We start from the raw sequence: 144,179 nt of genomic DNA, 5'->3' as shown, positions 1-144,179 counted from the left end.
TGCAGAGAGACATAGGAATATTCGTGCAAGACTCCCAGAAGATTAATTCACAGGTTGAGTCTGTGGTAAAGAAGGCAAATGTAATGTTAACATTTAATTTATGGAAAATAGAATATAAAAGCAAGGAGATAATGCTGACCCTTTATAAGACACTAGTCAGGCTCCACTTGGAATATTGTCAACAAGGTGGGGCTCCATATCTCAGAAAAGATGTGTTATCATTGGAGAGAGTCCAAAGGAGGTTCACGAGGATGATTCCAGGAATGAAGGGGTTAATATACAAGGAGCTTTTGGCAGCTTTGGGCCTGTACTCATTGGAATTTAGAAGAATGACGTGGGATCTCATTGAAATCTACCAAATGTTGAAAGGACCAGACAGGGTGGATGTGGAGAGGATGTTTCTTATGATGGGGGTATCCAGAGCTAGAGGGCGCAGCCTCAAACTAAGGGGCAACCTTTTAAAACAGAGCTGAGGACTTTTTTTAGCCTGTGGAACACTGCCACAGACTGGCCAAGTCCGTGGGTATGTTTAAAGCCGAAGTTGATAGTTTCCTGATTGGTCAGGGCATCATAGGATATGGCAAGAAGACAAGCGTATAGGGTGTGTAGGAGCCGGGATCAGCCATGATGGAATGGGGGTGCATAATCGATGGGCTGAATAGCCTAACTGGGCTCCAATATCTTATAGTCTTTCAAGCTTCTGTTGGTGTTTGTGTAGCTCTGGATTTTTACATGATGGTGTTGCTAGTGCCACATCCAGTTTTCTTCCTTTCACAGCCAGGCTCGGGTGTATCCACGGGGAAGTTAACTGAAAAGTAGCAAGATCCGTAATTCCAGAAGTTGCAAGGATTTGTATGTGTTGCTGACAAAGTCAGAAGACTGGATGTTCTGTCTGGTGTGTGTATAACAGATATGTAAACACTGCAAATTCTCCTCCTCAGGGACAAGTTCAAAGCGGCCTGCGGTCTGGAATCCGGATTGCTCAGGGCACCTATTTCCGTGTGACCCTGCTCAAATCTATTCCTGTGCAAGTGGACGGAGAGCCCTGGATTCAGTCCCCAGGGCATATCATCATCTCTGCTGTGGGGCCTAAGGTAGGCGTGGGCAAGGCATTGGTCTCAAATGTCGACTCTCTGTCTTTACGCAGATACCTCGGGACACATATATGGGTCACAGTCAGGAGAGGGAAGGGTAAGAGTTAGGTACTGGAGAGTACCCTTGTGGCTGTCCCCTTAACAATAAGTACTCCTGTTTGATACTGTTGGGGGGAGGGAGCGGCCTACCCGGGGGAAGCAACAGTGGCTGTGCCTCTGGCACAGAGTCTGGCCCTGTGGCTCAGAAGGATAGGGAAAGGAAAAGGAAAGCAGTAATGATAGGGGACTCTATAGTTAGGGGGTCAGACAGGCAATTCTATGGACACAGGAAAGAAGCACGGATGGAAGTTTGCCTCCCAGGTGCCAGGGTCCAGAAAGTTTCAGATCACATCCAAGATATCCTGCAGTGGGAGGGAGAACAGCCAGAGGTCGTGGTACATATTGGTACCAACGACATAGGTAGGAAAAGGGAGGAGGTCCTGAAAACAGACTACAGGGAGTTGGGAAGGAAGTTGAGAAGCAAGACCTCAAAGGTAGTAATCTCGGGGTTACTGCCTGTGCCACATGACAGTGAGAATAGGAATAGAATGAAGTGGAGAATAAATGTGTGGCTGAGGGATTGGAGCAGGGGACATGGATTCAGATTTCTGGATCATGGGAAACTCTTTTGGGGCAGGTTGACCTATACCACTTGAATCCCAGGGAAACCAAAATCCTGGCAGAGAGGTTTGCTAAGGCTACTGGGGAGAGTTTAAACTAGAATTGTTGGGAGGTGGGAACCGAACTGAAGAGAAGGACAAAGGGGCAGTTGGCTCACAAATAGAGAAAGCTTGGAGACAATGTGAGAGGGATAGACAGGTGATAGAGAAGGGATGTGCTCAGACTGATAGTTGCCAAGAACCATCATGAACAAAGTGGACAAGCTTAGAGTGTGGATCAGTACTTGGAGCTGTGACGTTGTGGCCATTACAGAGACTTGGATGGCTCAGGAGCAGGAATGATTACTTAGAGTGCCAGGCTTTAGATGTTTCAGAAAGGACAGGGAGGGAGGCAAAAGAAGTCGGGGCATGGCACTGCTGATCAGAGAGAGTGTCATGGCTGCAGAAAAGGAGGAAGTCATGGAGGGATTGTCTACTAAGTCTCTGGGTGGAGGTTATAGATAGGAAGGGGTCAATAACTCTACTAGGTTTTTTTTATAGACCACCCAATAGTAACAGGGACATCGAGGAGCAGATAGGGAGACAGATTCTGGAATGGTGTAATAATAACAGGGTTGTCATGGTGAGAGATTTTAATTTCCCAAATATTGATTGGTATCTCCCTAGAGCAAGGGGTTTAGATGTGGTGGAGTTTGTTAGGAAGGATCCTTGATACAGTATGTAGATAAGCCTACAAGAGGAGAAGCTGTACTTGATCTGGTATTGGGAAATGAACCTGGTCAGGTGTCAGATCTCTCAGTGAGAGAACATTTTAATGATAGTGATCACAATTCTATCTGATTTACCATAACATTGGAGAGGGATGGGAACAGAGAAGTTAGGAAAGTGTTTAATAAGAGTAAGGGGAAATATGAAACTATAAGGCAAGAACTATAAGCATAAATTGGGAACAGATGTTTTTTAGGGAAATGTACGGCAGAAATGTGGCAGATATTCAGGGGATACTTGCATGGAGTTCTGCACAGGTACATTCTAGTGAGACAGGGGAAGGATGGTAGGGTACAGGAACCATGAGCAGGATTAAGAAAAACCCCAGGGCATTCTATAAATATGTGAAGAGCAAGAGGTTAAGATGTGAGAGAATAGGACCGAACAAGTGTGACGGTAGATAAGTGTGTATGTAACTGGAGGAGATAGCACAGGTACTTAATGAATACTTTGCTTCAGTATTCACTACGGAAAAAGATCTTGGTGATTATCCGGATGACTTACAGCTGATTGAAAAGCTTGAGCATATTGACATTAAGAAAGATGATGTGCTGGAGCTTTTGGAAAGCATCAAGTTGGGTAAGTCTCCGGACTGGATGAGATGTACCTCAGGCTACTGTGGGAAGCGAGGGAGGAGATTGCTGAGCCTCTGGTGATGATCTTTGCATCATCAATGGGGATGGGAGAGGTTCCGGAGGATTGTAGGGTTGCGGATGTTGTTCCCTTATTCAAGAAAGGGAGTAGAGATTGCCCAGAAAATTATAGACTAATGAATCTTACTTCAGTGGTTGGTAGGTTGATGGAGAAGATCCTGAGAGGCAGGATTTATGAACATTTGGAGAGGCACAATATGATCAGGAATAGTCAACATGGCTTTGTGAAAGGCAGGTCGTGCCTTTCGAGCCTGATTGAATTTTTTGAGGATGTGAGTAAACAGATTGCTGAAGGTAGAACTGTAGATGTAGTGTATATGGATTTCAGCAAGGCATTTGATAAGGAACCCCATGCAAAGCTTACTGAGAAAGTAAGGAGGCATGGGATCCAAGAGGACCTTGCTTTGTGGATCCAGAATTGGCTTGCCCACAGAAGGCAAAGAGTGGTTGTAGATGGGTCATATTCTGCATGGAGTTCAATGACCAAAGGTGTGCCTCAGGGGTCTGTTCTGGGACCCTTGTCTTCGTGATTTTTATAAATGATCTGGATGAGGAAGTGAGGGGTGGGTTATCAAATTTGCTGATAACGCAAAGTTTTGGGATGTTGTGGATAATGTGGACATCTATAGGATGAAAAACTGGGCTGAGAAGAGACAGATGGAGTTCAACCCAGATAAGTGTGAGGTTGTTCATTTTGGTAGGTCAAATATGATGGCAGGATATAGTATTAATGGTAAGACTCTTGGCAGTGTGGAGGATCAGAGGGATCTTGGGGTCCGAGTCCATAGGATATTCGAAACTGCTGTGCAGGTTGACTCTGGTTAAGAAGACATATGGTGCATTGGCCTTCATCAACCGAGGTGAACCGAGTTCAAGAGCCAAGAGGTAATGTTACAACTATATAGGACCCTGGTCAGACCTCACTTGGAGTACTGTGCTCAGTTCTGGTCACCTCACCACAGGAAGGATGTGGAACCTATAGAAAGGGTGCAGAGGAGATTTTCAAGGATGATGCCTGGATTGGAGAGCATGCCTTATGAGAATAGATCGGAATGAATGCGACCTTTTCTCCTTGGAGCGACAGAGGATGAGAGGTGACCTGATAGAGGTGTATAAGATGATGAGAGGCATTGATCATGTGGATAGTCAGAGGCTTTTTCCCAGGGCTGAAATGGCTGGCACGAGAGGGCACAGTTTTAAGGTGTTTTGAAGTAGGTGCAGAGGAGATGTCAGGGATAAGTTTTGAGAGTGTTGAGTGCGTGGAATCGGCTGCCAGTGACAGTGGTGGAGGTGGATACGATAGGGTCTTTTAAGAGACTCCTGGATAGGTACATGGAGGTTAGAAAAATAGAGGGCTATGGGTAACTCTAGGTAATTTCTAAAGTAAGTACATGTTTGGCACAACATTGTGAGCCAAAAGGCCTATTTTGTGCTGTAGGTTTTCTGTTTCTATCCACAGCCTGACCTTCCGAGCTCTCCAGTCATTTTTTGTTAAGGAGTCAGAGAGAAGCAGTCCCTTCATCCTTGCTGGAAACTGTTTGAACTGCCTACTCCCATTGACCTGCACAGGGACCATAGCCTTCCAAATACCTACTATCCATGTACCTATCCAAACTTATTTTAAACGTTAAAATCGATCTTTCTTGCACCATTTTTGCTGGCAGCTCATTCCACACTCCAACGACCCTCTGAGTGAAAAGTTTCCCTTCATGTTCCCTTTAAATTTCTCACCTTTCACCATTTACCTATGACCTCTGATTGTCATCCCACTCAACCTCAGTGGAAAATGCCTGTTTATATTTTCCTTATCTATACCCCTCATAATTTTGTATACCTCTATCAAATCTCCTCAGTTTTCTATATTCTAAAGAATATAGTCCTAACCTATTCAGTCCTTCCTCATAACTCAGGTCCTCTAGACCTGGCTACATTCTTGTAAATTTTCTCCGCACTCTTTCAGTTATATAACTATTATACAACTTCAACATAACATCCCATTTTCTGTACTCAATATATTGATTTATGAAGGCCAGTATTCCACAAGCTTTATTTATGAACCTATCTACATGTGATGCCAGTTTCAACAAATTATGGACCTGTATTCCCAGGTCCATTTGTTCTACCACACTCCTCAGTGCCTGACCGTTCAGTGTGTAAGACCTACCCTGGTTGGTCCTACCAAAGTGCAAAATCTCACACTTGTCTGCATTAAATTCCATCTGCCATTTTTTAACCCATTTTTCCAGTTGATGCAGATCCTTCTGCAAGCCATGATAGTCTCCTCGCTGTCCACTACACCCCAATCTTGATGTCATTTGCAAATTTGCTGATGCATTTAACCACATTATCATCCTGACAATGATATAGATTCCAAACAAAGGACCCTGTACTGATTCCTGTGGCACACCACTAGTCACAGGTTGCCAATTCAGAGAGGCAACCCTCTACTACCACTCTGTGGCTTCTCCCAGAAAGCCAATGTCTAATCCAATTTACTATCTCATTCTAATTGCTGAGTATTGAACCTTCTTGACCAGCCTCCCATGTGGAACCTTGTCAAATGCCTTACTAAAATCCACATAGACATAATTGCCTTGCCTTCATCCGCTTTCCTGGTAACTTCCTCGAAAAACTCAAAAGTTTGGGTAGACATGATCTGCCACACACAAAGTTATGCAAATTATCCTCAGTAAGTCCATGTCTAACCAAATACGTATATATTCGATCCCTTAGAGTACCTTCCAATAAATTTCCCAGTACACAAGATTGGCTTGTCCTCCAATCCTCTGGTACAGTCTCTTGTCACTAAGAGACATGATAATTTATGCACTTGTCTCCCATAAAGGGAATTCCTTGTCAAGCCCTGGGGATTTATCCATCCTGATTCGTCTCAGGATAATAACCCTCCTCGTCTGTAATCTGTACAGAGTCCATGAAGTTGATGCTGCAATGCCTCACTTCTATAGACTCCATCCCTGAGTAAATACAGGTGTAAAGAATGCATTTAAGATCTTCCTCATCTGTTTTGACTCCGCACATGGATTATCATTCTAGCTTCCAGAGGACCAATTTGTCCCTTGCAGTCCTTTTACTCTTACATTGTTCCTCAAATGTCAACTCTCTCTCTTTGCACAAATGCAGCCTGACTTATTGAGTGGTCCCTCCATTTTCTGTCACTGATGTAGATTTCTTGATTTCGAGATGCAGCACGGAACAGCCCTTCCAGCTGAATGAGCCGCACCACCAGCAACTCTGCATTTAGCCCCAGCCAAACCACTGGACAATTTACAATAACCTATTCACCTACTAACCAATACAGCTTTGGAATGTGGGAGAAAACAGGAACACCCAGAGAAAACACACACACAGACATGCACATTCATTCATTCTCATTCTCTCTCTCTCTCTCTCTCTCTCACTCTCTCACTCTCTCACTCTCTCACTCTCTCACTCTCTCTCCCCTCCCCCTATCCCTCCCTCTCTCCCTCGAGCTGCAGGAGCATTAGGCTACCCTACAGTTTGATCCTGAGTATAAGCCAACATTGAGTAATCTGTTACAATGCAGGCCAGCTGCTTGCAACATCTTACAAGGTTGTTGGTCTTTACCAAGGGTGGTAGTGAGAGGTAGGAAGCTTGTGATCCTATGATGGTGCATGTAAGGTAGGCAAGGTTAGGGAGCCAAAAGACCCAAGAGTAGAATTAGGCTAGTTGGCCCATCAAGTCTGCTCCACCATTCAATCATGGCTAATCTTTTTTTCTATCTCCTCCTCAACCCCAGTTCCCGGCCTTCTCCACGTAACCTTTAGTGCCATGTCCGTTCAAGAACCTATCAATCCCTGCCTTAAGTACACCCAATGATCTGGCCTCCACAGCGCATGTGGCAACAAATTCCACAAATTCACCACCTTCTGGCTAAAGAAATTTCTCCGTATCTCTGATTTAAATGGACGCCCCTGTACCCTGAAGCAGTGCCTTCTTGTCCTAGATTCCCCCACCATGGAAAACATCCTGTCCACATCTACTCTGTCTCGGCATTTCAGCGTTCAAAAGGTTTTGATGAGATCCCCCCCCCCCCCAACCTTCCAAATTCTAGCAAGTACAGACCCAGAGCCATCAAACATTCCTCCAATGATAACCCTTTCATTCCTGGAATCATCCTTGTGAGCCTCCTCTGAACCCTCTCTAATGTCAGCACATCTTTTCTAAGATGAGGGGCCCGGAACTGCTCACAAATACTCAAGGTGAGGCCTCACCAGTGCCTCATAAAGCCTCAGCATTATATCCCTGCTCTTGTAATTCTAGACCTGTTGAATCTGTGGAATGCTCTGCCACAGACTGCAGTTGAAGCCAATTCCATGGGTATATTTAAAGCAGAAGTCGATAAATTCCCGATTGGTCAGGGCATTAAGGGATAGGGTTAGAGGGCAGGTGTAAAGGGTTGAATGGGATCCGGGATCAGCCATGATCAAATGGTGGAGCAGACTCGATGGACTGAATGGCCTAATTCTACTCCTATGTCTTATGGATCCATTTAGATTGACCCTCACTCTCCAATTGTAGTTGTTGCTGATCAAATTTGATTATGGTGAAGTGTCAGTTTTGTTGTCATGTGAAGAATGTGTATCAATACCTCTTGAAATGAATGCTAACATGACATTTGTCTTCCTCACCACCAACTCAACCTGCAAGTTAACCTTCAGGGTGTTCTGAACAAGGACTCCCAAGCCCCTTTGTATCTCAGATTTTTGGATTTTCTCCCTATTTAGAAAATAGTCTGCAAATTTATTTCTACCACCAAAGTACATGACCATGCATTTTCCAACATTATATTTGATTTGCCACTTTCTTGCCCATTCTCCTAATCTAAGTCCTCCTGCAGCCTGTTTCCTCAACACTAGCAATCTTCATATCATCTGCAAACAACAACAAAGCCATCTATTCTGTCAACTACAAACAAGAGATTATCTGCAGATGCTGGGAATCCGAGCAACACACACAAAATGCTGGAGGAACTTAGCAGGCCAGGCAGCATCCTTGGAAAAAAAAGTACTGTCGATGCTTTGGGCTGAAACCCTTTGGCAGGTCCTGCAGATAATTCCGTGTCCCTCCATTCCCAACATATTCATATCCATACATAAAGTCTCTTAAAAGTTGCTAACATACCTGGCGGTCTGTTTGCTCTGAAGGAAATTCTGTTTTACACAAATTGTGATTCTTTTTTTCCCAGGTTCATATGTTGAAACGATGTAAACAAAAACAGAGGAAGCAAGCTGGGGGTTTCAAAGATTCAAGAGCAGAGAGTTTTCCTCCCACTGAGGTGGGCAACTGAAAAATAAAAACACTTACCAGCTCATTTCAACATTTGGAGATAGAAATCAGGATTTAATTGCTGAGTGATGTAAAGTTTGGAGCAGTTTGCATTGTAATAATCTTGAGATTTATTTGCTAATTTCTATTGGAAATTTGCTGTGATTGTCTGATGTCTCCAGCCAGTAGCCCAGAAACACTGAATTATCAAGTAAATGATTGATGTTCCTTGTTCACTAAGCTGAAGGGTAGAGTAATTATTGCAGTAATCACTTCTATGTATGGAAAGGAAATGCTTCAATTGTTGCCCCTTCAGGAACATGCTCTGCACTGTTAGAACTTAACATGAGCAGCTCTTCACAATGATTTTTCTGTAATGTCTTCTGACCTCCCCAGCATAATGGCCAGGAAAACAATGTCAAACAATTAGCAGAATATACATTTTCAAAATTCTTCCTACTTGTCTCTTATTTTGGAAAAATACTCACATTTCTAAAATTTTCATTCCAGACCTTCGCAAAATTCATTTAAGAGATCACAAGATTCTTGTACATGTTCATATTCTTTTGGTAGAACATTTAAAATATTTGTTTACCTCAGATTATTTTGTTATTTGAACTGATAATATTAATTAATGGTGTAGACTTATTCATGCTTTAGTGAACTTTGAAAAAGAAATGTTTGCAGAGAGAAAATAGTTTTATACAGAAATAATATTTATGTTTGAGGGTGATAGATATTCAGGGATGCATTGTTAATATGTAGCCAGAGTAACACACTCATTGATTAGCACCACATTATTGTAATGCAGTTATTGTTCAAAAAATGGATTGAACACAGAACTAGTCATAACCATTCAATGCAGCAATGAGTAAAGGAGTGAATAATGGTTCAGAACAACATTGCTTTAGATTTAGTGAAACTGAATATTCTCTCTTGAGAGGGCACCAGAACAGCTCAAACATCATTCCAAACACCTATTTATTTTTCCAAAAGCTTAGTTTTAAAATGTTGTAAATTGTAATGTTACAAATTTTCCTACTGGTTTGTCTCAGGACACCGGTTATAAGTAATCTTTGCCAAACTTTTTGAAACAGTATGATTTAAGGGCATATCAATTTGATTGTTTCACTTGGTGATTATAGCCAGTATGGGTGACCACATCATATGATCACACATCATGTGACAAATGATATTCTGTCCTACGCTAGCTCAGGGGTTTACTCTCCCTCATGGGGATATAAATGGAATGATGCAGTTCCCTACTTTTTGAATACTATTTGATACTTGTATAAAATACTAGAATAACCTGTTCAAAATGTCCCATTTCTGTTACTGACAGATTGAAACCTTACTTTTTCCAAAATTCACGTCACCCCCTGTACTAGAGGAGTACCTGACTTTACTGAGCAAGGGATTTTGGTGGTGAAACCTCCAGCTGTTATTAGCAATAAAAGACAACTTTTTCTGCTGGTAACAGTGTCTAAAGAGTATGTGTAAAGGGAACACTCATGAGTCACAATTATGAACTAACAGCAGCCAAAGTGTCCTACCTAGCTTTTAGTAGAAAGGCAACCCAGTGAATGAAGAACACAGTTGTTTTCACAATGATCCACAGTATGGTTCCCCTGGTATGCATCGAGAAAAGGGAAAAGTTTTGACCATGAATTCATCTTGTGCTTACAATGCGTGGTAATGGTATCATGCATCTCTGCTATAATGAACACTCATTACATTAGTTTTATTCAGGGAGTGATAGCCAAACATCATTGTTGTTCCAGTGAATATTAATGCAGTGAAGTACCAAACACAATTCCATCTACAATAATACATTGTCACATTCCACTCTCACAGGAATTTGTTTGTTTGCCAACCAGTGGGGAAAAGTAATGAAGTAAGGATTTTGTCTAATTCTCATGAACTGAATTGGATATACATGAATCTTGTTATCTAATACCATTGGAATTGGTTTATTTTTTATTGCATGTTTTAATCTCTTCATTTTCTTCCCTCTTGCCATGACACTGCTAAAATATTCAACAAAAGGTTAATTAAAACAAACTCCTGTGCTGAAATAGAACAGAAAGTGATCTAAATTGTTCATTCTCCTTCTGCTCTGCAATATTTTTGAACATTTTTTGGTTTTTAATCCTCAGACTTTCATCATCAGCCATATTTTGTGTTTGAGTTCCTTTGGTGGGTGGTACTGGCATGGTGATACAGTTGGCAAATGCATACATTATTAAGTGCTTTACAAATCTTTCATAATGACAATGGGGAAGATGGTTTTCCTTTAGAAATGCAACTCTGTTTTAGTTGTGTGCTGGTGCTTTTACTGAAAGGAAATTGCAGCCATTAGAAGATGGGGAACTTTCTAGGTCCCAAATTGTTTACGTGGTGAAATTTTAGAGTTCTATTTTGATAATGCTAAGAGTTTTTAAACAAAATTAAATGCATATTTGTACCTTTTTGATTTGATAGAACCAATTCTATTTTGTTATGATGCTTAAAGTTTTGTGGATTGTTATATGTTAATGTTTTGGGTTTCTTGGGAATTATATTTATGTTGCATTTATATATTAGTAACCATAGAGGCAAGTACAAGGATATTGAATGGGTTGTGTTTTTAGCAGCATATCATACATTTCTGCACACTGATTTGTGACCGCAGTACGTCACAGATTGTCTGTTTATGAGTTTCAGGATTTACACTTCCTTTCCTGGAGAGGAAAAAAATGTTTGCCTCTTTTACTGGCCAAAGCTGCAAGGTGTCTGAATGTATTAAAGCAGTGTTTTAATCTAGGGCAATATATAATAATCTCACAAAAATTATTTTGATTTATCCTTCTGTGCCAGTGTCACTTATTAATTAGTTAAATTAATTGTGTGGGGCTGCATAACCTAGAATGGGTGAGTTTAAATATAAACTTTACAAAAATCCTATTGGCCAATGGTGTAGTTACTAAAGCTGACTCTAGCAGGCAATGGTGTTTTGTTAGTGCCTTGTTTGTGCTGCTTGTTTTCTGGATGAGGCCAATAAATAACATGCAAAGTCAGTAAGAAAATGACAAACTTAAAACATTGGCTGAGCCTAAAACATTGAGCTTCTTTTATAGTTTTTTTTTACTAACTTCCAGCATTAAACAGTGAATACTGACAGTAAAATCTGTTTCTCCACTGAAATAGGTGATTGTTACCATTGTCCTCCAAAGGTCACTTTAGAATATCAGTAACTGGTAGGTAATTGTGAGAAATTATTTTTATTGTGTTTTGCGAAGATGTAGTGATCTGCTCATGTGCCTGTTTTTGCCACATTAATGTGATGGGAAACAAATTATACTCGACAGTCCAAACACCAAATAATAAAATGTTAAAACTCAACAATTCTTTAATCAAAATGCCGGTGTTTATGCAAATGTTTAGTTTGGATACACTGTTACTGGAATCTATTTCAGCTATCATTTTGTTAAAATCAAACAGGTGATGCTCAACCGTACTGAGCAGTTGAATGGCAAATACTGATTACCTCTAATGTCCTTTTCCAATGTGCTTTGTGTGGTGTTAGTCTTCAGATTTGTTTTATGTGGGAGTGCTTCCTGTAGGTGATGTGTTCTGCAGAACCTAGATCTTACACTGTAAATATTGATCAAACTCTCAGATTCTCATCATTCCACTATCTACTGCTCAGTTAGAATTCCCATCATTTGATGTGAATTGCATCGACTGTGTATATTTTGAAATGAGTTGATGTTGTAAAGGAATTGCACTGTTATATACTGTATAATCCCTTCTGAATGTAATTCTGTGTTCAGTAAGAAATCTATCGAAAGAATAAAATCAGACATTCCTATGAAATAGTTTATAATTTTACAAATAGTTCATGAATGTACATGTTGAATTGTCAAAGTGTACTTTTGACTTGTACATTATTGTCTACTTCTCAAATTATACCCAATCGCCACATGTAGCCAAAGCCTTTGCCTTCCCATGTTAGGAACAACAAAGGGGGCAGAAGGACATGTTGGAGGTGAATGAAGGAGTAGAAGAACACCTTGAGGTGAGTGAGGGCGAAGGACACCTCAGAGTGAGTGAAGAGTTCAGGATACCTCGAGGGTGAGTGAGGGGGTAGAACGACACCTCAGAGTGAGGGAGGAAATCTGAACACCCCAGGGGTGAGTGAGGAGATCAGGACAATGCAGCTGGAAAAAGTGTGAGCCCATAGACATTTGTTGCATGTACACATAGCAGCATATTTTTAACTGAATAGTGCCCTTGTGTTCAGGTTGTTCAAAGCTAATGCACCATATTGACCTGGTTAAAGATAAAGATTAAACACAAAAGATCCTGCAGAGCAACATGCACAGAATGTTGGCAGCAGGAATGGAAATGAATTAACAGTTGACATTTTGGGCCAAACCCTTCATCATAACTGGAAAGGAAGGGGGAAGATGCCAGAATAAGAAGGTAGGGATGTGGGAGGAGAAGGACAAGCTAGATTGGGGTTCCCAACCTGGGGTCCATTGACCCCTTGGTTAATGGTAGGAGGCCATGACATTAAAAATAAGCTTGGGAATCTCTGACAGAAGGTGGGTGTGGGAGGAGGAAATTAAGTTTGAAGCTGGTAGGTGGTAAGTGGAAAACGGAAGCGGCTGGAGATTGGAGAGTGGACCACAGGATAAAGGAGAGGGGGGTGGACCACGGGATAAAGGAGAGGAGAGTGGACCACGGGATAAAGGAGAGGGGAGTGGACCACGGGATAAAGGAGAGGAGAGTGGACCACGGGATAAAGTAGAGGGGAGTGGACCATGCAGAGGGGAGATTCGCCTTTTTGTATTTGCATATTGGTTATTTTCCATCCTGTTCGGTGTGGTCTTTCATTGATTTTATTGTGTTTCCTGTGTTTCTGCAAGAAACAAACCTCAGGGTCGAAAATGGTGACATATATGTTCAATGATAATATATTTACTTTGAACTTTGAAAATACACTTCCATCTGCCACTTCTTTACCCATTCACCTCATCTATTTATTCATTGAGATAAGTGCAGGATAGGCCCTTCTAGCTCTTATAGCCATGCTGCTAGGCAACACCCTCCTGCCATCCCGATTTAACCCTAGCTTTACCATGGGACAATTTGCAATGTCTGTGGGAGGAAACCAGAGCGCCCAAAGGAAATCCACATGGAGAACGTTTGAACTCCTCTTACTGCGGTGGGTATCTCTGTAAGTACTTCTGCAAACTCCATTTCCTCAACACTACCTTGCTTATCTTTCACCTGTCTACAGATCAAAATGGGAATGGGACGTGGAATTAAAGTGGGAAATCCACTGGGAAATCCTGCTTTCTCTGGCAGACAGAGCATAGGTGTTCAGCGAAGCGGTCTCCCAATCTGCGTCAGGTCTCACCAATATATAAAAGGCCACTCCAGGAGCACTGGACACTCTGTCCACCAGAGAAAGCAGGTAGAGAGGGTCATAAAGAAAGATCTTGGCTCATTGGTCTTTATAAATCAATGTATTGAGTACATGAGATGGAATAGAAGCCTAGGAAACCTACAGCACAGTACAAGCCCTTCGGCCCACAAAGTTGTGTTGAACATGTCCCTACCTTAGAAATTACTAGGATTACCCATAGCCCTCTTTTTCTAGGCTCCATGTACCTATCCAAAAGTCTCTTTAAAGACCCGATTGTATCCACCTCCACCACCGTTGCCAGCAGCCCGTTCCACACACTCATCACTCTGAGTTAAAAAAAAACTTACCTCTGACATCTCCTCTGTACCTGCTTCCAAGCACCTTAAAACTGTGTGTGTCGTGTTAGCCATTTTAGCCCTGGGAAAAAGCTTTGACTATCCACCCAATCAATGCCTCTCATCATCTTATACACCTCTATCAGGTCACTTCTCATCCCCCGTTGCTCCAAGGAGAAAAGGCCGAGTTCACTCAACCTATTTTCAAATAAGGCATGCTCCCCAATCCAGGCAACGTAAATCTTCTCTGCACCCTTTCTATAGTTTCCACATCCTTCCTGTAGTGTGGCGACCAGAAATGAGCACAGTACTCCAAGTGGGGTCTGACCGGGGTACTATTTAGCTGCAACATTACCTCTCGGCTCCTAAATTCAATTCCACGATTGATGAAGGCCAATGCACCATATTCCTTCTTAACCACAGAGTCAACCTGCACAGCTGCTTAGAGCATCCTATGGACTCAGACCCCAAGATCACTCTGATTCTCCACACTGCCAAGAGTCTTACTATTAATACTATATTCTGCCATCATATTTGACCTACCAAAATGAACAACCTCACACTTATCTGGGTTAAACTCCATCTGTCACTTCTCAGCCCAGTTTTGCATATTATCAATGTCTCTCTGTAACCTCTGACAGCCCTCCACACTATCTACAGCACCTCCAACTTTTGTGTCATCAGCAAAATTACAAACCCAGCATCTGCAGATTCCCTCGTGTTTACAAACCCATCCCTCCACTTCCTCATCCAGGTCATTTATAAAAATCACGAAGAGAGCAAAGGTCCCAGAACAGATCCCTGAGGCACTCCACTGGTGACTGACCTCCATGCAGAATATGACCTGTCTACAATCACATTTTGCCTTCTGTGGGCAAGCCAGTTCTGGATCCACAAAAGAATGTCTCTTTGAATCCTACGCCTTGTTACTTTCTCAATAAGCCTTGCATGGGGTACCTTATCAAATGCCTTGCTGAAATCCATATACACTACATCTACTGCTCTTTCTTCATCAATGTGTTTAGTCACATCCTCAAAAAATTCAATCAAGTTCGTAAGGCACAACCTACCCTTGACCATGCCATGCTGACTACTAATATTATACCTCTCCAAATGTTCATAAATCCTGCCTCTCAGGATCTTCTCCATCAACTTAACAACCACTGAGGTAACACACACTGGTCTATATATAATTTCCTGGGCTATCTCTACTCCCTTTCTTGAATAAAGGAACAACATCCATAATCCTCCAAAACCTCTCCCATCTCCTTCGATGATGCAAAGATCATCACCAGTGGCTCAGCAATCTCTTCCCACAGTAGCCTGGGGTATGTATCGTCTGGTTCTGGCGACTTATGCAACTTGATGCTTTCCAAAAGCTCTAGCACATCCTCTTTCTTAATATCTACATGCTCAAGCATTTCAGTCTGCTGCAAGTCATCACTACAACCACTAAGATCCTTTTCCATAGTGAATACTGAAGTAAAGTATTCATTAAGTACCTCTGCTATTTCCTCTGGTTCCATACACACTTTCCCACTGTCACACTTGGTAAATCCTATTCTTTCACATCTTCTCCTCTTGCTCTTCACATACTTGTACAATGCCTTGGGGTTTTCCTTAATTCTGCACGCCGAGGCCTTCTCATGGCCCCTTCTGGCTCTCCTAATTTCCTTCCGAAGCTCTTTATAATGTTCTAGATCTCTAACATTACCTAGCTCTCTGAACCTTTCTTAAGCTTTTCTTGACTAGTTTTATTACAGCCTTTGTACACCACGGTTCAGGGACCCTGCCATAACTTCCCTATTTCATTGGAACGTACCCATTCAGAACACTACACAAATATCCCCTGAACATTTGTCACATTTCTTCCGTACTTTTCCCTGTGAACATGTTTCTAATTTAAGCCTCCAATTTCCTGCGTGATAGCCTCATAATTCCCCTGACTCCAATTAAATGCTTTTCTAACTAGTCTGTTCCTATCTCTCCAATGCTATTGAAAAGGAGACAGAATTATGATCACTATCTCCAAATGGTTCTCCCACTGAGAGATCCGAAACCTGACCAGGTTCATTTCCCAATACAAGATCAAGTATAGCCTCTCCTCTTGTAGGCTTATCTACATACTGTGTCAAGAAAACTTCCTGAACACACCTAACAAACTCCACCCCATCTAAACCTTGCTCTAGGGAGATGCCAATCAATATTTGGGAAATTAAAATCTCCCATCACAACTACTGTTATTATTTCACCTTTCCAAGATCTGTTTCCCTATCTGCTCCTCGATATCCCTGTTACTATTGGGCAGCCTATAAAAAACACCGAGTAAAGTTATTGACCCCTTCCTGTTCCTAACCTCCACCCACAGACACTCTATAGACAATCCCTCTATGGCATTCACCTTTTCAGCAGTCATGACACTATCTCTGATCAACAGTACCACGCCCCCATCTTTTTTGCCTCCCTCCCTGTCCTTTCTGAAACATCTAAAACCTGGCACTTGAAGTAACCATTCCTGTCCCTGAGCCATCCAAGTCTCTGTAATGGCCACCGCAACAAGTACTGATCCATGCTCTAAGCTCATCTGCTTTGTTCACAACTCTCCTTGCATTAAAATAGACACATCTCAAACCTTTGGTCTGAACGCGTCCCTTCTCTATCACCTGCCTATCCTCCCTCTCGCAGTCTCTACAAGCTTTCTCCATTTGTGAGCCAACCTCCTCATCTCCAGTCTCTGCAGTTCAGTTCCCACCCACCAACAATTCTGGTTTAAACACCCCCAGTAGCCTTAGCAAACCTCCCCGCCAGGATATTGGTCCCCCTGAGATTTAGGTACAGCCCATCCTTTTTGTACAGGTCACACCTGCCCCAAAAGAGTTCCCAATGATCCAGATATCTGAATCCCTGTCCTCTGTTCCAATCCCTCAGCCATGCATTTATCCTCCACCTTATTCTATTCTCATTGTCGCATGGCACAGGCCGTAATCCTGAGATTACTACCTTTGTGGTCCTGCTTCTCAACTTCCTTCCTAATTCCCTGTAGTCTTTTTTCAGGACCTCTTCCCTTTTCCTACCTATGTCATTGGTACCAATACGTGCCACAATCTCTGGCTGTTCTCCCTCCCACTGCAGGATATAGAACCACAGAACAGTACAGGCCCTTCAGTCCTTCATGTTGTGCCGACCCATATAATCCTTGAAAAAAGGTACTAAACCCACACTACCCCATAACCCGACATTTTTCTTTCTCCAATGTGCCTATCCAAGAGGCTCTTAAATACCCCTAATGATTTAGCCTCCACCACCATCACAGGCAAGTCATTCCAGGCACTCACAACCCTCTGTGTAAAAAAAACTTACCCATGATGTTTCCTCTAAACTTCCCTCCCTTAATTTTGTACATATGCCCTCTGGTGTTTGCTATTGGTGTGCTGGGAAACAGGTCAGACAGACACACCAACCAAGGATAGTGTAGAAATATAGCAATATAAAACCATACTGACTATTCACCCTACCTGTGCCTCTCATAATCTTGTAGACCTCTATCAAGTCACCTCTCATTCTTCTACACTCCAAAGAGAAAAGTCCCAGCTCTGCTAACCTTGCTTCATATGACTTTGTTCTCCAATCCAGGCAACATCCTGGTAAATCTCTGCACCCTCTCCATAGCTTCCACATCCTTCCTATAATGAGGTGACCAGAATTGAACACAAATACTCTAAATGCGGTCTCACCAGAGATTTGTAGAGTTGCAACATGACCCCTCTACTCTTGAACTCAATCAACCTGTGCAGCGACCTTGAGGGTTGTATGGATTTGAACCCCAAGGTCCCTTTGTTAGAACATAGAATAGTACAGCATATTACAGGCCCTTCGGCCCACAATGTTGTGCCAACCGTCAAACCCTGCATCCCATATAACCCCCCCACCTTAAATTCTTCCATATACTTGTCTAGTAGTCTCTTAAACTTCACTAGTGTATCTGCCTCCACCACTGACTCAGACAGTGCATTCCACGCACCAAACACTCTCTGAGTGAAAAACCTTCATCTAATATCCGCCTTGAACTTCCCTCCCCTTACCTTAAAGCCATGTCCTCTTGTACTGAGCAGTGGTGCCCTGGGGAAGAGGTGCTGACTGTCCACTCTGTCTATTACTCTTCATATCTTGTACACATCTATCATGTCTCCTCTCATCCTTCTTCTCTCCAAAGAGTAAAGCCCTAGCTCCCTTAATCTCTGATCATAATCTATACTCTCTAAACCAGTCAGCATCCTGGTAAATCTCCTCTGTACCCTTTCCAATGTTTCCACATCCTTCCTATAGTGAGGCATCCAGAACTGGACACAGTACTCCAAGTGTGGCCTAACTAGAGTTTTATAGAGCTGCATTATTACATCGCGTCTCTTAAACTCTATCCCTCGACTTATGAAAGCTAACACCCCTTAAACTTTCTTAACTACCCTATCTACCTGTGAGGCAACGTTCAGGGATCTGTGGACATGTACCCTCAGATCCCTCTGCTCCTCCACACTACCAAGTATCCTGCCATTTACTTTGTACTCTGCCTTGGAGTTTGTCCTTCCAAAGTGTACCACCTCATACTTCTCCGGGTTGAACTCCATCTGCCACTTCTCAGCCCACTTCTGCATCCTATTAATGTCTCTCTGCAATCTTCGTCAATCCTCTACACTATCTACAACACACCAAGCTTTGTGTCGTCTGCAAACTTGCCAACCCACCCTTCTACCCCCTCATCCAGGTCATTAATAAAAATCACAAAAAGTAGAGGTCCCAGAATGAGATCCTTGTGGGACACCACTAGTCACAACCCTCCAATCTGAATGTACTCCCTCCACCACGATCCTCTGCCTTCTGCAGGCAAGCCAATTCTGAATCCACCTGGCCAAACTTCCCTGGATCCCATGCCTTCTGACTTTCTGAATAAGCCTATTGTATGGAACCTTGTCATATGTCTTACTAAAATCCAAGTAGATCACATCCACTGCACTACCCTCATCTATATGCCTGGTCACCTCCTCAAAGAACTCTGTCAGGCTTGTTAGGCATGATCTGCCCTTCACAAAGCCATGCTGACTGTCCCTGATCAGACCATGATTCTCTAAATGCCCATAGATCCTATCTCTAAGAATCTTTTCCAACAGCTTTCCCACCACAGACGTAAGGCTTACTGATCTATAATTACCTGGATTATCCCTACTACCTTTTTTGAACAAGGGGACAACATTTGCCTCCCTCCAGTCCTCTGGTACCATTCCTGTGGACAACAAGGACATAAAGATCCTAGCCAGAGGTTCGGCAATCTCTTCCCTTGCCTCCTGGAGCAGCCTGGGGAATATTCCGTCAAGCACTGGGGACTTATCCGTCCTAATGTATTTAACAACTCCAACACCTCCTCTCCCTTAATATCAACATGCTCCAGAACATCAACCTCACTCATATTGTCCTCACCGTCATCAAGTTCCTTCTCAGCGGTGAATACCGAAGAGAAGTATTCATTGAGGACCTCACTCACTTCCACTGCCTCCAGGCACATCTTCCCACTTTTATCTCTAATCGGTCCTACCTTCACTCCTGTCATCCTTTTGTTCTTCACATAATTGAAGAATGCCTTGGGGTTTTCTTTTACCCTACTTGCCAGGGCCTTCTCATGCCCCCTTCTTGCTCTTCTCAGCCCCTTCTTAAGCTCCTTTCTTGCTACCCAATATTCCTCAATAGACCCATCTGATCCTTGCTTCCTAAACCTCATGTATGCTGCCTTCTTCCACCTGACTAGATTTTCCACTTCACTTGTCACCCATGGTTCCTTCACTCTACCATTCTTTATCTTCCTCACCGGGACAAATTTATCCCTAACATCCTTCAACATCGACCACATGTCCATAGTATATTTCCCTGCAAAAACATCATCCCAGTTCACACCTGCAAGTTCTAGCCTTATAGCTTCATAATTTGCCCTTCCCCAATTAAAAATTTTCCTATCCTCTCTGATTCTATCCTTTTCCATGATAATGCTAAAGGTCAGGGAGCAATGATCACTGTCCCCCAGATGCTCACCCACTGACAGATCTGTGACCTGACCTGGTTCGTTACCTAATACTAGATCTAGTATGGCATTCCCCCACACTCTTAAGTAACTGAGCATTAATCCTGTACTCAGTCTTCTGGTTTGTCCTTCTAAAATGCATCACCTCACACTTGTCCGGATTGAACTCCATCTGCCATTTTTCTGCCCAACCCTGCAGCCTGTCTATATCCTCTTGTAACCTTCAACAACCTACAGCTCCATCCACAACTCCTCCAACCTTCGTGTCATCCGCAAACTTACTCACCCATGCTTCCACCTCTACATCCAGGTCATTTATAAAAATCACAAATAGCAGGGGTCCTAGGACAAATCCCTGCGGCATTCCACTAGTCACCGACCTCCAGGCAGAATCCTTCCGCAACTACCCTCTGCTTTCTTCCTTTAAGCCAATTTTTTAATCCAAACAGCCAAGGTTCCACTTATCCCATGCCTCATGACTTCATGGATATGATCTGTAATATCCCTGACCCTGGCACCTGGGAGGCAAACTACCATACGAGTTTCTTTCCTGCGTCCACAGAATCGCCTGTCTGACCCCCTAACTATAGAGTCCCCTATCATTACTGCCTTCCTCTAATCTTCCCTACCCTTCTGAGCCACAGGGCCAGACCCTATGCCAGAGGCATGGCCACTGTTGCCTCCCCAGGGTAGGCTGTCCCCCCCTGTGATTTTTGTCTTTTCTCTCCTTATGGCTTTTTTGTTGCCTTCTTTTGGTTTTGTAAAGTTTCCCAATCCTCTAAGTTCACACTAATTTTTTCTTTTATATTATGCTGTGATTTCCCTTGACAACCACAGTTGCCTCTTCCTCCCTTTAGAATCGATCTTCAATGGGATGTATCAATCCTGCCCCTTCCTAATTGCTCCCAGAAACAACAATAATTGCCCTGCCATCATTCTTGCTCGGGTCCCTTTCCAATTAACTTTTGCCAGCTCCTCTCTCATGCCTCTAATTCCCTTTATCACCATTTTAATACTGATACATCTGACATTATATCCTCAAACTTCAGGGTGAATTCTATTATATTATGATTGCTGCATCCTAATTATAGCTGGGAGCTTAACGATATTGAAAGGATAGGTAGGAAAGCAGAAAGGGTGGCATATCTTTGGTAAAAAAAATGAAATCAGATAGTTAAAAGAGGTGACACAGGATTGGAAGCTGTTGAATCATTGTGGATAGAGCTCAGAAACTGTAAGGGTAAAAAGACTCTGAAGGGAGATGCATACAGACCCCCAAACAGTAGTAATGATGTTACAATGGGAGATAGAAATTGCATGCCAAAAGGGCACTGTTACAATATTCAAGGGGGACTTCAATATGCCTGAAGATTGGGGAAAATCAGGTTGGTGTGGATTCTGGGGGGGCGGTGGAGGGGTGGAATTCATAGTCTGCCTAAGTGATGGCTTTTTAGAGCAGCTGGTGGTTAAGCCCATGGGAGGATCAGCTATTCTGGATTGGGCATTATGCAATGAACTGAGACTGATTAGAGAGCTTAAGGTAAAAGAACGCTTATTATAATATGATCAAATTCCTCCGAAATTTGAGAAGGAGAAGCTAAAGTCAGATGTATCAGTGTTACAGTGGAGTAAAGAGAATTACTGAGGTATGAGAGAGGAGACGGCCAGAATTGATTGGAAGAGAACACTGACAGGGATGATGACAGAGCAGCAATGGCTGGAATTTCTGGAAGCAATTCGGAAGGCACAGGATATAGATGTCTTAAAGAGGAATAGGCATTCTAAAGGTAACATTACACAACCATGGCTAACAAGAGAAGTCGAAGCCAACATAAAAGCCAAAGAGAGGGCATATAATAAAGCAAAAAATAATGGGAAGTTAGAGATGTATGAAGCTCTTAAAAACTAACAGAAGACAACTAAAAAGTCATTAAGAAGGTAAAGATGGAATATGAAAGTAAGCCAGCCAGTAAATTCAAAAAGATACCAAAAGTTTCTTCAGAAACATTAAGTGTAAAAGAGAGGCAAGAGTGGATATTGGACTGCTGAAAAATGAAGCTGGAGAGGTAGCAATGGAGGACAACGACATAGTGGACGAACTGAATTTTCAATCGAAACAAGAGGCTGAGAGTGGAAGACTGAAGGCATCACGGAGGGAAGGTCATTTTTCTTTAACAGCTCGGGGAAAAGAGGCTAGACTGTGCAGGTGTGTGACATAGTGCGCCAAGGTTTAAAAGAAAGACCGTCATGTACAGTGGCCATCGTTGGAGTGGACTGAGTCGGAGTGGGACGGCTTTGGCTCAGTCAGGCTTCGGCAAGAAACAGGCAGAGGTGAGGGTAGGTTCCAGTAAGTTTCTGTTTTTCTTTTTTTTTGTTCAGACTATAGAATATGCCAGGCAGGATGTTGGAGTGCTCCTCTTGCAGGACGTGGGAAGTCAGGGAGACCTCTGGTGTCCCTGACAACGATACCTGCAAGAAGTGCAGCTGGCTGCAGCTCCTAACAGACCATGTTAGGGAACTGGAGCAGGAGCTGGATGACCTTTGGATCATTCGGGAGACTGAGCAGATTATAGATAGTAGCTTCTGGGAGGTAGTTACACCTAAGAAACAGGGCACAGTAATTGGGTTACCGTCAGGCGAGGGAAGGGGAAAGGGCAGGTAGTGCAGGGTTTCCCTGTGGCCATTTCCCTCCAGACCAGGTATACTGATTTGGATACTGTTGGGGGGGGATGGCTTACCTGGGACAAACTGCGGCAGCCTGATCTCTGGCACTGAGTCTGGTTCTGCAGTGCAGAAGTGGAGGAGGAAGAAGAGGAGAGCAGCAGTGATAGGGGACTCCAGAGTCAGGGGTACAGACAGGAGATTCTGTGGTCGTGACGGAGACTCCCAGATGGTTTGTTGCCTCACAGGTGCCAGGGTCAGGGATGTCTCTGATCGAGTGCACAACATTCTGAAGTGGGAGCGTGATCAGCCAGATGTCGTGGTACACATCGGTACCAATGACTTGTTGTTATTGTTCATCCTTCGGAGTCGAAGACGACCACAACTTCTGTCAGATGGAGGGTTTGTGACTGTGGGTCCGGAGGTGACTGGTGAGGCCAATCCGGGCCCTGAAAGCTCGTCCACATGTGGGACACATGAGGGTAGGTGCTGCAGTGGAAGTGGAGGTAGCTCGAGCCTTGCGCACGGCACGTTTCCTCTGAGCCGCTGCGGTGCATCTGATTTCTGCTGCATACGCTCCTTTAGTGGTCCTGCTCCACCAGGTTGGGTGGTCCAGAGCAAGCGATTCCCAGCTACTGGGAGTGGTGTTGAGGTCTATGAGGGACTCTTTGTGGTAGTCTTTGAAACAGCTGCTGTACCAATGACATAAGTAGAAAGAGTCAGGAGGTTCTGAAGAGTGAGTACAGAGAACTTGGTGGGAAGTTGAAAAACAGCTCCTCGAGGGTAGTAATCTCCGGATTGCTGCCTGTGCCACATGCCAGTGAGGGTAAGAGGAGGATGCTCTGGCAGATGAACACATGGCTAAAAAACTGGTGTAGGGGGCAGGGTTTCAGATTTCTAGATCATTGGGACCTCTTCTGGGTCAGGTGGGACCTGTACAAGAGAGACTTGAACTGCAAGGGAACCAATATACTTGCACGGAGGTTTGCTAGTGTTATTGGGGAGGGTTTAAACTAAATTTGCAGGGGGATGGGAACCAGAGTGCTAGAGTAGATAGTGGAACGGGGGTAAAAATAAATGATGTTAGTAATTCATGCAAGGTCACAAATAGTAAGGTTGTGTGTGGTGGTAACAATCTTCTGAGGTGTGCATATTTCAATGCAAGGAATATTGTGGGAAAGGCATACAAGCTGAAGGCCTGGATTGACACATGGAATGATGACAACAAAGCCATTACTGAAACTTGGCTACAGGAGGGGCAGGACTGGCAGCTCAATGTTCCAGGGTTCCGATGTTTCAGACGTGATAGAGACAGAGGGATGAAGGGTGGGGGAATGGCTTTGCTAGTCAGGGAAGATATTACAGTAGTGCTTCAGCAGGACAGATTAGAGGCTTGTCTACTGAGGCCATATGGGTGGAGCTGAGAAACAAGAAAAGTATGACCACATTAATAGAATTGTATTATAGACCACCAAATAGTCAGCAAGAATTGGAGGAGCAAATCTGCAGAGAGATAACAGACAACTGCAGGAGACAGAAAGTTGTGATTGTAGGGGATTTTAATTTTCCACACATTGATTGGGACTCCCACACTGTTAAAGGTCTAGATGAGACTTCCGGTAAGATGGCAATTGTTCAGTCGCTCCGAATTTTTGCTCCGTTATTCTTCCTATCTTTGCACTATATGTCTCCCTTCTTAAACCTTAGTTAGGTATCTTATTAGTTCTCTTTTACCTGCCTGCAACACATCTATCTTATAATGGCTACCAAAAGTACTAAAACTGGGAAAAAGGAAACTTCTATGGCTTTGCCGGCTGACATTCTCGCTGTTTTGGAGCAACATCGACAAGATACTTTAAAGGATTTTAGAACTGAATTTAGAACTTCTTTCAACCAGCTGGATTTCAAATTGGATCAGATCAATGCTAGAGTGGATGAACATGCTGAACATTTATCTCGCATTGACTTAACTTCTGAAGATTTACAACGCCGTGTTCAATATCTTGAAACTCTCTGCTCCAACCTAGAGGAGAAGAACAGTAAACTTTTTTCCAAAATGGTGGATCTTGAAAATCAGAGCAGACGTTGCAATCTACAAATTCTTGGTTTGCCAGAGGCCACCGAAAAGGGCTCTCCCATTGAATTTTTTTCTGATTTTCTCTGGGAGATTTTTGGGAAAGAATTTCTTACGACTCCACCTGAGCTTGAAAGGGCTCACAAGATGTATGTTCCTCGTGCAACTCTCATTCTATGCTTTCATCAATACCAGGTGAAAAACCGTTTGATTATGGAGGCACGCCGCAGAGGTACTTTTGCTTTTCAAAATACGGTCATTCGTTTTGTGGAGGATTATGCCCCCCAGGTTCTGAAGATGCGTGCTGAGTTTAAAGGTGTAATGAAAGTGCTTTTTGATCGCAGATTCAGACCCTCTCTTCGAAATCCAGCCGATCTTCGAATTACGCTTACTACTGGAGATTATAAGTGGTTTAAATCAGTGAAGGAGGCTGAGGTGTTTGTTGGAAGTCTTCCGGCCACCCCATCTTCTTCGGAACCGGCCTGACCTTCTAAAATGGTTGATAAGTACTTCTCGAAGTAAAACTATTTTTTTCCGAACTCAGACTTTACTTGAATAATTCAGACATTATCTATTGAAACTCTAAGGGCTGTAGTCAATCTCTACCTGGACTTGGAGCATTTTTTCTAAATAAATAATCTAAGTTTAATGTTTCCCTGCAGACTTTTAGATTTTACTTGTGTAATCTATTTTATTTTTGTATGACTTTATCTATAGAGATCTACAATTGTCTTTAACTTGTTTTGGAGGTTTGGAGTTTTTATTGAAGGCCTCCCTGTTGGTTGATTCATAGTTTCATTTTTGCCTTTTTCTCTGTAAATAGTTGATAAGTACTCTCTTTGAATTTATAATTTCCCCCTTTTCTCCCTCCCTTTTTTTTTCTTTCAATCTTTTATAACTTTTCGCGGGTAGGTTAGTTTTAGTTTTCTTCTGATTTTCTTTGTATTAAGTTTTATACTTCTGTTGAAGTTGTTCCTATTTGTAATTCTGTTTTCTAGTGCATAGTTATTATTTGCTGTATTATTTATACGGAACTTTTGTTAACGACACAGAATTGGAAGTCATATTTGGGTTAATTTTTTTGGTAGAGCTAGCTGCTTTTTTAGATAGCCGTCTAGTTTTGGGTTGCGAGGGTGGGGTGGATTCTCCAGTTCCAACACTACTCACTGTTTCTTTTGTTTTCCTTTGTTACTCGGGACATGTCTCTGTTTTGATTCTATGGATCTATGTTTACATTTTTGCTCCCAGACTGTTGTTGTACTGCTTGATTTTTTATATGCCTGCTACCTTCTATGCACTAACAATTGAAAATGGTTAATACACTTAAATGTGTGAGCTGGAATGTAAAGGGATTGAATCATCCTGTTAAAAGAAGGAAGGTCTTCTCGCATATTAAACAACTCAAAGCTTTCCTTCAAGAAACTCATATTCGTTGTTCTGATAACTCCCGGCTTTTGTCAAAGTGGGCGGGTCAGCATTTTCATTCATCCTTTGCCGCCAAAGCTAGGGAGGTCTCCATCCTTATTAACTCAAATATTCCTTTTGAACTCCATAATAAGAAATCTGATACATTGATAAATGGCCATTTTATTATTGTTTCTGGTAAATTATATAATACTAAAGTTGTACTAGCAAACCTGTATGCTCCCAATTTTGATGATGTTAATTTTTTTGAACGTTTTTTCTCCTCACTACCAGATTTAAACTCATACTCTTATACTGGGTGGCGATTTCAATTGTTGGTTAGATCCTAATTTGGATCGATCGTCCTCTGTTACTAGACTACCTACTAAATCTGCCTTAGCTATTCGCTCTTTTCTCTCTAATTTTGGTATCTCTGATATATGGCGTTTCCCTCATCCTACTGAGAGAGATTATTCTTTTTTTTCACATGTTCACCATACCTTTACTAGAACTGACTACTTTTTACTCGATAATCAACTTATTCCATTTGTCTATTCTTGTGATTATCAGAGTATACTGATTTCTGACCATGCCCCAATTACTTTGTCTTTAAATTTTCCTGGTCTCCCTCAGAGGAATAAACACTGGCGTTTTGACTCAACTTTATTATCGGATGATGACTTTCTAAAATTTATTAAGGATCAGATAACCTTTTATTTTAACACCAATACATCATCTGAAATGTCATCCCAGATTGTCTGGGATGCCATGAAAGCATATTTGAGGGGTCAAATAATCTCCTATACAGCAAATCTTAATAGAAAGTCCTGTGCAGATCGATTAGACCTCATTAATCAGATTAAAGAATTGGATCAATTGTATGCTCAAACTAAGAATCCTGAGTTATACAAGAAGCCTGTAGAATTTCAAACTAAATTTGATCTTCTGTCTACTCAACCTGTCGAACGCCAACTTCTTGAAAGTAAGAGTCGTTTCTATATTCATGGTGACAAATCTGGTAAATTTCTAGCCAATCAGCTGAGGTGTTCCAAAGCCAAACAACATATTACAAAGATCCGGAAAGAGAATGGAGACTTTACGTCGGATTACTTAGAAATCAATGATGCATTTAAAAATTTTTATTCTCGACTTTATTCCTCTGAATCTCTGAATGAGAATATCTCCGTTGATCATTTTTTAAATAATCTGAATATTCCTTTGCTTTCATCTGATTTTAAAGCTAAACTTAATGCACCTATATCATTAGAAGAAATATCTTTTGCAATTTCTGCATTGTCTTCAGGGAAATCTCTTGGACCTGATGGGTTCCCTGTAGAATTTTATAAATCATTCTCTTCACTTCTTTCTCCTCAGTTATTCTCAGTATTATCTGACTCGTTTAATTACGGTAAATTGCCACCCTCTTTTAATGAGGCATCTATTATTCTTTTATTAAAAAAGGGTAAAGACCCAACAGAGTGTTCCTCGTATAGGCCGATTTTTTGCTTAATGTTGATGTTAAAATCTTGGCCAAAGTTTTGGCTTATAGATTAGAAACTGTTATTCCCTCTATTATTTCTGATGATCAAACTGGTTTTATTAAAAACCGTCTTCCTTTTTTTAACATTCGGCGTTTATTTAACATTTTATATTAACCTCCAACAGGGATTCCTGAATGTGTTATTTCCCTCGATGTGGAGAAAGCATTTGATCGTATAGAGTGGAACTACCTTTTTGCAGTTTTAGAAAAATTTGACTTCGGTCAAAATTTTATCTCTTGGATCAAATTTGCGATATCTGTGTCCTACTGCCTCTGTTTTGACTAATTTTCAGAAATCCCAGTTATTTAACCTCAAACATGGCAACCATCAGGGATGCCCTTTAAGTCCCTTTCTCTTTGATTTGGCTATAGAACCTTTGGCGATAGCATTTCAAAACCGTCCTGAAATGACCGGGATTTGGAGAAGGGGTGTTGAGCATAAAGTTCCTCTTTATGCTGATGACTTATTACTTTTTCTTTCAAATCCATCTACATCCTTACCTCCAATGTTTTCACTTCTTGATCAGTTTAGCCAGTTCTCTGGCTATAAACTTAATTTACATAAGAGTGAACTTTTCCCAATTCATAAAGAAGCTCAAGAATTAACATTCCGTGATCTCCCTTTTAAAGTAGTTCATAATCAATTTACTTATCTTGGGATGACAGTCACAAGGAAGTTTAAAGATCTTTTTCGTGAAAATTTTGCCAATCTTTCATATACTATAAAACAGAGTCTGTTACAATGGTCACCTCTATCTATGTCTTTGGTAGGTCGTATCAATGTTGTTAAAATGTATGTTTTCCCTAAATGTTTATATTTATTTCAATCAATCCCAATTTTTATTCCTAAATCTTTTTTTGATTCCTTAGACTCTATTATTTTGTCATATCTGTGGAAGAATAAGCGCTCTAGAATTAATAAAGTTTATCTCCAAAAAGCTAAGAAAGGGGGTGGGATGGCTTTACCTAACTTTCGTTTATATTATTGGGCAGCCAATATACGTTGTGCTGCCTTTTGGTCTTTTTTCCATGGCCAACCCGAGTGCCCTAATTGGGTGGCGATGGAGTTGAGCTCCACTAAAGATTTATCTATTTCTGCACTTCTTGGCTCTGTACTCCCTAGTAGTTTGTCCAGATTAATTGTTAATCCTCTTGTTAGACACACTTTGCGTATATGGGCTCAGTTTAGGAAATATTATGGTTTCCATGGTTTTTCCTTTTCTAGCCCTATCTTACATAATCACCTTTTTTTTACCTACTACGTATGATTCAGCATTCCATGATTGGTATAGGAAGGGCATTAGACATTTTGAAGATCTTTTTATTGATAATCGCTTCACATCTTTTCAACAGCTCTCTGCTAAGTTCAATCTGCCCAATGCTCATTTTTTTAGATTTCTCCAAATTAGACACTTTATTAATCCTTTAATTCCTAACTTCCCTGAAATGCCTGAGAAAAATGTTATGGATTTCTTTCTTTCTATTAATCCACTAGGTAAAGGTTTAATATCATTTATTCATGATAAATTAGCATCCTTACGACGTGCCCCTGCGGATAAAATTAGAATGGCTTGGGAGCATGATTTAAATATCTCCCTATCTGATGAGACTTGGGACTCGATTCTCAAATCGGTTAATTCAACCTCTCTTTGTGCTCGCCATTGCCTTTTACAGTTTAAGATTGTTCATAGAGCCCATATGTCTAAATCTAAACTATCTCGATTTTACCCTAATATTAGTCCTCTTTGTGATAAATGCAAAAGGGGTGAGGCCTCTCTCATTCATATGTACTGGTTTTGTCCTAGCTTGGAGAAATTTTGGAAAGATGTCTTCATAACATTATCATATATTCTGAATCACCACCTAGAACCTAACCCTTTAATTGCTTTGTTCGGTTTTTTGGGTGAGACAGATTTACGTCTGAGTTTGACTAAGTGTCGAATATTATCATTTGCTTCTCTCCTGGCTAGACGTTTAATTCTCCTTAGATGAAGAGATGTTGCCCCGCCCACGCATGCTCAATGGCTTAATGATATTATGTCCTGCTTAGACCTTGAAAAAATTCATTACTCAGTTCTTAATTCGTATATAAAGTCCCATAAGTTCTGGGGACCTTTTATTGAGTACTTTCATAACCTTCCTCTTAACTAAGGTTTTTTTAACGGTCCCTTGCTTTCAGCTCCTTTTTTTTTTGGTAGTAGGCATTAATATCTTCTGTTGTTAAGTGTATTTACAGTTTTGAGTTTTGGGGGTTTGAATGTCCTGATTTATATTCTCTATATTGTATTGTGGTTGGTCTGGAGTATTTTTTTTGTTGCGGGGCTTGGGGAGGATACTAATTTTACATGTCTTCAATTTGGGTGATTTCTCAATTATCTTTTTTATGTATTATATTATTATTGTATGTTTATTTTTGCACTGTACTAATGTTCTTCGTTTTGATTTGGTTTTTTTTTATCTGTAGCGATGTAGAAAATGTATAAAAAACTAATTAAAAAAATAAAAAATAAAGGTCTAGATGGGTTAGAGTTTGTAAAATGTGTTCAGGAAAGTTTTCTAAATCAATATATAGATGTTCCAGCTACAGAGGATGCAATATTAGATCTCTTATTAGGAAATAGAAACATAGCAAATAGGTGCAGGAGTAGGCCATTCGGCCCTTCGAGCCTGCACCACCATTCAGTATGATCATGGTTGATCATCCAACTCAGAACCCTGTACCTGCTTTCTCTCCATACCCCCCGATCCCTTTAGCCACAAGGGCCATATCCAACTTATGAGTTAGAAATGAGTTAGGGCAGGTGACAGAAGTGTGTGTAGGGGAACACTTTAGTTCCAGTGATCATAATGCCATTAGTTTCAACTTGATCATAGATAAAGATAGATCTGGTCCTCGGGTTGAAGTTCTAAACTGGAAAAAGGCCAAATTTGAAGAAATGAGAAAGGATCTAAAAAGTATAGATTGGGACAGATTGTTCTCTGACAAGGATGTGATTGGTAAGTGGGAGGCCTTCAAAGGAGAAATTTTGTGAGTGCAGTTTGTATGTTCCTGTCAGGGTTAAAGGCAAAATGAATAAGAATAAGGAACCTTGGTTCTCTAGGGATATTGGAACTAAGGTAAAGAAGAAGAGAGAGATGTATAACAAGTATAGGCAACAGGAAGCAAATAAGATGCTTGAGGAGTATAAAAAGAGTAAGAAAATACTTAAGGAAAAAGAAGACATGAGTTTGCTTTGGCAGTCAGGGTGAAGAGCTTCTACAGGTATGTTAAGGGCAAAAGGGAAGGATAAAATTGGCCCTCTTGAAGATCAGAGTGGTCAGCTATGTATGGAACCAAAAGAAATGGGAGAGATATTAAATGCGTTTTTTGCACCTGTATTTACTAAGGTAACTGGAATGGAGTCTATGGAAACAAGGCAAACAAGTAGGAAGGTCATTGGAACTTATACAGATTAAAGAGGAGGAGGTGCTTGCTGTCTTGAGGCAAATCGGAGTAGATAAAGCCCCAGGACCCGACAGGGTATTCCCTTGGACCTTGAAGGAGACTAGTGTTGAAATTGCAGGGGCCCTGGCAGAAATATTTAAAATGTCGATATCCACGGGTCGGGTGCCTGATGATTGGAAGACAGCTCATGTAGTTCTGTTGTTTAAAAAAGGCTCAAAAAATAAGCTGGGAAATTATAGGCCGGTAAGTTTGACATAGGTAGTAGGTAAATTATTGGAAGGAATACGAAGAGATAGGATCTGCAAGTATTTGGATAAACAGGGACTTATTAGAAAAAGTCACCATGGCTTTGTGTGTGGTAGATCATGTTTAACCAATCTATTAGAGTTTTTTGAGGAAGTTACCAGGAAAGTGGATGAAGGGAAGGTAGTGAATGTTGTCTACATGGACTTCAGTAAAGCCTTTGACAAGGTCCCGCACGGGAGGTTAGTTAGGAAGATTCAGTCACTAGGTATACATGGAGAGGTAGTAAATTGGATTAGACATTGGCTCAATGGAAGAAGCCAGAGAGTGGTAGTGGAGGATTGCTACTCTGAGTGGAGGCCTGTGACTAGTGGTGTGCCACAGGGATCAGTGCTGGGTCCATTGTTATTTGTCATCTATATCAATGATCTGGATGATAATGTGGCAAATTGGATCTGCAAATTTGCTGATGATGCAAAGATTGGAGGTGTAGTGGACAGTGAGGAAGGCTTTCAAAGCTTGCAGGGGGATTTGGACCAGTTGGAGGAATGGGCTGAAAAATGGCAGATGCAGACAAGTGTGAGGTATTGCACTTCGGAAGGTCACACCAAGGTAGAACATACAAGGTAAATGGTAGGACACTGAGGAGTGCAGTAGAACCGAGGGATCTGGGAGTATAGATACATAATTCACTATAAGTGGCGTCACAAGTAGATAGGATGGTAAAGAGAGCTTTTGGTACATTGGTTTTTATAAATCAAAGTATTGAGTATAAGAGTTGGAATGTAATGGGGAGGTTGTATAAGACATTGGTGAGACCGAATTTGGAGTATTGTGTGCAGTTTTGGTCACCAAATTACAGGAAGGATATTAATAAGGTTGAAAGAGTGCAGAGAAAATTTACAAGGATGTTGCCAGGACTTGAGAAACTGAGTTACAGAGAAAGGTTGAGTAGGTTAGGACTTTATTCCCTGGAGAGTAGGAGAATGAGGGGTGATTTGATAAAGGTGTATAAAATTATGAAGGGTATAGACAGAGTGAATGCAAGCAGGCTTTTTCCACTGAGGCCAAGGGTTAAGGGTGAAAGGGGAAATGTTTAAAGGGAACATTAGGGGGGCTTCTTCACGCAGAGAGTGGTGGGAGTGTGGAACGAGCTGCCAGATGAAGTGGTGAATGCGGGCTCACTTTTGACATTTAACTAAAACTTGGACAGATATATGAATGAGAGGGGTTTGGAGGGATATGGCCCAGGTGCAGGTCAGTGGGACTAGGCAGAAAAATGGTTCGGCACAGCCATGAAGGGCCAAAAGGCCTGTTTCTGTGCTGTAATGTTCTATGGTTCTATTTGGCATCAGTCTTCACCAAAGAAGACACTAACAGTATTGTGGAAGTACCAGTTGTCATGGTACATGAAGTATGTGAAGCAACCATAATTAGAGCGAAGGTTGGAAAACTGAATGGTTTGAAGATGGATAATTCACCTGCACTGGATGGTGTACACACCAGAGTTCTAAAAGAGGTGGCTGAAGAGATTGTGGAGGCATTAGTAATGATCTTTCAAGAATCACTAGATTCTGGAATCGTTCTGTAAGACTAGAAAATTGCAAATGTCAGTCCACTCTTCAAGAAGGGAAAACTATAGGCTAGTTTGTCTGACCTCAGTGGTTGCGAAGGTGTTGGAGTAGATTATTAAGGAATGAGGCTTCAGGATATTTGGAGGAAGATGATAAAATAGACCATAGTCAGCATAGTTTCCTCAAGGGAATATCTGTTGGAATTTTTTGAAGAAATTAGGATAGACAAAGGAGAATCAGTTGATGTTGTGTACTTGGATTTTCTGAAGGCTTTTGACTAGGTACTAAACATGAGGCTGCTTAACAAGCTATAGGCCCATGGTATTGCAGGAAAAATTCTAGCATGAATAAAGCAGTGGCTGATTGGTAGGAGGTAAAGACTTTGATTAAAGGAAGCCTTTTCTAGCTGGCTGCCAGTGACTAGTGGTGTTCCACAGGGGTCTGTGATGGGAGTGATTCTTTTTTACATTATATGTCAATGATTTGGATAATGGAATTGATGGGTTTGTTGTAAAATTTGCAGATGACATGAAGATAAGTTCAGGCCATGTAGTTTTGAAGAAGCAAAACTACAGAAGGACTTTGACAGATTAGGAGAAGCACAAAGAAATGTCAGATGGAATACAGTGTTGGGAGGTATGTGGTCATGCACTTTGGAGGAAGGACTGAAAGGGTTGACTATTTTCTAAATGGAAAGAAAAAACAAAACACTGAAGCACAAAGGGACTTGGGAGTCCATGTGCAGGATTCCCTAAAGATTAATAAGAACAGAAGATATAGGAGCAGAAGTAGGCCATTCAGCCCATCGAGTCTGCTCTGCTATTCAATCATGGTTGATCCAATTCTTCCAGTCATCCCCACTCCCCTGCCTTCTCCCCATACCCTTTAATGCACTGGCTAATCAAGAATCTATCTATCTCTGCCTTAAATGCATGCAATGACTTGGCCTTCACAGCCACTCATGGCAACAAATTCCACAGATTTGCCACACTCTGACTGAAGTAATTTCTCCGCATCTGTGTTCTAAATGGATGTCCTTAAATCCTGAAGTCATGCCCTCTTCTCCTAGACCCCGACTATGGGAATTAACTTTACCATGTCTAATCTGTTCAGGCCATTTAACATTTGGAATGTTTCTATGAGATCTCACCTCAATCTCCTGAACTCCAGGGAATACAGCCCAAGAGCTGCCAGAATTTCTTCATACAGTAACTCTTTCATTCCTGGAATCATTCTTGTGAATCTTCTGTAAACCTTCTCCAGTGTCAGTATATCCTTTTTAAAATGAGCAGCCCAAAACTGCACACAACACTCCCAAGTGTGGTCTCACGAGTGCCTTATAGAGCCTTAACATCACATCCCTGCTCTTATATTCTATACCTCTAGAAATGAAGGCCAACATTACATTCAACTTCTGCACCACCGACTCAGCCTGGAGGTTAACCTTCAGGGTATCCTGCACAAGGACTCCCAAGTGCCTTTGCATCTCTGCATTTTGAATGATCTCTCCATCTAAATAATAGTCTGCCCGTTTATTTCTTCCACCAAAGTGCATGACCATACACTTCCCAATATTGTATTTCATTTGCCACCTCTTTGCCCATTCCCTAAACTATCTAAGTCTCTCAGTTTTCTCAACACTACCTGCTCCTCCACCGATCTTTGTATCATCAGCATATTTAGCCACAAATCCATTAATCCCATAGACCAAATCACTGACATACATCGTAAAAAGCAGTGGTCCCAACACCAACCCCTGTGGAACTCCACTGCCAACCAGCAGCCAGCCAAAAGAGGATCCCTTTATTCCCACTCTTTGCTTTCTGCCGATCAACCAATGCTCCACTTGTGCTAGTAACTTCCCTGTAATTCCATGGGCTCCAATCTTGCTAAGCAGCCTCATGTGTGGCACCTTGTGAAAGACCTTCTGAAAATCCAAGTACACCACATCCATTACATTTCCTTTGTCTACCCTGCTTGTAATTTCCTCAAAAAATTGCAGTACGTTAGTCAGGCAGGATTTTCCGTTCAGGAAATCATGCTGGTTTTGGCCTATCTTGTCATGTGCCTCTAGGTACTCATCTGTAACAATTGATTCCAACAACTTCACAACCACTGATGTCAGGCTAACAGGTCTATAGTTTCCTTTCTGCTGCCTCCCACCCTTCTTAAATAGCAGAATAACATTTGCAATTTTCCAGCCATCCGGTATAATGCCAGAATCTATCGATTCTTGAAAGATCATTGTTAGTGCCTTTGCAATCTCTTCAGCTACTTCCTTCAGAACCCGAGGCTGCATTCCACCAGGTCCAGGAGATTTATCCACTTTCAGACTATGAAGCTTCCTGAGCACCTTCTCAGTCGTAATTTAACTTTCCTGACACTCTTGAATGTCCAGTATACTGCAGACGTCTTCCACTGTGAATACTGATGCAAAATACACACTCAGTTCTTCTGCCATCTCTGCGTCTCTCATTACAATATCTCCAACATCATTTTCTATTGGTCCTATATCTATCCTCAGCTCTCTTTTACCCTTTATATACTGTAACTCTCGCTTCAGCTGGCCGCTTAATAAAGAGGGTGATAGCCCCCTGCCCAGCCAAATTTAAGAAATCTTGTTTGGGTGGATGCTGAGCAATGGGTCCTGTTACAAATCAGTACCCCGAAATAACAAACAGTACACAATATATGATTAAATGATTGAGCTTTATAATTCTTACTTTGACTGTATGATTCGTAGAGAAACGAAGTAAAAGAAAAAAAAGGGCCCAATCTTATTAAACAGGACTCCGCCTCCAGCTTTCGGACATGTAAGACTCAGTTGCTTACTGTCCGCCTTTAATCTCTCCCTTTTCCGATTTAAACTTTGAAATTTCAACTTTATCCAGTCAAATTTGTACAGCAATGGTTATGGCTACTTCGAAGAGCACCAGGCGAAATCCAGACCTGTCTAATGGGAAATCTAAGAAGACTGACGAATACGCGGAAGAACCCCCTTGGGTTAAGAGATTCGAATCTCGAATCAGCAGTAGCTGCAGTGAAATAGCTCAACTAAAAGGGAAATTTGAATCTTTGAGCGTCGATCTTAAAGAAGTCAATCGAAATGCGGCTGATCTCTCTCCTCGTTTGGAAAAGACTCAAAAAAGAATCGTGGATCTGGAAGCTCGATCACGTTGGAATAATATTCGAATTGTTGGATTAAAAGAAAAATCAGAATCTGCCGACACACTGGATTGCTAAAATCTTTCAGTCTTTATTTCCAGAGGTTTATTCGCAACTCCCGGAGATCGAATCGGCTCACAGAACTGGAGCTTTAAAATCCTTGGATGAAGGTAAAAACAGGCATATTGTGGTGCGATTTCTCCGTTTTAGAGATAAGGAATGCATTATTAAGCTTGCAAGGAAGCAAAGAATATTTTCATTTCAAGGCTCAGAAATCCGTTTTTTTGATGATTTTCCACGTGAAATTGTGAAACAACGCGCTGCTTTTGGTCCTTCCATGAAACTAGCTTTTCGGAAGAAGCTTTTTCCGTTACTACAGTATCCAGCAAAATTAAGGATCATTATTAAAAATTCTGGAATTCATATTTTCCATGATCCAGCTGAAGCATTGCATTTTATTAACTCTTTGTCTGACGAGTCTGATGGCGAATTTGAAGTTCGAATATTGAATGATTTATAATAGTTTGATGGTCTCGTGGTGTAAAGTGAAGAAATTGGAAGATTTGATGATTATAAAAGTTTTTACCTTAAAATGTAACTTTATCTCCAAAAAAGTCTGGTTTGGAGGGTTTTAACCTCAGAAGATATAGCGGGAAAACTGTTGAAAGATCATAGATAATTCTGAACCATTTAGACTTTTTTTTCTGTAGCATCTAAATGTACCAACTTTTTTTTGTTTAGTATGCTTTTGCAAAGTTTCTTTTAAGTAATTATCTGGATTTTCTTGCGTTTTAAAGAAAGACTGGTCAATTTAAAGATAGCGATTTTTTTCTTCTGTGCAAATATTTCAATAATGACGAATTTGAAGCCTGAAGTTGAATGACTTATAATGGTTTGAGTGTCTTGCGGTGTAAAGACAGATGAAATTGGAAGATTTGATGGCCACAGAAGGTCTTTATTTTAAAATGTATTTTTATTTTTGAAAAAGACTGGTTTGGAGGGTTTCAACCTTAGAAGATATAGTGCGAGAACTGTTGATAGGCTGTAGTTAAGTTTGAACCATCTAGAACTTTTTTCTGCAGTATTTAAATGAATCAATTGTTTTTTTTTTATTTCGTGTGCTTTATTGAAGATATTTTTAAAGCAATTATTTGGATTTCCATGTGTTTTAAAGACAGATTCGACAATTTAAAGATGGTGATTGTTTTTCTTTTGTGAAAATATTCCAAGAATTGTTTTGGATGTGTTTTTCTTCCCTTATCTGATCTCATGAAGGTTACTTTCAAATTGAAGGTTATTTGCTTTCACAAGAAAAACACTATCTTTCCAAGTTAATTATACTGAGATATATGTTGACTGAAATGAGATTTATATTCAGTAGAGGGAGATAGAGATTACTTTTCTATTATTTTTTTACTCAGCTTGGCGGAGCTGTATTCGCGTCTATGCTTTTCTTGGTGCTTGCATCGACTGACATCAACTTGTTTCTGGGCTTTGTAGGTTGGATGTTTTTTTTTCTTTTTTTATCCCCATTATGGAATCCCGGAGCATACGCTAATTAGTTTTTTGTTGTTCATCTCCTCCATTTTCGATCACTTTATCCTGACATGCGTCTAACTACTTTTTTTAGATACGAAGTTTCATGATGACATCTAAATAGTTAAATGTTTTAACTTGGAATGTTCGCAGTTGGAATCATCCTATTAAGTGCAAGAAAACATTTAAGGTTATAAATCGATTCCAGCCTGATATAATTTTTGCTCAAGGGACGCATATCAGGTTATGTGAAAAAAATCGATTTTTTTAAATTTTGGAAGGGTCCTCTATTTCATGCAAATTCCCAGAGTAAAACTAGAAGTGTCTCCATTTTTATCGATTTTACTATTCCTTTTAGTCAGGAGGATATTATAGCTGATATTAATGATAGATTTTTAATTGATAAAGGAATTATTTGTAATAAGAAAATGGTTTTGGTTAATACTTATGGACTAAATGTAGATGATCCCTCATTTTATAAAGCCAGTTTTGCTCTATTACCTGATTTAAATGAATATATGTTATTAAAGGGTGGTGATTTTAATACTTGCTTAAATCCTTTAATGGATAAGTCATCATCCAAACATCAACTTCCTAACCATTCTGCATCACTTATTAATCCCTTTTTAATTGATTATGGTTTAATTGCGGTCTGGAGGCATATGCATCCTAATGATAGAGAATATTCCTTTTTCTCACATGTTCATAATAAATGTTCAAGAATTGACCATTTTATAGTTGACCCTTGACTTTTATGTAATGTTCAGAAATGTGAGTATGATGCAATTGCTATTTCTGATCATGCTCCTTTAAATTTAATATTTGAATTGAAAGATGTTGTTTCTAATAGACCATTTCGGCGTTTTCCAGAACATTTATTACAAAGTGCAGAATTTGTTGAGTTTATTGAAACTCAGATAAAAGAATTTAAAAAAAAATAATATAGGAAATGTCTCCAAGTTATTAATTTGGGATACATTGAAAGCTTATTTACGTGGTCAAATTATATCGTATATAGCTAAATTGAAGAAACAAACAAGAATGGAATTAGATAAAATTTCTAAACAAATTAAAGAATTGGATAACATTAATGCAATCTTTCCAAATGTTGTTTCATTTAAAAGAAGATTAGAACTACAATCACAGTAGAAATTATTACTAACATATCCTATTGAAGGGTATTTGCTTAAATTGAAAAGTCAATTTTATATCTCTGGGGATAAAAATAATAAGCTCTTAGCTTCCCAACTAAGAACAGTTAGAGCTAAAAGATAAATTTTAAAGATTTGTAAAAACAATGAAGATATAGTAAGTAACTATGAGGATATTAATAATACTTTTCAAGATTTTTATTCTGATCTTTATAGATCTCAATTTCCTGCAGATTCCTCCAAAATGGAAGCTTTTTTACATAAGATTAAATTTCCATAAATTTCTGATGAAGATCAACAGATGATTGATGCTCCAATTACCGAGCATGAAATTCAGAAAGCTATTTTATCAATGCAATCCGGTAAAGCTCCCAGACTTGATGGTTATTCAGTGGGATTTTTCAAAAAATTTGAAAGATTACTTTCTCTGTATCTTTTGGAAATGTTTCATGAATCCTTTGAGAAGGGTAATTTACCTTCTTTTTATGAAGCATCTATTCCTTTAATTCTTAAAAAAGATAAAGACCCTTTTGAATGTTCATCATATAGACCTATTTCGCTATTAAATGTGGATGCAAAAATTCTTTTTAAAATAATGGCTAACCACTTGGAAAATATTTTAATTAAAATTATCTCTATGGACCAGATGGGCTTTATTAAAGACCATTACTCTTTTTCTAATGTTCGGAGATTGATGAACATTATTTATTCACCATTATCTAAGCAACCTCAATGTGTTATCTCTCGATGCAAAAAAGGCATTTGATAGAGTTGAGTGGCCATACTTGTTCAAAGTATTAGAAAAATTTGGTTTTGGTAATAATGTTAATAGATGGATTCAAATGATCTATAAGAACCCTATTTGCCACGGTCATTACTAACAATTATAGGTCTTCTTTCTTTTCACTGGCTCATGGTACTAGACAGGGATGTCCATTAAGCCCTTTATTGTTTAATCTTGTATTGGAGCCTTTAGTTATAACATTACGGGAGGCCAAAAACATTCATGGTATTTCTATAAATGGAACCATATGTAAGATTTCTCTTTATGCAGGTGATCCTTTGATTTTTATTTTGAATCTTGAGGAATCAATTCCTAATCTTTTGGAAACACTTAAAGATTTTGGAAAATTTTCAGGATATAAACTTAATTTGAATAAAAGTGAATTGTTTCCATTAAATGCTCCTGTTAGTACTGTTACGGATTCAGGCAACAATAAATATATGAGTTAGGCAAGGGTTTTTATAACAAATAACATGTTTATTAAACACTGAAAACAAACCCCCCAAAAGTAAAGAAATCACTAACGTAACCGGAAATCAGCTGCTGTGCGGCAGCTTAAACAGTTCTTAAAGCGATGTTGCAAAAACAGTTCTTTAAAGTAGTATTGCCAAAAGTTCAAAATGCTCACAGTCCATTTAAGGGAGAGACTTTTTAAGGCGTTTTAAATTCTCTTTCAAGACATGTTGCTTCGGTTCCCAAAATCGAACTTTTCCCACGAAGAATTTACGAAACGGCTGAAAGGTACTGACCTTTCCTTGACCACACTGTCCTCAATCTTTTCTGCTATCCCGCAGAGATTAACATGAGAACATTCAACGAATTCCTTCTGAATAAGGATCAAACAAGGTTAACCCGTTTCACCGTCGAAGTCGATTCTCTGATTTTCACTCTCCACTGATTCTCAACTAGCAGTATTGTAAAGAAACTGCTGGCAATGACCTTTTAAACTTTAGGCATTAGATAAAACTTCATCTTTCAACTAAACTGTGTCATAACATTAAATCACGCAGTGGCATGAAGTCAACATGGCAAGTCCAGCCATGAACTGCCCCTCCTCACAGGGACGGGTCCTCCTTTTATACCCTGTAAAAAAAACCTGTCACATGACCTCTACTGGCGGGAAAATGACGTCACTCCACCATCACAAGACCATTACCTCGAGTCCAGTATAGCTTCAACCCCAGGCACGTAACAAGGGTACCACTGTCACGTGTACGTAACAGTACATATAATGATATCCCTTTTAGAATTGTTAATACATTTAGATAGTTAAGTATTATAATTACTAAAAAATATAAAGATCTTTATAAAGTCAATATAGTTCCTCTAGTAGACTCCATGAAATTACTATTTTCTAGTTGGAATCCACTTACTCGTTCTTTAATAGGTCGCATCCATGTAGTGAAAATGATGATTTTACCTAGATTTTTATATATTTTCCAAAATATACCTACCTTTTTAACTAAAAAATTTTTTGATCAAATTGACTCTCTTATTTCTTCCTTTATTTGGAACAATAAGAGACCGAGAATTAACAAATACCATTTACAAAAACCCAAAAAAGATGGTGGATTTACACTTCCTAATTTAAGACTATTATTGGGCTGTAAATATTAGACAATTATGTTTTTGGTTATACTGGCTCGATAAGAGCTAAAAACCACTTTGGGTTGATTTGGAATTTAAAGTTGTTAAACAATTTGATTTAACTTCAATATTAGGAGCTCCATTACCTTTAAAGCTCTCTAAAATTCCAAATTTAAATTTTTACCCAGTTATTAAACAATCTTTACGGATTTGGATTCAGTTTCATAATTTTTAAAATTTTAAACAATTTAAGTTGTCTAGTTTTTTATATTGAAACTTTTCATTTAAACCTTCAATAACTGACCCCATTTTTCTCCTATGGAAAAATAAAGGGATCCATTTTTTTACAGATTTATTTTATAATGGTCGACTGATGACTTTTGAAGAGTTAATTAATAAATACTCTCTTGCTCATACACATTTTTTGCAATATTTTCAGGTTAGACATTTTTTACAACAATATTTACCTAAATTTCCATACTTACAAGAATCTGATTTGTTGGATAACATTTTGAAATTGAATCCCTTAGTGAAAGGTTCCATTAGCAGAATTTATAATTTACTCTTGTTACAAAAGAGAACCTATCACTAAAGATTAAACAAGATTGGGAGAGAGAACTTAATATGACCTTTGCGAATGAAGATTGGGTTCGAATTTTGAAAAATGTATATTCTTCTTCTATATGTGCCAATCACTGTCTAATTCAATTTAAAATTGTCCATCGTTATTATTTAACAAAGGAGAGACTATCTAAAATATTTACTAGTGTAGATAATTATTGTGATAGATGTAAAACTGAAGTAGCTACTTTGTCATATATGTTCTGGTCATGTTCTTCATTAAAACTGTTTTGGAAATCTTTATTTTCTACAATCTCTAAAGCTTTGAAAATTAATTTACAACTTAATAGGTTAACTGTTCTATTTGGAATAGTTCCACATCATATTCAGGGTATTTCATCTTCAGATCAACATGTAATTGCATTTGTTACATTGTTGGCAAGAAGGGCTATTTTATTAAAATGGAAAGATATCTCTTCCCCTACATTAATTGAATGGTTTTCTCAAGTAATGTTATGTCTCAGCTTGGAAAAAATTAGTAGTGTAGTGGTGCGCTACTCACAGTGCTGGAATAACGACACGCAGACAGTGAGTTGCAGTTGCGTTAAAAGCTTTATTCAAACTTCGTGGCCTTGCTTTTAAGCCTTCCCATTTCTGCCCACCCCTGGCGGGAATGCTGTAGTGGGCGCATATTCACAGTCCCTTCCCACGCGCGAGCTTTTCCCCTTGCTGGTGAAGAAGGCCTGGTGCCGGCCTCCCTGTGAGCCGGTTCGAGTGCGCTGTAAAGTGGGTCACCACAGTCGAACTTTTGAACCTCGATTTGATTTTGAGAGAAGATGGGGTTCTTTTGCCAAATATTACCATTTAATTTGAATTATTTTATATGGTTTCCTTCAAATTTTATTATCTTTTTTAAAAAAAATGTGAACTGTTGGTTGATGGATTTTTTTCTATATATCTAGATGTTGGTTAAACGTATTGCTTCTAGGGGTTGATTCCTAATGGGCTTTTTTGTAGTTAATGAGTTTTTTCTCTCAGTTCGATGGGGTTTTTTTTCCCTTTTTTCTATATAAATTTTTTTTCATTTTTATATATTATTAGTTTTTTTTCTTCAGCTCTATTAATTGTATACATATTAATTTGTTGAAATTTTGTATTATTCTATAGTTGTAGAAGATTATGTATTAAAAAGATTTTAAAAATGAAAAATGAAAATTAAAGTCTGTTGCACAAAGTTGGAGCTCACTGATAAATCGATCGTTCACCATCGACCTCCTGCGATCGTCACTGCCCTTCGGACCCTCGCTCCGAGTCCACCCCATCTCTGTCCATTTGCATCTTCTCTTTTCATCTCTCCCCGGCAAAAGCCTGCGAAAAATCTACTTCCAGAATCACAAGTAAGAGCAACAAAATCCTGATTGGCTAACATGCATACCACAGTCCTGTTATCTCCAGTCATAACCCAAACATTGCTGCTACAGCGAAATCGTTACCTCAGCAGTGAACATTACAGAGAAGCCATTACAGTGCGTTCCAATACTTAAAAAAAACTTTTAGTACCTTCTTTGATATTAGTTGCCAGCTTCCTTTTATAATTCACTTTTTCCTTTCTGACTTTCTTAGTTTCCTCCTGCAAGTTTTTAAAAGCTTCCCAGTCCTCTATCTTCCCACTAGCTTTGACTTCCTTGTATGCCCTCTCTTTTGCTTTTACTTTGACTCTGACTTCACTCATCAGCCACTGCAGTGTCCTTCATCCATTTGAACATTTCTTCTTGTTTGGAATATATTTGTCTTGCACTTCCCTTATTTTTCACAGAAACCCCAGCCATTGCTGCTCTGCTGTCCTTCCTGTTTGTGTCCCTTTCCAGTCTGCCTTGGCCAGTTCCCCTCTCTTGCCATTGTAATTTCCTTTATTCCACTGAATACTGACACTTTGGAATTTAGTTACTCCTTCTCAAATTTCAAAGTGAACTCGATAATATTGTGATCACTGTTCCCTCAGGGTTCCTTAACCTTAAGCTCTCTTATCACCTCTGGATCATTGCACAATACCCAATTCAGTACAGCTGATCCCCTAGTGGGCTCAACAACAAGCTGTTCTAAAAAGCCATCCCTTAGACATTCTACAAATTCTCTCTCTTGAGGTTCAGTACTGACCTGGTTTTCCCAAAACACTTTCATGTTAAAATCCCCAACAATTATCATGACATTGCCCTTCTGACGCGCCTTTTCTGTCTCCTGCTGTAATTTGTAATCCACATCCCTTCTGCTGTTTGGAGGTCTGTATACAACTGCAATTAGGGTCCTTTTACCCTTGCTATTTCTTAACTCAACCCACAGAGACTCTGCACCTTCTGTTGTATATCATCTGTTTCTAATAATTTAACATTATTTCTTACACAGAGAGCCACACCACCCCCTCTGCCTATTAACCTATCTTTCAGATACATCATATATCCTTGGACATTCAGCTCCCAATGGCAGCCAGCCAAGTTTTAGAGATGGCCACAATGTCATACTTGCCAATCTGAAGCTTAATTTCAAGATCATCCATTTTGTTTCTTCTGCTGTGTGCATTCAAATATAATACTTTCAGTCCAGTACTTGTTGCTTTCTGTTTTAACTACACCATGCCTCTATTGCCCTGTAACTCATCCCACTGGATGTGATTATACCTCATATCCTACCTCTCCTTTCTATCATCTCTGTTGCATGCTATCTTTGATTTATTTCTGTTTTCTTCTTCCTCAGCCCTATCACTCTGGTTCCCATTTGCCTGCCAAATTAGTTTAATCCCGAACAGCTCTATTAAACCTGCCTGCTAGTATATTGGACCCCTTTGGGTTCAGGTGTAACCTGTCCTTTTTATATAGGTTGTACCTCCCCCAGAAGAGGCCCCAATGATCCAGGAACCCCAAGCCCTGCCCGCTTCATCAGTCTCTCAGCCACACATTAACAAGCCTGATCATGCTATTCCTGTGCTTGTTAGCACGCGGCACAGGCATCAATCCTGACATTACTACCCTGGATGTCCTGCCTTTCATCTTCTTACCCAACACCCTGAATTCTCTCTTCAGGCCCTCCTCCCTTTTTCTACCTATGTCATTGGTACCAACGTGTACCGAGACTTCTGGCTGTTCACCTTCTCCCTTCAGAATTCTCTGCACCCAATCCGAGATCCCGTACCCTGGCACCTGGAGGCAACACACCATGTGGGCCTCTCTAACAGGCTGACAGAACCTCCTGCCTCTTCCCCTCACTATAAGATCCCTGTAACTACCACATTCTTCTCCCTTCAGAATTCTCTGTACCAGATTCGAGACATCCCGTACCCTGGCACCATGTGGGCCTCTCTAACAGGCTGACAGAACCTCCTGTCTGTTCCCCTCACTATGGAATCCCCTATGACTACCAAGTTCCTCATCTTCCTCTTTCCCTTCTGCTCAGTTCCAGAGACCCGCTCACCATAGTCGTCCTCTGTCAGGTCACCCCCCTCAACCGCATCCGAAACGATTACTGAGGGGGATGGGATGGCCACAGGGGTGCTCTCTACTATCTGAGCTCTTCCTTTCCCTTTCCTGACAGTCACTCAGTTATCTAACTCCTGCATCGTCGGGGTGACTAACTCCCTGTAGCTCCTCTCTATCTCCTGCTCACTGTCCCGAATAAGCTGTAGGTCATCAAGCCTCAGCTCCAGATCCCTAACACGGCCTCTCAGAAGCTGCATCTTGGTGCACCTTGTGCAGATGTGGCCATCTGGGAGACCTAAAAAATCCCAGGATTTCCACATGACACCCAGAGCAAAGTACTAACCGTACAGATATGCTCTCCATTCCTCCAAAAAAAATGCAAGGGAAAAAAAAGTCCACCTACCCACTTAGCTCGCTGAAGCCCGAATGAGCCAAAGCCCTACCACTCTGCCTCAGACCATTCTGTCAATGATCGCTCTGCTGTGCAGTGTCTCCCTTTTGTGCCTGAACCTTCCCTGCTCTGCAACTCACGATTGGTGTGCCGTTATAGGCAAGTTCCCGCGAAGCTTTCCCCTTGTAAACTTCACTCCCAGACCTGTGCTCCGCCACGTCTCTCGGAGTTCTCCAACTCACAATTGGTGCACCAGTTAATTTGCAGGTTAAATCAGTGGTGAGGAAGGCAAATGCAATGTTAGCATTCATTTCAAGAGGACTAGAATATAAAAGCAAGGATGTAATGTTGAGGCTCTATAAAGCATTGGTGAGGCTGCATTTGGTGTATCATGAGCAGTTTTGGACTCCTTATCTTAGAAAAGATGTGCTGAAACTGGACAGGGTTCGAAGAAAGTTCACAACACTGATACCAGCTTGTCATATGAAGGGTGTTCGATGACTCTGGGTCTGTGTTCAATGGAGTTCAGAAGAATGAGGGCAGCCTCATTGCAACCTATGAAATGTTCGAAGACCTTGATAGAGTGGATGTGGAGAGGATGTTTTCTATACTGGAGGAGTCTAAAGGCAGAGGACACCACCTCAGAATTGATGGGCTTCCTTTCAAAATGGAGATGAGGATGATTTTCTTCAGCCAGAGTATGGTTAGTTGGTGGGATTCTTTGCTATAGGCAACTGTGGAGGCCAAGACTTTATGTATATTTAAGTCAGAGGTTGTATAAGGCAGATGTCAGAGGCACATCTACTCCGTTGAGGCCTTTCAACATTCTAAAGGTTTCAAAGAGATTCCCCCCCCCCCACCACCACCCCACCCATTCTTCTACAATACAGGCCCAAAGCCATCAAACATTCCTCATATTATAATGCTTTCCTTCCTGGAATCATCCTTGTGAACCTCCCCTGAACCCTCTCCAATGCCAGCATATCTTTTAGATAAGGAGCCCAAACCCGTTCTCAATACTCAAGATGAGGCCTCACCAGTTCTTTAAAAAGCCTGGGCATCACATGTCTGCTCCAGTATTCTAGACCTGTTGAAATGAATGATAACGTGGCATTTGCCTTTCTCATCACCGACTCAACCTGCAAGTTATCCTTTACTGGGTTCTGCACAAGGACTCCCAAATCCCTCTGCATCTCAGATTTTTGGATCAACCTCCCCCACCCCACTTAGAAAATAATCTGCACATTTATTTCTACTACCAAAGTGTATGACCATGTTCCAACATTGTATTTCATTTTCCAGTTTCTCGTCCAATCTCCTAATCTGTCTAAGCCCTTCTGCATCCTACCTGTTTTCTCAACACTACCTACCCCTCCAACAATCTTTGTATCATCTGCAAACTTGGCAATAATTCCACCTATTCCATCATCTAAATAAATTATATACAGCACAAAAAGAAGTGGTCCCAACACCAACCGCTGCGGAACACCATTAGTCACTGGCAGCCAACCAGAAAAGGATCCTTTTATTCCCACTCACTGCCTCCCACCAATCAGCCAAAGCTCTAACCATATTAGTAATTTTCCTGTGGCAACTAGTCAAAGGCCTTCTGAAAATCTAAAATATACAACATTCACTATATTCCCTTTATCTATCTTACTTGTAATCTCCTCAAAGCATTCCAACAGGTTTGTCAGATGTTTCAACATCTGGAACACTGCTAGTGTCTTCCACAGTGAAGACTGATGCAAAATGCTCATTTAGTTCATCTTCCTTGTCCCGTTATTATTTCTCTTGCCTCATCTTCTCGTGGTCCTATATCCACTCACGTTTCTCTTTTACTTTTAACATACTTGAACAAACTTTTACTATCCACTTTGATAGTTTGCTAACTTGCTCTCATATTTCATCTTTTCCCTCCTAATGATTCTTTTAGATGCTTTCTGTATGCTTTTAAAAGCTTCCCAATCCTCTATCTTCCTGTTTATTTTCTGCTTTGTTGTATGCCCTTGCTTCGATTTCCTTTGTCCACGGTTGTACTGTTTTGCCATTTGATTATTTCTTTGCTTTTGGAATACATCTATCCTGCACCTCCCTCATTTTTCCTAGAAACTCATGCAATTGCTGCTCTGCTGTCATTTCTGCCAGCATTTCCTTCCAGTTTACTGTAGCCAACAACTTCGCCAAATTAGTTTAAACCCTCCCCAACAGCTCTAATAAACCTGCCCATGAGAATATTTAACACCCTTAGGTACAGGTCATATCTCCCCCTACAAGAGATCCCAGTGATCTAAGAACCTGAAGCCCGGCCTCAGCTTCTCAGCCACTCATTAATCTGCCAAATCATCCTGTTTTGACCTTCACTGGCATGTAGCACAGGTAGCAATCCGGAAATTACTGCACTGGAGGTCCTGCTTCTCAGCTTCAAGGAGGGAGAGAGGCAGAAGGAAAATATAGGCCAGTTAATCTGTCTTAGTGGTTGGGAAGATGTTGGAGTTGATTATTAACCATAGAACACTACAGCACAGTACAGGCCCTTCAGCCCTCCATGTTGTGCCGACCCATATAATCCTTAGAAAAAAGTACTAAACCCACACTACCCCAAATCTTCCATTTTTCTTTCATCCATGTGCCTGTCCAAGAGGCTCTTAAATACCCCTAATGTTTTAGTCTTCACCACCATCCCTGGCAAGTCACTCCAGGCACTCACAACTCTCTGTGTAAAAAAACTTACCCCTGTTGTCTCCCTTAAACTTACCTCCCTTAATTTTGTACATATGCCCTCTGGTGTTTGATATTGGTGCCCTGGGAAACAGGTACTGACTATCTACCCTATATATGCCTCTCATAATCTTGTAGACCTCTATCAAGTCCCCTCTCATTCTTCTACGCTCCAAAGAGAAAAGTCCCAGCTCTGCTAACCTTGCTTCATATAACTTATTCTCCAATCCAGGCAACATACTGGTAAATCTCCTCTGCACCTTCTCCATAGCTTCCACATCCTTCCTTTAATGAGGTGACCAGTACTGAACACAATACTTTAACTGCGGTTTCAGACAGACAGACAGACATACTTTATTGATCCCGAGGGAAATTGGGTTTCGCTACAGCTGCACCAACCAAGAATAGTGAAGAAATATAGCAATACAGAACCCTAAATAATTAAATAATAATAAGTTAATCATGCCAATTGGAAATAAGTCCAGGACCAGCCTATTGGCTCAGGGTGTCTGACACTCCTAGGAAGGAGTTGTAAAGTTTGATGGCCACAGGTAGGAATGACTTCCTATGATGCTCTGTGTTACATCTTGGTGGAATGAGTCTCTGGCTGAATGTACTCCTGTGCCTAACCAGTACATTATGGAGTGGATGGGAGTCATTGTCCAAGATGGCATGCAACTTGGACAGTATCCTCTTGTCAGACACACACCATCTTTTTCACCAGAGATTTGTAGAGTTGCACCATGACCTCTCTACTCTTGAACTCAATCCCCCAGTTAATGAAGCCTAGCACCCAATAGGGCTTCTTAACTACCCTACCAACCTGTGCAGCGACCTTGAGGGATGCATGGGTTTGAACCCCAAGGTCCCTTTGTTCATCCACACTCTTAAGTAACTGAGCATTAATCCTGTACTCAGTCTTCTGGTTTGTCCTTCCAAAATGCATCACCTCGCACTTGTCCGGATTGAAATCCATCTGCCATTTTTCTGCCCAACCCTGCAGCCTGTCTATATCCTCTTGTAACCTTCAACAACCTACAGCTCCATCCACAACTCCTCCAATCTTTGTGTCATCCGCAAACTTACTCACCCATCCTTCCACCTCAACATCCAGGTCATTTATAAAAATCACAAATAGCAGGGGTCCCAGGACAGATCCCTGAGGCACTCCACTAGTCACTGACCTCCAGGCAGAATACGTTCCTTCTGCAACTACCCTCTGCTTTCTTCCTTTAAGCCAATTTTTTTATCCAAACAGCCAAGCCTCATGACTTTCTGGATGAGTCTCTCATGAGGGACCTTGTCAAATGCTTTGCTAAAGTCCATGTAGACCACATCCACGGCCCGACCCTCATCAATTTCTTTTGTTACTTCTTCAAAAAACTCTATCAGGCTCGTGAGGCACGATCTTCCCTTCACAAAGCCATGTTGACTATCCATGAGTAGACTGTATTTCTCCAAATGCTCATAGATCCTATCCTTAAGAATCCTTTCCAGTAGTTTGCATACCACTGACGTAAGACTCATCGGTCTATAGTTCCCAGGTTTCTCCCTATTACCTTTTTTTAAGCAAGGGAACTACATTTGCCATTCTCCAGTCCTCCGGCACTTCCTCTGCAGCCAACGAGGATTCAAAGATCATGGCTAATGCTCCTCATTAAGAATGAGGCCTTAGGGTTCTTGGAGGCACATGATAAAAACGGCCATAGTCAGCATGGTTTCCTCAAGGGAAAATCTTGCCTGATAAACCTGTTGGAATTCTTTGATAAATAATAAGCAGAATAGCCGAAGGTGAATCAGTTGTTGTGTACTTGATTTTCAAAGGCCTTTGATATGAGGCTGCTTAACAAGTTATGAAAATGACTTACAGGAAAAATACTAGCATGGATTAGGCATAGGTTGATTGGCAGGAGGCACAGAGCGGGAATAAAGGGAACCTTTTCTGGTTGGGTGCTGGTTACTGGTGGTACTCCACACGAGTCAGTGTTGGGACCAATTCTTTTTATGTTAAATGTCAATGATTTGAATGACAGAATTGATGGTTTTGTTTCAGTTTGTGGACAACATGAAGATAGGTGGAGGGGCAGGCAGTTTTGAGGAAGTAGAGAGGCCACAGAAGGACTGGACAGATTTGGAGAATAGCCAAAGTGGCAGGTGGAATACAGTCAACACACACAAAATGCTGGTGGAACGCAGCAGGCCAGGCAGCATCTATAAGGAGAAGCACTGTCAATGTTTCGGGCTGAGACCCTTCATCAGGACTAACTGAAAGGAAAGATACCAAGAGATTTGAAAGTAGTGGGGTGAGGGGGAAATGCGAAATGATAGGAGAAGACCGGAGGGGGTGGGATGAAGCTAAGAGCTGGAAAGGTGATTGGCGAAAGTGATACAGAGCTGAAGGGAAAGGATGATGGGACGGGAGGCCTAGGGAGAAAGAAAGGGGGAGGGCAGCACCAGAGGGAGATGGAGAACAGGCAAACAACTAAATATGTCAGGGATGGGGTAAGAAGGGGAGGAGGGGCATTAACGGAAGTTAGAGAAGTCAATGTTCATGCCATCAGGTTGGAGGCTACCCAGCCAGTATATAAGGTGTTGTTCCTCCACCCTGAGCGTGGCTTCATCTTGACAGAACAGGAGACCATGGATAGACATATCAAAATGGGAATAGGACGTGGAATTAAAATGTGTGGCCACTGGGAGGTCCTGCTTTCTCTGGTGGAATACAGTGTTAGGGAGTGTGTGGTCATGCACTTTGGTAGAAGAAATGAAAATGCTGTTTTCTAAATGGAGAGAAAATACAAAAACCTGAGATGCAAAGATACTTGGGACTTCTGAAATTTCATGGTGAATTCCATTATATTACGATCACTTACTCATAAGGGTTCCTTTACCTTAAGCTCTCTAATCAATTCCAGTTCATTGCACAACACCAAATGCAGAATAACTGGTTCCCCAGGGGGCTCTACCATGACCTGCTCTTTAAAGCCATCTCGTAGGCATTCTTCAAACTTCCCCCTCTTAGGATCCAGCACCAATCCAGTTTTTCCAGTCTACCTGCATATTGTGATTCCCCAATGACTATTGTAACTTTACCCTTTTGACCATTTTCCTGTTGTAATTTGTAGCCCACATCCTCACTACTGTTTGTGGGTTTATATATATCTCCTATTACTTTCTTTTTACCCTTGTAGTTCCTTTGCTCTACCCACAGTGATTCCACACCATCCGATACTATGTCACCTCTTTCTAAAGATTTGATTTTCTTTTACCCACAGAGCCATTCCAACCCCACTGCCTACCTGCCTGTTCTTTTGATACAATGTGTATCATTGGACATTAAACTCCCAGATATAATATTCTTTCAGCCATGATTCAGTGATGCCCACAATGTCATACACATCAGTCTGTAACTGTACTACAAGTTCATCTATACCTTATTCCATATATTGTGTGTATTCAAATATATCTCCTTCAGTCCTGTATTCACCCTTTTCAATTTTGTCTGCCTTTTACATTGTATTTCATCCCGTTGACTGCAATATTGTCCTGTTATCGGCCTCTCCTTGCTAGGTGTCTCTACACATTTTCTTTGTCTGTAACCCAACTACCCCAGCCTCTGCCCCATCAGTCTGGTTCCTATCACCTGCCAAATTAAGTTTAAATCCTCTTAAACAGCTCTAGCAAACCTGCTCAAAAGGAATTGGTCTCCCTCAGGTTCTGGTGTAACCTGACTCCTTTTGTATAGGTTGTCACTTCTCCAGTGATCCAATGATCCAGTGATTCCAATGATCTGAACCCTGCACCTGTCCCTCAGCCATGCATTCATCTTCCAAATCATCCTTATTCTGGCTCTCACTGGTGTGTGGCACAAGCAGCAATCCAAATTAGTACCCTGGTGTTCAGCTTTCTATCTAGTGCCCTAAAATCTCTCTTCACGACCTTCTCATCTTTCCTATCTACAGTTTTGTCGTGGCTATCCCTCGAGGCCGAGGATGATGGTCTTCATTCTGTTGATCTATCACAGAGCCAAGACGCCTGTGCGTGTACTTGTTTGATATGTACTTGATATTGCACTCCAAGAAGCACACGATACTTCACAATCAACCGATTCCAGTGGCATGGAAACCACGACGATTGGGATTTGTTGCAGCTTTCACCTGCCTTCACAGCCGTTGAGTTCAAAGTAACTTCATCCGCCTGTTCCACCATTGAGGTCTTGGTGAACAGTTCTTTGTCAGGGACCTCACCTTTGACCTTACCACGATGGGTGTCCCTACCGGAAGCATAGCTCCAGACGGCATTGCTCTCGGAATCTCAGGACCACACAAGCTTCTCCACCATGACAAGATGACAATTCATGGAGAAGAATATCACTGGTACCTGTCATGAAATATGTTTCCACTATCTCCTTGCATATTTTTCTGAAAGGCACGAGAGTGGAGCTTGCCCAGGTTAATTGGAGGGGGATACTGGCAGAACAGAGATGGCTGAAGTTTGGGAATAGTTCACAACGCACAGGATACATAATTCCCACAGAAGTAATAGTTCTCATATTGCAGGAGTAGGCAACCTTGGCTGGTTAAGCATAAAAATCATGGAAAGGGCATATAAGGTAGCAAAAGTGAGTGGGAAGTTGGTTGATTGGAAAGCATTTAAAATCTGACAAAGGGCAAGTAAAGATGTTACAAAGGAAAAGGTGAAATACGAGGGCAGATTAGCCAATAATACAAAGCAGGATACCTAAAGGTTTTTTTTCCAGTTATACAAAACAGGAGGCGGGAGTTGATATGGGACCTCTGGAAAATGACTTAGGAGTCCTTGTGCAAGACTCCCAGAAGGTTAACTTACAGGTTGAGTCTGTGGTAAAGAAGGCAAATGCAATGTTGGCATTTATTTCAAGGTCAATAGAATATAAAAGCAAGGACATGATGCTGAGCCTTTATACAACACTAGTCAGGCTGCACTTGGAGTATTGTCAACAGTTTTGGGCCCCTTATCTCAGAAAGGATGTGTTGTCATTGGATGGAGTCCAGAGGAGGTTCATGGGGATGATTCTGGGAATGAAGGGGTTATCATATGAGGAGCATTTGGCAGCTTTGGGCCTCTGTCGCTGGAATTTAGAAAAATACGGTGGGGGGGGGGGATCTCATTGAAACCATTAGAATGCTTAAAGGACTAGGTAAGTTGGATGTGGAGAGGGTGTTTACTTTGGTGGAGGTATCCAGATTTAGAGGGCACAGTCTCAAAATTGAGGGACCTTTTGGAACAGAGGTAAGGAGGAATTTTTTTAGCCAGAGAATAGTAAGTCTGTGGAATGCTCTACAACAGATCACAGTGGAGGCCAAGTCATTGAGTATAGTTAAGCCAGAAGTTGATTGTTTCCTGATTGGTCAGGACATCAAAGGATATAGTGAGAAGGCAAGTGTACAGGGTTGAGTGGGATCCAGAATTAGCCATAATGGAATTGCAGATAGGACTTGATGGGCTGAAAGGCCTAATTCTGCTCTATGTCTTGTGGTCTTATGACAACAGACAACATTAGCCCATGCAGGTTATTGCCTGGCTCCAATACAGGTGGGAATTCACAATCCCAATTCTGATGATCAAATCAAGCTTCAAGTTTATGATGTGTTAGCGATTAAAACCGAGTGGAGGCACTTCAATAACAAGATGGAAATTGCCAGTCTCCGAGTGAGAGCTTCAATTGTCAGGGTACTGGGACTAGAAAACACATTCATTCACATTTTAAATCTCCAATTCAAACAGGTAGCCGACATCAGAATGGCCGGACTGATTCTCTTGCTAAAGGCAACAGTTCAGACTCAGATTTGTGTTCAGCAGCTAACTTTCAGAAACAAAAAACATGGGTCTTTAACTCTATATTAACCTGTTTCTTCAGAAATAGATGACTAAAATGTATAAATCTAAAACAAAATTAGCAGCAAACTGGTTATTATTTTATTCATTAATGTAACAAAATACCTTATTCACCCCAGGATGAGTTCTCCATGTCAATGGCTTACACACTGAGTGCCTTTAACACCTAAGCCTCTTGCCACTTCCCACACTCAGACTACCCATCACCATTGAGAAGCTACTTACATCTCGAGGGGTAAGTAGCCTATCTGTAGCTGTAGAAACACTGGAGAAACAAACTGGTCCCAATAATTCAGTGATTCACAGTGCTGAATTGTCCTACAGAGCTCAACGATCAGGGTTCAACTTGTGCAGATTCCACAGCTGAATAATCTTGCTCAGGTCAGGCAAATATCTATGAACTTTACAGATAAGGAACTACAAAGCCCAGGCAGGGAACAATGACAGGTAAAAAGATTTAAAGCAAACTATACAAAAAGCCACACATACAATGTCAGTACCAGCTGAACAAATGAAGGCAAGGCAAACAGTTTGGAAAATACATTTGAAATGTGTGTTGATAATTCAACAAAGGTCTGTACATAATCATAGCAGCCTGAGATTTTAAAACCGACGTTGTATTGATTTGAATGAACAACCAAACAAAACTTCTGGCTTCAGTCCTCTTTCTTTCCAGTCCTGACGAGTCCTGGGCCAAAATATGGACTGGTTCACTTCACATCAGTTTCTGCCTGACTTACAGAGTTCTTCCCGTTCATGTCTGTTGCTCCAGATTTCCAGCATTGCTTGAAATTTCATTACTGATTTGAAGATAATGTCACAGTGATTTTTACAAGTTATTCCATGCTGTTTATTATTTATTTATTTAGCAATACAGCATGGATTAGGCTGATTAACCCTCACCTAATCATGGGGTCATTTACAAATATCTATGACCTACCCAGTACATCTTGGACAGTGGGAGGAAACCCACACATTCCACGAGGAGGATGTACAGAGACTCCTTACAGGAGATGTCAGGATTGAACTCTAAACTCCAGAACGTACTGAGCATGTGCACACACACACAGAATAAAATTTGCTTCCTCACACCAACCATGTGCACAGATCATTTTAGCACATGGTCAGAAAATTAAACAAAAGTAAACAGAGATATTTGATACCTGAACTAGAAATGGAACAGGGTTGGAATGAAGGGTCTTTAACTTGAAATTAGGCAGTGGCTTGGGGGAGGGGGTGGTGTCAAAGAAAATCTACACTAAGTAGGAATAAATTTCAAACTAATGGAATTAGAGTGCACACATCACCTGTAAGGAACAATAAATTCCACTTGAGGGCAGCTGTGAGGTTGGGTACAGCCAACAAATAATCTGTTTGCACAAAACTCTCCAAAGACAAACACTGATTCATTGGACATATAATCCCTAGACACTCAGCATTAGAAAAGAACAATAAAGAGAGGCTATACCAGTCATTGAATCATCTTGGCCATTCTATAAGATCAAAGTTCAACTTGTGCCTCACCTACTGTCCTACCCAAATGGTTCCACAAGAAACAGGGGCAGGAACATTAAATATGATAGGTTTATTTTCTAATTATAGGCCAGTGGAATTTCAAAAACAGGCAGCTCTCACAAATGGAGATGGCAAAAAAATGCCCTGTCCTAATGTGGAAACCAGATGTAGGAATGAGGGGCCTCTGAAGGTCCAATAGTCAGACACCTCCTGCTCCAAACGTGGAAACATGGTCACAATGCTGTACACAGTGGTACGGAAAAACCCTTCAGCACATAGGTAATTGGCATTGGGGTCATGCCAGAATGCTTGTAACTATATCAAATGTATACCTATTGCTACCAAATGAATTGTCTGTGATTTAATCTACCACCTCTTTTTCAATGGCCGATGAAATTGCTAAATAATATTTTCCAGCTCCCGCCTGGTTCTTAACCCCTCTGCCAGCAGAAGCATTTTATAAAAAGGTTCTCTAGAGCCCTGAAGGTTCTTAAACATGTATTAACTCTCCTTTCAACATGTTCTTCTCTGTGGAAAACAATCCAAGCTCTCCATATCCACAAGGTCCCTCCTTCCCTGGACCACTTCCTTCCAAAGTAGCAATGTCCCAATTTGAACCAAACCAGCAATTCATAGGGCCAGTAGAAATAGGAGTGTGCAAGTGAAGCACAGAGCAACCTGAAATAATAGTGCTGAAACAGTTACTGGAAAACCACAGAACAGACTTACACACACTTCAAACAGGGGCTAAATTGATTCTATGGGAACACTGTATAATCTAATGCAATTTGAAAACTTTAGCCACTATCCAAACCATCTTAGGATAGGAATGGGAATAAGAAACTAATCCTTATTGTTCTGTGCATTTTCCACATTGTACCTGGTGCCATAACCACACCTGGGACTGTGACCACTCACGGCATGGTGACTGCACCTGGCACTGTCTTGCCTGGTATGGTGACCGTGCCTGGTGCCATAATCACACCTGGCACAGTGACTGGTCTTGGTGCAATAATCACGCCTGGCATGGTGAGAGTGCCCAGAGCCATAACCATGCCTGGCACCATAACCATACCAGGCCCTATGACTACACTTGCACCATGATCGTGCCTGGCGAATGTAAACATGGCACCCAGATCAACAGGTAAATGCAATGAAGTGGCAGGAAAAACTATCAACTACCATTCATCAAAATCCTCAAACTAATCCACAACCCTTTGGAAGAACTACTGAAATGCAGAAATGATAAATTATTTGCACATAGTTACCTCCATCTGAGAATATTGCAACAATGAATGATCCAGTTGTTCCTGTAACCTTGCAAACATCACAAATAATGTTGGGCTCTAAAAACCCAATGAAACCAATCCATTCATTCTCCCTCCGTGAATCTACGCATACGTCACGTACTGATGTCTGAAGCCATATTCTTCTGTCTCAGAGCTAAATATCAGTCCAGCTGATATTTCTAATTTCCAATATTTCAATATAGCTGCAAAAACACTAATAATTAACTCAGTTATGCTGCTTTATCAATAAAGAAACTCTCTTGCTCTTGTCCCACCTTTGACTGACACCAGTTTTCTCCCTTTTTTCTGGACTTACAAATTCCTCAGTATTTTCTTTGCAAAACATTTTGAAGTGTTTTCTCCAGCTCCTTCACCTCCTGCCCAATGACTTCTTAATGACTGTATTCAATATTTACAGAAGGTACTTCTACTGAAGGAACCCAGCCTTGTCCAACCAGTCCTCATTTGGTGACAGTGTGTCCTAAGTTTGTGCCCTCATGTGTTTACAGAGCAGACTCAATGGGCCGAATGGCTTAATTTTGCTCCTATGTCTTATGGTCTCACTGTGTGCACAAGGATTAAAAGAGGGTGTGCTCAACTCCTCTCTCCTCTGCATTACTGTACCCTGCCAGCTGGTACAGGACATATTAGGAGCATTATCTGAGTGAGCATCTCGTCACTTTACTAATTACATTCTAATTCATATTTTAATCCTTTGTTTGTTCATTTACATGTGTTTGTTTCCAAAGAGCCTGCTTGAATTCTTCACAATTTTGCCTTCCAGAACTGGTGCTCTGTTATCAAAAGTTATTTCATGGACGTGCAGAAATCATTTTCACACAGAAGACGCAGTTGGCACATACCAAGCAGCTTGTGAGATGCCATATTCTCAACCAGAGTCCAAATGTGTGATCAATTATTTCACAAAATCTATCCTCATTCACAATCCCAACAACCAAATTAACAGAAATCAAATCTGGCTTCATCACAAAACTTTGTACGTTTAAGAAAAATCGACATACAAAAATATGTTAAAAAGAGTGCATTAGAAAAATCAAAGGTAAAAAAAATTACCTGGGTCAAGCATACATTGATTAGGAAATATAGAGTTTGCCAGTGTCCTTGTGATTCATAAAATCAGTTCAATATTATTCACAAATGTCAATAAAATCTCCCTAAAATAATTATTCTACTAGCCTCCAGGAAAAGGATGGTCCCTGTAAACATGTGATTATTCAGTTGCTCGTTCATCAAGAAGGGAAGTCTCTTCACTGTAGTCTTCAGCGCTGACTCGCTTGTACGCTGTGTGGAAGAAGAGAGCAAAGCAGCAAGCCTCCAGACTACAGACAGCAGCCATTACCAATGTAGGAACTATTGATAGAAAAATAACAGTCACCTTTATGTACAGACACTGCTGTGCCTAGCATCACTTTATGGACATACAATTATATGTATATAAGCTATCTCATATATTTATTTATTTATACTTAGTCCATTTTTATTGTGTTCTTCAGCTTAGTGTGCTTTTTGTGCTGCATTGGATTCACAGGAACAATTATTTTGTTCTCCTTTACACTTGTGTACTGGAAATGACATTGTTGATTTTTGTGAACTATTATCCACAGCAAATCACTGCTGATTATGAAGTGTAAAGCTTCATGTTCTGAGCAGACACGAGCAACAGCACTCACCCATGGCCCACACTGCGGCGTGATGACTCCCACCTGCCCCAAACCCACGCTGATCCCCATGACATGGTGAGACATCCTCCCTGCCCCACGCCACAGCGAGACATCATGCCCCCTACCACAGCGAGACAACATGCCCCCCACCACATACTCCATAACAGCCGTGCAGGGCGATGTCACATGGAAGTGTCAGGGGAGATGAAGGAACTGAGCGACTGTGGTTTTGAAATCCCTGAAGGAGGAAACACAAGTGGATGGGATGGTACAGACAGCATACAGGATATCAGGAGTGATTAGCAGGACACCGGTCTGGTCACCTACCTTCAGGAAAGATGTCACTAAGATTGAAAGAGTGCAGAGAAACTTTACAAGGATGTTTCCAGGTCTGGAGGACCTGACTTACAGGGTAAGTTTGAATAAGTTTGGACTGTATTCCCCAGAGCCATAGGAGACTGAGAGGAGATTTGATGGAGGTATACAGAATTATGAAGGGTACAGATGGGGTAAATGCAAGCTGGCTCTTTCCAATGAGATTGGGTAACACTACAACCAGAGGTCAAGGGTTAAGGGTGAAAGGTGAAATATTTAAGGGGAACATGAGGGGAGATTCCATTCCTCGCCACCTCACTGATGAAAGTGTTGAGCAAGATTGAAATCAACGAGGATGAGAGTGGAATGCAAGTGGGTATTCAGTGCCGACTGCCTGTATTTGACCGGTCTATCTCTTCCTCTCCTTCAACGCTGCTGAAGTCTTGGATCTTGGGCAACGCGTTTGAGGATTGGACTCTATAACCATATAACAATTACAGCACGGAAACAGGCCATCTCGGCCCTTCTAGTCCATGCCAAATGCTTACTCTCACCTAGTCCCACCTACCTACACTCAGCCCATAGCCTTCCATTCCTTTCCTGTCCATATAACTATCCAATTTTTTTTTAAATGACAAAATCGAACCTGCCTCTACCACTTCTACTGGAAGCTCGTACCACACAGCTACCACTCTCTGAGTAAAGTTCCCCCTCGTGTTACCCCAAACTTTTGCCCCTTAACTCTCAAATCATGTCCTCGTTTGAATCTCCCCTACTCTCAATGGAAAAAGCCTATCCACGTCAACTCTATCTATCCCCCTCATAATTTTAAATACCTCTATCAAGTCCCCCCTCAACCTTCTATGCTTCAAAGAAAAAAGACCTAACTTGTTCAACCTTTCTCTGTAACTTAGGTGCTGAAACCCAGGTAACATTCTAATAAAAACACAAAATGCTGGCAGAACTCAGCAGGCCAGACAGCATCAACGGGAGGAGGTAGTGACAACGTCTTGGGCCGAAACACTTCATCAGGAGACTCCTGATGAAGGGTTTCGGCCTAAAACGTCGTCACTACCTCCTCCCATAGATGCTGTCTGGCCTGCTGAGTTCTGCCAGCATTTTGTGTTTTTATTTAATTCCAGCATCTGCAGATTCACTCGTGTTAACATTCTAGTAAATCTCCTCTGTACTCTCTCTAATTTGTTGACTTCTTTCCTATAATACGGTGACCAGAACTGTACACAATACTCCAGATTTGGCCTCACCAATGCCTTGTACAATTTTAACATTACATCCCAACTCCTATTACATCCCAACACGCACCATCCACTCTCTGGAATGCACTGCCTGAATCAGTGGTGGAGGCAGATACACTAGTGAAGTTTAAGAGACAACTAGACAGGTATATGGAGGAATTTAAGGTGGGGGGTTATATGGGAGGCAGGGTTTGAGGGTCAGCACAACATTGTGGGCCAAAGGGCCTGTAATGTGCTGTACTATTCTATGTTCTATGTACAGCTGATTTATAAAGGCCAGCATATCAAAAGCTTTCTTCACCACTCTAACCGCATGAGATTCCACCCTCAGGGAACTATGCACTATTATTCCTAGATACTCTGTTCTACTGCATTCCTCAATGCCCTACCATTTACCATGTATGTCCTATTTTGATTATTCCTATCAAAATGTAGCACCTTACACTTATCAGCATTAAATTATATTGAAACTAATGGCATTGTGATCACTGGACTTGAAGTGCTCCCCAACACATAACTCTGTCACCTGACTTATCTCATTCCCTAACAGGAGATCCAACACTGCCCCTTCTCTATTTGGTACCCCTATGCATTGCTGCAAAAAACTACCCTGCACACATTTTACAAACTCAAAACCATTCAGCCCTTTTAGAGAATGGGCTTCCCAGTCTACGTGTGGGAAATTAAAATCTCCCACAATCACAACCTTGTGCTTACTACAAATATCTGATATCTCCCTACAAATTTGCTCCTCCAATTCACGCTCCCCATTAGGCGGTCTATAATACACCCCTATCAGTGTTACTACACCTTTCCCATTCCTCAATTCCACCCAAATAGCCTCCCTAGATAAGCCCTCTATCTTGCCAAAGCACCGCTGTAATATTTTCTCTGACAAGCAATGCAACACCTCCCCCTCTTCCCCCCACCCCCCCCCCCCCCACCGATTCTATCGCACCTGAAGCAACGAAATCCAGGAATATTTAGTTGCCAATCACACCCCTCCTGCAATGATGTTTCACTAATAGCCACAACATCATATTTCTAGGTATCAATCCATGCTCTAAGCTCGTTCCCCTTTCTTACAATGCTCCTAGCATTAAAATATATATAAGAAACTCTCCACCTCTTCCTCTCTGTTTATCCCTAATGGTGCAAACAACTTTATTATCTTTTTCTTCCTTCTTCCCTACATCTTTGTCTGAGTGCTCCCCTTCTCTGTCACCTGCCTATCCTCCCTCACACACTGTCTACTAGCTTTCTCTATTTGTGAACTGACCTCCTCTCTCTTAATCTCTTCAATTTGATTCCCACCCCCCAACCATTCTAGTTTAAAGTCTCCCCCGTAGCCTTCGCAAATCTCCCCGCCAGGATATTGGTCCCCCTAGGGTTCAAGTGTAACCCGTCCTTTTTGTACAGGTCACACCAGCCCCAAAAGAGGTCCCAATGATCCAGAAATTTGAATCCCTGCCTCATGGTCCAATCCCTCAGCCACGCATTTATCCTCCACCTCATTCCATTCCTACTCTGTTGTGTGGCACAGGCAGGAATCCCAAGATTACTATCTTTGCAGTCCTTCTTCTCAACTCCCTTCCTAACTCCCTATATTCTCCTTTCAGGACCTCTTCTCTTTTCCTACCTGTGTCACTGGTACCTATATGTACCTCACCCTCCCACTTCAGGATATCTTGGACATGATCGGAAACATCCTGGACCCTGGCAGCAGGGAGGCAAGCTACCATCTAGGGTCTCCTGACTGCGTCCACAGAATCGCCTATCTGACCTCCTAACTATCGAGTCCCCTATTACTACTGCCTTCCTCTTCCTTTCCCTACCCTTCTGAGCTGCAGGGACAGACTCTGTGCCGGAGGCACTGCCACTGTTGCTTGCCCCAGGTAGGCTGTCCCCCCCCAATAGTACCCAAACAGGAGTACTTATTGCCAAGGGGTACAGCCACTGGGGTACTTTCTGGTACCTGACTCTTCCCCTTCCCCCTCCTAACCGTGACCCACCTGTCTGCCTCCAGTGGCCTGGGTGTGACCACCTGCCTGTAACTCCTCTCTATCACCTCCTCACTCTCCCTGTCTAGACGAAGATCATCAAGCTTCAGCTCCAGTTCCCTAACACAGTCCCTTAGGAGCTGTAGCTTGGTGCATCTGGCATAGATGTGGACGTCCGGGAGGCTAGGAGACTCCAGGACCTCCCACATCCGACACCAAGAACAACAAGTTGCCCTCACACTCACACTTCCCCCTTTCCTCAAATAACAGGAAAAATTGAAAACTAAACCTACCTTGCCTCACCCATTTCCACCTAATCCCGTTGAGCCCAAGCCCTTAAGCTTTCACTCTGCTCCCGGCTCACTCTGCTACTCGCAAAACGACGCTCGTTTATATTGAGATGTGTTTTTGCTTCCAGGTTGCTCCCTTTTCTATTGCTTTTCTGATTAGGGTGGACTGGCTCTGTGGCCTGCAGTCAATGAATGTCACAGTGATAAACTGAACATTCCTAGACTGTTTCCAAGGTCTCTGTGGTTTGATATTTAATATTCTGTGTTTTTCACTTATTTTTCACCATTTATGTGATTTGTTTTTTTTTGCACATTATGTGTTTGATATCATTGAACATGGTGTTTCTCTGTTTCGTGGCTGTCTGTGGGAAGACAAATATTAGGGATGTAGACTGCAAACATAATTTGATAATAAATGTACTTTGACTTCTTCACTCAGAGGGCGGTGAGGGTGTAGAATGAGCTGCCAGCACAAGTGGTGCATACAGGTTTGATTTCAACATTTAAGCAAAATTTGGATAAGTATCTGGATTGCATTCAGCCCATTGAGACTGCTCCCTCATTCCATCATGGCTGATCCTGGATCCCACTCAACCATATACACCTGCTTTCTCGCCATATCCTTTGATGCCCTGACCAATCAGGAAACTTATCAACTTCCGCCTTAAATATACAAATGGACTTGGCCTCCACTAAAGCCTATTGCAGAGTATTCCACAGATTAACTACTCTTTGGCTAAAAATATTCCTCCTTACCTCTCTCCTAAAAGGTCACCCCATAATTTTGAGGCCGTGCCCTCAAGTTCTGGATACCCAACTATAGGAAACATCCGAGAGACTAGAATACTACAGCACAGTACAGGCCCTTTGGCCCTCGATGTTGTGCCGACCCCTATATTCCTTAAAAAAAAAGTACTAAACCCACACTACCCCATAACCCTCTATTTTTCTTTCATCCATGTGCCTGTCCAAGAGGCTCTTAAATACCCCTAATGTTTTAGTCTTCACCATCATCCCTGGCAAGTCATTCCAGGCACTCACAATCTTCTGTGTAAAAAACTTACCCCTGATGTCTCCCCTAAACTTCCCTCCCTTAACTTTGTACATCTGCTCTCTGGTGTTTGCTATTTGTGCCCTGGGAAACAGGTATTGGCTATTCACCTTATCTATCCCTCTCATAATCCTGTAAGACCTCTATCAAGTCCCCTCTCATCCTTCTATGCTCCAAAGAGAAAAGTCCCAGCTCTGCTAACCTTGTCTCATAAGACTTGTTTTCCATCCTGGTAAATCTCCTCTGCACCCTCTCCATAGCTTCCACATCCTTCCTATAATGAGGTGACCAGAAATGAACACAATATTCTAAGTGTGGTCTCACCAGAGATTTGTAGAGTTGCAACATGAACTCTCTACTCCTGAACTCAATCCCCTTATTAAAGAAGCCTAGCATCCCATAGGCCTTCTTAACTATCCTATCAACCTGTGCAGCATGAAGGATGTATGGATTTGCACCCCAAGGTCCCTTTGTTCATCCACACTCTTAAGTAACCGACCATTAACCCTGTACTCAGCTTTCTGTTTTGTCCTTCCAAAATGCATCATCGCACACTTATCCGGATTGAACTCTATCTGCCACTTTTCTGCACAACTCTGCAGCCTGTCTATATCCTCTTGTAACATTCGGCAACCTACAGCTCCATCCACAACTCCTCCAATCTTTGTGTCATCCGCAATCTTACTCACCCATCCTTCCACCTCTACCTTCAGGTCATTTATAAAAATCACAAATAGCAGGGGTCCCAGGACAGATCCCTGCGGCATTCCACTAGTCACCGACCTCCAGGCAGAATACTTTCCTTCCACTACTACCCTTTACCTGTAAGCCAATTTTTTTTAGCCAAACAGCCAAGGTTCCACTGATCCCATGCTTCATGACTTTCTGGATGAGTCTCTCGTGGGGGACCTTGTCAAATGCCTTGCTAAAATCCATGTAGACCACAACTACTGCCCTACCCTCATCAATTTCTTTTGTTACCTCTTCAAACAACTGAATTAGGCTTGTTAGACATGGCCTTCCCTTCACAAAGCCATGTTGACTATCCATGTATAGACTGTACTTCTCCAAATGATTGTAGATCCTATCCTCAAGAATCCTTTCCAGTAGTTTGCAGACCACTGACGCAAGACTCACTGGTCTATAGTTCCCAGGGTTCTCCCTAATACCTTGTTTAAACAAGGGAACTACATTTGCAATTCTCCAATCCTCCGGCACCTCCCCCACAGCCACTGCTCCAGCGATCTCTTCTCTCAATCACTTCCCACAGCAACCTGGGGTATATCACATCCAGCCCTGGGGACTTATCAATCTTAATGTTTTTAAGAAGATCCAACTCTCCACATCCACCCAATCTAGTCCTTTTCAACATTCTGTAGATTTCAATGAGATTCCCATGCATTCTTCTAAATTCCAGTGAGTACAGGCCCAAAAGCTGCCTAACGCTGCTCAGAGGTTAACCCCTTCATTCCTGGAATCATTGTGACCCTCCCCTGGACTCTCTCTGACACTTCCTTTCTGAGATATCGGGCCCTAAACTGTTGACAGTATTCCAACTGCAGCCTGACTAGTGTCTTATAAAGGCTCAGCATTATCTCCTTGCTTTTATGTTTTATTCCTCTTGAAATAAACGTCTACATTTTATTTGCCTTCTTTACCACAGACTCAACCTGTAAATTACCCTTCCGAGAGTCTTCCAGGAGAACTCCCAAACCCCTCTGCACCTCTGATGTTTGAATTTTCTTCCCATTTAGATAACAGTCCGCACTATTGTTCCTTTTACCAAAATGCATTATTGTATATTTCCCAACACTATATTCCATCTGCCTCTTTTTGCACATTTTTACAATTTGTCTAAGCCCTGCTGCAATCAGATTGCTTCCTCAGGACTACCTACCCCTCCACCTATCTTCGTATCATCCACAAACTTTGCCAAAAAGCCATCAATTCCATTATCCAAATCATCAACAAATAACGTGAAAAGCAGCAGTCCCAATACAGACCCCGGAGGAACATCACCAGACACTGGCAACCAACCAGAAAAGGCCCCCTTTATTCCCACTTGCTGCCTCCTGCCTTTCAGCCATTCCTCTATCCATGCCAGTATCACTCCTGTAACACCATAGGATTTTATCTTGTTAAGTAGCCTCATGTGTGGCACCTTATCAAATGCCTTCTGAAAATCCAAATCAATGACATCTATTGCCTCTCCTTTGTCCATTCTGTTGTTACTTCCTTGAAGAACTCTAACAGATAAGCTCGCTCGCTGCGTCGAGCGGGCAGCGGAGTCCGTGGAAGCAGAGTCCTGGGCTTTGGCTAAGTGGGCTTCGGCGTAAGGGGACTTCGGTAAGCTTGTGTGATTGCTCGCTGAGGGGAAGAAGGTAAGGTCGCTAGGTGCTTTTTAGACTTATTCTATTAATCCAGTTCAGGTATGGGGGGAGACAGTCAGAGCAGTGGTGTGCTCCGTATGCAGTATGTGGGAGGTCAGGGTCAACACAGTTGTCTCTGATGACCACACCTGCAAAAGGTGCGTCCAGCTGCAGCTCCTATCAGACCGAGTTAGGGAGTTGGAGCAGGAGCTGGATGAACTACGGATCATTCGGGAGGTGGAGGCAGAGATAGATAGGAGTTAGCAGGAGGTAGTCACACCAAAAAACCAAGAAGTAGGCAGATGGGCGACGGTCCAGAGAGGCAGGGGGAGCAGGCAGAGAGAGCAGAGCACCCCTGCGGCCATTCCCATTAACAATAAGTATACCGTACTGGATACTGTTGATGGGGATGACCTACCAGGAATGAGTTGTAGTGGTCCTGCCTCTGGCACAGAGGTTGAACCCTCAACTAGAAAGGGGAGGAGGGACGAGAAGAGAGCGATAGTTTTAGGGGACTCTATAGTTAGGGGGGGCAGATAGGAGATTTTGTGGGGCAGATCGGGAGTCTCGGATGGCATGTTGCCTCCCTGGTGCCAGGGTCCAGGACATCTCAGATCGGGTGCAGGCTATTCTTGAGAATGAGGGCATGAACCCAGATGTAGTGGTCCATGTAGGGACCAATGATGTAGGTAAGGTGAGTGAGGGGGTCCTGCTTAGAGAGTTCAGGGAGTTAGGAGTGAAGCTGAAAGGCAGGACCTCCAGGGTGACAATCTCGGGATTGCTACCTGTGCCACGTGCGAGTGAGGCGAAGAATAGAATGATTTTGCACATTAATATGAGGCTGAGAGCATGAAGGAAGGGTTCAGGTTTTTGGATAATTGGTCTTTGTTCCAGGGACATTGGGATCTGTTTCGAAGGGATGGTCTACATCTGAACCGGAGGGGTACTAACATTCTTGCAGGAGTATTTGCCAGTGCTGCTCGGGGGGGTTTAAACTAGATGTGCAGGGGGCAGGGATCCAGATCCAGAGGGTTGGTCAGAAGGTGCATGGGGTTAAATGTGTACAAGGTTTGGGTGATCTTGAGAAGGTCATCAAAATTCAGGGTGCAATTAGCCCGATGGAAGTTCAAGGAGCTGGGTTAGGTACAGTAGACAGTATTTTAAGCAAAGAGAGGAGGAATGGGCTAAGAATTCTATACTTGAATGCGCGTAGTGTCAGAAATAAGACAGATGAGCTTGAAGCTCAGATGAAAATGGGGAACTACGATATTGTTGGGGTAATGGAGACATGGCTGCAAGGGGATCAGGCCTGGGAATTGAGTGTACCAGGGTATACGTGCTATCATAGAGACAGAAATATGGGAAGAGGGGGTGGGGTGGCCCTGTTGGTGAGGAATGAGATTCAGTCCTTAGCAAGAGGTGACTTGGGAACAGGGGAAGTAGAGTCTGTGTGGATTGAGCTGAGGAACAGTAAGGGTAAAAAGACCCTAATGGATGTTGTGTACAGGCCCCCAAACAGTAGCGTGGATATTGGGTACAAGTTGATTAGGGAGTTAACATTGGCATGTGCTAAAGGTAATGCAGTCGTTATGGGAGATTTCAACATGCAGGTGGACTGGGAGAATCAGGTAGGTGCTGGACCCCAGTATAGGGAGTTTGTGGAGTGTCTAAGGGATGTATTTTTGGAACAGCTTGTGCTTGAGCCAACTAGGAACGAGGCTATTTTGGACTTGGTGATGTGTAATGAACAGGAATTGATAAGTGATCTTGAAGTAAAGGAGCCATTAGGAAGTAGTGATCATAACATGATAAGTTTTTATCTACAATTTGAGAGGGATAGGGGCAGATCAGAGGTGTCAGTGTTGCAATTAAATAAAGGAGACTACGGAGCCATGAGGGATGAGCTGGCCAAAGTTAAATGGGCGGATGCCCTGGCAGGAAAGACAGTGGATCAGCAGTGGCAGATATTCTTGAGCATAATACAAAAGATGCAAATGCAGTTCATTCCAATGAGAAGGAAGGATTCAAAGAGGGGGAAGGGGCCACAGTGGTTGACAAAGGAAGTCAGAGATTGTATAGCATTAAAGAAAAAGAAGTATGACAGGGCTAAGATGAGTGGGAATACAGATGATTGGGAAAGTTTTAAGGAACAGCAGATCTTAACTAAAAAAGCAATATGGAGAGAAAAAATCAGGTATGAGCTCAGTCTAGCCAGGAATATAAAAGGGGATAGCAAAAGCTTTTTTAGCTATGTGAAGAGAAAGAAGATAGTTAAGAACAATGTTGGCCCCTTGAAGAATGAATTGGGAGAAATTGTTATGGGAAACAGGGAAATGGCAACAGAATTTAATGCATACTTTAGATCTGTCTTCACCAGGGAGGACACAAGCAATCTCCCAGATGTATGGATGGGCCAGGGTCATAAGATATCAGAGGAATTGAGACAGATTGACATTAGGAAAGAAACTGTGATGAGTAGACTGGTAGGACTGAAGGCTAATAAATCCCCGGGTCCAGATGGTCTGCATCCGAGGGTTCTAAAAGAGGTGGCTCAGGAAATTGCGGATGCATTGGTAATCATTTTCCAATGTTCCTTAGATTCAGGATCAGTTCCTGAAGATTGGAGAGTGGCTAATGTTGTCCCACTTTTCAAGAAGGGAGGGAAGGAGAAAACGCTGGCTTCCATAATGATCCGTCTTCTGTCCGAATATGAGGTTCCACAAAAGCCTTCCATCCGCTCCTGCAAACTAACGTCTAACGTCAGTCGTGGGGAAGATGCTTGAGTCCATTATTAAGGATGAAATAGTGGCACATCTAGATGGCAGAAATAGGATTAGGCCGAGCCAGCATGGATTTACCAAGGGCAAATCATGCTTGACTAATCTGTTGGAGTTTTTTGAGGGTGTAACAAGGATGTTAGACGAGGGTAAGCCAGTAGATGTTGTGTACCTAGATTTTCAGAAGGCATTCGATAAGGTGCCACATAGGAGATTGGTGAGTAAAATCAGAGCTCATGGCATTGGGGGCAGGGTTTCAACATGGATAGAAAACTGGTTGGCAGATAGAAAGCAAAGGGTATCAGTGAATGGGTATTTCTCAGACTGGCTGGAGGTGACTAGTGGGGTACCACAGGGCTCTGTATTGGGACCACAGCTCTTTACGATTTATGTCAATGATTTAGATGAGGGCATTGAAAACTATATCAGCAAGTTTGCTGACGATACTAAACTGGGTGGCAGTGTGACATGCGAAGAGGACGTTAGGAGAATACAGGGAGACTTGGATAGGCTGAGTGAGTGGGCAGATACTTGGCAGATGTCATTCAATGTGAATAAATGTGAAGTTATCCACTTTGGAAGCTGGAACAAGAGGGCACAGTATTGTCTGAACGGTGTAGAGTTAGGTAAGGGAGAAATGCAAAGAGACCTAGGAGTCCTAGTTCACCAGTCAATGAAGGTGAATGAGCAAGTGCAACAGGCAGTGAAGAGGGCAAATGGAATGTTGGCCTTTGTTACAAGGGGAATTGAATACAAGAGCAAGGATGTTCTTTTGCATTTGTACAGGGCCCTGGTGAGACCACACCTGGAATATTGTGTACAGTTTTGGTCTCCAGGTTTAAGGAAGGACATTCTGGCAATTGAGGAAGTGCAGCATAGATTCACTAGGTTGATTCCTGGGATGGCAGGGCTGTCTTACGCAGAGAGATTGGAGAGATTGGGCTTGTACACGCTGGAATTGAGGAGATTGAGAGGGGATCTGATTGAAACGTTTAAGATAATTAAAGGATTTGATAGGATTGAGGCAGGAAATATGTTCCAGATGTTGGGAGAGTCTAGTACCAGAGGGCATGGATTGAGAATAAGTTATTTAAAACAGAGTTGAGGAAGAGCTTCTTCTCCCAGAGAGTTGTGGAGGTGTGGAATGCATTGCCTCGGAAGACGGTGGAGGCCAATTCTCTGGATGCTTTCAAGAAGGAGCTGGATAGATATCTGATGGATAGGGGAATCAAGGGATATGGGGACAAGGCAGGGACTGGGTATTGATAGTGAATGATCAGCCATGATCTCAGAATGGCGGTGCAGACTCGAGGGGCCGAATGGTCTACTTCTGCACCTATTGTCTATTGTCTATAAGAGACTACTAGACAGGTATATGGAGGAATTTAAGGTGGGGGGGGGGGTTATGTGGGAGGCAGGGTTTAAAGGTCAGCACAACATTGTGGGCCAAAGGGCCTGTACTGTGCTGTACTATTCTATGTTCTATTTGTCAATCATGATTTCTCCTTACAGAAACCATGCTGTCTTTGTCTTATTTATCATTAGTCTCCAAGTACCCTGAAATCTCATCCTTAGTTATGGACTCCAACACTTCCCACCACTGTGTTTACACTAACTGGTCAATAATTTCCTTTCTTTTGCCTTCCTCTCTTCTTAAAGAGTGGAGAGACATTTGCTATCTTCCTGTCCTCCGGGACCATGCCAGAATCTAGTGATTCTTGAAAGATCATGACCAATGAACCTGTTATCTCTTCAGCAATCTCGCTCAGGACTCTGGTATGTAGTCCATCTGGCACAGGTGACCTATCCACCTTAAGATCTTTGAGTATGACTAGAATTTTTCCTTTGTAATAGCAATGGCACTCACTCCTGCTCCCTGACACTCATAGAGAGGGAATGAGGGTGGGAGAGGGGGAGCAGGGTGAGGGGTGGGAGAGAGGGGATAGGGGTGGAGGGATGGGGAGTGGAGAGTGGGTTATGGGGAATGGGGAGGGAATGGGGCAGGTGAAGAGAGAGGTGGAGAGGGAGGGGGTAGAGAGAAAGAGAAAGGGAGGGAGAGAGGGATATGTATATCTGAGTCATATTTTTACTGGTATTCTATGTGGGTTTGTAAGAGGAATATATCAAGCTGAGGCATCGCTGGGGGGTGGTGGTGGGCGTCAGGACTGATTTCTTGAATGTGATTTTGTGTGTGTTAACTGTGTGTGACTGTTGGTAATGTGTCTTTGCACCTTGACCCTGTAGGAACAATTAAACTTGAATTGAATTGAATTCAATTAAATTAAATTAAATACTGGTTGGCTGCCAGTGACTAGTGGTGTTCCACAGGGATCTGTTTTGGGACTGTTTCTTTCTACGCTATACATCAATGATTTAGGTGATGGAATTGTTGGCTTTGTGGTTAAGTTTGCTAATAATATAAAGATCGATGGAAGGGCAAGTGGTGTTGAGGAAGCAGCGAGGCTGCTGAAGGACAGACAAATTAGGAGAATGAACAAAGAAGTGGCAGATGAAATACAGTTTCAGGAAGTGTATGGTCGTGCAGTTTGGTGGAAGAAATAAAGGCGTAGACTATTTTTTAAACTGGGAGTAAATTCAAAACTTAGAGGTGCAAAGGAGACCTCATGTAGGATTCCCTAAAGCTTAATTTACATGTTGAGAGGAATACTAATGTAAGGTTAGGATTCATTTTAAGAGGACTAGAATATAAAAGCAAGGATGTAATGCTGAGGCTTTATAAAGCACTGGTGAGGCCTCACAGTATTTTGAGGAGCTTTGGGCCCTTTATCTAAGAAAGGATGTGCTGACATTGGAGAGGGTTCAGAGGAGAATCACAAGAATTGATTCCAGGAATGAAAGGGTTAATGTATGAAGAGTGTTTAACACCTGGCGAATTCCACACCACAGATCACAGTGAAAGTTTGTAGGTTTCTTTGAGCTTTCACTGATCACAAACCCCTTGCCATTGGGTGGAAAACCTGAACTGTTCCTTACCTTTTACCCAATAAGCCCCCTATTCTTCACCTTTCACCCAATAAGCCCCCTATCTTCACCTTTCACCCAATAAGCTCTCTATTCTTCACCTTTCACCCAATAAGCCCCCTATTCTTCACCTTTCACCCAATAAGCTCACTATTCCTTACCTTTCACCCAATAAGCCCCCTATTCTTCACCTTTTACCCAATAAGCTCACTATTCCTTACCTTTCACCCAATAAGCCCCCTATTCTTCACCTTTCACCCAATAAGCCCCCTATTCTTCACCTTTCACCCAATAAGCTCACTATTCCTTACCTTTCACCCAATAGCTCTTTATTTATCCACCAAATCAATTTCTCCCAGTTGGCAAAGTTGGAAAAGCCTCTCCTCTAAATAAACTATCTCTGTGTTTTTGAGTAAGAAGCAGATGTACTAACTTGTCCAATCGAGTGTTGCTCCTACACCAACTTGACATGCAGAACCATCACTGGTCACTGGCTGAGCAAGTGCAGGCAAAAAGAGAATAAACAGAGCACCTTGGAGCTGCCTGTGAAAGGAGAGGTAGAAAGAGGTTAAGCCCTACAGTGTACTACAATCAGATACTTGTTTACAAATGGATGACAGCATTAAGTTATTTGAAAATTCCATTCCGCAAGTGAATTACCATAGCCACGCCATGCCATGCATACCTGCCTGGGGCTAGGCCAGATACAGGCATTTCAACATTTACTTGACCGAAAGAACCTTGTACCCAGCAACAAATCTGATCTGAAATCTGGATTATGTGTCCTGATGAAGAGTCTCAGCCTGAAATGTCAACTGTTTATTCCTCTCCACAGATGCTGCCTGACCTGCTGAGTTCCTCCAACATTTTGTGTGTGTTGCTCTGGATTTCCAGCATCTGCAGAATCTCGTGTTTACAAACTGCATTCTGCTAACTTTGTTGTAATATTTATGATTTCATTCTGAATACAATAGCATAAATTTAAAGTTAGTCTGAATAAAGTGTCAGCACTTACAGTTCCCAGACTTAGGCCACGTTAGGAATAACTGTCTTCAGGTTTGGTTAAAGAGACGATGACACTAGGTCGGAAAGGCTTCAGGGAAGATTTATGAGGACATTACCAGGAAGAGGTTGAGCAGATTGTAATTTTTTCACTGCAGTGTAGGAGAATGAGGGGAGATCTTGTAGAGGTGCACAAGATCATGAGCGGCATAGATACGGTGGGAATCTTAGAAGGGAATCTTGGTCGGCACAGAGCAGTTGGGCGCCCAGGCATGACTTAAGTAGCAGCAGTACTCTCAATGGATACGATTAAATATTCCAGTTTCAGCCCGATACAGCTAAAAAGCACAACTACTTCCAAGGTCAATATAGTCAACAAAAATATCTTAATGCACTTAAATGAACTATCACTGCTTAAAACCAACAGAAACAACACCAACTGTGGTCGGAAGTGCCCATGGAGGATTCCTCAGTGGAAGCTCGGGTTTAGATCAGGATTACAAGTGCATTTAAGGAAACAGGGTTTTAAACTCCCAATACCAACTATCTTGCTGGTGAACATGCAGGCTCTGGTGAATAAAATTGATGATTTCAGAGCTAGGGTGCTGAATCAGAGGGACATTAGGACCGCATGTGTCCTTTGTTTAACGGAATCCTGGTTAACCCCTTCCGTACTGGATGCAGTGATTTAGATCGACGGGTTTACTATACACTGTCAGCATAGATCTATAGAGTCTCTCAAAAGCAGAGATGGAGTATGCCTCATGATCAACTCTTCTTGGTGCACAAATATATCAGAGCTGTCCCAATTCTGCTCACCGGACCTGGGATATCTAGCAGTAAAGTGTCGTCCTTTTTACCCACCACAGGAGTTCTCCGGGGTCATTTTGGTAGCAGTTTACGTTCTACCTCAGGCCAATGTCAATCAGGCTTTAAATGATCTGAGCAATGGGGGATCAACATGCACAAAACAGCGCACCCTAATACCTTCACCATCATTTTGGGAGATTTTAACCAGGTAAGTCTGAAAAAAGTCACTTAGCAATTACCATCAACAGGTCACTTGCAATACCAGAGGAAACAACACACTGGACCATTGCTACACCACCATCAAGAATGCCTACTGTGCTATTCCATGACTTCACTTCCGGAAGTCTGATCACCTGGCTGTACGTCTACTCCCTGAGTACAGGCAGAGACTGAAGACTGCAGCAGCATTAGTGAGGACCAAGAAGGTATGGACAAGGAAAGCACAGCAGCACCTACAGGACTGCTTTGAATTGGTGGACTGGACTGCATTCAGGGATTCATTTTCAAACCTGGATGAGTATGCTGCAGTTGTTACCAAATTCATTAAAAACTTTGTGGATGAGTGCGTGCCCACAAGACTTACAGTACATTCCCAAACCAAAATCCGTGGATGAACCAGGAGGTACGCTATCTGCAGAAGGCTAGATCTGTGGCATTCAAGTCTGGAGACCCAGGCCTGTACCAGAAAACCAGGTATGATCTGCGGAGGGCTATTTCAAGAGCGAAGAGACAACTTCAAACGAGGTTGGAGGCGACATTGGATGCACAACAACTCTGGCAGGGTCTGCAAGACATTACTTCCAACAAAGCAAAACCCAATAGCATGAATGGCAGCGTTGCTTCACTACCAGATGAACTTAACGCCTTCTTTGAAAAGGAGAACACAACTACAGCTGTTAAGATCCCTGCTGCACCTGGTGACCTTATGATCTCCGTCTCGGAGGCCAATGTTAGACTGTCTTTAAAGAGAGTGAACCATCGCAAGGCAGAAGGTCCCGATGTTGTATCTGGTAAGGCTCTGAAAACCTGTGCCAACCAACTAGCGGGAGTATTCAAGGACATTTTCAACCTCTCACTGCTACAGGCAGAAGTTCCCACTTGCTTCAAAAATTCAACAATTATACCAGTGCCTAAGAAGAATAATATGGGCTTCCTTAATGACTATCGATCGGTAGCACTCATATTGACTGTGATGAAATTCTTTGAGAGGTTGCTCATGACTAGACTGAACTCCTGCTTCAGCAAGGATCTGTAACAATTGCAATTTGCCTATCACCACAATAGGTCAACTGCATCTCAATGACTCTTCACACGGCTTTAGACCACTTAGACAAAACAAACACCTACATCAGGATGCTGTTCATCGAATATAGCTCAGCATTTAATACAATCATTCCCACAATCCTGATAGGGAAGTTGCAGAACCTGGGCCTCTGTACCTCCCTCTGCAAATGGATCCTCGATTTCCTAACTGGAAGACCACAGTCTGTGCAGATTGGTGATAACATATCCTCCTCGCTGACGATCAACAATGGCACACCTCAGGGATGTGTGCTTAGCCCACTGCTCTACTCTTTATATACACATGACTGTGTGGCTAGGCATAGCTCAAATACCATCTATAAATTTGCTGATGATATAACCATTGCTGACAGAATCTCAGGTGGTGACGAGAGGGTGTACAGGAGTGAGATGTGCCAACTAGTGGAGTGGTGTCACAGCAATCACCTGGCACTCAACATCAGTAAGACGAAAGAGCTGATTCTGGACTTTAGGAAGTGTAAGACAAAGGAACACACACCAATCATCATAGGGGAATCAGAAGTGGAGAGAGTGAGCAGTTTCAAGTTCCTGGGTGTCAAGATCTCTGAGCATCTAACCTGGTCCCGACATATCGATGTAGTTATAAGGAAGGCAAAACAGCAGCTATACCTTATTAGGAGTTTGAAGAGATTTGGCATGTCAACAAATACACTCAAAAACCTCTATAGTTGTACCGTGGAGAGCATTCTGACAGGCTGCATCACTGTCTGGTATGGAGGGGCTACTGCACCAGACCGAAAGAAGCTGCAGAAGGTTGTAAATCTAGTCAGCTCCATCTTGGGTACTAGCCTACAAAGTACCCAGGACATCTTTAGGGAGCGGTGTCTCAGGAAGGCAGTGTCCATTATTAAGGACCTCCAGCGCCCAGGGCATGCCCTTTTCTCACTGTTACCATTAGGTAGGAGGTACAGAAACCTGAAGGCACACACTCAGCAATTCAGGAACAACTTTTTCCCCTCTGCCATCTGATTGCTAAATGGACATTGAATCTTTGGACACTACCTCACTTTTTTTAAAAATACGCAATATTTCTGTTTTTGCAAATTTAAAAAAAATCTATTCAATATATGTAATTGATTAACTTGTTTTATTTATTATTATTATTTTTGCTCTCTGGTAGATTATGTATTACATTGAACTGCTGCTGCTAAGTTAACAAACTTCACCTCACATGCCGGTGATAATAAACCTGATTCTGAAAGGCCTGTTCCTTTGCTATATGACTACAACCTTCCAGTTCTTTTTGTATTTATCACAAAAATGCCAGTGCAACCTCCAAAAAAATGTGAGAAGATAACAATTACCTTTCCAATAAGAAACTATTGTTAAATTGATAACTGGAACAATGTCAGTGGCGAATCTTTGCCTCCTTCTCCCTGAAACCTAACCCATCACCCAGGACATGCCATCTTCTTATTGCTACTATCGAAGAGGAAGTACAGGAGCTTCAAAACACACACCCCACATTCACCCAGAACATGCCTTCTTCGCATTGCAACCATCTGGGAAGAGGTATAGGAGCCAAAAGATATACATCCAATATTTGTCATCTGAAAAATGCATGAAAAATAAACCATCCAAAGAGTGCAGCACTGCAGAACTAGTTGGTTACTTTGTAAAATTTTTGCTGATTTTTTGCTCATATGGTCACAAGTCTCAAAAGGACAACAGCAAGGGTGTATGTGCATGCATGTGTATGTGCTCTGAATTATAATGTTTGACAGTGTAGTTTCTGATTATACAATCCAACGGTCGAGAGAGAAAGTTGTGGGAAACAGATATAAAATTTAAATGCAATTATTAATTACCCAGAGACAAAAATGAGTCCAGCAGATGTTGCTTCCCCCACAGGGTATGAACATTCCACAGCAAGCTCCATGCCCACTGGATAGATGGAGAAGCCAAAGAAGCCAAATAGGGAACATACCAGGGCCAGCAGGAACTTTTGTCCATGCATTCGAGAAACCTGCAGGTGGACAATATCAACAGTGACGTTCTGAGAACTTCCATAGCATTCACTACAATCTCCCCTTCACCAACCTAGTCAAAACAATCCAATCCATCCTTTCACTCACAGACAGGTAAATATCTGGGAGTTCACTACCTTCTAAATCCACTTGTCATGTTAGTATATGGCACACATAGTTGCACTTGAACCTTAAATCATTTAACAGTGCAGCACTTAACACTGCGATCCTGCCCATCTGTACCTGCTGCCCACAAGGGGGCTTTGCCAGTAGAAGGGGAACCAGGCCTGCACTCAAGGCCATCACAGACCAGAACCCGGATCTCGCTCATGAGTCCAATAATCCAAAGTTGGCATGGAATTTACCTTATTTTCCTGTTTGAACCTGTACCAGATTTGGGAATCTGCTAACTTAATGTCACACCAATCCTAACTCTAGGCCTTTTAGTTTCCTAGTCTCAGATGAGTGACAAATGTGTCGTATTAAATCACAGAAAGCCTTGAGTCATACTAAGTCTCACAAACTGTGTATCCTTCTCCCAGCTATCTGGATAATTGGTTTCCCCAGGAGACGGGTGACACTTTTTTCCACCCATTCAATTCCATTCATTACACTCCTGTCTGACAGACTCCCCTCCAGTCCCACCATGCTGACCTAGTTCACTGGTTTCTGACTAGCCTCCCTCCAGTACTGGACAACCCTGATTACCTCCTGCCCCCAATACCTCATCTTTAAAATGTTCATTTGTCCTTGTGTATAAATGCTTCCCGTGCCTGGGCATTTCTTGTTCCTGCAGACATGGCATTTGACCCATGTTCCTCCACAGAACAAGTTTAAACACCCTGGGCCAACCAGAGGGGAAATAAACCAGCCATAGATACCTGCAGCAGCATCTTTCAAGTGAATATATACAGTTAGTTTTGGTTAACTGGGCCATCAGTTCATCTGGACAGTTCTTAAAGAACAAATCAAGGAAATATCCAGGATTCCCTCCATATATTTGGAAGACTATGCCATTTAATTGGGATGGGAGACTATTCCTGAGAAGTTCCTAAATATTGTTAGTCGTGTGCACTTGTGTGGCTGTTAGTCACGATACTGTGCTGAGAAATAAAACAGTTCGAAAATTGCAGAGTCAGTTGCATGTGCTTGTGTTACATTACATTTCATTACATTAGGGCTGATGGATGCGGATTCAAAAAGCAGTGATATTTTTTATCGTTTTGTTTTTTTTAATTTCAACTTCATGTAGGAAGACAATGAAGTCAGTCCATAATCTAAATTAGACTGCAGTTTATATTGGTCTCCATCAGTTTTCCGTGCTTTCTTTTTGTCAAATGGCGAGCGGACGATACGTCCATTTTCGTGCAAAGAGGGAGTTGGGGATATGGGGTCTGATTATCTTGTTGGTGTTTGTCTGTGAGCAAGAGGGTTGGGAGTTTGATGGTATTGTCCCTGTTTTTTTCTGTGTGGGAGAGGGTTTGGTTTGAGGTTTGCAAGTTTTGCTTCTTTTTCATGCGGGGAGGGGGTGGGGGTTGATGTCTTTTCTTTCCATAACCCCTGTGGTCTTTCTGTATTTGGACCATGATACAGGAGCAGAAGTAGGCCATTCAGCCCATCAAATCTACCCCACTATTCAATCATGGGCTGATCCAATTCTTCCAGTCATCCACACTCCCCTGCCTTCTCCCCATACCCTTGGATGCCCTGGCTAATCAAGAAACTATCTATCTCTGTCTTAAATACACCCAATGACTTGGCCTCCACAGCCGCTTGTGGCAACAAATTCCACAGATTTACCACCCTCTAACTAAAGTAAAGCATCCCTGTTTGAATTGGGTATCCTTCAATCCTGAAGTTGTGCCCTCTTGTCCTAGACTCCTCTACCATGGGACATAACTTTGCCGTATCTAATCTGTTCAGGCCTTTTAACATTTGGAATGTTTCTATGAGATCCCTCCCCCAACCTCATTCTCCTGAACTCCAGGGAATACAGCCCAAGAGCTGCCAGACGTTCCTCATACGGTAATCCTTTCATTCCTGGAATCATTCTCGTGAATCTGCTCTGAACCTGCTCCAATGTCAATATATCCTCACTAAAATAAGGAGCACAAGACTACACACAGTACTCCATGTGGTCCCATGAATGCCTTAGAGAGCCTCAACATCACATCCCTGCTCTTATATTCTATACCTCAAGAAATGAAGGCCAACATTGCATTCGCCTTCTTAACCACTGCCTCAACCTGGAGTTAACCTTTAGGGTATCGTAGAACCATAGAAAACCTACAGCATAATATAGGCCCTTCAGCCTACAATGCTGTACTGAACATGTAAAAATTACCTAGGGATACCCATAGCCCTCTATTTTTCTAAGCTTCATGTATCTATACAGGAGTCTCTTAAAAGACCCTATCATATCCACTTCCACCACCACCACTGGCAGCTCATTCCATGCACTCACCACTCTCTGCGTAAAAAATCTACCCCTGACATCTCCTCTGTACCTTCTTCCAAGCACCTTAAAACTGTACCCTCTCGTGTTAGCCACTTCAGCCCTGAGAAAAAGATCCACATAATCAATGCAACTCATCATCTTATACACCTCTATCAGGTCACCTCTCATCCTCTGCCGCTCCAATGAGAAAAGGCTGAGTTTACTCAAACTATTCTCGTAAGGCATGCTCTCCAATCCAGGCAACATCCTTGTAAATCTCCTCTGCATCCTTTCTATAGTTTCCACATCCTTCCTGCAGTGAGGTGACCAGAACTGAGCACAGTATTCCAAGTGGGGTCTGACCAGGGTCCTATATAGCTGCAACATAACCTCACGGCTCCTAAACTCAATCCCATGATTGATGAAGGCCAATGGCACCGTATGCCTTCTTAACCACAGAGCCAACTGGCATAGCTGCTTTGAGTATCCTATGGACTCGGACCCCAAGATCCCTCTGATCCTCCACTGCCAAGAGTCATACCGTTAATACTATATTCAGCCTACCAAAATGAACCACCTCACTTATCCAGGTTGAACTCCATCTGCCACTTCTCAGCCCAGTTTTGCATCCTACCGATGTCCCGCTGTAACTTCTGACAGCCCTCCACACTATCCACAACACCACCAACCTTTGTACCATCAGCAAATTTACTAATCCATCCATCCACTTCTTCATCCAGTCATTTATAAAAATCACGAAGAGTAGGGGTCCCAGAACAGATCCCTGAGGCACTCCACTGGTCACCAGCCTCTTTGCTGAATATGACCCGTCTACAACCACGCTTTGCCTTCTGTGGGCAAGCCAGTTCTGGATCCACAAAGCAATGCCCTCTTGGGTCCCCTGCCTCTTTACTTTTTCAATAAGCCTTGCATGGGGTACCTTAGCAAATGCCTTGCTGAAATCCATATACACTACATCGACTGCGCTATCTTCAATGTGTTTAGTCACACCCTAAAAAATTCAATCAGGCTCGTAAGGCACAACCTGCCTTTGACAAAGCCATGCTGACTATTCCTAATCATATTATGCCTCTCCAAATGTTCATAAATCCTGCCCCTCAAGATCTTTTCCGTCAACCTACCAGCCACTGAAGTAAGACTCACTGGTCTATAATTTCCTGGGCTATCTCTACTCCTTTTCTTGAATTAGGGAACAACATCTGCAACCCTCCAATCCTCCGAAACCTCTCCCGTTCCCATTGATGATTCAAAGGTCATCACCAGAAGTTCAGCAATTTCCTCCCTCACTTCCCACAGTAGCCTGGGGTACATCTCATCCCGTCCCAAAGATTTATCCAACTCGATGCTTTCCAAAAGTTCAAGCGCATCCCTTTTCTAAATGTCTATGTGCTCAAGCTTTTCAATCCACTGTAAGTCATCCTTACAATCACCAAGATCCTTTTCCGTAGTGAATACTGAAGCAAAGTATTTCTTAAGTACCACTGCTATCTCCTCCGGTTCCACACAATTTTCCACTGTCACACTTGATTGATTATACTCTCTCACGTCTTATCTTCTTCCTCTTAACATACTTATAGAATGGGGTTTTCCTTAATTCTGCTTGCCAAGGTCTTCTCACGGCCCCTTGTGGCTCTCCTAAATTCATTCTTAAGCTCCTTCCTGCTAGCCTTAAATCTTCTAGATCTCTATCATTACTTAGTTTTTTGAACCTTTCATAAGCTTTTCTTTTCTTCTTGACTAGATTTTCAATAGCCAATAGGTGCAGAAGTAGACCATTCGGCCCCTCGAGTCTGCACCGCCATTCTGAGATCATGGCTGATCATTCACTATCAATACCCAGTCCCTGCCTTGTCCCCAGATCCCTTGATTCCCCTATCCATCAGATATCTATCTAGCTCCTTCTTGAAAGCATCCAGAGAATTGGCCACCACCGTCTTCCGAGGTAGTGCATTCCACACCTGCACAACTCTCTGGGAGAAGAAGCTCTTCCTCAACTCTGATTTAAATAACTGACCTCTTATTCTCAATCCATGCCCTCTGGTACTGGACTCTCCCAACATCTGGAACATATTTCCTGCCTCAATCCTATCAAATCCTTTAATTATCTTAAACGTTTCAATCAGATCCCCTCTCAATCTCCTCAATTCCAGCGTGTACAAGCCCAATCTCTCCAATCTCTCTGCGTAAGACAGCCCTGCCATCCCAGGAATCAACCTAGTGAATCTACGCTGCACTTCCTCAACTGCCAGAATGTCCTTCCTTAAACCTGGAGACCAAAACTGTACACAATATTCCAGGTGTGGTCTCACCAGGGCCCTGTACAAATGCAAAAGGACATCCTTGCTCTTGTATTCAATTCCCCTTGTAACAAAGGCCAACATTCCATTTGCCCTCTTCACTGCCTGTTGCACTTGCTCATTCACCTTCATTGACTGGTGAACTAGGACTCCTAGGTCTCTTTGCATTTCTCCCTTACCTAACTCTACTCCGTTCAGACAATACTCTGCCCTCTTGTTCCTGCTTCCAAAGTGGATAACTTCACATTTATTCACATTGAATGACATCTGCCAAGTATCTGCCCACTCACCCAGCCTATCCAAGACTCCCTGTATTCTCCTAACGTCCTCTTCGCATGTCACACTGCCACCCAGTTTAGTATCGTCAGCAAACTTGCTGATATAGTTTTCAATGCCCTCATCTAAATCATTGACATAAATCGTAAAGAGCTGTGGTCCCAATACAGAGCCCTGTGGTACCCCACTAGTCACCTCCAGCCAGTCCGAGAAACACCCATTCACTGCTACCCTTTGCTTTCTATCTGCCAACCAGTTTTCTATCCATGTTGAAACCCTGCCCCCAATGCCATGAGCTCTGATTTTACTCACCAATCTCCTATGTGGCACCTTATTGAATGCCTTCTGAAAATCTAGGTATACAACATCTTACCCTCGTCTAACATCCTTGTTACACCCTCAAAAAACTCCAACAGATTAGTCAAGCATGATTTGCCCTTGGTAAATCCATGCTGGCTCGGCCTAATCCTATTTCTGCCATCTAGATGTGCCACTATTTCGTCCTTAATAATGGACTCAAGCATCTTCCCCACGACTGACGTTAGACTAACAGGGCGATAGTTCTCCGTTTTCTCCTTCCCTCCCTTCTTGAAAAGTGGGATAACATTAGCCACTCTCCAACCTTCAGGAACTGATCCTGAATCTAAGGAACATTGGAAAATGATCACCAATGCATCCGCAATTTCCTGAGCCACCTCCTTTAGAACCCTCGGATGCAGACCATCTGGACCTGAGGATTTATTAGCCTTCAGTCCTACCAGTCTACTCATCACAGTTTCTTTCCTAATGTCAATCTGTCTCAATTCCTCTGATATCTTATGACCCTGGCCCATCCATACATCTGGGAGATTGCTTGTGTCCTCCCTGGTGAAGACAGATCTAAAGTATGCATTAAATTCTGTTGCCATTTCCCTGTTTCCCATAACAATTTCTCCCAATTCATTCTTCAAGGGGCCAACATTGTTCTTAACTATCTTCTTTCTCTTCACATAGCTAAAAAAGCTTTTGCTATCCCCTTTTATATTCCTGGCTAGACTGAGCTCATACCTGATTTTTTCTCTCTGTATTGCTTTTTTAGTTAAGATCTGCTGCTCCTTAAAACTTTCCCAATCATCTGTATTCCCACTCATCTTAGCCCTGTCATACTTCTTTTTCTTTAATGCTATACAATCACCAAGTCCAAAATAGCCTCGTTCCTGGTTGGCTCAAACACAAGCTGTTCCAAAAATACATCCCTTAGACACTCCACAAACTCCCTATCCTGGGGTCCAGCACCTACCTGATTCTCCCAGTTCACCTGCATGTTGAAATCTCCCATAACGACTACATTACCTTTAGCATATGCCAATATTAACTCCCTAATCAACTTGTACCCATTATCCATGCTACTGTTTGGGGGCCTGTACACAACACCCATTAGGGTCTTTTTACCCTTGCTGTTCCTCAGCTCAATCCACACAGACTCTACTTCCCCTGTTCCCAAGTCACCTCTTGCTAAGGACTGAATCTCATTCCTCACCAACAGGGCCACCCCACCCCCTCTTCCCATATTTCTGTCTCTACGATAGCACGTATACCCTGGTACACTCAATTCCCAGGCCTGATCCCCTTGCAGCCATGTCTCCGTTACCCCAACAATATCGTAGTTCCCCATTTTCATCTGAGCTTCAAGCTCATCTGTCTTATTTCTGACACTACGTGCATTCAAGTATAGAATTCTTAGCCCATTCCTCCTCTCTTTGCTTAAAAGACTGTCTACTGTACCTAACCCAGCTCCTTGAACTTCCATCGGGCTAATTGCACCCTGAATTTTGATGACCTTCTCAAGATTACCCAAACCTTCTACACATTTAATCCCATGCTCCTTCTGACCAACCCTCTGGATCTGGATCCCTGCCCCCTGCACATCTAGTTTAAACCCTCCCGAGCAGCACTGGCAAACACTCCTGCAAGAATGTTAGTACCCCTCCCGTTCAGATGTAGACCGTCCCTTCGAAACAGATCCCAATGTCCCTGGAACAAAGACCAATTATCCAAAAACCTGAACCCTTCCTTCCTGCACCATGCTCTCAGCCTCATATTAATGTGCATAATCATTCTATTCTTCGCCTCACTCGCACGTGGCACAGGAAGCAATCCCGAGATTGTCACCCTGGAGGTCCTGCCTTTCAGCTTCACTCCTAACTCCCTGAACTCTCTAAGCAGGACCCCCTCACTCACCTTACCTACATCATTGGTCCCTACATGGACAACTACATCTGGGTTCATGCCCTCATTCTCAAGAATAGCCTGCACCCGATCTGAGATGTCCCGGACCCTGGCACCAGGGAGGCAACATACCATCCGAGACTCCCGATCTGCCCCACAAAATCTCCTATCTGCCCCCCTAACTATAGAATCCCCTAAAACTATCGCTCTCTTCTCTTCCCTCCTCCCCTTTCTAGTTGAGGGTTCAACCTCTGTGCCAGAGGCAGGACCACTGCAATTCATTCCTGGTAGGTCATCCCCATCAACAGTATCCAGTACGGTATACTTATTGTTAATGGGAATGGCTGCAGGGGTGCTCTGCTCTCTCTGCCTGCTCCCCCTGCCTCTCTGGACCGTCATCCATCTGCCTAAATCTTGGTTCTTTGGTGTGACTACCTCCTGATAACTCCTATCTATCTCTGCCTCTGCCTCCCGAATGATCCGTAGTTCATCCAGCTCCAGCTCCAACTCCCTAACTCGGGAGCCTTTTCAACAGCCTTTGTACCCTACCATCCTTTCCCTGTCTCATTGGAATTGTCCTCTGCAGAACCCCACGCAAATATCCCCTGAACATTTGCCACATTTCTGAAGTACATTTTCCTGAGAACATCTTGTCCTAGTTTATGCTTCCAAGTTCCTGCCTGATAGCTTCATATTTCCTTTACTCCAATTAAATGCTTTCCTAACTTGTCTGTTCCTATCCCTCTCCAATGCTATGGTAAAGGAGAAAGTATTATGATGACTATATCCAAAATGCTCTCCCACTGAGAGACCTGATACCTGACCAGGTTCATTTCCCAATACAGATCAAGTACAGCCTCTCCACTTGTAGGCTTATGTACATATTGTGTCAGGTATCATGTACAAGGACTCCCAAATCCTTTGCATCTCTGCATTTTGAATTCTCTCCCCATCTAAATAATAATCTGCCCATCTATTTCTTTCACCAAAGTACATGACCATACACTTTCCAACATTGTATTTCATTTGCCACTTCTTTGCCCATTCCCCTAAATTACCTAAATCTCTGCAGGCTCTCTATTTCCTCAACACCATCCGTATACTGGTCCCAATGTGTCCTAATTAACCAGAATCCACTGTACTGAGTATTGAGGGTATTCGGGAATTACTGAGTATTGGGAGTATTAGGGAAGTACTGAGCATTGAGGGTATTGAGTATTAGGGAAGTATCAGTATTGGGGTATTAGGGAAGTACTGAGTATTGGGAATATTTGGGGTATTAGGGAAGTACTGAGTAATGAGGGTATTGGAGCATTAGGAAAATATTGAGTAATGAGGGTATTAGGGTATTAAGGAAGTACAGAGTATTTAGGGTATAGGGAAGTACTGAGTATTGAGGGTATTAGGAAAGTACTGAGTAATGAGGGTATTGGGGCATTAGTGAAGTACTGAGTATTAGGGGTATTTTGGGGTAGTAGGGAATTACTTGAAATTGGGGTATTAGGGAAGAATTGAGTATTTGAAGGTATTAGGGAAATAGTATTGAGGTATTGAGGATACTTACTAGTGCAAAGCCAATGCAGGCTAAAGCAGTGAGACAAAAGTTAATTTTCGTAGTTTCCATAAAATGTCTTGTTTTGTCCACGTATAATCCAAGCAGGAATGCACCCACAATGCCAAACACAATAAACAAGGCTCCACAGATCCCTGCAAAACTCTGTCACAAAGAGGAAAAATATCATGATATAAACCAAACAGGAATTATACTCACAACAGAAGAACCTTCCACACACTTGTAATGCATCTCTGCTTAGTTTCATCTAATCCCAGTTACTGCCCAACCATCCCACAAACCCAATGACTGCAGAACAGAACACATCCACAGGCTCTGACAGGAGGTGGGAGAAACGGTCGTGGGGGAGGGAGGTTGTATGGGACAATGGGGGAGGGGGAATTGGTTGTCGGGGAGGGAGGTTGCAGGTGAGGGAAAGGGTGTTGTGGGGGAAAGGGGTGTTGTATGGGGGCAGTAGGAGAGGGGAAGTTGGTTGTGGGGGACGGATGGTTTCTTGGGGGGGATGGGAGGAGACGGGTTCCTGGGGGCCATGGGGGGGGGGGAGAGGGGCCATGGGACGATGAAGGGAGTCATGGGGTGGAGCAGTCATGGGGGAATGAGGGTTTGGAACAAAGATCATCAGCCATTCCTTTCCTCTCAATAATGGCTGTGGAGTCTAGTGTCTAGGTAGAGATACCCGTGAAGCAGCTGAAGACACAGATAGTAATTTCCAGTGTCTCCAGCAGCAGTTACCAGCCAGAATGTAGCCCGAGCTCCACACCTCACAGAGGTGTTGCATCATTTGATGGGTGGGTTAAGAAGCCGTAAATTGTGTTGGTTTTTCTTTGTCAGGGCACTGAATCAAGTGCTTTAAGATTTGAGAGTGGTAGGCGCGTGGAACACCTTGCTAGGGGTGATGGTAGATGCAGGTACATTAGGGACATTTAAGAGACACTCAGACAGACACATAGATGACAGGAAAATGGGCGGCCATTTAGGAGGGAAGGGTTCGATTGATGTTAGGGTAAGTTAAAGGGTCATTGCTACATTGTGGGCCAAAGGGCCTGCACAGTGCTATGATGTCTATGTTCTACATTCAACCTCTCGATTAAATGTTCAGTATTGATGCAGACCTGATATCCTCCAACAAAAACAACCACTCATCATTTTTCAAGTGTAAATGCCAGTTTTGTTCCAGGAAAAGTTGATGTTTTATGGGAAAAGAAGCAATTAAATGAATTGTAAACTATGGCCTTACATTTGAATATCCCCGGACACAAACAATCTGCTGTAAGAGTGCAGAGAAGGACGTAAAAACACCGACTCCTCCCCCAAAACAGATCATCAGGATCACGTATGCCTTATTCTTCAATAACTGCAATTTAAGAATCGAAGGACAGGTTAGAACATAACTAAAAATCTGTATCTTCAATGCCTACATCAAATATTCAGACAGACATACGACATAGGTCTTCAGACAACCAAGTCAGCTCAGCCATCTCAACATGGTTAATCCATTTTCCCACTTGACCCCATCCTTCTATCTTCTCCCCTTAACTCTTCATGCCTTGAATTATCAAGAATTTATCAACCTCCATTTTAAATACACCCAGAGACTTGGCTTGTACAGCCACCTGTGGCAACCCATTCTGTAGATATACCTCTCTCTGGCTAAAGAAATTCCTCTTCATCTTCCTTCTAACTGGATGTCCCTTCATTTAGAGAATAGGAAAATTTTTAATTGGGGAAGGGCAAATTATGAGGCTATAAGGCTAGAACTTGCAGGTGTGAATTGGGATGATGTTTTTTCAGGGAAATGTACTATGGACATGTGGTCGATGTTTAAGGATCTATTGCAGGATGTTAGGGATAAATTTCTCCTGGTGAGGAAGATAAAGAATGGTAGGGTAAAGGAACCATGGGTGACAAGTGAGGTGGAGAATCTAGTCAGACGGAAGAAGGCAGCATATGTAAGGTTTAGGAAGCAAGGATCAGATGATTCTATTGAAGAATATAGGGTAGCAAGAAAGGAGCTTAAGAAGGGGCTGAGGTGAGTAAGGGGGCATGAGAAGGCCTTGGCGAGTAGAGTAAAGGAAAACCCAAAGGCATTCTTCAATTATGTGTAGAACAAAAGGTTGACAGGAGTGAAGATAAGACCGATTAGAGATAAGGGTGGGAAGATGTGCCTGGAGGCTGTGGAAGTGAGCGAGATCCTCAATTAAATCTTCTCTTCAGTATTCACCAATGAGAGGGAACGATGACGGTGAGGACATAATGAGTGAGGCTGATGTTCTGCAGCATATTGATATTAAGGGAGAAGAGGAGTTGGAGTTGTTAAAATACATTAGGATGGATAAATCCCCAGGGCCTGATGGAATATTCCACAGGCTGCTCCACAAGGCCAGGGAAGAGATTGCTGAGCCTCTGGCTAGGATCTTTATGTACTCGTTGTCCACGGGAATGGTACCGGAGGTTTGGAGGGAGATGAAGGTTCAAAAAAGGTCCGGATAGTCCGGGTAAATATAGACCAGTGAGACTTACGTCTGTGGTGGGAAAGCTGTTGGAAAAAATTCTTAGAGATAGAATCTATGGGCATTTGGAGAATCATGGTCTGATCAGGGACAGTCAGCATGGCTTTGTGTAGGGCAGATCATGTCTAACAAGCCTGATAGAGTTCTTTGAGGAGGTGATCAGGCATATAGATGAGGGTTGTGCAGTGGATGTGATCTACATGGATTTTAGTAAGACATTTGACAAGGTACCACACGGTAGGCTTATTCCGAAAGTCAGAAGGCATGGGATCCAGGGAAGTTTGGCCAGGTGGATTCAGAATTGGCTTGCCTGCAGAAGACAGAAGGTCATGGTGGAGTGAATACATTCAGATTGGAGGGTTGTGACCGGTGGTGTCCCACAAGGATCTGTTCTGGGATCTCTACTTTTCATGATTTTTATTAACGACCTGGATGTGGGAATAAAAGGGTGGGTTGGCAAGTTTGCAGATGACACAAAGGTAGGTGGTGGTGTAGATAGTGTAGAGGATTGCCGAAGATTGCAGAGAGACATTAATAGGATGCAGAAGTGGGCTGATAAATGGCAGATGGAGTTCAACCCAGAGAAGTGTGAGGTGGTACACTTTGGAAGGACAAACTCCAAGGCAAGAGTACAAAATAAATGGCAGGATACTTGGGAGTGTGGAGAAGCAGAGGGATCTGGGGGTACATGTCCACAGATCCCTGAAAGTTGCCTCACAGATAGGGTAGTTAAGAAAGCTTATGGGGTGTTAGCGTTCATAAGTTGAGGGACAGAGTTTAAGAGTCACGAGGTAATGATGCAGCTCTATAAAACTCTGGTTAGGCCACACTTGGAGTACTGTGTCCAGTTCTGGTCGCCTCGCTATAGGAAGGATGTGGAAACATTGGAAAGGGTACAGAAGAGATTTACCAGGATGCTGCCTGGTTTAGAGAGTATGGATTATGATCAGAGATTAAGGGAGCTAGGGCTTTACTCTTTGGAGAGAAGGAGGATGAGAGGAGACATGATAGAGGTATACAAGATATTAATAGGAATAGATAGAGTGGACAGCCAGCACCTCTTCCCCAGGGCACCACTGCTCAATACAAGAGGACATGGCTTTAAGGTAAGGGGAGGAAATCAAGGGGGCTATTAGAGGAAGGTTATTTTATAAAAAGATTGAAAAAGAGGAAGGGTTTTTATTCAGAGTGGTTGGTGTGTGGAATGCACTGCCTGAGCCAGTGGTGGAAGCAGATACACTCGTGAAATTTAAGAGACTACCAGACAGGTATATGGAGGAATTTAAGGTGGAGGGTTAAATGGGGGGGGGGCAGGGTTTAAGGGTCAGCACAACATTGTGGGCCGAATGGCCTGTACTGTGCTGTATTGTTCTTTGTTCTTCAACCCTGAGCTGTACTCTCTGGTCCTAGATGGCCCCACCATAGGAAATATTCACATCATAATCATTCTATCAACATTTGATAGGTTTCAAAGAGATCTGTCCTAATTCTTCTGGATTCCAGCAAGTAAATCAGAATTAGAATCAGGTTTATTGTCACTGGCATGTGATGTGAAATTTGTTAACTTAGCAGCAGCAGTTCAATGCAATACATAATCTAGAAGAGAAAAAATAATAATAATAAACAAATAAATCAATTACAGTATACATATATTGAATAGATTTAAAAACCTACAAAAAACATAAATACTGTACAGGTAGTCCGAGTTACGAATGTCCGACTTACGAACAATTCGTACTTATGAACCGAGGAAGGAGAATGCCGTCCGCCATTTTAAGTCATTGCTGTTGACTCTGTGGTAAGTGTTTAACTTTGTATTTGGCTAAAATTTTTCTTAATAAGATTCACCCTGACCCTGCTCCAGCCCCCATTTCCAGTCGGCTGGTGGCGCTATAAGAACAGCGCCAGGCTCGAGAACGAAGGATCCCAAGTTCGATCTTGTGACAGACCGCTCCCTTGCCAGGTTCAGTTCAGTTCAGTTCCAGTTTATTGTCATTTAGAAACCACAAATGCAATGCAGTTAAAAAAATGAGACAACGTTCCACCAGAATGATCTCACAAAAGCACATGACAAAACAGACTACACCAGAAAATCCACATAACGTTTGGCAATCCCAAATCCAGAGTCCGGAGAGGCTGTTGCGTATTAATATCACGCTACCATCTTAGCACGTTTCCCGGAAAGGAGCTCCAAATCCACCAGACAAAACAAGATCAAAAACTAAAGCTACAAGACCTGCACAAAACCACGTAGTTACAACACATAGTTACAATAGTGTGAACAATAGCATAATTGATAAAATAAACAGACCATGGGCACAGTAAAAATAGTCCAAAGATGTTAAAAGACTATAGTTTCCACAAGTCCTCAGGGTCCCGATAGACTCATCATCCCACGCAGGCGGCAGAAGGGAATACCCATGCTATGGACTTCCATGGCGCTGCCAGACTCAGCCTCGCAGACACAGCACACAATGAAAGCTCCGTCGAACCCAGCCTCTCAGGGTTGATGTCGAGCTCGCAACTCAACCTTGTAAAAAAAAACACTGCCACCTCCAGTGTAAATTCCCACACGGAATATTGTGGAGGATCAAATACCCAAACTCGGCACAGACCCCACTTGTCGCCTGTCTCAATGCGATGGAGTTTAGGACCCGGGAAATTCAGTGCGGTGGTCCTTAGGACCCAGCGGACCTCAGGAGCCAGCGCAACTCAGGACCTGCCACCTGCAGTGTTTCTGTTCCATTGACGGGAAGCATTCGCGATTGAAGATACAGTGGAAATAATAAAGTGTTTGGAAAGAGGTGAAATGCCATCAGTTATTGGAAAAGCGTTAGGCTACTGTTGGTCAATGTTTGGAACAACTTTAAAGGATAACGGATAAAGTGAGAATAACGAAGCATGTGAAAGGCCCTGCCCCAATTAAAGCTACAATTAAAGCTAAGCAACTCAGCAGTTTAATTATTGGAATAGATACATTTCTTGAATGTTTTATATGCATAGAAAGGTAAAATATATACTATATACTAAGACAAACATTTGACTAACTGATGCTAAATAATACCGGATGTATTTGTTCCGAATTATGTACAAATCCGACTTAAAGATGGACTCAGGAACGGAACTCGTACGTAACCCAGGGACTGCCTGTATATTAAAAAGAAAGTGAGGTAGTTTTCAAAGATTTAATGCCCATTTAGGAATCAGATGGCAGAGGGGAAGAAGCTGTTCTTGAATCACTGAGTGTGTGCCTTCAGGCTTCTGTACCTCCAACCTGATGGTAACAGTGAGAAAAGGACATGCCCTGGGTGCTGGAGGTCTTTAATAATGGACGCTGCCTTCCTGAGACACCGCTCCCTGAAGAAGTCCTGGGTACTTTGTAGGCTAGTACTCAAGATGGAGCTGACTAGATTTACAACCCTCTGCAGCTTCTTTTGGTCCTGTGCAGTAGCTCCTCCATAGCAGACAGTGATGCAGCCTTTCAGAATGCCCTCCATGGCACATCTATAGAACTTCAAGATTCAAGATTCAAAAACTTTATTGCCATTCTTACCATACATCAGCTCTGCAGGGCAGAATGAGACAGCATTTCCCAGGAGCAGTGCAATCATAACATAACAAACGCAACACTAAATAATAAACGTAACAATAAATAGTAAAACACAAGAGCCACATGTCAGTTAAAAACAAGTTATAAGGGTCCAGTGCAAGTTAAAAGTCTCCAAAGCAGAGTCAGGTAGAGCAGCTATTTAGCAGTCTGATTGCCTGTGGGAGGAAGCTGTTTAGTAGCCTTGTGGTTTTAGTTTTGATGCTCCTGTAACATTTACCTGATGGCAGAAGAACAAACAGTTCATGGAGAGGGTGTGAGGGGTCTTTAATGATGTACCATGTCTTCTGGAGGCATCGACTCTAAAAGAGGTCTTGAACAGAAGGTAGGGAGACCCCAATAACCTTCTCTGCTCCCCTAACCACCCTCTACAAGGCTTTTTTGTCTGCAGCACTGCAGCTGGAGTACCAGGTTGTGATACAAAAGGTCAGCACACTCTCAACCACGCCTTTGTAGAATGTAGTTAAGATGTTAGTGGGGAGCGATGCTTGTTTAAGCTTCCTCAGAAAGTGCAATCTCTGCTGGGCTCGTTTCACAATCCCAGTGGTGTTCCTGGACCAGGTGAGATTGTCTGAGATCTGCACCCCAAGGAACTTGATGTTTTCCACTCTCCACTGTGAAGCCGCTGATGCTAAGGGGTGTGTGCTCAGGCTGAGACCGTCTGAATCAATGATCATCTTCTTGGTTTTGGTGACATTAAGCATCAAGAACTTTATAAAACTATAGAAGTAAATCCCCAAAAGTGAAAAAAATGCTCCTCATACAATAACCCTTTCATAGCCGGAAAGATTTTCCTTAAACTCCTCTGAACCCTTTCCAATGTCAGAACATCTTTTCTAAGATAAGGGGCCCAAAACTGCTCACAATACTCCATGTGAGACCTCAAAAGTGCTTTATAAAGTCTCAACATTACACCCTTGCTTTTATATTCTAGCCCTCTCAAAATGATTGCTAACATTGCATTTGCCACTGACTCAACCTGCAAATTAACCTTCAGGGAATCCTGCATGATGACTCCCAAACTTATCAAAGTACATATATGTCATAGATTCATTTTCTTGTGGGCAACCTCCCAGCTTCCTCAACACTACCTACCCCTCTATCTACATTCATATATTCATAGTCTACAACCTTGGCCACAAAGCCATCAATTCTGTCATCCAGCTTCCACCATCCTGCCAGTGTCTTCCACAGTGGAGACAGAAGCAAAATACTGATTCAGTTTGTCTGTCATTTCCTTGTTCCTTATTACTACCTCTCCAGCATTGTTTTCCAGCAGTCCAATATCAACTCTTGCCTCTCTTTTACACTTTATGTATCTGAAGAAACTTTTAGTATCCTCTTTAATATTACTGATTCATCTCTACCAACCCACCTTTTCCCCATTACACTTGATTCTCCTACTAGGCAAAAATCTAAAAGAAGAGCAAATCTGCTGATGCTGGAAATCTGAGCAACAGACACAAAATGCTGGAGGAACTCAGCAGATCAGTCAGCATCTATGGAAAAAAGTACAGTCGATGTTCTGTGCCGAAACATCGACTGTACTTTTTTCCATTGATGCTGCCTGGTCTGCGAAATTCCTCCAGCATTTTGTGCATGATATGCAAAAATCCGTCCAACCTTGTCTTAAATATATTTACTGAGGTAGCCTCCACTGCTTCATTGGGCAGAGAATTCCACAGATTCACCACTCTCTGGGAAAAACAGTTCCTCATCTCCATCCTAAATCTATCCCCCCAAATCTTGAGACTATGTCCCCTAGTTCTAGTCTCACCTGCCAGTGGAAACAATATTCCTGCTTCTCTCTTATCTACCCCTTTCATAACTTTATATGTTTCTATAAGATCTCCTCTCATTCTTCTGAATTCCAGTGAGTACAGTCCCAGGCAACTCAATCTCTCCTCATAGTCTAACCCCCTCATCTCTGGAATCAACCTGGTGAACCTCCTCTGCACTGTCTCCAAAACCAGTATACCCTTCCTCAAGTCAGGAGACCAGAACTGCATGCAGTACTCAAGGTGTAGCCTCACCAGTACCCTGTAGAGTTGCAACATAACCTTAAATTCAATCCCTCTAGCAATGAAGGCCAACATTCCATTTGCCTTCTTGATAGCCTGCTGCACCTGCAAACCAACTTTCTGTGATTCATGCACAAGCATTCCCAAGTCCCTCTGCACAGTACCATGCTGCAATTTTTTACCATTTAAATAACAATCTTATCTTCCATATTTCCTTCTAACGTGGATAACCTCGCATTTACCAATATTGTACTCCATCTGCCAGATCCTTGCCCACTCACTTAACCTATCTATATCTCTCTGCAGACTATTTATATCTTTCCATATATTTGCTTTTCCACTCATTTGAGTACTATCAGGAAACTTAATATAAACTACACTCGGTCCCCTCTTCCAGATCACTAATGTATGTCATGAACAGTTCTGGGCCCAGCACCAACCCCTATGGGACACCGCTCACCCACTGATTGCCAACTAGAGTAACACCATGAATCCCTCTCTATTAATCAACTCTCTATTTTCTATTAGTTGATCAATCCTCTATCAAGGTTAATACATCACCCCCAACACTATGCATACTTATCTTATGGATAAGTCTTTTATGTGGCACCTTATTGAATGCCTTCTGGAAATCCAAGTAAATAACGTTCAACTGTTCCCCTCTATCCACTGCCCTCATTATATCCTCAAAGAACTCCAGTAATTTTGTCAAACAGGACCTGCCTTTGCTTAATTTATGCTGCTTCTGCCTGATGGATCCATTTCTTTCCAGATGCCTCACTAGCATTTTCCCAACTACAAATGTTAAACTAACTGGCCTATTGTTACCTGCTTTTTGCCTACATCCTTTTCTGAATAGTGGCATGACATTTGCTATCTTCCAATCCACCAGGACCTGCCCAGAGTCCAGAGAATTTTGGTAAATTATCACCAAAACCTCTACTATAACCACTGCCATTTCTTTCAGTGCCCTGGGATGCAATCCAATAAGACCAGGAGACTTATCTACAGTAAATTCAGGCCCACAAGTTTGCTCAGCTCTACCACTTTAGTGACAGCAATTGTATCAAGGTCCTCACCTCCCATCACATTCATAACCTCTCTCTTTAGCATTTTAGACATGTCCTCCACCGACACAAAATAGTCATTCAAAGCCTCAGCTATTTCCTTATTACCCAATATCAATTCCTCCTTCTCGTCTTCCAATTAGCCACCCTTTTCTGCTTTATATAAAAGCTTTTACTATCTATTTTTATATTTTATGCTAGTTCATTTTCATAATCTATTTTCCCTTTCTTTATTGCATGCTTAGTAGTTCATTGTTGCTTTTTATAGTTTTCTCAAATTTCGAGTTTCCCATTACTCTTGGCTACTTTGTAAACACGAGCTTTTAGTTTGGTGTCTTCTTTTATTTCCATCGTTGTCCAAGGCTGGCTCTCTCCACCCATACTGTTCTTGTTTTTAACTGGAATATACTTTTGTTGAGCACTATGAAAAATCTCTTCGAAAGTCTTCCACTGTTCCTCAACTGTCCCACCATATAGCCAAATCCACCCTCATCCCAATGTAGTCTCCATTGTTTAGGTAAAATACACAGGTTTTCGATCAAACTACTGCGCCCTCCATTTGTAAGAGAAACTCAATCATACTGTGATCACTCTTTCCAAGAAGATCCCTAACTACAAGAGCACTAATTTTACCTGTCTCTTTGCACAGGACCAGATCTAAGATAGCATGTTCCCATGTAGATTCAATGACATGCTGTTCAAGAAAGCCATCACAGATGCATTGTATGAAGTCCTCCTCAAGACTGCCTTGACCAACTTGATTCACCAATCTATGTGCAAGTTAAAGTCCCCCATGATAACTGTTGTTCTATTACATGCCTCAGGTAATTCGCTGTTTATTGCTTGTCTCACGGTAAAGGCAGCCGATAGACAACTTTTATCAGTGATATTTTTCCCTTTACTATTTCTAATCTCTACCCAGATGGCATTCATAGCAAAAGGATTTGAGTACAGGAGCAGGGAGGTTCTACTGCAGTTGTACAGGGCTTTGGTGAGACCACAGCTGGAGTATTGTGTGCAGTTTTGGTCCCCTAATCTGAAGAAAGACACTCTTGCCACAGAGGGAGTACAAAGGAGGTTCACCAGATTGATTCCTGGGATGGCAGGACTTTCATATGAAGAAAGTCTGGATTGACAAGGCTTATACTCACTGGTATTTAGAAGATTGAGGGGGGATCTTATTGAAACGTATAAAATTCTAAAGGGATTGGACAGGCTAGATGCAGGAAGATTGTTTCCGATGTTGGGGAAGTCCAGAACGAGGGGTCACAGTTTAAGGATAAAGGGGAAGCCTTTTAGGACCGAGATGAGGAAAAACTTCTTCACACAGAGAGTCGTGAATCTGTGAAATTCTCTGCCACAGGAAATGGTTGAGGTCAGTTCATTGGCTATATTTAAGAGGAAGTTAGATATGGCCCTTGTAGCTAAAGGGATCAGGGGGTATGGAGAGAAAGCTGGATGATCAGCCATGATCGTACTGAATGGCGGTGCAGGCTCGAAGGGCTGAATGGCCTACTCCTGCACCTATCTTCTATGTTTCTAAAGTGTATTATCATACATTTCCCAACACTGTATTCCATCTGCCACTTTTTTGCCCACTCTTCCAATATGTCTTCCTGCTGCAACCGCATTGCTTTCTCAGCACCACCTACCCCTCCACTTATTGCCATATCATCTTCAAACTTTGCCACAAAGCCATCAATTCCATTATCCAAATCATTGACAAACAATGTGAAAAGTAGCGGTCCCAATACTGACCCCTGAGGAACACCACTAGGCACTGGCAGCAGGAAAGGCCCGTTTATTCCCACTCGCTGCCTCCTGCCTGTCAGCCATTCCTCTATCCATGCCAGAATCTTTCCTGTAACACCATAGGATTTTATCTTGTTAAACAGCTTCATGTGTGGCACCTTATCAAATGCCTTCTGAAAATCCAAGTCAATGACATCCACTGCCTCTCCTTCGTCTACCCTGCTTGTTATTTCTTCAAAGAGCTCTAACAGATTTGTCAGGAAAGACTTCGCTTCACAGAAACCCTGCTGACTTTGACTTGTTTTATTATTAGTCTCAAAGTACTCCAAAATCTTATTTTTAATAATAGACTCCAACACTTTCCCAACCACTGAGGTTAGGCTAACTGGTGCATAATTTCCATTCTTCTGCCTTCCTCCCTTCTTAAAGAGTGGAGTGACATTTGCAATTTTCTAGTCCTCCAGAACCATGCCAGAATTTTTGAAAGATCATTACCAATGCATTCGTTATCTCTTTAGCAACCTCTCTCTGGACTCTGGGATGTAGTCCATCTGGTCCAAGTGACTTATCCACCTTAAGACCCTTCAGTTTGCCTAGTATTTTTTCCTTTGTAATAGCAATGGCACTCAGTCCTGCTCCCTGATACTCACAGACCTCTGGCATACTGCTAGTGTCTTCCACAGTGAAGAGTGATGCAAAGTACCCATTAAGTTCATCTGCCATTTCTTTGTCCCCCATTACTTCCTCACCAACATCACTTTCCATTGGTTCAATATCAACTCTCATCTCCCTTTTACTCTTTATATAATTGAAAGAACTTAATCAGGGCTTTGAGTATAGGATTTGGGACATTCAGTTACTGCTGTACACATTGCTGGTGAGGCAGCATTCGGAATATTGTGTACAGCTTTGGTCACCCTCTTATTGGCTAAATTGGAACAAGTGTAGAAAAGATTTATCAGGATGTTGACAGGCCTGGAAGACCACAGTTACAGGGAGAGACTGACCAGACTAGATCTTCATTCCTAGTCTTTAAATTATGAGAGGCATCGATAAAATGGACAATAATATTCTTTTCCCAAGATAAGGGAGACCAAAACTAGGGATCATAGATTTAGGTTGAGAGGGGAAGGATTTAAGAAGAGTCTGAGGGTCAACTTTTTTTCACGCAAAGGGTGTTGAGGATATGGGACAGGCTACCAGGTGAAGTAGTTAGAAACACAGAAAACCTACAGCACAACACAGGCCCCTTGGCCCACAATACTGTGTCGAACATGTACTTAATTCAGAAATTACCTAGGGTTACCCATAACCAATTCCTGCCTGATAGCTTCATATTTGCCATGATGAGGCCAAGCTCAGGTTGGAGGAGCAACACCTCATATACCGTCTGGGTAGTCTCCAGCCCCTTGGTATGAAAGTCGAATTCTCCAACTTCTGGTAATTCTCCCTTCCACCATCCCACTTCCACTCTTCCTCTTCTTCTAGCTACCTATCACTCCTCTCATGATTCTGCCTTCTTCTACTACCCATAGTGCTTTCCCTTTACATTCCTTCTTCACCTTTCCTGCCTATCCCCTCCCTTCTTCCCCTCCCCCACCCCTTGATCTTTCCTGATTGGTTATTCACCTGGCACCTTCCACCCTCCCCCCACTTTCTTTATAGGGTCCCTGCTCCCTCCTTCTTCAGTCCTGATGAAGGGTCTTGGCCCGAAACATTGACTGCTCATTTCAACAGATGCCGCCCAACCTGCTGAGTTCATCCAGCTTTTGTACATGTTGTGCTTCATATTTCCTTTTAAACACTTTCCTAACTTGTCTGTTCCTATCCTTCACAAATGCTATGGTAAAGGAGATAGAACTGTGATCACCATCTCCAAAATGCTCTCCCACTGAGAGAGCTGACACCTGACCAGGCTCATTTCCCAATACCAGATCAAGTACAGCCTCTCTTCTTGTAGGCTTATCTACACATTCTGTCAAGAAACCTTCCTGAACACACCTAACAAACACCACCCCATCTAAACCCCTTGCTCTAGGGAGATCCCAATCAATATTTAGGAAATTAAAATCTCCCACCATGACAACCCTGTTATTATCATCACACCTTTCCAGAATCTGTCTCCCTATCTGCTCCTTGGTGTCCCTGTTATTATTGGGTGGTCCATAATAAATACCCTGTAGGATTATTAACTCCTTCCTGTTTCTAACATCCACCCACAAAGACTCCGTAGACAATCCCACCAGGACCTCCTCCTTATCTGCAGCCATGATCTCCCCAGTAGCCTTAGCAAAACTCCCTGCCAGGATATCGGTCCCCCTCTGATTCAAGTGAAACCCATCCTTTTTGTACCTCCCAAAAAAGAGGTCCCAATGATCCAGAAATCTGAATCCCTGCCCCTGCTCCAATCCCTCAGCCATGCATTTATCCTCCACCTCATTCTATTCCTATACTCACTGTCACGTGGCACAGGCAGTAATCCCGAGAATATTACCTTTGCGGTCCTGCTTCTCAACTTCCTTCCTAACTCCTTGTAGTCTGTTTTCATTCGTTCTCCCTTTTCCTACCCATGTCATTGGTACCAATATGTACCACAAGCACTGGCTGTTCACCTTCCCACTTCAGGATATCGTGGATGTGATCACAAACATCCCGGATCCTGGCACCTGGGAGGCAAACTACCGTCTGTGTTTCTTTCCTGCATCCACAGAATCACCTATCTGACCCCCTAACTACAGAGTTCCCTATCACTGCTGCCATCCTCTTCCTTTCCCTACTCTTTTGAGCCACAGGGCCAGACTCTGTGCCACAGACACAGCCACTGTTGCTTCCCCCAGGTAGGCTGTCTCCTCCAACAGTACTCAAACAGGAGTACTTATTGTCAAGGGGGACAGCCACAGGCTGATTCTTCCTATTCCCTCTCCTAACTGCTACCTACATCTCTCCCCCAAGGCCCTGATGTGACTACCTGCCTGTAGCTCCTCTCTATCACCTCCTCACTCTCCCTGATCAAACAAAGATCATCGGGCTGCATCTCCAGTTCTCTAACATGGTCCCTAAGGGGCACACCTGGTGCAGATGTGGCTGTCTAGGAGGCTGGGAATGTCCAGTACAGAACACTAGCCTCACAGACATATTTCCTATTTCTATTCCTCACAGGTAACTTACCTCGCCTTGACCTGTTATCGCCGAAGCCTGAATGAGCCAATGCCTACCACTCTGTTGCAGTAGGCACGCAAGTATCATTTAGAAAGCACTTGGATAGGTTGATGGAGGCGTGGAGCAGAATTCAGGAAACTTGGACCACCTGGGCACAGTGTTCAGCATGGACTGATAGCGCAGAATGGCCTGTATCCAAGCTGTATTGCTCCGACGCTATTTACAAAACACCAATTAGGCCACATTTGGAGAATGGCAAGCAATTTCAGTCACTGTACAATGAGAAGGATGAGATTGGACAGAAGAGAGATTCACCTGCATGTTAGCTAGATTGGAGGGTTTTAAGTTATGGTGAAAGATTGGATAGACTGGGCTTGTTTTCATTGGAATGACAGAGGCTAAGAGAGGACCTGACAGAAGTACATGAGATAGCTAGACTATCTTTTCACAAGGGCCTAGGTTTAAGGAGAGAGGAAGCAGTTTTTAAAAAGGGTTTGAGGAATAAATTTTGTTTTTTCACAGAAACACACTGCCAACAGAGATGGTACAATCAGAAAGAAAGTCGGTATGTTTAAGAGGCACTTAGACAGATACTTAACAAGGTAAGGCAGAGAAGGATGTGGTCCTAATGTAGACAAATGGGATGAGTGTAGATGAGCAGAAAGGTGCGGGGAAATGTCTGATTCTGTGTTGTACGACTATGACAAAACACTGAGAAATTTGTCAACTGTAGAGATTGAAATAGAGTTAAGATTTAAGACCAATAACCTTTCTGAAATAATAGTTGATGCACCATCAATAACTCACACTGAGACGTAGGCGAGATATCGGCTTTTATTGACTGGAAGAAGGAACCAGGAGTGAGTGTCTATCATACAAGGTCCTGGAGACTGAGGCCGATCTTCAGGCCGCAGGTCTCCTTTATACAGGGGCCTGTGGGAGGAGCCACAGGAGCAGTCAGCAGGGGCGTGTCCCGACAGGCACATAGTTCACCACATTCACCCCCCCTTCGTTGGAAAAAGTCCTCATGTAGCGAAGGTTCTTACAAGTCAAGCCGATCAGGCGGTCGAATCTGTCGCTGCGATCTACGTAGCACCGGCTGTGACCGCATAGGTGCCGGCAACATTGGCGATTGCACAGGGGACGGGGGTTGCGCGTGTTCTTGCCCACTAGGCGCCGGTGATCCCTCATGCATGTGCGAGGCGCCTGGTATAAATGCGTACGAAACGCCCGGTATACAAGTGTCGTGAGGAGTCTGTGTAGGGCCTGGTGAGTACGGTGTCACCTCTGGTGCAGGGTTCACAGTTACCGGAGAGCCTTCAGGGTAGTGGTCTGCTGCACCTGCGGGTGCCAGGTCGCGGATGGAGACCGTGTCCTCCCGCCCATCAGGTAAGACCACGTAAGCATACTGGGGGTTCGCACGGAGAAGGTGAACCCTCTCCACCAGCGGGGAGTATTTATTGCTCCTCACATGTTTCCGGAGCAGCACTGGCCCCGGGGACGTCAGCCAAACTGGTAGGGTGGTCCCAGTGACAGACTTCCTGGGAAAAGAGAATAGGCGTTCGTGAGGGGTGGCATTGGTGGACGTACATAACAGAGAGCGGATAGAGTGCAGTGCCTCAGGGAGGACCTCCTGCCATCGAGAGACCGGCAACCCTTTGGACTTGAGGGCTAAAAGTGTGGCCTTCCACACTGTGGCATTCTCCCGCTCTACCTGGCCATTACCCCGGGGATTATAACTCGTGGTCCGACTGGTAGCAATGCCCCTAGCTAGCAAGTACTGGCGCAGCTCCTCACTCATAAAGGAGGACCCTCTATCACTGTGGATATAGCAGGGATACCCGAACAGAGTGAAGAGCTGGCGCAGGGCTTTTATGACGGACGTGGCAGTGGTGTCGGGGCAGGGGATGGCAAAGGGGAACCGTGAGAACTCGTCAATAACACTGAGAAAATAGACATTGCGGTCAGTGGAGGGAAGGGGGCCCTTAAAGTCAACACTCAGGCGTTCAAAAGGGCGGGTGGCCTTGACAAGTTGTGCCGTGTCAGGACAGTAGAAGTGCGGTTTGCACTCGGCACAAATTTGGCAGTCCCTGGTCATCGTCCTGATGTCCTCCAGGGAGTACGGCAGGTTCCGAGCTTTCACAAAATGGTAAAATCGGGTGACCCCCGGATGGCAAAATTGTGCATGAAGGGCGTACAGCTGGTCGAGCTGTGTGCTAGCACATGTTCCCCGGGATAGGGCATCAGGGGGCTCATTGAGTCTGCCAGGCCGGTACAGGATATCATAGGTGTAGGTGGAGAGTTCTATCCTCCACTGCAAAAGCTTATCATTTTTGATCTTGCCCCGCTGTTGGTTGCTGAACAGGAACGCAACCGAGCGCTGGTCGGTCAGCACAGTGAATCTTTTGCCAGCAAGATAGTGCCTCCAGTGCCTAACAGCCTCCACTATGGCCTGGGCTTCTTTCTCCACCGCGGAGTGCCGAATTTCAGAGCCTTGGAGGGTGCGAGAAAAGAATGCTACTGGTCTGCCTTCCTGATTAAGGGTAGCAGCCAGAGCGAAATCGGAGGCATCACACTCCACTTGGAAGGGAGCGGTCTCGTCCACTGCATGCATCGTAGCTTTGGCAATGTCCGCTTTAATGCAGTTGAAGGCCGCGCAGGCCTCAGCAGAGAGGGGAAACGAGGTAGACTTGACCAGGGGGCGAGCCTTGTCTGCGTAATGGGGGACCCATTGGGCGTAATAGGAAAAAAAACCCCAGGCACCGTCTGAGGGCCTTGAGAGTGGTGGGAAGAGGGAGCTCTAACAGGGGGCGCATACGTTCGGGATCAGGCCCAATAACCCCGTTTTCCACGACATACCCAAGTATAGTAAGGCGGGGTGGTACCAAAAACACACTTGTCCCTGTTATAAGTAAGGTTCAGAGCTGCGGCCACTTGGAGAAACCGTTGGAGGTTGGCGTCGTGATCTGGCCTGTCATGACCACAGATGGTGATGTTATCCAGATAGGGAAATGTGGCCTGCAGTTGGTACTGGTCCACCATCCGGTCCATTTCCCTCTGGAAGACGGAGACACCATTCGTGACACCGAAAGGGACGCGCAGGAAGTGATAGAGCCGGCCGCCCGCCTCGAAGGCGGTGTAGGGGCGGTCCTCTGGGCAGATGGGGAGCTGGTGATAAGCGGATTTCAGATCTATTGTCGAGTACACCTTATACTGAGCAATCTGGTTGACCATATCCGCGATGCGGGGTAGGGGGTATGCGTCAAGCTGCGTAAACCTATTGATGGTTTGACTATAGTCCACCACCATCCTATTTTTCTGCCCAGTCCGAACAACAACCACCTGGGCCCTCCAAGGGCTTGTGCTCGGCTCAATGATCCCCTCCCTGAGCAGCCGCTGCACCTCCGACTGAATGAAGGCCCGGTCCCCCGCGCTGTACCTCCTGCTTTTGGTTGCCACAGGTTTACAGTCGGGGGTCAGGTTGGCGAACAGCGGTGGGGGAGGGATCTTGAGAGTGGAGAGGCTGCAAGTGTCGGTAGCGCAGCTGTTGGCCTGGTTCTGGATGGGATGTGTGTGTCCGTGTGTGTGTGTGGTCAGTAGCAGGGTATGTGAAGAAGTCCCACAAAACTGAGGATTCTTGACAGTGAGTGGTGGGAGGGGCCCGTCGTATACCATAGTCACACTTTCGAGATGGCTCTGGAAGTCCAGCCCCAATAGCACAGGTGCACACAGATTAGGCATGACCAGCAGTTCAAAGTCCCGATATACTGTGCCTTGCACCACCAAAGTCGCTACACAACCCGCCCGGATGTCTGCGGACTGCGACCCAGAGGCCAAATGGAACCTCCGACTGACCGGCCGCGTTGCAAGTCCGCAGCGTTGCACTGTGTCCGGGTGAATAAAACTCCCAGTGCTGCCCGTGTCAAACAGGCATCCAGTCCAATGCCCCTCCACCTGGATGTCCATCATGGATCTTGCAAGCTGGTGTGGGGCGCTTTGGTCGAGAGTCACAGTGGCCAGAGTTGGATCGCCGTCGGGGTACCCGGTCAGCATCGGAGGGTCGGGGGCGGGGCATGCTGACGCCGACAAAGATGGCCGCTCACATCCGGGGTACCCGGTCAGCATCCGAGGATCGGGGGCGGGGCGTGCTGACGTCGACAAAGATGGCCGCCCACATCCCGGCATGCAAGATGGCGGCCTCCACGTTTCACCCGCAGCGCTGCACCCCGCTCGAGGTTGAGACTTACAGACCTTGGCGAAGTGGCCCCGCTTTCCGCAGCTGGAGCAGGTCGCTTCTCGCGCTGGACAGCGTTGTCGAGGATGTTTCTTTTGGCCACAGAAATAACAAAGCACGAGTTGCTTACGGGCCACAGCCGTGGTCTGGGTCGGGGAGCTCGTGGAATGGCGACTGGCGGCGGCGTTGGCGAATTCGCTCCCGGGAGCCGGCGGTGGCGGGGTCTGAGGCGTCCACGGAACCGGCGGGGAATCGCGCGACTGGACAGCGTCGGCGTTATGCCGCGCAGCTTCTAGAGCGTTGGCCTTCTCTATCGCCGAGCTTAAGGTAAGATCCGAGTTCTCCAGCAGCCGCTGGCGCATGTACACTGACCTCAGTCCCGTCACAAAGGCGTCTCGCACCAGCAGCTCCGCATGCTGTTCTGCCGTGAGCGTCTTGCAGTCACAAGGTCGGACGAGTGTCTGTAGTGCTCGGAGAAACTCAGCGCACGATTCGCCAGGCCGCTGTTGCCGGGTAGCTAAGCGATGTCTTGCGTAGACGGTGTTCACCGGCCGCAGGTACTGTCGTTTGAGGGCGTCCAGTGCCCCATCGTAGGTCGGCAGGTCCCGGATAATGGAGTAAACTTTGGGGGTGACCCTCGAGAGTAGGATTCTGTGCATAACGGCGGGTTCAGTCGCACGAAGCTCCGCCAAGTACGATTGGAAGCATGCAAGCCAGTGTTCAAAAGCGAGAGCTGCGTCAGGGTCTTGAGGGTCCAAATCCAACCGGTCCGGACGCAAAACGGGTTCCATGTTTTAAAACTTCCAGTCAATAAAATTGATGCACCATCAATAACTCACACTGAGACGTAGGCGAGATATCGGCTTTTATTGACTGGAAGAAGGAACCAGGAGTGAGTGTCTATCATACAAGGTCCTGGAGACTGAGGCCGATCTTCAGGCCGCAGGTCTCCTTTATACAGGGGCCTGTGGGAGGAGCCACAGGAGCAGTCAGCAGGGGCGTGTCCCGACAGGCACATAGTTCACCACAATAGTTAAAAATGCAGCAAACATATTTGTACAGGCTTAGAACAGAAAATTAGGTAGGTCGACTACACTCCAATCACAAGCATGTCCTCAGATGGAGCTCTGTGCATGGTTCTGACTCTCACATTTCAGCAAGCAACTGAGGCTCTAGGAGTGAGCTACAAGGGATGTTGCCAGACCAGGATAGATACAAGAAACACTGACCAGGCTGGGCTTACCTTCGTTGGGTAAACTTAATTGAGATGTAGAAGGGGCCAGAACTGGGGAAAGAGAAAACCGTCCTTTCAAAGAGGTCAATAGCTAGAGGACAGAGTTCAAAGTTCAAAGTAAATTTTATTATCAAAATACATATATGTCACCATATACAACCCTGAGATTAATTTTCCTGTGGGCATACTCAGCAAATCTATAAGAAAATAATAACCATAACAGGATCAATGAAAGATCAACCACAGTGCAGAAGACAACAAACTCTGCAATTTAAACAAAGAGCAATAAATAATGAGAACATGAGATAATGTGATAAAGAGTCCTCAAAGTGAGATCATTGGCTGTGGGGACATTTTAGTGATGGGGCATGTGAGTGTAGTTATCCCCTTTGTTCAAGAGCCTGATGCTTGAGGGGTAGTAACAGTTCTTGAACCTGGTGGTGTGGGTCCTGAGGTTCTTGTATCTCCTACATGATGGCAGCAAAAAGAGGGCATGGCGTGGTTAGCGTTTCATGTAGATGTGCTCAATGGTTGGGAAGGTTTTACCTGTGATGTACTGTGCCAAATCCACTACTTTATGTACTATTTTCCAGTCAAAGTAATTGGTGTTTCCATACCAGTGAAATCTGTAATGTTCAGATGCATAGAAGAGTGACTGGAAAGGTAGCCAGTATGACTGAATGACGCTCCCCTATGCCATACATTTTTTCTATTAATTCTATAAAGTTGAATTGATTAGACCAGCCCATTTATTAAAGGGGATATCAGATTTAAAGGGCATTTGGACTTTTGCTAATTTCCTCACTTTTTCCACCGGTTTATTGGTGAGACTGACGGTGGAGGAACCATGTAGCCTCAGTTGTAGCACAGACTAGGCATCATGCCATAGGGCCACCTGTTGCAGCTGCCCAGGAAGGGTGATGCAGGACGTGGCACAGCGTGGCATCCATGTTGGATCAGGGCAGGTAACTCCCATCAGTGCTGCCCTCCAGTGTTTGTTTGGAGGAAGTCAAGCTGGATTGTGTTTGTGCGACTACTGCAGGCTTGTTCTTGACGACACTGTCCATGCACCATCAATCTACAGAACATGTCACTCAGGGGCAGACTGTAGTATGTTTATTTTGCGAGACTGTATATTTACTACTACCTTATATGTGTTATATATGTCATGCTGTGCATGACTACTGGTACTATGTTTTGCATCTTGGCTCTGAAGAAACACGTTTTATTCAGGGGCCTTCATGTATGCTTGAAGTTCAAGTTCAATTTTCAAATTAAACTTGAACTTTAGAGGAGAGAACAGTTTGTGTCTCAGGTCTAGAAGCACATAGAAGAACTTTTCCTAATTCTGGAGGAAGGTCATTGATCCAAACCCAAACCTCTAGCATTCATTTTTCATTTTGGGTTACACTGTTGTGTGTGTTTTCACACTGTTTAACACATTTAACATATAACAGTATTACAAGTGATGTTGATGGACTGCAGTAGCTGTAAGCAAATCAAATAAAACCAGAGATAAAGATTGCTTACCATCTTCATTCCTGTGAGAAAGGGCTCTGAGGTAGAGTTGGCAGCACCTGCAGAAGGGGGTGTTGGTGGCACCTTCTCACGAATCCCGAATGTTGTCAGAAGACAGGCAGTCACTGCCGGTACTATGTAGACTCCCAGCTGCAAAGGAAGACATTGGGAAATTTCTCACCTGGAACATGACTGCATGCACTCCAAATTAAAATGTTCAAGGAAATAACTATCTGATTATCCTTACCAGCATGGGCATTGAAGACGGTTCCTTCATCAATAAAGGAGAAAGGATGTTGGCAAACAGAATACCCAATGGATTGGCTAGATTGCCGGGAAGAAACCAAAATCCAGTTGTCACATTGCCAGATAATTGTACAAGATAGTTACTACCTCAAGTCAATTTATTCTTCATTATTAGCAGAAAGTTTATGTTTGGAGATTTTATCCACTAAATCAAGCATTAATCTAACTAAATCAATGACTTATTCCCATGAAGGAGAAATAAAAGCCACTTAAAAGGTAAATTATTCATTTAAAAACAGTTTTTCATGTGGAATACATTTGCATAGAAGCACCATTCAGTGAGAGACGTTGCTAATACTTACTCATGAATCACAAGCTCTCAGTCTCACACACTGCGCAAGGTCAACAGGAAACTCCATTTACTTTATGCAGTTGTGATTGACCAAAAATTTAAGAAAGCCAACCTTTGGTCAGAACCATAACTGGAAAGATTAGGGCACCACAGTAGCATAGCAGTTAGCGCAACCTATTACAGATCAGGGCATTGAAGTTCAGAATTGACCTCATTCAATTCTGAGTTCAACTTGTGGAATTTAAGGTAGAGACTGATAGGTTCTTGATTGGACACAACATCAAAGGTTACAGGGAGAAGGCTGGGGAGGGGAGAAAAGGATCAGCCAAGGGCAGGAATGGATTCTCAATATTCCTGGATTTCAGTGCTTTGAAAGGGATAGAGGGAGGGGAAGGAGAGGAGGGATGGCATTACTGGTTAGGGATACTATTACAGCTGCAGAAAGGATGGGTAATGTAGCAGGATCCTCTTTTGAGTCAGTATGGGTGGAAGTCAGGAACAGGAAGGGAGCAGTTACTCTACTGGGGGCATTCTATAGGCCCCCTGGTAGCAGCAGAGATACTGAGGAGCAGATTGGGAGGCAGATTTTGGAAAGGTGCAAAAATAACAGGGTTGTTATCATGGGTGACTTTAACTTCCCTAATATTGATTGGCACTTGATTAGTTCCAAGGGTTTAGATGGGGCAGAGTTTGTTAAGTGTGTCCAGGATGGATTCCTGTCACAGAATGTTGACAGGCCGACTAGGGGGAATGCCATACTAGATCTAGTATTAGGTAACGAATCGGGTCAGGTCACAGATCTGTCAGTGGGTCAGCATCCGGGGGACAGTGATCACCATTCCCTGGCCTTTAGCATTATCATGGAAAAGGATAGAATCAGAGAGGACAGGAAAATTTTTAATTGGGGAAGGGCTAATTATGAGGCTATAAGGCTAGAACTTGCGGGTGTGAATTGGGATGATGTTTTTGCAGGGAAATGTACATGGACGTGTAGTCGATGTTTAGGGATCTCCTGCAGGATGTTAGGGATAAATTTGTCCCGGTGAGGAAGATAAAGAATGGTAGGGTGAAGGAACCATGGGTGACAAGTGAAGTGGAAAATCTATTCAGGTGGAAGAAGGCAGCATACATGAGGTTTAGGAAGCAAGGATCAGATGGGTCTATTGAGGAATATACGGTAGCAAGAAAGGAGCTTAAGAAGGGGCTGAGAAGAGCAAGAAGGGGACATGAGAAGGCCCTGGCGAGTAGGGTAAAAGAAAACCCCAAGGCATTCTTCAATTATGTGAAGAACAAAAGGATGACAGGAGTGAAGGCAGGACAGATTAGAGATAAAAGTGGGAAGATGTGCCTGGAGGCTGTGGAAGTGAACGAGGTCCTCAATTAATACTTCTCTTCGGTATTCACCACTGAGAGGGAACTTGATGACGGTAAGGACAATATGAGTGAGGTTGATATTCTGGAGCATGTTGATATTAAGGGAGAGGAGTGTTGGAGTTGTTAAAATACATTAGGATAGATAAGTTCCCGGGGCCTGACGGAATATTCCCCAGGCTGCACCACAAGGCGAGGGAAGAGATTGCTGAACCTCTGGCTAAGATCTTTATGCCCTTGTTGTCCACGGGAATGGTACCAGAGGATTGGAGGGAGGCAAATGTTGTCCCCTTGTTCAAAAAAGGTAGTAGGGATAGTCCAGGTAATTATAGACCAGTGAGACTTCCGTCTGTGGTGGGAAAGCTGTTGGAAAAGATTCTTAGAGATAGGATCTATGGGCATTTAGAGAATCATGGTCTAATCAGGAACAGTCAGCATGGCTTTGTGAAGGGCAGGTCATGCCTAACAAGCCTGATAAGAGTTTTTTGAGGAGGTGACCAGGCATATAGATGAGGGTAGTGCAGTGGATGTGATCTACATGGATTTTAGTAAGGCATTTGACAAGGTTCCACAAGGTAGGCTTATTCAGAAAGTCAGAAGGCAAGGGATCCAGGGAAGTTTGGCAAGGTGGATTCAGAATTGGCTTGCCTGCAGAGGTCAGAGGGTTGTGGTAGAGGGAGTACATTGGGATTGGAGGGTTGTGACTAGTGGTCCCACAAGGATCTGTTCTGGGACCTCTACTTTTCGTGATTTCTATTAACAACCTGGATGTGGGGGTAGATGGGTGGGTTGGCAAGTTTGCAGACGACACAAAGGTTGGTGGTGTTGTAGGTAGTATAGAGGATTGTCGAAGATTGCAGAGAGACATTGATAGGATGAAGAAGTGAGCTGAGAAGTGGCAGATGCAGTTCAACTTGGAGAAGTGTGAGGTGGTACACTTTGGAAGGACAAACTCGAAGGCAGAGTACAAAGTAAATGGCAGGACACTTGGTAGTGTGGAGGAGCAGAGGGATCTGGGTGTACATGTCCACAGATCCCTGAAAGTTGCCTCACAGGTAGATAGGGTAGTTAAGAAAGTTTATGGGGTGTGTGCTTTCATAAGTCGAGGGATACAGTTTAAGAGACACGATGTAATGATGCAGCTCTAAAAACTCTAGTTAGGCCACACTTGGAGTACTGTGTCCAGTTCTGATCACCTCACTATAGGAAGGATGTGGAAGCATTGGAAAGAGTACAGAGGAGATTTACCAGGATGCTGCCTGGTTTAGAGAGTATGGATTATGATCAGCGATTAAGGGAGCTAGGGCTTTACTCTTTGGAGAGGAGGAGGATGAGAGGAGACATGATAGAGGTGTACAAGATATTAAGAGGAATAGACAGAGTGGACAGCCAGCGCCTCTTCCCCAGGGCACCACTGCTCAGTACAAGAGGACATGGCTTTAAGGTAAGGGGAGGGAAGTTCAAGGGGGATATTAGAGGAAAGCTTTTCACTCAGAGAGTGGTTGGTGCGTGGAATGCACTGCCTGAGTCAGTGGTGGAGGCAGATACACTAGTGAAGTTTAAGAGACTACTAGACAGGTATATGGAGGAATTTAAGGGGGGGGGGGGTTATATGGGAGGCAGGGTTTGAGGGTTGGCACAACATTGTGGGCCAAAGGGCCTGTAATGTGCTGTACTATTCTATGTTCTATGTTCTATGATTGAATGGCGGAGCAGACTCAATGGGCAAATGGCCTAATTCTGCTCCTATGTCTTATGGTCATCTGCAATGAGTCCGTATGTCCTCCCTGTGGAATGTCTGGGTTTTCTTCCAGTGTCCAGTTTGCTCCCACATTCCAAAGGCATATAGGTTAGTAGGGTAATGGGTCATTATAAATTACCCTGTGATGAGATTAGGGTTAAATTAGGGGTTGCCGGTGGCTCAGCTTGAAGGGCCAGAAGGGCCTGTTCTGTTTCTCTAAATAAGTCAAATTCTACTCAGAGGCTGAAAGCAAGAAAAAAGTTGGATAAGTTGGCTGGCAAGGCAAGTTTGTAATTCTTACACCCCTGATACCACTTTCGAAGCTTTGACAACCTCCTTGCTCTTAGTTACCACAATCAAACAAAGGATCAGAGTGGCTGCTATCACATACTAAGGTAATGGAACTGGAAACTGTTTCACTAATCAATGCCCTCAGTGGAACACAGAATGCGAACCACCAGTGTTTTTTTATTTGTTGAAAGATAGATTGGTATTCAACTCCAACAAACCTGGCTATGGGAGGAGGAGGGCTAGCAATGGTGTGAGCAACCCCATCCACTAAAAACCCAAAACTAGAGGAAAAGCCAACAGAAGCGCCAAAGACATCATCCCTGAGAAGGGAAAGATACACCAAGAAAATGGGCTACACCTGAAGATAACTTAAAAACTGGCCCATGTCAGAGGACTCTGGCGAACTGCTGTCCACAGCAGTGGCCTATGCTCCAGCAGAGGTGATGGGCTTAAGTCAGAATGTATCGGTATTCACTTTAATGCAAGCTACTTACCCATCGATGAAATCATGTTTGCTGTAGCTCTTTGTTGCTCTGGAAACCAAAGAGCTGCCAACTTTGTTGGAGCAAAAAGAACGAGAGGCTGTGCAAATGCACCAAAAGTCTGACCTAGCATCAGGAGTGGAAATTTCCAGCTGTCTTTGGGTACGAAGAACGCAACACTCAACAATTGCACTACACATCCAGCCAGGTTCAGCCAGGAGCTCAGGATCAACTACAGTGTAGAAGATTAGAAAGGATTATTCAACTATTACTGCAGGTTCATCAACTGTTTTTATGTCCATATATGGTGGATTCTGGTTAATGGGGCCACCGGTTAATTGGGGTAGCTGCTTATTTGGGACAAGAACAAAAACTAAATCAAGGAAATCGCTGGGATTCCCTTTGTTTATTTGGGACGCTTTGCTGCTTAATTGGGACAGAAGATTGTTGCTGAACAGTTTCTAAGTAGCGTCAGTTGTGTGTGTCTGTGTTCAAAATGCAGCAATCTTTGTCACTGATCGCTGGCGAGAAATAAACAATAAGACAATTCAGAGTTGTTTTGCTCATCGTGGTTCAAGCATTCAGGCTTGGAGATGCCTGAAACAGCTGAAAGTGAAAAAGAAAGAACTTCACTACTTCAAGTTTAGAACTACCGGTACAAAGAACTTGAAGGTATCTTGAAGATTACAAAAAGTTTGGAGGATGCAATTATCGACAGCATTATATGAGGGTAGTCCATGATTTACACTAGTGTCTGCACTGATTTTGTACTATTAGGAACTAATACTGTTTTATAGTATTGTAGTAGTATTGGTAGTGTTATACATTGTTCTGTGCTTCATTTAAATACATAATTTGTTACTTAAACTACTGTCTAACTGTTTTTAAAATACTTTTTTAACTATTTCTATGAAACTTCAGCTAATTGAGGCAGCTAGTTAATTGGGCCAAAATGTACTGGACCCGGTATGTCCCACTTAACCAGAATCCGCTATATATTGGAGGACTTCTTTATCAATGTGAAAGAAAACTGATATATGCATTGGTGTTAGTATTCTTTAAATTAACTCAGTCATGTTGATAATTCTGTAGAAAGGTGCTACTGTGAATTTTATAGTCATAGAAAAGTATAGCACAGTAACAGGCCCTTCAGCCTATCTAGTCCATATGGAAACAACTTAAACTGCCTACTCCCATAGAACTGCACCCAGATCAAAGCCCTCCATACCTCTAGCATCCATGTACTTATACAAACTTCACTTAAATGTTCAAACGAGAGGACATGATTTGAGAGTTAGGGGGCAAAAGTTTAAGGGAAACACGAGGGGGTATTTCTTTACTCAGAGAGTGATAGCTGTGTGGAATGAGCTTCCTGTAGAAGTAGTAGAGGCCAGTTCAGTTGTGTCATTTAAGGTAAAATTGGATAGGTATATGGACAGGAAAGGAGTGGAGGGTTATGGGCTGAGTGCGGGTAGGTGAGACTAGGTGAGGTTAAGAGTTCGGCACGGACTAGGAGGGCCGAGATGGCCTGTTTCCGTGCTGTGATTGTTATATGGTTATATATGTTGAAATCGAGTTTGCGTGTACCACGTGCTGGCAGTTTGTTCCACACTCTTACAACACTCTGTGTGAAAAAGTTTCCCCTCATGTACCCCTTAAACATTTCACCTTTCACCCTTAATTCGTGACCTCTGGTTGTAGTCCTACCCAACCTCAGAGGAAAATGCCTGCTTGCACTTATCCTATCTATACCCTTCATAATTTTGTATACCTCTGTCAAACCTCCTTTCAATCTTCTACATTCTAAGGAATAAAGTCCTAACCTATTCCATCTTTCCCGTTAGCTCAGGTCCTCCAGACCCGGCAACATCCTTGTAAATTTTCTTTGTACTCTTACTTGCATCTTTCCTATACGTAGGTGACCAAAACTGTACACAATATTCCAAAATAGGCCTCAACATCTCATAAAACTTAAACATAATATTCCATAGAACCATAGAACATTACAACACAGAAACAAGCCTTTTGGTCCTTTTTGGCTGTGCCAAACCATTTTTCTGCCTAGTCCCACTGACCTGAACCTGGACCATAACCCTCCATTCACCTCTCATCCATGTACCTGTCCAAGTTTTTCTTAAATGTTAAAAGTGAGCCCACATTTACCACTTCATCTGGCAGTTCATTCCACACTTCCACCACGTTCTGTGTGAAGAAGCCCATGTCCCCCCCATGTTCCCTTTAAACTTTTCCCCCTTCACCTTTAACCCATGTCCTCTGGTTTTTTTCTCCCCTAGCCTCAGTGGAAAAAGCCTGCTTGCATTCATTCTATCTATACCCATCATAATTTTATATACCTCTATCAAATCTCCACTCATTCTTCTAAGCTCCAGGGAATAAAGTTCTAACCTATTCAACCTTTCTCTGTAACTCAGTTTCTCAAGTCCTGTCAACGTCCTTGTAAACCTTCTCTGCACTCTTTCAACCTTATTAATCTCTTTCCTGTAATTAGGTGACCAAAACTGCACACAATACCCAAATTCAGCCTCACCAATGCTTTATACAACCTCACCATAACATTCCAGCTCTTATACTCAATACTTTGATTTATAAAGGCCAATGTACCAAAAGCTCTCTTTATGAACCTATCTACCTGTGATGCCACTTTTAGGGAACTTTATATCTGTACTCTATCTTTTCTATCTGTATTGCCAGATCTCTCTGTTCTACTGCACTCCTCAGTGCCCTACCATTTACCTTGTATGTTCTACATTGGTTTTTCCTTCCAAAATGTAATACCTCACACGTCTGTATTAAACTCCATCTGCCATTTTTCAGCCCATTTTTCCAGCTGGTCCAAATCACTCTGCAAGCTTTGAAAACCTTCCTTACTGTCCACTACACCTCCAATCTTTGTACCATCAGCAAATTTGCTGATCCAATTTACCACATTATCATCCATACCATTGATATAGACAACAAATAACAATGGACCCAGCACTGATCCCTGTGGCACACCACTAGTCACAGGCCTCCACTCAGAGTAGCAATCCTCCACTACCACTCTCTGGCTTCTTCCATTGAGCCAATGTCAAATCCAATTTACTACCTCTCCATGTATACCTAGCGACTGAATCTTCCTAACTAACCTCCCAAGCGGGACCTTATCAAAGGCCTTACTGAAGTCCATGTATACAAAATCCACTGCCTTCCCTTCATCCACTTTCCTTGTAACTTCCTTGAAAAACTCTAATAGATTGGTTAAACATGACCTACCATGCAAAAAGCCATGTTGACTCTCCCTAATAAGTCCCTGTCTATCCAAATAATTTACCTACTGCCGACGTCAAATTTACCAGCCTATAATTTCCCGGATTACTTTCAGAGCCTTTTTTAAACAACGGAACTACATGAGCTATCCTCCAATCCTCTGGCACCTCACCAGTAGATACCGACAGTTTAAATATATCTGCCAGGGCCTCTGCAATTTCAACACTAGTCTCCTTCAAGGTCCGAGGGAATACCCTGTCAGGTCCTGGGGATTTATCTACTCTGATTTGCTTAAGATAGTAAGGCATTTGACAAGGTTCCACACAGTAGGCTTATTCAGAAAGTCAGAAGGCATGGGATCCAGGGAAGTTTGGCCAGGTGGATTCAGAATTGGCTTGCCTGCAGAAGGCAGAGGGTTGTGGTGGAGTGAGTACATTCAGATTGGAGGGTTATGACTAGTGGTGTCCCACAAGGATCTGTTCTGGGACCTCTACTTTTTGTGATTTTTATTAACAACCTGGATGTGGGCGTAGAAGGGTGGGTTGGCAAGTTTGCAGATGACACAGGTTGGTGGAGTTGTAGGTAGTGTAGAGGATTGTCGAAGATTGCAGGGAGACATTGATAGGATGAAGAAGTGAGCTGAGAAGTGGCAGATGGAGTTCTACCTAGAGAAATGTGAGGTGGTACACTTTGAAAGGACAAACTCGAAGGCAGAGTACAAAGTAAATGGCAGGATACCTGGTAGTGTGGAGGAGCAGAGGGATCTGCTGAAAGTTCAGATCTGCTTTCAGATCCCTGAAAGTTGCCTCACAAGGTAGATAGGGTAGTTAAGAAAGCTTATGGGGTGTTAGCTTTCATAAGTCGAGGGATAGAGTTTAAGAATCACGATATAGTGATGCAGCTCTTAAAGTTAGGCCACACTTGGAGTACAGTGTCCAGTTCTGGTCGCCTCAGTATAGGAAGGATGTGGAAGCATTGGAAAGGGTACATTTACCAGGATGCTGCCTGGTTTAGAGAGTATGGATTATGATCAGAGATTAAGGGAGCTAGAGCTAGGAGAGAAGGAGGATGAGAAGAGACATGATAGAGGTGTACAAGATATTAAGTGGTGGGTAAATTAATGGAAAGTATTCTTAGAGATAATATTAATAATTATCTGGATAGACAGGGTCTGATTAGGAGTAGCCAGCATGGATTTGTGTGTGGAAGGTCATGTTTGACAAACCTTATTGAATTTTTTGAAGAAGTTATGAGGAATGTTGACGAGGGTAAGGCAGTGGATGTAGTCTATATGGACTTCAGCAAAGCCTTTCACAAATTTCCACATGGAAGGTTAGTTAAGAAGGTTCAGTAGTTAGGTATTAATGCTGGAGTAATAAAATGGATTCAACAGTGGCTAGATGGGAGATGCCAGAGAGTAGTGGTGGATAATTGTTTATCGGGATGGAGGCCAGTGACTAGCGGGGTGACTCAGGGATCTGTTTTGGGTCCAATGTTGTTTGTAATATACATAAATGATCTGGATGATGGGGTGGTAAATTGGATTAGTAAGTATGCCGATGATACTAAGGTAGGAGGTGTTGTGGATAATGAGGTGGGTTTTCAAAGCTTGCAGGGAGATTTATGCCGGTTAGAAGAATGGGCTGAACGTTGGCAGATGGAGTTTAATGCTGAGAAGTGTGAGGTTCTACATTTTGGCAGGAATAATCCAAATAGAACATACAGGGTAAATGGTAGGGCATTGAGGAATGCAGAGGAACAGAGAGATCTAGGAATAACAGTGCATAGTTCCCTGAAGGTGGAGTCTCATGTAGATAGGGTGGTGAAGAAGGCTTTTGGGACGCTGGCCTTTATAAATCAAAGCATTGAGTACATAAGTTGGGATGTAATGTTAAAATTGTACAAGGCATTGGTAAGGCCAAATTTGGAATATTGTGTACAGTTCTGGTCACCGAATTATAGGAAAGATATCAATAAATTAGAGAGAGTGCCGAGACGATTTACTAGGATGTTACCTGGGTTTCAGCACTTAAGTTACAGAGAAAGGTTGAACAAGTTAGGTCTCTATTCATTGGAGCGTAGAAGGTTGAGGGGGGATTTGATCGAGGTATTTAAAATTTTGAGAGGGATAGATAGAGTTGACGTGAATAGGCTGTTTCCATTGAGAGTAGGGGAGATTCAAATGAGAGGACATGATTTGAGAGTTAGGGGGCAGAAGTTTAAGGGAAACACGAAGGGGTATTTCTTTACTCAGAGAGTGATAGCTGTGTGGAATGTGTGTAGAAGTAGTAGAGGCCAGTTCAGTTGTGTCATTTAAGGTAAAATTGGATAGGTATATGGACAGGAAAGGAGTGGAGGGTTATGGGCTGAGTGCGGGTAGGTGGGACTAGGTGAGATTAAGAGTCTGACACGGACTAGGAGCGCCGAGATGGCCTGTTTCTGTGCTATGATTGTTATATGGTTATTAAGAGGAATAGACAGAGTGGACAGGCAGCGCCTCCTCCCCAGGGCACCACTGCTCAGTACAAGAGGACATGGTTTTAAGGTAAGGGGAGAAAAGTTCAAGGGCAATATTCGAGGAAAACTTTTCACTCAGAGAGTGGTTGGTGCATGGAATGCACTGCCTGAGTCAGTGGTGGAGGCAGATACACTAGTGAAGTTTAAGAAACTACTAGACAGGTATATGGAGGAACTTAAGGTGGGGGGTTATATGGGAGGCAGGGTTTGAGGGTTGGCACAACATTGTGGGCCGAAGAGCCTGTAATGTGCTGCACTATTCTGTTCTATCACAAGCAACTCCTCCTCTTCAATCTGTATAGGTTCCATGACCTCACTACTTGTTTACCTTATTTCCATTGACTCCATTCTAGTTTCCTTAGTAAATACAGATGTAAAAAAATTTACGATCTCCCCCATTTCTTTTGGTTCCATACATAGCTGACCACTTTGATCTTCAAGAGGACCAATTTTATCCCTTACTATCCTTTTGCTCTTAATATACCTGTAGAAGCCTTTTGGATTATCCTTCACCTTGACTGCCAAACCAACCTCATGTCTTCTTTTAGCCCTCCTGATTTCTTTCTTAAGTACTTTTTTGAATTTTTTATATTCCTCAAGCACCTTATTTGCTCTCTGTTTCCTGTACATGTCATACATCTCTCTCTTCTTCTTTATCACAGTTCCAATATTCCTTGAGAACTAAGGTTCCTTATTCTTATTCAATTTGCCTTTAATCCTGACGGGAACATACAAACTCTGCACTCTCAAAATTTCTCCTTTGAAAGCCTCCCACTTACCAATCACATCCTTGACAGAGCACAACCTGTCCCAATCCACACTTCTTAGATCCTTTTTTAGATTCCTGCAAGTCTGCGCAGGCACGTGACATCAGTCATTAGAGCAGGAAAAGTTTAAAAAGGCAAGGAATCTTCAGCGGTTTTAGATTTGAAGCAAGAAAGCTGCGAGAGGAACGGCTAAGGATTTCCGGACAGAAGGCATTTTACCACTCGGGGTAAAGAGAGGCAAGACTGCGCAGGTGCATGATGTCAGCCAGTAGAGCGGGAGAAGTTTAAAACGAAGATCGCCATATCCAGCAGGCAGCGGAGTGAGAGGTAGCAGAGTGATAGGGCTTTGGTGCAACGGCCTTAGGCAGTAACGGGACAAGGCCAGGTAGGTTTACCTGTGTTATTTGCAGAAAGGAAATATGTGTGTGAGGCCAGTTTTCTGTGCTTTGTGTAAAATGTGGGAAGTCCTGGAGTCTCCAAGCCTCCCAGACGGCCATATCTGTACTGGGTGTGTCGAGCTGCAGCTCCTAAGGGATTGCGTTAGGGAACTAGAGATGCAGCTCGATGACCTTCATCTGGTCAGATGAGGAGGTGATAGATAGGCAGGTGGTCACACCAGGGCCATGGGAGACAGACAAGTGGGTAACAGTCAGGAGAGGGTAGGGGAAGAGTCAGGTACCAGAGAGTACCCCTATGGCTGTCCCCCTGAACAATAAGTACTCCTGTTTGAGTACTTTTGGGTGGGGGTGGGGGGAACAGCCTACCTGGGCACAGGAACAGTGGCCATGCCTGTAGCACAGAGTCTGGCCCTGTGGCTCAGAAGAGTAGGGAAAGGAAGAGGAAGGCAGTAGTGCTAGGGGACTCTGTAGTTAGGGGGCCAGACAGGAGATTCTGTGGACGCAGAAAAGAAACTTGGATGGTTGTTTGCCTCTCAGGTGCCAGGGTCCGGGATGTTTCAGATCGCGTCCATGCTATCCTGAGGTGGGAAGGTGAACAGCCAGAGTTATGGTACCTATTGGTACCAATGACATAGGCAGGAAAAGGGAAGAAGTCCTGAAAACAGACTACAGGGAGTTAGGAAGGAAGTTGAGAAGCAGGACCACAAAGGTAGTAATCTCAGGATTACTGCCTGTACCACGTAACAGTGAGTATAGGAATAGAATGAGGTGGAGGATAAATGCATGGCTGAGGGATTGGAGCAGGGGCAGGGATTCAGATTTCTGGATCATTGGGATCTCTTTTGGGGCTGGTGTGACCTGTACAAAAAGGACGGGTTGCACTTGAATCCCAGTGGGACCAATATCCTGGCGGGGAGGTTTGCTAAGGCTACTAGGGAGAGCTGAAACAAGAATTGTTGAGGGGTGGGAACCGAACTGAAGAGACTGCAGAAGAGGAGGCTGGCTCACAAAAAGAGAAAGCTTGGAGACAGTGTGTGAGGGAGGATAGACAGGTGATATTAAAGGGACGTGCTCAGTCCAACAATTTGAGATGTGTCTATTTTAACGCAAGGAGTATTGTGAACAAAGTGGATGAGCTTAGAGCATGGATTAATACTTGGAGCTATGATGTGGTGGCCATTACAGAGACTTGGATGGCTCAGGGTCAGGAATGGTTACTTCAAGTGCCAGGTTTTAGATGTTTCAGAAAGAACAGGGAGGAAGGCAAAATAGGTGGGGGTGTGGCACTGTTGATCAGAGATAGTGTCATAGCTGCAGAAAAGGTGGACTCCATGGAGGGATTGTCTACGGAGTCTCTGTGAGTGGAGATTAGGAACAGGAAGGGGTCAATAACTCTACTGGGTGTTTTTAATAAGCCACCCAACAGTAACAGGGATATTGAGGAGCAGATAGGAAAACAAATCCTGGAAAGGTGTAATTATAACAGAGTTGTCATGGTGGGAGATTTTAATTTCCCAAATAGTGATTAGCATCTCCCTAGAGCAAGGGGCTTAGATGGGGTGGAGTTTGTTAGGTGTGTTCGGGAAGGTTTCTTGACACCATATATAGATAAACCCACAAGAGGAGAGACAGTACTTGATTTGGTATTGGAAAATGAACCTGGTAAGGTGTCAGATCTCTCAGTAGGAGAGCATTTTGGAGATAGTGATCATAATTCTATCTCCTGACAATAGCATTGGAGAGAGATAGGAACAGACAAGTCAGAAAAGCGTTTAATTGGAGTAAGGGGTATTATGAGGCTATCAGGCAGGAAATTGGAAGCTTAAATTGGGAACAGATGTTATCAGGGAAAGGTACAGAAGGAATGTGGCATATTGTGTACAAAGACCGTAGTAAATCTAGTCAAGAAGAAAAGCTTATAAAAGGTTCAGAGAGCTTCGTAATGTTAGAGATCTATAAGATTATAAGGCAAACAGGAAGGAGTTTAAGATGTAAATTAGGAGAAGGCCTTGGCAGGCAGGATTAAGGAAACCCCCAAGTCATTCTACAAGTATGTGAAGAGCAAGAGGATAAGATGTGAAAGAATAGGACCTATCAAGTCTGATAGTGGGAAAGTGTGTATGGAACCAGAGGAAATAGCAGGAAATAACAGTGTTCACTATGGAAAAGGATCTTGGTGATTGTAGTGATGACTAAAAAGCTTGAGCATGTAAATATTTAGAAAAAGGATGTGCTGGAGCTTTTGGAAAGCATCAAGTCGCTGGGACTAGATGAGATGTACCCCAGGCTACTGTGGGAGGCGAGGGAGGAGATTGCTGAGCCTCTGGCGATGATCTTTGCATCATCAATGGGGACGGGAGAGGTTCTGGAGGATTGGAGGGTTGCGGATGTTGTCCCCTTATTCAAGAAAGGGAGTAGGGATAGCCCAGGAAATTATAGACCAGTGAGTCTTACTTCAGTGGTTGGTAAGTTGATGGAGAAGATCCTGAGAGGTAGGACTTATGAACATTTGAAAAGTAATAATATGATTAGGAATAGTCACCATGGCTTTGTCAAGAGCAGGTCATGCCTTACGAGCCTGATTGAATTTTTTGAGGATGTGACTAAACACATTGATGAAGGAAGAGCAGTTGTTGTAGTGTATATGGATTTCAGCAAGGCAGTTGATAAGGTATCCCATGCAAGGCTCATTGAGAAAGTAAAGAGGCATGGGATCCAAGGGGACCTTGCTTTGTGGATCCAGAACTGGCTTATCCACAGAAGGCAAATAGTGGTTGTAGATGGGTCACATTCTGCATGGAGGTCAGTGACCAGTGGAGTGCCTCAGGGATCTGTTCTGGGACCCTTATTCTTCATGATTTTTACAAATGACCTGGTTGAGGAAGTGGAGGAATGGGTTAGTAAGTTTGCTGATGACACAAAGGTTGGGGGTGTTGTGGATAGTGTGGAGGGCTGTCAGAGCTTGCAGTGAGACATTGATAGGATGCAAAACTGGGCTGAAAAGTGGCAGATGGAGTTTAACCCAGATAAGTGTGAAGTGGTTCATTTTGGTAGGTCAAATATGATGGCAGAATATACTCTTGGCAGCGTGGAGGATCAGAGGGATCTTGGGGTCCGAGTCCATAGGACACTCAAAGCAGCTGTACAGGTTGACTCTGTGGTTAAGAATGCGTATGGTGTATTGGCCTTCATCAATTGTGGAGTTGTATTTAGGAGCTGAGAGGTAATGTTGGAGCTATATAGGAACCTGGTCAGACCCCACTTGGAGTACTGTGCTCAGTTCTGGTCACCTCACTACAGGAAGGATGTGGAAACCATAGAAAGGATGCAGAGGTGATTTACAAGGATGTTGCCTGGATTGGGGAGCATGCCGTATGAAAACAGGTTGAGTGAACTTGGCCTTTTCTCCTTGGAGTGATGGAGGATGAGAGGTAACCTGATAGAGGTATATAAAATGATGAGAGGCATCGATCATGTGGATAGTCAGAGGCTTTTTCCCAGGGCCGAAATGGTTGCCACAAGAGGACACAGGTTTAAGGTGCTGGGGAGTAGGTACAGAGGAGATGTCAGGGTTAAGTTTTTTTACGCAGAGAGTGGAATGGGCTGTCAACGGCGGTGGTGGAGGCAGATATGATAGGGTCTTTTAAGAGAATTTTGAATAGGTACATGGAGCTCAGAAAAATAAAGGGCTATGGGTAAGCCCAGTGATTTCTATGGTAAGGACATGTTCGGCACAACCATGGGCCGAAGGGCCTATATTGTGCTGTAGGTTTTCTATGTTTCTGTGTTTCTATGAGCCTCCACTGAACCTGCTCCAATGTCAGCACATCCTTTCATCCTTTTCGATGGTCCCAAAACCGTTTACACTCCTCCAAGTAAGGCCTCAACAGTGCCATACAAAACCTCAGCACGACACCTTTGCATTTATATTCTAATTCTCTTGAAATGAATGCTAACCTCACATTTACCGTCCTCACCACCAACTCAAACTACAGATTAGCCTTTAGGGAATTCTGCACGAGGACTCCCAAGTCCCTTTGCACCTTGGATTTTAAGAATTTTCTTGCTGTTTAGAAAATAGTCTTTGCTTTTAACTCGTCTACCAAAGTGCATGACAATACACTTCCTGATACTGTATACCATTTGCCACTTCTCTGTTCACGACAGTGATTCCAGGAATGAAAGGGTTACTGTATGAGGATCGTCTGGCAGTGCTTGGGCTGTATTCCCTGGAGTTCTGGAGAATGAGGGGGGAACTCTTGAAACATTCTGAATGTTAAAAGGCCTGAACAGATTAGATATGGCAAAGTTAATACCCATTGTAGGGGAGTCTAGGACAAGAGGGCATGACTTCAGAATTGAAGGACGTCCATTTAGAACTGAGATGCGGAGAAATTACTTTAGTCAAAGGGTGGTAAATCTGTGGAACTTGTTGCCAGAAGTGGCTGCGGAGGTCGTGTCATTGGGTGCATCTAAGGCAGAGATAGATAGGTTCTATATTAGCCAGGGCAGCAAAGGGTATGGGGTGAAAGCAGGGGAGTGCGAATGACTGGAAGAATTGGATCAGCCCATGATTGAATGGCAGAACAGACTCGATGGGCTAATTGGCCTGCTTCTGCTCCTATATCTTATGGTCTTATTGGTCCATTCTTCTAATCCTTCTGCAGCATCTACTTCAACACTATCTGTGCTTTTACCTATCTTTGTATTGTCCATGAACTTGGCCATAAAGCCATGAATTCAGTCATCAAAATTACTGACATACAATGGAAAAAGCAGTCCCAACACAGGGCCCTGTGGAACACCACTAGTCACATTCATGAGAAGGCCTTGGCATGTAGGATTAAGGAGAACCCCAAGGCGTTCTATGTGTATGTGAAGAATAGGAGGATGACGAGAATGAAAGTGGGACTGCTAAAGGATAAAGAGGGCAACATGTGCGGGGAGGTGGAGGAAGTTGGGGAGGTCCTAAATGAATACTTTCCTTCAGTATTCACAAGTGAAAAGGATCTTGATCAGGATGAGGTCGAAGTAGGGTGGGCCTGTGTGCTGGACAATGTGGAGATTAAGGAAGAAAAGTGCTGGATCTTCTTAAAAACATTAAGATTGATAAATCACCAGGGCCGGATATGATACACCCCAGGTTGTTGTGGGAATTGAGAGAAGAGATCGCAGAAGCATTAGCCATGATCTTTGAATCCTCGTTGGCTGCAGAGGAAGTGCCGGAGGACTGGAGAATGGCAAATGTAGTTCCCTTGTTTAAAAAAGGTAATAGAGAGAAACCTTGGAACTATAGACTGGTGAGTCTTACGTCAGTATTATGCAAACTACTGGAAAGGATTCTTAAGGATAGGATCTATGAGCATTTGGAGAAGTAAGTCTACTCATGGATAGTCAACATGGCTTTGTGAAGGGAAGATCGTGCCTCACGAGCCTGATTGAGTTTTTTGAAGAGGTAACAAAAGAAATTGATGAGGGTAGGGCAGTAGATGTGGTCTACATGGACTTTAGCAAAACATTTGACAAGGTCCCTCATGAGAGACTCATCCAGAAAGTCAAGAGGCATGGGATAAGTGGAACCTTGGCTGTCTGAATAAAAAATTGGCTTAAAGCAAGAAAGCAGTGGGTAGTTGTGGAAGGGAAGTATTCTGCCTGGAGGTCGGTGACTAGTGGAGTGCCTCAGGGATCTGTCCTGGGACCCCTGCTATTTGTGATTTTTATAAATGACCTGGATGTAGAGGCGGAAGGATGGATGAGTAAGTTTGTGGATGACACAAAGATTGGAGGAGTTGTGGATGGAGCTGCAGGTGATCAAAGGTGGTCAAAGAGGATATAAACAGGCTGCAAAGTTGGGCAGAAAAATGGCAGTTGGAGTTCAATCCGGACAAGTGTGAGGTGATGCATTTTGGAAGGACAAACCGGAAGACTGAGTACAGGATTAATGGTCAGTTACTTAAGAGTGTGGATGAACAAAGGGACCTTGGGGTTCAAATCCATACATCCCTCAAGGTCGCTGCGCAGGTTGATAGGGTAGTTAAGAAGGCCTATGGGAAGCTAGGCTTCATTAACAGGGGTTTGAATTTTCGAGTGGAGAGGTCATGTTGCAACTCTACAAATCTCTGGTGAGTCCGCACTTAAGAGTATTGTGTTCAATTCTGGTTACCTCATTATAGGAAGGATGTGGAAGCTATGGAGAGGGTGCAGAGGAGATTTACCAGGATGTTGCCTGGTTTGGAGAACAAGTCATATGAAGCAAGGTTAGCAGAGCTGGGACTTTTCTCTTTGGAGTGTAGAAGAGTGAGAGGGGACTTGATGGAGGTCTACAAGATTATGAGAGGCATAGATAGGGTGGATAGTCAGTACCTGTTTCCCAGAGCACAGATAGCAAACACCAGAGAGCATATGTACAAAATTAAGGGAGGGAAGTTTAGGGGAGACATCAGGGGTAAGTTTTTTTACACAGAGGGTTATGCGTGCCTGGAATGACTTGCCAGGGATTGTGGTGGAGGTTCAAACATTAGGGGTATTTAAGAGCCTCTTGGACAGGCACATGGATGAAAGAAAAATGGAGGGTTATGGGGTAGTGTGGGTTTAGTACTTTTTTAAGGATTATATGGGTTGGCACAACATGGAGGGCTGAAGGGCCTGTACTGTGCTGTAGTGTTCTATGGTTCTATGCAGCCAATCAGAAAAGGCTCCCTTTATGACCACTCTTTGCCTCCTGCCAATCAATCGATGCCTAATCCATGCTAGTATCTTTCCTACAATTCCATGGGCTCTTATCTTATTAAGTAGCCTCATATGTGGCAACTTGTGGCCTTGTGGCCTCATATGTGGCCTTCTGACAATCCAAGCACACAACACCCACCAATTATCAATTGTCTGACTTGCTTGTTATTTCCTCAAAAAATTCTAACAGATTTGTCAGGCAAGATTTTCCCTTAAAGAAATCATGCTATCGCCTATTTTATCATGTGCCTCCAAATACCCCAAAACCTCATCCTGAACAATTGACTCCAACATATTCCCAACCACTGAGGTTAGGCTAACTGCCCTATAATTTTATTTCTTCTGTCTTCATCCCTTCTTGAAGAGTGGAGTGACATTTGCAATTTTTCAGTCATCTGGAACCATTCCAGAACCCAGTGTTTCTTGAAAGACCATTACTAATGCCTGCACAATCTCTTTAGCTAACTCCTTCAGAACCCTCAGGTGTAGTCCATCTAGTCCAAATGACTTATCTACTTTCAGACCTTTTAGCTTCCCAACCATCTTCTCCCCAGTAATAGCAACTGCACACACTTCTGCCCTCAGTACTCTCAAACTGGCATACCACTAGTGTCTCCCATAGTGAAGACTAATGCAAAGTACTTCTTCTATTCATTCGCCATTTCCTTGCCCCCATTACTACCTCTCTAGTGTCATTTTCCAGTAGACCAATATCTACTCTTGCCTTTCTTTTACTCTTTGTGTAACTGAAAAAATCTTCTGGTATCCTCTTTGATATTGTTGGCTAGCTTACTTCCATATTTCATCTTTCCCCCTTTTTTCAGTTGCCTTCTGTTGGTACACCAGTTCCAGTCAGAAAACCAGCCATCCAACATGATCAGCCATTGAACTCCTATCACCATAAGGTTTTTGCATCCAATTACCTTGCTCACCTGGGACCCTATGTGTCTTAGCCTCCTGGGCCAACCCACCAGCACAAACACACTGAATGGGTCAACTGTTCAGTTCAGGGCGGCATTTTGGTGGAGTACTGAAGGATTATCGTGCATTACAGTGCAGGCTCTAAAGCAATGATCTGCATGATCACCTAAACCATAAGCTATAACATCTTGACCTTTTCAGCATACACCAAAATAAATCATTATCTCACTATATCCAATAGTATTATTGACAGGAAAAAGACACCCTTGTTTTTATTTCTAATTTGCCTCTTCATTTAACCCTTTCCTGTACCTTGAGTGAGTTTGAATTGGGATCATGTGCTTGACTGAGGTCAACAGTGTAATAGTGAAGAGAAAAATATTTATTCATTGAACAAAATAATTTCCCAAATAAAGTAGCTCATCACCAATGGTAGCTTAAAAACTCTAAATGTTAACAAAGTGTGATTTGAATCAGAAAATGTGGGGCATTTCAAGGCAGTTCCAATATAGCAAATGTGGTCATATATTAAACAACGCACTAAACAATACAACAGTATTGAGTGGTCTGTGTAACACTATCACAGTGCCGGCACACACTGGTTTCATTTCCACTGCTGCCTGTAAGGAATTCACACATTCTCCCCATGATTGCGCAGGTTTCCTCGGGGTGTCAGAGAATCACAGATACAGGCCCTTCAACCCACCTAGGCTGCTCCGCATTCCTCCCACATTACAAAGACATAAGGGTTCATCAGTTAATTGGTCACACTGATGTAACTGGGTTGCATGTGCTCATTGTGCTAGAAAAGTCTGTTACCGTGCTGTATTTCTAAATAACAGCAAATAACAACCCTATAAAATTTAGCAGGAGCAGCTGAGGAAATAAAGTAAGCCATTATTGTTAATCTGATGCCAGTCATCTACTGAAGATAGAGTGCAACTACTTTGGCAGGCTTCTCAAAACTGTCTAAACAAACATAAATTTAGTTACAGTTAAACTTACTGAAGTTTTAAGTCCAAGTGTGTCCAGTATCCATGTAGACCCAAAGCCGAATGGAATTCCGACAACAAGGTAGACCATGGATAACCAATTGACCTGGTCCATGGATATGTGGAAATAGCGGGCAGTCTGATCTGCGACTGGGGCAAACGTCAACCAACACTGGAACCAACAAAATGGGTCAAAGTGGAAAGAGTTTTCACAACTAATAACCGTACCATTACCATGATTAACATACAATTTATAGTACAACATTAACACAATTCCTTTCAATTAACACCAGGAAGCATTACACTGGGCACAGAAGTTGCTACCTAGCCTGCATGGTAATGGCCGGAATGGTTAGTGCAACACTTTACAGCCCTAGCAATCACCAATTGGGTGTCAGTTCCCATCTCTGTTTGTAAGGAGTTTCTACATTCTCCCTGTGACCGTATGGGTTTCCGCTGAATGCTCCCACCATATTCCAAAGAGGTACAGATCTGTTAGAGAGTTGTTGGCAAGCTATGTTGAGCCCAAAAGTGTATCAACACTTGTGGGCTGCCCAACACAATTCTCACTGATTTGATTTGATGGAAACAATGCACTTCATTGTATGTTTCAACATATAAAAATAAACTTTATAACCCACTGAGTTCACAACAGTTCCAGGCAAGAGCGATCCAACTAATCAACGTCTCCACCCTCTCATCATAAACTCTAAGTTCAACCAGTTTCATTCAGCCAGTCATACTCCGCATAAAATGAACTTCACTGAATCCTGGCCAAAGGATGGTTGTTGTTGGGAGCTGAATGTCCAAGGTTACACATTATTTCAGTGAGATAGGAAGGTAGACAGAGGGGGTGGCATGGCTCTGCTGGTAAAGAATGGCATCAAATTAGTGGAAAGATGTGACATAGGATTGGAAGATGTTGAATCCTTGTGGGTTGAGTTAAAAAACTCCAAGAGTAAAAGGACATTGATGACAGTTATATACAGGCCACCCAACAGTAGCTGGGAGGATGACTACGTATTACAACAGGAAATAGAAAAGGCGAGTCAAAAGGACAATGTTATGGTGGTCATGGGCGATTTTAACAGGCAGGTCGATTGGGAAATTCGGGTTGGTAATGGATCTCAAGAGAGTGAGTTTGTTGAATGCCTAAGAGATGGCTTTTTAGAGCAGTTTGACATTGAGCCTATTAGGGGATCAGCTATACTGGATTAGGTGTTATATAATGAACCGGAGGCGATGAGGGAGCTTAAGGTAAAAGAACCCTTAGGATCCAGTGATCACAATATGATTGTGTTCAACTTGAAATTTGATAGGGAGAAAGTAAAGTCTGATGTAGCAGTATTTCAGTGGAGTAAGGGAAATTACAGTGGTATGTGAGAGGAGTTGGCCAAAGTAAATTGGAAGGAGCTGCTGGCAGGGATGTCAGCAGAGCAGCAATGGCGTGTGTTTCTGGGAAAAATGAGGAAGGTGCAGGACATACGTATTCCAAAAATGAAGATGGACTCAAACGGCAAAATAGCACAACTGTTGCTGACAAGGGAAGTCAAAGCTAATATAAAAACCAAAGGGAGGGTATACAACAAAGCAAAAATTAGCAGGAAGATAGAGAAGCAGGGAAGCTTTTAAAAACCTACAGAAAACAACTAAAAGAATCATTTGGAAGGAAAAGCTGAAATATGAAAGCAAGCTAGAAAACAGCATCAAAGTGGATAGTAAAAGCTTTTTCAAGTATGTTAAAAATAAAAGAGAAATGAGAATGGATAAAGGATAGTTAGAAAATGAGGCAGGAGAAGTAATAATGGGGGCAAGGAGATGGCTGATGAACTAAATGAGTATTTTGCATCAGTCTTCACTGTGGAAGATACTAACATGGTTAGAGCATTGGCTGATTGGTAGGAGGCAGTGAGTGGGAATAAAAGGATCCTTTTTGGTTGGCTGCCAGTGACTAGTGGTGTACCATAGAGGTCAGTGTTGAGACTTCTTTTTATGCTGTATATAAATGCTTTAGATGGAATAGATGGCTTTGTTGTCAAGTTTGCAGAATGATACAAAGATTGATAGGGGGCAGGTAGTGCTGAGTAAAGAGGTAGGATCCAGACATGGAATCAAAGATTACAGGGAGAAGGCTGGGAACTGGTGTTGAGGAAGAGAGAGAAAAAAAAGGATCAGCCATGACTAAATGGTGGAGCAGACTCAATGGGCCTGATGGCCTAATTCTGCTCCTACTTATGGACAAGAGCCTGCAGATACTACAACCTGGAGCTACGAGCTGCTGGAGAATTTAGCTGGTCGAGTTGAGCAGGAGGGAAAAGGAGATCGTGCAGTCCTGATTCAGGACTTAGAGGAGTGATAGTCACTGTAAAGGGGCGAAGGAGGGGGCTGAGAGGTGAGAGGTAGAACCAGATGAGTAGAAAGTCAGGTGGAGGAGGGGAGGAAGGAGAGCGAGACAGGTGGAGGAAGGGAAGATGGATGGAGGAAGAGAGACAGAGGCCAGAAAGTGATATGTGCAAACAGAAGGCCATGCTGAGGTTGGTGAAGAGTGGTATCAATGGGGGGATGGACTTGCTTGGGAATAGGACACCCAGGTGGTCAGATGGAACCAGGTGAGTAGGGAGATAGGTGGAGGAGGGGAGGGTGGAGGCAAGTGGGGCTGGGCATGGACTAGGAGGTGAGAGGTGGAACCAGGTGAGTAGGGAAACAGGTGGAGCAGAGGAGGGGGGGGTGGGAGAATGAGATGATGGACAGATGGAGATGGGTGGAGGAGTGAGAGACAGAGGTCAGAAAGTGATAGGTGCAAATAGAAGGCTCTGCTAAGGACAGTGAAGAGTGGAATCAATAGGGTGGGGTGGGGGGGGGGGGAATGGATCTGCTTGGGAATAAGAGACCTGGGTAGTGTATAGGTGATGACTAAGTGAAACCAGGTCAGCAACGGGACTTAAACTAGGTAACTGAGTAAGTGTGTACTGTGGGGACAAGTTCCAGTAAGATGGCAGCATGCTCAGATGCAGCTTGTACATCTTGTCTTACAATCAGAAATCACTGCTGGATACTAAGAACATCAAGTACTGCTGGTCTATCCCATCAGCAAGTTGCTTGATAGCAATGGAGCTGGACTTGCATACCATTGTTGTGTACTATTGTGTCAATTCGGCATGCAATCCAAGAAACAGAGAGCGTAATTGTATTAGGTGTTGTTATTGATACACCCTGTTTGATATTGGTAACATAGAATACTGCAGTTCAGTTTGTCGCTCATTGGAGAGACTGGCAGCAGGGAAGCTGTGTTATCTCAGTTGTGGCAGGGACTAGGCCTCGGCAGCGAGGTTGCCTTGGATGCACAGACTGACTGCAGTCACCCAACAGAGAGGGCAGAGGCCTCTGCTGGGCATGGACGTGCTGGAGTCGTGCTGGGCTAGGGGCTAGCCCCTCCCGCTGGTGCAGCCCTGCAGTGTTCACTCTCCTATTGTTTTACCTTCTATTCAATGCACTGTGTAATGAATTAATCTGTATGAACAGTATGTAAGACAGGTTTTTTATTGCACTTCAGTACACGAATTTATCATTTCCACCTGACATGTTTCTCCCCGATGACTGCTCAAAGACTCATTTCTCAATCATGTTGTGTACAAGACTTCTGGTAATACGGCAGCACTTTTGGATGCAGCCGACCCTTGGGGGCCGACCAGAGGTGTTTTTGTCTTTTTTAAACATCACTTTTCCAATCGCAAAATAATGTTGGACATTAAGTATTGCAGGTTTACCCCATCAGCAAACTGCTCGTTGGCAGAGCACGACTTGGTGTGGACCGTATTACTGCCTAGCATTGGGGTCAGTGCACAGAGGTGCTGGGTGTAGCACGGTGTCCATACTGGGTTGGGGAATGACAAGCAGTTCCACCTTTAGTTGTTGTCCTCTAGTGGTCAGTCAGTGGAATGACAGCCAGGTTGCATGCCTACGTACTTTCAGCTGTGGACTGCTCTGAACTGCTTATTCTTGTCGATGACACTCATTAATATACCGGACATGTCACTCAGCTATAGATTTTCTTGTGTGACTGTATGTTTACTGCTATCTTATATGTGTTATATGTACCGTATGCTGTGTATGATTGTTGATACTGTGTTATGCAGCTTAGCCCTGGAGTAACAATGTTTCGTTTGTCTGTATTATTCATGGACATTCATGCAAGGCTGGATGACATTAAACCTGAACTTGAAATTTATGGTCATCTGACTGTACATATATACAACCAAATGAAGCAACATTCTTCCAGACCACAGTGCAGCCAAAATACATACATCACACACGCCACATAAAACGAAATATAACCACAAATAAGTTAATAAAATATAATTCAAAATGCATGTGATGTGTGTAGTGCAGATAAACAGTAAACTGTACAGTAACACTAAACAGCTCACTGTTCAAGTGAAGAGACCTAGTGGTAGCAGGGTAATCCACTGCTAGGTCTACATTACCGACATCAATAATTCACCAGTTACAAGCAGAACAGAACAGTACAGCATGGGAACATGCCATTTGGCCCACAATGTCTGATATGTCCATGCCAATCTAATGCTATCTGAATACACAAGGTCTGTATTCCTTCATCAAACAGGTATGTGCAATTTGCTAATAATAATATTTTCACAGACTAGGAAGCAAAGTATATTTCAGCATTATTTAAAGACTGAAGGGAGATAGAATATTCATGAATTAGCCCGACATTGATGGGGAAATGTTGAATCTGTAATAAGGAAGCAGTGACAGGCCCCTGGAAAATAATGATGGGGTTGGGCAGAGTCGACGAGGACTTACGAAAGGCACACTGTCAGACACATCCACAGGATCTTTGCTCTAACAGGCAGAAACAATAAAGCACAATCAGTGAATGTGGTACTTCACAGGAGCGCCTCGATAAGAAGCCACACCAAGGTTATTACACAGAATTGGGGCATGAGATTATAAATTATATACTGGGGTGGATAAAGGGTGGGTTCAAAACAGAAAACAAAAATATTCTCAGTGGCCACTTTATTAGTAACAGGAGTACCATATAGCTCATACTCTTGAATCCAGGCAACATCCTGGGAAATCTCTTCTGCACTCAAACATCCTTCCTATAACGGGGCGACCAGTACTATATGCAATACTTCAGATGCGGCCAAACTGGAGTTTGATAACACTGCAACATAACTTACTGACTTTTTAATTGAATGTCAACTGATAAAGACAAGCATGTCTTATGCCTTCTTAACCACCCTATCAACATGGTTCGCTACTTTCAGGGACCTGTGAACTTGGACCCCAAGATCTCTCTGCTCATCTACACTGTCATGGGTTTTGCCCTTAGCAGTACACTGCCTGTTTACCTTTGACCTCCCAAGGTGCAACACTTCACATTTGGCTGGGTTAAACTCCATCTGCTATTTTTCCACTCTTATCTGCAGCTGATTTATATCCTGCTGTATTCTTTGCCAGTCTTCTATGCTATCCACACCACCAATCTTTGAATCATCTACACATCTACTAACCCATCCTTCTACATTTTCATCCAGGTCATTTGGAGAAATCACAAACAGCAGGGGTCCCAGTAAGATCCTTGGAGACCATCACTAATCCCACAACTCCAGCTAGAATGAGTCCCTTCGACCACTTCTCACAGACTGGATGATCCTTCCATGAGGAACCTTGTCAAATACCTTACTAAAATCCACGTAGACAACATCACAGCTCTACCTTCATCAATCACCCTCGTCACCCCATCAAAAGCCTCATTTGAGCCAGCAAGACAAGCCTTGCCCTGCACAAAGCCATGCTCCCTATCCTGTGGGGATGTGCCTTACTCTGATTGTCCGAAGTTGTTTCCATTGTAATTGGTTAGTTTAGAAATTGCAGCTGCTTTTCCCATTGGATAGTCACCTGCCGTCAAGTTTCAAATATCCTGGGTAAATAAAATAACACATGTTAACAAAATAACACAAGGCTTGCTCTCTTCTTCCTTTGTTTAAGGCAAGGTGATTGGGAAGGCACTGATAAGGTGCCACACATGAGACTGCTTAACAAGATAAAATCCTATGTTGTTACAGGAAAAATACTGGCATGGATAGAGGAATGGCTGACAGGCAGGAGGCAGCAAGTGAGCCTTTCCTGGTTGGCTGCCAGTAACCAGTGGTGTTCCTCAGGGGTCTGTACTGGGACCACTGCTTTTCACATTGTTTGTGAATGATTTGGATAATGGAATTGATAGCTTTGTGGCAAAGTTTGCAGATGAGACAAGGATAGCTGACGGAGTAAGTAGTGCTGAGGAAGCAATGTGATTGCAGCAGGACTTAGACAAATTGGAAGAATGGGCAAAAAAAAGTGGCAAATGGAATACAGTGCTGGGAAATGTATGAAAATGTATTTTGGTAAAAGGAACAATAGTGCAGACTATTATCTAAATTGGGAGAAAGTTCAAACATCAAAGGTGCAGGGGAACTTGGGAGTCCACATGTAAGACTCCCAGAAGGTTAATTTACAGATTGAGTCTGTGGTAAAGGTGGCAAATGCAATGTTGACATCTATTTCAAGGGGAATAGAGTATAAAAGCAAGGAGATAATGCTGAGCCTTTATAAGACACTACTCAGGCTGCACTTCGGAGTATTGACAACAGTTTTTAGCCCCTTATCTCAGTAAGGATGTATTGTCATTGGAGACTGTCCAGAGGAGGTTTACAAGGATGATTCTGGGAATAAATGGGGTTAACCTATGAGGAGTGTTTGGCAGCTTTGGGCCTGTACTCACTGGAATTTAGAAGAATGCATGGGGATCTTTTTGAGATCTACTGAATGTTTAAAGGACTAGATAAGGTGGATATGGAGAGGATGTTTCCTATGGTGAGGATATCCAGAACTAGAGGTCTCAGCCTCAAGACTGAGGGATGACTTTTTAGACCTGAGGTAAGGAGGAATTGTTTTAGCCAGAGAGTGGTGAATCTGTGGAATGCTCTGCCATAAATAGCTGTGGAGGCCAAGTCCGCGGGTGTATTTAAGGCAGAAGTTGATAGTTTTCTGACTGGTCAGGGTATCAAAGAATATGGCAACCAGGCAGGTGTATGGGGTTGAGTGGGATCCGGGATCAGCCATGATGGAATGGCAGAGCAGACTCAGAGCAGGCGGGCTGAATGGCCTAATTCTGCTCCTATGGTCTCATAATATGCTCTGCGCACATTTTTAACTAAGTATGTTCATTAAATATTCAGCTTTGTATTATCTATAAATAGAGAACATGAATGTTTGGTTCAGTTTTTACTGTTTGTAAATAAATGATGAATATATCCAGTGCTTTCTGTCTCACTTGCAAGACCTGCAAACCTGATTCAACATTACACTCCCTCTCACTGATTAGCCATGATTTTCAAAATGCTCATAAACCCTATTCCTAAGAATTAGCTCCAGTAACTTCCCTACCACTGGTGTGAGACTTACTGGTCTATAGTTTCCAGGATTATCCCTGGTTCCCTTCTTGAACACCATTAGATACTCGCCATCCTCCAGGACCTTGCCTGTGGCTTGGGATGGCCGAACAAAATTGTTGAAGTAATTTTCCCATATTCCCAAATCCCCTCACCGTTTAGAGATATATCCATGGACTCTCCCCCCCACGATTCTGTGCAAAAGACTTCCAATTTCATAAGAAATATTTCATCTCAATCTTAAATGGGTGCCCCTTATTCTGAGAGCATGTCCTCTGTTTTCGGGCTCTCTCAGAAGAGACATCCTCTCAGCATTTACCCAGACCATCCCTCAACAATCCTCTTTCAATAAGATCACTTCTAATTGTTTTATTGCATTAAGTAGAGTTCCATGTAGGACAACACCTCCACATCCAAGGACTTTGTACCAACTTGCCTGCATGGAAAACATATCTTTCATTATAAATAAGGGAACCTCAAGTATTCACTATTTCAGATGTGACATCACTTCTGGCTCACACAATTGCAACAAGACTATGTACTTAAGGAAACATGAAATAAAGACAAAATTCCTTTAGCTTTCTCCATTACCTGCTGTGTGTGTGTGTCTGTGCCTGTACACTAAGTTTCTACATTTCTCACACAACACACTACTTAACAAATTGCTGCTCACTCATTAAACAATCTCAGAACTACAGCCTTGTACATCACAACTTGTCTTCTCACTTATTTGTGTCTGAAGGATTGCCTACCATGCATTCACTGTCTTACCAATTTATGCACATGCTGTGGACAGTCATGTCTAAACACTGTTCCCAAAGGTATCCCATTGGTCACCAACATGAAAATGACCCCAACTCATGCTAACTAATCGTTCAACGGTGCCAAAAGATCACTTCAAAAGCCACAGACTTGTTCTAATATTCTCTCAAACAGCTTCTACAAGTCCAAAAATGTCAACCTGGATCCCTTCTAATCACTTTGGTTGAGACTAGTTCAAGATACAAATTTGGGAGGCTATGGGAAGCTTATCAGACAGATCTCTGGGTGGGGGGGAGAGAATGTCTGTGATGAGAGATTAGGCATACTAGTTTGTGTTAACAATAATGGGAAGCAGTAATTGAGCTCTCACCAGCAACCAACCCACATTTGGGATTGATTAGCAAGAGCAAATTAAAGGTAATCTTCAGGATTTAGATGCTCAAGGCTTCAGTCAGAGAAAGAAAAGCTCTAGCTAAAGTTTATTTTATTCCCCCTTCCTTTTTTATATCTGCTCAGTCAGGACAGTAGAGATGCCAGGCAGGATAGTTGAATGTTACTTTCATGGGATCTGGTAAGGTAGGGAGACCTCCAGTGTCCCTGATGACTACAACTGTGAGAAGTGAACCCAGATGCAGCTTTTAACATTCTGTGTTAAGGAGATGGAGCTGGAACTGGATGAACTCCAGATCATTTAGGAGGCCCTGCGGGGTGATAGATAGGACATAGAGAGAGGTAGTTACACCCAAGGTGTTGTGCACAGGAAACTGGGTGACAGTCAGGAAGGGAAAGAGGTTAAGGAGCCAGTGTAGAGTATCTCTGTGGTCATCCCCTCAACAACATGTATATCACTTTGGGTACGGGCGGTGGGGGGAACCTAACAGAGGAAAGTCACAAAGTCACAGCAGTCGGGTCTCTAGCACTGAGTCTGACTCTGTGACTCAGAAGGGAAAGGCAGAGAAGAGGCACACTGTGGCGATGGGGGATTTGTCAGTCTAGGAAACAGAAAGGAGGTTCTGTGGGCAAGAGCGAGATTCTCGGATGGTATGTTGCCTCCAGGGTGCCAGGGTCTGAGACATCTCAGATTGAGTCCTCAGAAATCGTAAGTGAGAGGGTGAGAGGTCATGGTCCATGCAGGTACCAATAACATGGGTAGGAAGAGAGATGAGGTTCTGCATTGGGAGTTCAGGGAGTTAGGTGCCAAATTTAAGAGCAGAACCTCCAGGGTTGTGATTTCAGGACCGCTAGCCATGCCATGTGCTCGTGAGGCCAGAACTATGAAGAATATACAGATTAACAATTGACTAAGAAGTTGGTGTAGATGGGAGGACATAAGATTTTTGGAACATTGGGCTCTCTTCCAGCGAAGGGGGACCTGTACAGAAGAGATGGTTTGCACCTGAACTGAAGGGGGACCAACAGCCTAGTGAGAAGGTTTGTTAATGCTGCACAGTTTAAATTACAGTTGTGGTGGGGGTGGCGGTTGGTTGGAAACCAGAGTGCCCGGACAGTTAGTGAAGAAATTGTGGAGACAGATGTTGATAAGACCTCAAACAAAGTCCAGAATCAACAGATTGTAGTGAGAAACATAAGGTTGTTATAGTTGGCGATTTTTACCTTTCCACATAGGGACTGGGAATCCTGTAATGTCAAAGGACAAGGTGGGATAGATTTTGTCAAATGCGTTCTGGAAACCTCCCAATGAGAGAGTGTGCAATGCTGGATCTGATTTTAGGGAATGAGATAGGGCAGGTGACAGAAGTTTGTGTAGAGGAACACTGCAACTAGTGATCACAAAGTAACTATGCAAAGTAAATAGTTTCAAAGTAGCTATGCAAAATAGATATGTCTGGTCCTCGGGTTGAGATTCTGAATTAGAGAAAGATCAATTTTGATAGTATCAGAAATGATCTTAAAAGTGAGCATTGGAACAAGTTGTTTTCTGGCAAAGGAGTACTTGGAAAAACATTTTTGAGAGTACACAGCTTGTATGTGCCTGTCAGAATAAAAGGTAAAGATACAACAGTAGGGAACTTTAGTTTTCATGAGATCTTGAGGCCCTGGTTAAGGGAAAAAAGGAAGTGCATTGCAGGTATAAGCAAGTAGAAACAAGGAAATTAGAAAGAGTAGCCTAAGGGATTCTACAGATAGGTTAAGAGCAAAAGGATTGCAAGGAGCAAAATTGGTCTTCTGGAAGATCGGAATAGTAATCCATTATGGAGCCAAATCCCACCAAACAATACAGTGCAAGAAACCACAAAATGTTGCCAGACGGGGCAATGCTTGACAGACGGAAGTGGTGCACTCTCAACAGAATGAGAGCGGGAGTTTGTAGGACAGGAGACAATATGGCGAAGTGGGGTTTAAAGACCAGTGAATCCTGTGAGTGTGGTGAAAGGGCACAGAACATTGAACACATTTTGCGCAACTGCCCACTTTCACCTGATTTAGCTGACACTGACATCAACGAAACAACACTAGAGTGAATGTCTGTCCAGTGTGACAAGCTATGAAATGATGGAGCCAAAACAAATGGGGCAGATTTTAAAAGCACTCATTTCATCTGTATTTACTTGGGAGATGGTTACAGAGTCTATACAAGTGGGGTAAAGCAGCATCAACTTCATGGATCCTGTACAGATTACAGAAGAGGAAGTGTTTGCTACCCTGAGGCAAATCCCCAGGGCCTGACAAACTGTTCCCTTTGACCCAACAGGAGGCAATTGCAGAAATTGCCTGGACCCTAGCACATATATTTAAAACATCCTTAGCGACAGGAGAGGTACCAGTGGATTGGAAGAAAGCCAACTTTATTCTGCTGTTTAAAAAAGTATCTGAACTGAAACAGGAATTACAGGCTGGTGAGTCGGACATCAGCTGAGGGAAAGTTATTGGAAGGTATCCTAAGGGACCAGGTATACAAGTATTTGGATAGACATAGACTGATTAAGGATAGTCAGTATGGCTTTGTGCATGGAAGGTCCTGAAGAAACCAATCTTATAGTTTTTCGAGATAGTGGATGCTGTCCACATGGACTTCATTAAGGCATTTGACAAGGTCCCGCACAGGAGGCTGGTCAAGAAGATTCAGTCTCTTGGCATTCAGGATGAGGTAGTAAATTGAGTTTGTGGGAGAAGCCAGAGGGTAATAGTCGCTTATTTTGGACAACTCTTAAAGAACAAAAACTAATCGAGAAAATAGACAGAATTCCCCGAGTTTATTTGGGACACCATGTTGCTTAATTCAGACAGCAGCCTGTTGCTGAATAGTTTCCAACTGGTGTCAGTCACAAAAACTTGTGTGGTTGTTAGATGTTACACTGTGCTTAGAATGTACAGCTTTTAAATAGCATCATTTGCATGTGTTTGTGTTCAAAAAGAAATAAAAACTACTGGTTTTATAGTACTGTAGTAGTATTGGTAGTGTTATAATTTGTTCTGTATTTCATTTAAATACATAATTTGTTACTCAGTTAAACAGTAGTTTGTCTTATACCATGTTAATATTTCTATGAAACTTCAAGCTGCTTAACTGGGCCAAAATGTACTGCCTCGGATGTGTTCCAACTAACTGGATCCCAATGTACTTGGACTAGTTTGTTAGTCAAGTGGTATTTGTACATGACATCGGTATCACAAGGAATCATTTACAGTAGCTTTGATAAGTCTCGTGTATCCTGTGGGCAAGATGCACGGTTAGCTAAGAACTTCCTTTGCATAGAAAAGACTGAATTAAGCAATTCAACCTGATGACTTACAAATCAACCATAAACAACCAGGCTGAACAGTGTCAGTGTGTTTAATCTTTGCAAGAGCTGGGTTGGTGGGGGGGGGGGAGGGGTTGCTGGGTGGCTGGCAATTGTTACGATATAGGACAAAAATGTTAAACTACAGACACTAATTCAAATACCAACAGTCTACTTGGATTCTACATCATTGCATGTCCTTTGTCTATCAGAGTTTTAAATGCAGGTCCTGCATTATTCCATCAGCTGAGAAATGCATGTGACTCATTCCTCAAGAGTCAACATAATTCTCTGCTTTCTGATCAAACATTTAGCAAATGCTTCCTTTTTATCATTTGAAATGAAACTGAAGCAAAAGTGAACAAACTTACAACTGAAGAGAAAGTGAACATGTATTAAATTGGTCAAAACACAGAACCAGCAAATAAGACCAAAACAATGGTGAGAATACATGATGTAATCACCATTTAGTCCACAATAATACTGCTATCTATATAACACAAGGGCTACACAGCTGTAGTTGTAAATCATCCCTCCTGAAGTGTCTCAGCAGAGATCAAGTCATCCTGATCCTGAGGGATTTGCAGAGGACTAGTGACGACTCATCAGCACATCCCCATTCCTAATAAACCATGAGCTTGGTGTGGAGCTGAGGGCTTCATTTTCTAAGCACTCTTCCTCAGATAGTCAAAAGCACTCTGGAGAGTACTGAGTTTTACCGTTGATGAAGAGTTGGCTCCCCAACTCCAGGAGTGCCTCTACTTTCCAGTGATGAGCACTTGACCTTTGATTTCACAGGTTGTTTTGTGCAGCTTCGCTGAGGATCTTTAGAAATGTTAATCTAAAGTGGCGGCGTGATGCAGCTTGCAGCGGCCACTCCGGAACTGATTATCTGTTATTTGTGAAGTGGGGTGCCGTGCGTAACCATAATCGATTGAAAACAGACATGGAAGCATGAAGAAACATCGGGAAATTCCAGAAAGACCTTCTTCATTGCTGCTGCTGCTGTGAGGTCCGGGTCTCCGCTGGGAAGAACAGGTCCCCAGTCCTTGGGGTCGCGTTGCCCGATGGCCGTTGGCGGGGCCATCTTAATTTGCTCGGCAGAGGATGGAGCTCAGAAAAGCTGTGCTGGAAGGGATGGTTGTCGGCTCGGAGGTTTGACGGACTCAGGTTGCTTTCGGTGTGCGCTGCGTCTGCGAGGCTGGTTTCGATGGAGCTTCCATTGTGTGCTGCGTCTGCGAGGTTGAGTCGGGAGGCGCCTTGGAAGTCCACAGCGGGGGTATTCCCTTCTGCCGTCAGCGTGGGATGGCGAGTCTGTCGGGATCCTGGGGACTTGTGGAAACTGTGGTGATTTCTTTTGAATTTACAGTCCTTTAACATCTTGGACTAATTTTTACTGTGCCCATAGTCTGTTTTTTTTTATCAATTATGCTATTGTTTGCACTGTTGTAATTATATGTTGTAATTATGTGGTTTTGTGCAGGTCTTGTAGCTTTAGTTTTTGGTCTTGTTTTTGTCTGGTGGATTTGGAGCTCCTTTCCAGAAAACGTGCTAGACAGTAGCGCGATATTAATACGCAGCAGCCTCTCCGGACTCTGGATTGGGGATTGCCAAACATTACGTGGATTTTCTGGTGTAGTCTGTTTGGTCATATGCTTTTGTGATATCATTCTGGGGGAACATTGTCTCATTTTTTAACTGCATTGCATTTGTGGTTTCTAAATGACAATAAACTGAATCTGAATCTGATCTGTAAAGAGCCAGCATGGAAGCAGGTCTTGTAACCCACGGATCAGTTTGGTTGAAGGGCCAGTCTAGTACATAGGACAGTACAGCACATTACAAGCCTTTTGGCCCACAATGTTGTGTGCTGATCTATAGAAACCTACAGCACATTACAGGCCCTTCGGCCCACAATGTTGTGCTGATTCAATTAAATTAGTAACAACATAAGCAACTTAACTCATTTCTATGACCCACAAAATGTCCAGATCTTTCCAGTTTCGTCATATTCATGTGCCTATCTCTTAAAAGTCTCTGTGTTTGACTCCACCATCACCCCAGGCAGCACATCCCAAGAACCCACCACTCCCTGTGTAATAAAAACTCGCCTCTCACATCTCCTTTGAAATTACCTTAAATGCATGCCCTGAAATATCAGGGGATATTTGTGTGACGTTCTGCATAGGTACATTCCAATCAGAAAGGGAAAGGATGGTTGGGTACAGGAACTGTGGTGTACAAAGGTAGTTGTAAATCTAGTCAAGGAAAAAAGAAAAGCTAATGAAATATTCAAAAAACTAGATGATAGAGATCTAGAAGATTATAAGGCTGGCAGGAAGGAGCTTAAGAATGAAATTAGGAGAGCCAGAAGGGGCCATGAGAAGGCCTTGGCAAGCAGAATAAAGGAAAACAGTAAGGCATTCTACAAGTATGTGAAGTGTAAAGAGGATAAGACATGAGAGAATAGGACCAATCAAGTGTGACAGTGGGAAAGTTTGTATGGAAAGGGAGGAGGTATCAGAGGTACTTTATGAATAATTTGCTTCAGTAGACACTATGGAAAAGGATCTTGGCGATTGTGGGGATTACATACAGTGGACTGAAAAGCTTGAGCATATCAACATTAAGAAAGAGGATGTGCTGGAGCTTTTGGAATGTATCAAGTTGGATAAGTCGCCAGGACCGGACAAAATGTACCCCAGGCTACTGTGGGAGGTAAGGGAGGAGATTGCTGAGCCTCTGGCAATGATCTTTGCACCATCAGTGGGGATGGAAGAGGTCCCAGAGGATTGGAGTGTTGCAAATTTTGTTTCCTTATTCAAGAAAGGAGTTAGGGATAGTCCAGGAAATTATAGATCAGTGAGTCTTACTTCAGTGGTTGATAAGCTGATGGAGAAGATCCTGAATGGGAAGATTTATGAACATTTGGAGAGGCATAATATGATTAGGAATAATCAGCATGGCTTTGTCAAAGGCAAGTTGTGCCTTACAAGTTTGATTGAACTTTTTGAGGATGTGACTAAACACATTGATGAAGGTAGAGCAGTAGATGTAGTGCATTTGAATTTCAGCAAGGCACTTGATAAGGTACCCCATGCAAGGCTTATTGAGAAAGTAAGAAGGCATGGGATCCAAGGCGACATTGCTTTGTGGATCCAGAACTGGCTTGCCCAGAGAAGGCAGAGTGGTTGTAGACAGATCATATTCTGCATGGAGGTTGGTGACCAGCGACGTGCCTCAGGGATCTGTTCTGGGACCCCTTCTCTTTGTGATTTTTATAAATGACCTGGATGAGTAAGTGGAAGGATGGGTTAGTAAATTTGCTGATGATACAAAGGTTGGAGGTGTTGTGGATAGTGTGGAGGGCTATCAGAGGTTATAGTGGGACATTGAAAGGAAGCACAACTGGGATGAGATGGAGTTGAACCCAGTTAAGTGTGAGATGGTTCATTTTAGTAGGTTAAATATGATGGCAGAATATAGTATTCATGGTAAGACTTTTGGCAGTGTGGAGGATCAGAGGGATCTTGGGGTATGAGTCCAAAGGACACTCAAAGCTGCTGCACAGGTTGACTGTGTGGTTAAGAAAGCATACAGTGCATTGGCCTTCATCAACCATGGGATTAAGTTCAAGAGCTGAGAGGTAATGTTACAGCTATATAGGACCCTGGTCAGACCCCACTATGGGTAACCAGAGGTAATTTCCAAAGTAAGCACATGTTCAGCAAGCATTGTGGGCCGAAGGGCCTGTATGTGCTGCAGATTTTCTATGTTTCTATGTAAAAGGATACTATCTGCCTACTCTTTCTATGCCTGTCATAATCTAGTAAATTTCTATCAGATCTCCCCTCAGCAGCCGCCACTCCAGAGAAAACAACCTAAGTTTGTCCAACCTCTTGCGATAGCACAGTCCGGTGCCAGACCCGGGAAGGGGAGCATCGGATCCGGCCTGTCCCTGTCCAGACCCGGGAAAGGAATAGTTAGATCATAAGATGATAAGACATAGGAGCAGAATTAGGCCATTCAGTCCATCGAATCTACTCCGCCTTTCCATCATGACTGATCCCGGATCCCACTCAACCCCATACACCTGCCTTCTCTCCGGCTGACAGTTTGGCAGGTCCGGGTCCAGACCCGTAGAGGGGAGGATCTGATCTCCGGCTAATAGCCCGGCCAGTCAGGAGCCAGAGCCGCGAAGGAAAGGGCAGGATCGCTGACTGACAGCCCAGCCGACCAGGGTCCAGTCCTTGAAGGGGAAGACCGGATCTCCGGCTGGCAGCCCAGCTGGTCCGTAGCCAGGCCCGGGAAAGAGCCACAGTCCGGGCCAAACACGGAAGGGGAAGATCGGATCTCTGATTGATAGCCCGGTCAGTCAGGGACCTGACCAACGAAGGGGACCAAATCTCTGGCTGACAGTTCGGCTGCTTCCCCCAACAAGCGCAGCCGGCACTCCCCGCTCTCATCTCACTTACCATTGCATTGGAACAGCTGAGGGCACAGGTGGCGAACAGGACCAGCCACCGGCGCCGGTAGGTGCGGTAACCAAGCCCAGATCCCGTCCCCGTCGTCTTCGCCTCCATCGCCACCGCTCCCGGCTGCTCCGCCGCCCACGCCTGCGCAGTAGGACCGCGATGTCCCCGCTCAGCCCACTAATGACCTCATCGGATGACGAGAGCCAATCAAAAGGCGGTACTTCATAGAATAGCGCAAAACCCTGGCTGGATTTAAAATGTGGGACTGTCAGCGCAATCAAAACCCGAAACCGGGGCAATACAATTGGACCGCTAGTGCATTCCAAACCACGGAGCCTGGGTTACAGGCGGGGTCTGTCAGCAGAATCGAAAACTCAGAGTCGGGGTAACCGTGCAACCCGAAACTCGGAGCTGGAGTTACAAAGTGGGATGGTCAGGGCAATCCAAAACCTGGAGCCGGAGTTCCAGGAGGGATATACAGTACAATCCAAAACCCGAAGTCGGAGATAAAGATGGGATTGTCAGCGCAATCGAAAAATCGGAGCCGGAGTAATAGGCTGGTCCGCCCGTGCAATCGAAACCGCGGAACCGGAGTCACAGGCGGATCCGCCAGTGCAATCTCTCGCGGCTACAATTACAC

General features: G+C 43.2%; 2 protein-coding genes across 6 annotated transcripts in view; one reads left to right on the top strand and one right to left on the bottom strand.

Annotated features, from left to right (window-relative positions):
• Positions 1 to 12,402, top strand: part of LOC132405061 (diacylglycerol kinase theta-like) — a 345,666-nt gene extending 333,264 nt beyond the window's left edge. For 2 of the 3 annotated variants that reach the window (XM_059989792.1, XM_059989793.1), the window contains 2 exons: positions 942 to 1,094; positions 8,402 to 12,401. In XM_059989792.1, the coding sequence (XP_059845775.1) occupies positions 942 to 1,094; positions 8,402 to 8,503 (255 nt within the window). In that variant the 3' untranslated portion in view covers positions 8,504 to 12,401. Of the gene's footprint in view, positions 1 to 941; positions 1,095 to 8,401 lie in introns of all 3 variants that reach the window. The other variant, XM_059989791.1, reaches the window with a different exon arrangement.
• A 27,896-nt stretch (positions 12,403 to 40,298) lies between these two features.
• Positions 40,299 to 143,705, bottom strand: slc49a3 (solute carrier family 49 member 3). 3 transcript variants are annotated; one of them, XM_059989789.1, is made up of 11 exons: positions 143,540 to 143,702; positions 127,110 to 127,268; positions 111,518 to 111,737; positions 107,270 to 107,346; positions 107,035 to 107,172; positions 87,158 to 87,274; positions 85,912 to 86,064; positions 76,950 to 77,107; positions 72,440 to 72,549; positions 58,482 to 58,655; positions 43,235 to 43,389 (listed from the first exon to the last, which is right to left on the bottom strand). In XM_059989789.1, exons 1-10 carry the CDS (start codon positions 143,645 to 143,647, stop codon positions 58,516 to 58,518), a joined length of 1,380 nt encoding a protein of 459 aa, XP_059845772.1. In that variant the 5' UTR covers positions 143,648 to 143,702; the 3' UTR covers positions 43,235 to 43,389; positions 58,482 to 58,515. The 3 variants fall into 3 exon arrangements, with proteins under 3 accessions (XP_059845773.1, XP_059845772.1, XP_059845771.1); XM_059989790.1 differs by lacking the exon at positions 58,482 to 58,655 and having other exon boundaries at positions 40,299 to 43,389; positions 143,540 to 143,705; XM_059989788.1 differs by lacking the exon at positions 43,235 to 43,389 and having other exon boundaries at positions 54,303 to 58,655.
• Between the last annotated feature and the right edge of the window lie 474 nt (positions 143,706 to 144,179).

Source organism: Hypanus sabinus, chromosome 14 (genome assembly GCF_030144855.1).
Source record: "Hypanus sabinus isolate sHypSab1 chromosome 14, sHypSab1.hap1, whole genome shotgun sequence".
Lineage (NCBI taxonomy): Eukaryota > Metazoa > Chordata > Chondrichthyes > Myliobatiformes > Dasyatidae > Hypanus > Hypanus sabinus.
The sequence above is the reverse complement of the archived record's forward strand: the minus strand, read 5'-3'. Positions and strand labels throughout refer to the sequence as shown.

Coding starts and splice junctions, on each gene's coding strand:
- slc49a3 (XM_059989789.1), bottom strand. CDS start 143,647: ATGGAGGCGAAGACGACGGGGACGGGATCTGGGCTTGGTTACCGCACC. Junction 107,347..111,517: donor AAACATGATTTCATCGATGG/GTAAGTAGCTTG, acceptor CCGGCAATCTAG/CCAATCCATTGGGTATTCTG. Junction 72,550..76,949: donor GGACTCATTTTTGTCTCTGG/GTAATTAATAAT, acceptor CTCCTTTCACAG/GCAGCTCCAAGGTGCTCTGT.